The sequence below is a fragment of the Arvicanthis niloticus genome, chromosome 14 (genome assembly GCF_011762505.2).
Source record: "Arvicanthis niloticus isolate mArvNil1 chromosome 14, mArvNil1.pat.X, whole genome shotgun sequence".
Taxonomy (NCBI): Eukaryota; Metazoa; Chordata; class Mammalia; order Rodentia; family Muridae; genus Arvicanthis; species Arvicanthis niloticus.
Genome location: NC_047671.1, coordinates 37,898,512 through 38,042,690, shown reverse-complemented (window position 1 = coordinate 38,042,690; position 144,179 = coordinate 37,898,512). Strand labels below are relative to the sequence as shown.

Sequence of the window (144,179 nt, the reverse complement as noted above, 5' to 3'; positions counted from 1 at the left end):
TGTCATCATATTTCCTGGAACCTGGGGACCCATAGACATCAACTTTTTTGTCACCCCCCACCAAATGACATTTTTGAGAGCATCTGGGTAAGGATAGAGGTGACTGCTTAGGTTGGCCTGCTCCATCGTTCCTAATCAATAGCTGGGCTGCTGCTAGTCTAAAGTCTCCTGTGTACAAATGAGAGTGGAGCAAGGGGAAATCTGACCCAGCTTCTCACAGATGATAAAATTATTTGTTCCAGAACAGAGGAAGTAGGGCATCTTGGGTAGTCAAGATTAGTTCTGATAGAGATAACATGGGTTTGAACCTTTCCCTTTTCTTTATGAGGTCTGTACCCCTTCAGCTATTTCTCATACGTTGATTATCTTGGAATTCAGACTTTTCCATTCCAAGCATGATGCTGTCATAGGAAGTGTTCTCTATGTGCCAACATGGAGGTGTTAGAAGGTCTTTGCCATCCTCTCCCACCATGAGTTATGCAAGCATCTTGCTCTTTTACAGAAGAGGAACTGGAAGATAAGACATCTTTTAGCTCAGTGGTTTTTAGCCTTCCTAATGCTTTGCCCCTTTAATACAGTTCCACATGTTGTGGTGACCCCCAACCATAAAATTATTTTGTTGCTACTTCATAACTGCAATTTTGCTACCACCATTGACACTGTCATCATTGCCACTGCCACTACAGACACTGTCACTGCTGCCACTACCATCACTACTTCTAGCATCACCTACAGTACCACTGCTGTCACCTACAAGAGGTGGGTGGGATGTGAAGGGGACGAGACTTGCTGAGTGTAGACTGAAGCCAGTGTGTGTGTCAGGATTCATCCGTAGTAGACGGTTTTTTTCTTTTAAAAAAAATTCTAGTTTGTAGGGAGCCTCGGCGAGTGGTGACAACATTCATCATTACAAGATGGCACTGGCATCCGGTGCTCCCACAAGTAAACAACTAAACTGCACAGGTGCAAGAGGCGAAAGCGCGGCAAGCCACTGCCCATCCTGGGGCGTAATATGGGGTGATGAGTGAACAGCCAATCAGAAGTGAACACGCCACTCTAGGGTGCATATAAGCAGTGCCTTTTCCGGGCTTGGGGTCTTCCGCTTCAGCTGATACAAGAATAAAGCCTCGTTGTAGTAACTACCCGAACACTGCCTCCCGTGTCTCTCTTGCGGGTGAGGGGATTCAGATGGGGCATGGAACACTAGTTGTTAAATTTCAGATTCACACTACACCTCATCTATCCTCCTGTTTTATGATGAGGGACTCTAACACCAAGAGTATTTAGGAGGCTTGCTTCATTCTTGGAGCATTTTTAGATTATGGGTTGAACAGCCCTCATACAAAAATCTTGGGACCAGAGGTAGTTCAGATTTTGGATGTGGCGTTTTTAGGTTTTGTTTTCTTTTGTTTTTTAATTAAAAATAAAAACAAACAAAACCCCAAACCCCCCAAACTAGAAATATTCCAAAATTCCAACAAAGCTTTAACATGTAGCAATTTGTATGTAAGGAAGACTCAGGTTTACAATAAGATGCTAGCCTTTATCTTAGGAAGTATATGCTACCCATCACTTTACATCATGCTTTTTACTTTTACAGTACAATAACATATTTAACCATAGATGCCAGGGCTGTGCTCACTTCCATCCAACCAAAACCAAATTCTGACTGATACAGTCTGCTGCTCCCCTCCAACAGTGATTCCTCTCAGCCCCCAGTGCCTGGCTGACATCATGTTCTTGGTGTATTCTCACTCCTAAAAGGTGATTGGTCAGTTTTCTCTAAGTCACTCTTGCTCCCGGCCATGGCTTTAACATGGATTCCACTCCTATAAATGGAATCCATATGTGTGTCATCTGAGAAGAACTTGTCTTTTCTACAAGCTCTTTAAGATACACACAAAAGCATTCTTAGTTTGCCCCCCTTAGCTTCCTTTGGTTTCTGTGGTGGCTCTACTGTTTAAAATCCTGGAATTTCCAAGGTCATGACCGACTGGTGTAGGAGAAGTGTTTGATTGACACTTGTTATAGTACTCTGCATTCATAGGTATTGACCCTGCTTAAAACTACTGAGTGAGAAGTGCTTTCAATTAACTGACTAAATCTACTCCTTCCTAGAACATAGACCTCTTGCCCATATTACAACAGAGGTGATGTAGCCCCAATTTTATGGCTTGTCTTGGTTCCTGGCATTGTACTTTATTGTCATTCAATATGCTGGAGATTAATTAAGGATGTATGTGACCAGACGTCATCCATGTTTGAGGGAGTTAATATCCATTGCCGAAACCCATTCCTTGTCAAATTGTAACAATACCCTATTTTTCCTTTAGAAGAATCACCTGTCTCCAGTCCTTTTGCCTCTTTGGGTGTCAGCTAGACCAGAGAGACGGCTCGGCACCCTAAACACACTTGCTTTAAATTCCTGACAACCCTGGAGTCCGTGTAGAAGAAAACAAGAGAACCAGAGCCACCTCCACAAAGTTGCCTTCTGACTGGCATGCCTCTGTGGCAGGCACACCCAGACTCACATTCACATACACACAGATCCACACGTGCTTACTCACACGATAGTAATGAAGTTAAAGTTGATAAAACAAACAAAAACCAGTTGGGCATATGACCTTCTTCTGGCCAGTCAGAACATTCCATTCCTGCCTAATAATGATTGGTTCAGGACTAAATGCATACTGCAGTGATGTAATCAACACTGACTTGGCTGTAGGGATTGTGGGTGCAGGATGGTGGGTCAACACAAACTAGAATGCATAAGTCCCTACATTCGGAATACTTCCCTAGTGCACAGGGTTCCTGGGTTCAATTCCCAAAATAAGCCATAGATCTTTCTAGTAGTTTTTATTTAGTTAGTTTTTACTGGTTTGGGGCATTGAATCCAATGTCTTGAGCATGCTAGGCGAGCACTCTGTGGAAGAGTTGTAGCTTCTCTCTTCTCACTTTTGAGACAGGGTCTCACTAGATTGGCCAGGCTGCCCTTGAACTTCACAAGTAGCCCAGGTAAGCTTTGAACTTTCAGTTCTCCTACCTCAACCTCCTGAGTAGCTGCAATTACAGGCCAGTTACTGAATATAACACCAACAGGCTCAGCTCATTCTAGTATCCCTGCCTGAGATACAGGAAGAAACCAGTGTCTCTATCCACTAAACAAGAGAAAAATGTGGCTAGGAGTCTGGAGCTTCCATGAGGGAAAACCCTGAGGAAAAAACAAATCTGTAATGCACAGCTAACAAAAGAAGAAAAAACCAAACCACTCATGCCCTGACCTTAGGCCTAGCTGACATCAGCCTGCTTGGGAATTCTTCACGTTCAAAGCCAGTACACCTCAACCACCAGTATTACCATGTTCTTCTTAGTCACTGTTCTATTGCCTCTAAAGAGACACTGTCCTGGCTAGTTTTATGTCAATTTGACACAAGCTAGAGTCATCGGAGAGGAGGGAGCCTCAATTGAGATAATACCTCAATAAGATCAGACTGTAAGCAAGCCTGGGGGTCATTTTCTTGATCCGTGGTTGATATGGTTAGGCTCACCCCACGGGCAGGGCGGGGCCACTCCTGGACTGGTAGTTCTGGGTTTCCTGGAGGAACAAGGGAGTAGGCAGCACCCCCTATGGCCTCTGCATCAGCTTCTACTTTCTTCACTTGAGTTTCTGTCCTTCTTTCCTTCGATGATCAACAGAGATACGGAAATGTAAGTCAAATGAAAAACCCTTTTCTCTCCAAGTTGCTTTGGTCATAGTGTTTTGGCACAGCAAATAGTAACCCCAACAGACAGAAACCGTGGCCCAGGCAACTCTTATGAAAAGAAAGGATTTAACTGAGGGCTTGCTTACAGTATTAGAGGTTTAGTCCATTATCATCATGGCAAGGGGCATGGTGGCACATGGACAGTCACTGGAGCAGTAGCTGAGAGCTATATCTTGATCCAGGGAAGGAGATATAAGGGACCTGGCTTGGGCTTTAGAAACCTCAAAGCCCACCCCCAGTAACACACTTCCTCCAACAAAGTCACACATCAAATTCTTCTCATCCTATCACTTGAGAAACTGCCTTTGTCAGACTGATCTGTAGCAAGTCAGTGGGGCAAGGTTTTCACTGATGCTTGATATGGGAGGGCCCAGTCCACTGATGCAGTACCATCCCTGGCAGCTCGTCCTGGGCTGCAGAAGCAAGCAAACCGAGCAAGCCATAAAAGCAAGCTCATAAGCATCACTCCTCCATGGCCTCTACTTCAATCCCTGCCCCTAGGTCTGTGTCCTGATTTGAATACCTGCCTTGCCTTCCTTCGGCGACAGACTTTAAGCAGTAAGATGGAATAAACCCTTTCTTCTCCATGTCACTTTTTGCTCATGGTGTTTATCACAGACAGCAAACTAGAACACTAAGTGTAAAGGAAGAGTTGAATGTTTGTATTCAAACATTCACTCAGTTTAAGGCTGAAATCCATTATCAATGGGAGTCTTCCTGATGGACACACTCGGGCTAAGCTTTTTCGAGTGGGCATTAAAAAAAAAACAAAACAAAATAACCACCACCATCACCACCACCACCACCACCACCACCACCACCACCACCACCACCACCACAAGAAAACCAGTCCAACACTAATCAAAAGGCCTAACCCCAGTTCTGTGGCTGGCAGTACACCGAAACCTTCTAGTTGATCTTGTTTCTTTCATAACTCCACACCATTTTGCAGGTGGGAAAACTTAGGCTCAGAAGAAAGAAAATGTTGAGGGATTCCCAGGCAGAGTTATAACCCAGGTTGTGTGGGTTCAAAGCTCTTCCTTCAAACTCTTTAGCAAACTGCTCATGACCCTCCCGCAGCCTGTGCACATCCAGTCTGGCAGGATTTGCCTCCGGTCTCCAGGTCCTGTGTGTTCTATATCAGATCTGAGCTCAGCAGGAGACTAAGATTCCAGGACTCAGGCAGGATTCCTTGGGTCATCCACAAGCCTCACTGTGGGATTTTCCAGTGGCAGTTATGGACAATGGGGACAGAACTAAACCATTCTGAGGAAGTAGGATGTCTTCCCTGAGAAGAATTGTTATATTCTGCCTGTTTCTTTATACATTTGAAGATGTCTTGTGGGAGAACAATCACCCTTTTCTAATGAATCACTTGCAGTTCTATTTCATTGCATATAGTTTTACTGCAATGAACTGGATGGTAATAAAAGGTAATAACTTTTATTTACCATTTTATTTTATTGATAATGTTCTAATGGGAGGTAGAGATGGCTTGAAACTTTCGATGTTTATTCTATGTGAGTTTCTTATTGATAAGACATTTTTGCTTCACAATGAATTAAAGACAGAACAGGTTCTACAAGGCTATAGCATCTTCACATATCCCATGCCACATTGATGATTATGATATGCATTCTGTGCTGTTTGTCTTGGCTTGGTCTCCTGGAGACTGTTTGTGTATGTAGGTGACTCGGTGACAACAGAGATCAGTGAAAGACATGGGCAGAGACATGGGACAATTGGGTAGGAGTGATTTTCATGCTTGCAATTCACACCACGTGATTGCAGATAGAGTCAAGACTGCCACATTGTACTGCACCAAAGGATTTGTCTGCATTGCATTTAAAATCCTAGACAAGCTGTATTGGGTGACTTCTATGGTTTGGATGAGAGTTTCACAGAGTTCCTTATGTTAATTTATTTTCTGGCGTGGCAACATCGGGGTGCTGTGGACCTGCAGGAGGTAGGACCTAGAATGTTCTTAGAGTTTGGAAACATGCCCAGAATCACTGTGGCCCCCTTACTCCTCCCTGCTTCCTTTCTAGCTTGAGATGGGAACACTTATGCTTGTTGGGCCATATATATCCACCGTGAAATGGGACTCTCATCAAAGGCTTAAACAAATTGGCCTATCTAATCTTGGACTTTAACCTTCAGCTAAATGAGTCTTAGCGTTACAAGTAGTTTATGAAGTATTTCATTACAGTGATGTGAGGCTCACTGATACAGAGGGACAGCCTGGAAAGAGACTGAGGGGACTCCCTTCAATTCTTGCCTGCTCAGCATTTGTTTATTTTATTTGCGTAGCCCCCGACACTCCAGACAATCTGTTCTTGTAGAGATCATTCCAGTGAAACTGATTACTAGTCTTGATATAGTTTAAGAACAAGTCTGACCAAATCCCCACACAACTGACTTGATTCAGAGGTGGAAAATGACAAGAATTAGGACTCTACCCTCTTTGCTGAAGCGTCTAAGATAGATCTTGACTTAGTACCTTCTTAGCGCAAGTACAAGGCTAGCCTGTGTGTCTCTCCCGAGCTTTGGAGCCCCGTTGTAAGCAGCAATGGCTCTAACAGGACTGGAGCTAGGAAACAGAACTGATAAAACGTCAGGGATGTAAGCTTATGATGAACTGGAGTCACGTGTTTCTCCATCAGTGAGTGTTGTGAAAGAGAGGCAGTATTAGCAGCAAAAGGTCTAAGGACTAGGAGTTCGTGACATCGTACCATGAGACGATTCAAATCTGAAATCTTCTAGAGGAGCCGGAGGTTTGGGATGTGGCTGGTATGGGAGCAGTACGTTCCTGAATGATGCAATGCAGTACAAGACCCCAGTGCTGTCTTTCTTCCTTTAGCCTTCTCTGTATTCTCCTTCTCTCTCCTTCTCCCCCTCTCCTCATCTCCCTCTCTCCCCCTCTCCCCTTCTCCTCCTCTTCCTACCCTCCCTCCCTCCCTCCCTCCCTCCCTCCCTCCCTCCCTTCCTTAGGATTTATTTTTTTAATGTATGGGAGTACACTGTTGCTGTCTTCAGGCACACCAGAAGAGGGCATCAGATCCCATTACAGATGGTTGTGAGCCACCATGTGGTTGCTGGAAATTGAACTCAAGACCTTTGGAAGAGCAGAGAGTGCTCGTAACCGCGGAGCCATCTTTCCAGCCCCCTCTGGATAGTTTCATGTGGAAAAGATTCAACTTTTCCCTTTCTGCAGTCCTCCTCCCTCTAAGACCTCTTGAATTCCGTTTGCTTCCGCTCCTGCCCTCTCCTCCACTAGGCTCAAATGACTTTTACCTCTGGCAGTGTTCAAATGAAATTCATATTTCCATTCAGCAAGTGTACTTGAAGACATATTCTAGATGAGATCTAGTGGGGGTGGGAGGGAGGGAATGTGAGCTCAGTGATAGGCCTTTAATTGAAAGCATTAAGGATGCTGAGGCAGGAGGATGGTGTATTTGAAGCCTGCCATGTAAGACGCTGTCTCACAAAATAAAAACAGAAAACAATGTCCTAGGCATTTGGTATTTGTATTAGGCTGCATCAGCCAGGATCTAAGGCATCACAGTGGTCAAAAGGTCACAGTCACCGTTAATGTAGCAGTGTGTTACTCCTCATGCTCTTGACTACCATTTCTGCCTGCAGCATTTGACTAATTCTGCAGAGGAGGATCATCCTGCTTGGTTCTATTAACCGTCCCTTTACCAGACTACACTGTAATGAAACACCAAATACCCAAGCCCCTGTGTGGTGCTGGGGTCGGGGGAGGCAATGTTTCACTGTTTATTGTAGCTGGTTTTAGGACATCCCGAGGGACAAGGGACTCAAGACCCCCAGGGCACTGTAGTTGGAGATGTGTTCTTACATTGCTCAAGAAAGGGTTCCCCAAGCTCTAAACCTGACCATTCTCCTCCTCAGGCTTGCTGTTGGCCTTTGAAGGTTACCGCTGGTCCTTAATGTTGTCATCTAATTGCTCAATGGCAAACTCAAAAAGGTTAAACCAGTGATCTGGGTCTGAGAACAGAGACCAACCCTGAAGGGTGCCTTAGGCCTGGTGACAGGAACCTCCTGCTGCGGAAATTAGAATCGGCTGCATTCCTTTGCAGAGCCTGTCTGGGAACACAGTCACGAAGCCTCTCTCAGGAAGAAGCCTCTCCTTACCTCTTCTTTGCAGCAGGATGTGCAGGTATTAGCTCTACCTTGTGTCAGATTCTGGATTGTTAGGAGAAAGAGGCTAGGGGCACTGGAACTGAAGTTGTCAGTATTCTCCAGCATAATGGAGCCTAGCTTGAACACCACTTGCTGACCTGATGTGGTGGCTCGTGCCTGGAATCCCAGTATTGACAGAAAGGACGATTGTCATGAGTTCAAAGCCACCTTGAGCCACAGAGTGAGATCCTTTTCAAACAAGTCAGTAAATATAAAGATGAGTAAATAAATCAACCCACACAAATCAACCCACACACAAAATGAGCCATTACTGTGGTTCTTTACTCCCTCTAGTGGCAGTGTGTCGCCACTGTCCTCTACAAACCAAACTTGCACATTTGGCTAAATCGCCTTAGTTATTCAACAGCAGAATATAATTGGGATGGTTATTAGCAATCCGATGGGGCAAAAAGAAGGAAGTCTATGCTAAACGTGGATACGCTTTTCAGACAGTTCAGGAAGTCAGCTGTGAGAAGTTGTTCGGAAGCATGTAGTTTACCACGCCCTTCAATAGATCCTTCTACAAACTTCTTCATAGATGAGGCTGCGGCTCCACGGCAGAACACTTGCCTAGCACCCACAAAGCCCTGGGATTCCTATTCCCAGCACTGCAACAAAACAAAACAAATCAACACAAACATTTTCTCTACCAAATGCTTGATCAACATGAGGGATTTAGGAAATCAGCAAAAACAAACAATCAAAAAGAAGCCAAATTTCTCCACTTCTATCCCAGCAGAGCGAAACAGCATAAGAAAATTGAAATGAGACATCTAAATTCATACGCATATTCTAGTGTCCCTGTTGCGCACAGGGAAGAACAGAAATAATGACCCATTTTGAGATGTCTGTCTTAAATCCTGAATGGGATTAACATATCTCAAGAAAATGATGTATCAGAAATAGACTGTTTGCAAAGAAAGATGAAATGGCAGCATGGTTTAAAAGTTCTATGCTCCTTTAGGGACCTTCTCAGTGGGTAGGATTAAGAACATTTGTTAAGATGAGACCACTTTGGGCTGAGGTTCTATAACAGCCTTCTTTAACTGTTCTGATGCTGCCATGAGGTCAAGGTGCCTGTGGCATTTGTCTTATCCTTTATGCTGTGAAAACGTAAGCATCTTCCCCCAAGATCCTTCCCTCAACTCTTTCATGTCCTGTGTCTTTGCAGATGAACTTGATTTACTTTTAGTGCCCAGAATATCACAGTAGTAATGGGCTATCATTTACAAAAGCAGGTTATTACATCACTGTAGTTTGCCAACATCTGGAAGCAAATAAGATATTCTTCCATTCTGTGGCACATTGAGACTGGAGTATTATTCAGCTACCAATAGAGCTATTGAAGCCATGGAAACACACACATACACACATGTTGCGGGAGATATTTTAAAACAGTGGCACCCAATCTGTCTTGTGGCCAGAGACACCAACCCTGCCACCCAAGAAACACCAGTGTGGGAGATGGCTCTGCCAATCTTCCATGCTGTCTCTACAAGGCTGGGCTGTGCCCAGACCATCCTGCCATCCACGAGGGCCCGGTAGGAAATGAGACTGTAATGCTTAAAGATTAATCAAAGGCTTTATATATTTGGTAATGCTCAATAACAATATGCCCATACAATTAGAGGTGTTTCCCAATTAGCTAACCTAAATCTAAGTTGTTACCCGGGACTGCTCTCCATACCTGCGTGGCTCTTCATCCTCCTACATCTCTGCCCTCCTCCTTGCCTCGCTCCTACTCTTCCTTTTCCTCTTCCTCTCCTACTGCTCCCACCTTAGCTCCTCCTCCTCCTCCTACACACACACACACACACAAACACACACAAACACACACACAACTTAAATGCATGCTAAGTCAAAGAGGCCCATCTAACCGGGCTATGAGAGTTGGATTTCAGATGACATGAAAATTGGGAAAAGGTAGACTGTGGAGACTGCAATGAGATCCACAGTTGCAAAGGGGTAGGGAAGACGCATGCGCACGGGGGTGGGGGTGGGGCGGGATAGGTATGTGTGGTAAAATAACTTTGACATGAAGATACATATCATTATCCATTTATCAAAATCTAGAGATTAAACTCTAATGGAAAGGGTGGATTTGGAGTGAGGATGTGTGAATATGGGTTCATCCACTGAAGAGATGATTCACTCTAGTGGAGGGTATTAATTGTGTGTGTGTGTGTGCGCGCGCGTGCACACGCATGTGTATGTAAGAAAAGGGGAGGGGAGGAATGTAAAGAATGCTTCTGCAACTTCATACTCAATTCTGCTGTGAAGCTATTCTTTCAGAGTATTTTTTTAAAAAAATCCTTGTGTGTGTATGATGTATATGATGTATGATGTGTGTTTGTGTGTGTGTGTGTGTGTGTTTGTGTGTGTGTGTGTGCGCGCGCATGCCACAGCATGCATGTGGAGATCAGAGAGCACTCTCACAATCTCAGGTGTTGGCCATAGCCTTTCACCAAGTTTAAGACAATCTCTTACTGTTTATCACTGCTTGCATCAGGCTAGTTGGCCTGCCAGCTTCTGGAGATTGACCTTTGGTCTCACCACAGGGGAACCAGCATTATAGATTATAGGTGTCCCATGGCTCCTTCTGGCTTTTTGTGGATCTTGAGGCTCTGAGTTCAGGTTTCACACTTGTGCTGCAAGCACCTAACCTATGAGCCATCTTCTTAGCTCATGAATGTGTTTTTAAAAAAATGTGTTCAGAAAAAAAAATACCAGTTACTTCTTCTTGAGCGACTTTTCTTGCTCTCTTTCATACTCTATGCTGTGATTAGCCTTATTGGAGAGCAGCATGTAGAAATGAACTGCTGTGTACTGCCAATAACCAGTAAAGACCAGAGGTCTACCCATGGCCAGAGGAATGGGCTTGAGGTGGGTCCTCCCTAAGCTGAACCTTGGTTCATGGGTATCTAAGTCATGTGTAGATAACTATAGATAAAGATAATGATAACTATTTTGAATTTTTATTTTTATCTTAATTAATTAATTAATTTTTGAGACTGGATTTCTTTATGTAGTCCTGGCTGTCCTGAAACTCACTTTGTAGATCCACCTGCCTCTACCTCCCAAGTGCTGGGATTAAAGGTGTGCACCACCATGCCCGGCTCAACTATTTATGACTTTTTAAGCTGCCTGGGTTTGGGACCAATTCATTAAATCAACAGGCAACCAATATATCTGTTAAGCCAAATGTTCTATCTAAATGTTGACCAGACTATTTATGTATTGTGCTGGGCATTGAACCCTGGATGTATACACATTCTAGGCAAGTGCTTCATCACTGAGTTTCTTTCTATCTTATTTAGGGTTTCTATTGCTGTGATGAAACATCATGACCAAGGCAATTAGGGGAGGAAAGGGTTTAGTCTGCTTACAGTTCCAAATAAAAGGTTATCATCAAAGCCAATGAGAGCAGGAACTGACACAGGGCAGGAATTTGGAGGCAGGAGCTGATGCAGAGACCATGAAGGAGTGCTGCTTATTGGCTTGCTCTTCATGGCTTGCTCAGCCTGCTTTCTTACAGAATCCAGGACCATCAGCCCAGGGGTGGCACTACCCAAAATGGGCTGGGTCCTCCACCATCAATCACTAGTTAAGAAAATACTTTACATTCCTGCCTATGGCCATATCTTAATTGAGGTTCCCTCCTCTCAAATGACTTCAGCCAGTCACAAGTTGACATAAAACTAGCCAACACACGTCCTTACAACCACGAATCTTTAAAATTGACAACTGAGTGACAGGTATTAAACCCTAGTACACTATGAATGCTACACACAATAAATATAACTATAGCCAATCACATAGAATGTACAACTGTAATTATTGTGTTGTTTCATAGTAGACTGTTCACCCATCTTCATATAGAAAATTACCTTCTACTAAGAAAGTAACCAGGAACTTCTTTTAGAAGGAGATTAAAGACTTTTCCAAGTCTGTATTGGAAAAAAAAAAAAAAGAGAGAGGAGGTGTGATTCCACCCTAGGCTGGTAAAAATACATTTATTTGTCTTCCAGAATGTCTTCTCGAATTTGAATGATTCTGTATTCTCCTTGTTAGATAATTAGGTCTTCTCCACCATCAAGGTTAGGTGGTCCATGTCCTTATGTCTGAGTTGTTACAGTGATTTCAGTGTTCTCATGTTGCCAAACTATAAAAATCCCCGTTGTATTGTTTATGAAAATAGTGGTCTATTCCTTCTGAAGAATTCACTATGTTTTGGGGCTACCTACTTTAGGTCATGCCCTAAAGAATTAGATCTTGATACCAAATAAGCTCACCAGGAACCCTTTCAAAAGTCATTATTTTCTAGTAAAATAAAGATCAGAAGTAAACTGCCAGATTTTTGAGATCTTGCTAAGCTTCTCATGATTTTCAGAATGGTTCGGGAATCTTCTAAATTCTAATTTTCTGTAGAATAGAGAATCAGAGTAGGGCTGCATAAGGCAAAACAATATATAAAATAAAAATGGAAAGAGCAGGGTATTTAGAAATACACGAAGAGAAGGACTTTTTAGGTATCTCAGAAACTAGAGGACAAGATAACAGTGGGAATAGACGAAGGGAATAATTAGAGCTACAAACCTGATCTAATGGCCATATATAGAATCCAAGCCCAAGCAACTAAGCACATATTCTTGTCAAATACATGTGGAATCCTTATTAATGCTGGCAAAATGATGAGTGAGAAGGCCAACCTGATGTATCGCAAAAGACTGAAACCAACATATGAATGCATTAAATTCCAAATCATCAGTAAGATGATTAGAAAATCCTCCTGTTTGGTACTAAATAAGTCTGTGAATGACTAGCATGGGTGTGGTGGTGAGGGACTACAATCTCAGCGCTTGGGAGGTTCAGGTGGATGATCTTTTGTTAAAAGCTTAACTTTTATCATCGGCCAGCACAGAGCGCCATCACTCTGTCTTGTACTTTGAAACAAGAATTGATGCGATCTCCTCAAACTTCTAAAACAAGATTCACTCAGCTGCAATTCTCTCGTGAATCTTACTTTAACAAAGGTACACAATTCCCACAACACCGCAGCAGCGGCTGGCCTGCTGGCAATATTTAGAAAATACCAGCAGACGTTATTGAAAGTACAAATGACATTGCCAGATTGTAGTACAATCCGGACTTGAGTAGCAGTTGCCAGCAAAGTGATTTAAGACTATCTAGGGATGCAGAGAAGAGAAAAGCTTCCTGTTTGGCTTTGTTGGATTTCCAGTCTACTGTTGTTAGCTGACCAGAGTTGGTGAACCTAAACTCCATTGGGAAATATTTTTTATAAGCATATTAGTTATGCTTCTATGTGCTCCTTCTGATACCCTGCAGGAACCCAAAGCTTTATTCCAGCTGCACTGAAGCTACTGTTACCACTGGGACTGGGTTTCAAGGCCTAGTAAGGGCATAGACCATAAACTTTGTTACTCCAAAGGATGCATAAGTTTCTTTCCTACAAAAAACTTTCTTTCTCATCCTGCTCCTCCTCTTACTCATCTACACAATGCCATTATGCAGCTCAGCTGCTCTCGAAATTCCTGTGTAGCTGAAACGTCTAATCCTCCTGCCTCAGCATCTCCTGTGCTGGGATAATGGGCTTGTGCTACCACACATAGCTTTCTGAAAAAAATTTTCGCCCTGTAGCAGAATAAGTGCATATTATCTTTTTATGAACATGAAATAAGATAAAGGAGCAAAACATTTAATCTCAGCACTTGGGAGGTAGACACAGGAGGATCTGGAAGGAATTCCAGGTTATCCTCAGCTACATAGCAAATTTGAAGCCAGCCTGGGCTACCCTGGCCTACAAAAGACCCTACCTCAAAACAAACAAATAAGTAAACAAATAGACAAACTAAAAAACAAAATAACCCCAAACCAAAACCACGGTGTTGGCTGGGTATAGTGACTCATGCCTTTTATCCCAGCATCCAAGAACAGAGGCAGTGGATCTCTCAGAGTTTGAAGTCAGCTTGGTCTACATAGCAAGTTCTAGGCCAGCAAAGATTACATAGTGAGACTCACCACCACCACCACCACCACCACCACCACCACCACCACCACCACCAACAACAACAACAACAACAACAAAACCCAAAGAACTCAACAAAGCAACACCACTGCAAAAAATCAAACCAACCAACCAACCAACCAACCAACCAACCAACCAACCAAAGCAAAAAACCAAAACCTATGTTATGTTCATTTTACTGGCTGAGTTTGAAAAGAAAGCAGATCTGAACTTTGGCAAGATACAGCTATCTGTTGATTGCTGTGACTCCTAGAGGACTTTCTTGTGACTTTCTAAGAAAAACATTTCCATTTCTATCCATGACTGACCATGATTTATGCAGTGTAATTCTTGGACAGCTTGTATTATCTCCAAATGAATCTTTTGTTTTTTTTTTTTTTTTTAACTTACCTCTGCTACTGAGGTCTAAATGGGTCATGGACTTGTAAACACTGTAGGCAAACTCAGCTGCTACAAACTGATAATGTTGCAACTGGTTGGGAAATACAGTTTTCACCTTGGTTCTTCAAATTTTTATTCTAGAAAGTAGTTCTCAAGTGTTACCACATTTGACACCAATATTTTCAAGGATTCAGCATGGGTCTCTATTTCACACACCAATTTCTTCAACTTAAGATGGAAATATGAAGACCAAAGGAAATAGTCATACAGGTCAGAAAAAAAAAAAAAAAGACTAAGTTCATTTTACTGCGCAGAGCCAAGTACATCCAGGCTGCCCCTTCATGGCTTAAGTGATAATCTGGACCAAGCTGGTAAACTAGAAAAAGGGGATAGCTGAGCCTCTGACCAGCTGAGAAACAGTCTTGGTAGTCAATTGCTCCACATGTTACCAGGAAGGAAGAAGCCTTCTGGAGAGATGTAGGAAGTGAAAGAGAAATGGCAGGTCCTAATTACTGCATTCCCTTCATGGTATTCTTCCTCATTAGTAAACGTGGTTCATTCAGTGAACATCTATGGCTCTCTTCAATCAGATTGATTGTTCCTCTTTGAGGAGAAATACAAAGTATGGTGGTTTATCAGAGGGTTGAGAAATGTCTTCTGTTTACTGTGACTGAAAGGGTTAAAAAATTTCAAAATCTCCTAACAGGCTGGGCAGAACCAAGAGTGCAGGTCAGCTTGGTCATGAGCTCTGTGTTTCAGGAACTTGGCTGACCACAAGATAGATGGCGGATTACGTACAGGCTCTTAGAGAATAGCCTGTACAGAATGTTCCCCATGACTCTTCCTTGTACCCTGTCACAAACTGAATAATGGGCTGAGACTTTCCACAGGTGCTCTCCAATAACCCTCCTTTACTCCCCCTGGGTTGTGACTTCCCCCCTGAGTTGTGGTTTTTGGCTTTAAATTCTCTCTGTCTCCAAAGCCCCGGGGTCAGACCCCACTGCCCCTGCGTGGGTCATGGGTCTTGACCTCAGTATACTGATTAAAATATACCTCTTGCTGATTGCATCAAGTTCAGTGTCTTGTGAGTTAATGAGTGGCCTCAAATTCCTGAGACTTGGGTGAGGTCCTCCCTTCATGGGGGCCTTACATGACCAAAGCTAGAACATGGTTTAAAGTTTAGAAAAGTCCTTCATTCCAAATAATGGTTGACTCTATCTAAGCTTGTGAGAGGGCTTTCCTGTCACCTGCTGCTGCTGCCTTCCCCTTATCCTTACAAGGATGCTCTGCGTTTCCTGCTTGCTCACACACTGTCTCAGGGATTCCCTTTTCCTAGCCAGATCATAAATATGGGGATTCCTTGCTTTCTCTTGCAACTCTTTCTTTCCCCTTCCTCCCCTTGCCCCCTTTCTCTCCTTCCTTCTCCATGCTTAACAATTTCAGTCTTTTACAGTACATTACAGTACTGTAATGTATTACAGTGTCAACTCTTCTTTCATATTATCAGTCTTTCCTACTTTTTAAATGTTCACCCCTCTCCCTGCTTTCCAGCCTTAGTTTTTCAAGTTCTTTCTGGTTTGCCCACAAAAGTCTTATTTTTGTATTAACATCTGCATATCACCCCAAATTTATCAACTCTACCTGTTACCCTTGTTTTTCTACCTACTGATGTTGACAAACCCTCTTCTGCTCCAGGGATCTCTGTTCCACTTGGCATCATATTTCCAAACCTATTAAACTTAGAACAATGTCTGTCCTTCGTGACATCTTCCATGATCTTGTGCCTGGAATTACATGCTTTTTTTCTTGTGTATTATACTACTTGCCTTTCTTTTTTGCCATGGTTTTGATAAGGCTAAAAGGAATGCAACTGACCCTTGCTCTAAAGGGAATCATTATTTCCCTGGATAGTCAATAAATGCCACCTTTGATTCTTGGCAGAAATGTTATCTCTATCTTCTAATTCATTATGTTGGTAATTACACATTCTTTTTAAACATTCTTGACAATAGCCTGGGCCTGGGAGTAGCACACATTTGTGATCTTAAGTGTTTGGGAGGCTGATAAGGAGACTAGGAGGCCAGCCTGGGCTACTCTGGTAGATCCTGGAAGGTAAAAGAAGCTAGTCTGGAATAAAAGGCAGTTAATGCTTCTTGTAATGAAATGAGAAGAAATTTATGATCTTGATTACATTGTTTCTGAACAGGATTCATTCTTTCTAGTTTTACAGTAACATTTTTCTCTGTATGTCTCAAATGTAAACTATCTTGGATCAGACAGAGTGGTTAGTTTTGTTCTGGGAATGAGAAGCCAAAATAGGAATAAAAGTATTTGCCAGACTTGAATTGATATAAAAAGGTTTAATAAATAATTCTCTCTCTCTCTCTCTCTCCTTCTGTCCTTCCCTCCTTCCTCTGTGTGTGTCACATGTTTCATAGCACACATATGAAATCAGAGGAAAACTCAAGATGTTGCCCCTTGCCTTCTACCTTGCTCGAGACAGTCTCTTGTTCATGACCAGAATAGCTGACCAGTGAGCTTTTTGAATTCTCCATTTTCTGCCTCCTGTCTCGCTATAGGAGTGCTGGAAACACAGACATTAATGACCACATTTGACTTTGTGTGCCTTCTAGAGATCTTAACTAGGATCCACATGCTTGGGCAGCAAATGCTTTTGGTCAGTACACTTGTTGAGAGAACATGGTTTTGAATTTTGTACATTGTGTTGGGATTAGGAGTATTTATATGAGAGATACTTTTGAGGTGGGGGTCCTAACAGGTAAGCAAGGTCTAAAGATAATAAAGTGCCCACAAGAGTACAGTTTTCCCTGTAGATGATGGCTTTAGTACAAATGGGAGCCTGGCTGGCTTAAGACCAAGCCCTCAGGTGGTGAGTGAAGAAACATGAAGAAGAAAAAAAATGCTTAAATTTCAGCCATAAAATAAGTGATGATAAGCCCAGGGTAATAGGGTTCCATTGGAAGAGTATATGGAGGGAGATATGTTTTTTTTTTAAATATTTATTTATTATGTATACAGCATTCTGCCTACATGTGTGCCTGCAAGCCAGAAGAGGGAACCAGATCTCATTATAGATGGCTACGAGCCACCATGTGGTTGCTGGGAATTGAACTTAGGACCTCTGGAAGAGCAAATAGTGCTCTTAACTTCTGAGTCATCTCTCCAGCCCCTGGAGGGAGATTATTAATTGGATTGATTTGAATGGAGTGGCTGCATAAGCAACTCAAGTCCAGTGATAAGCATAGGCAAAGGTAGCCGGTCCCTGCAAGGTTTTGGAGGCAAAAGGGGAGGTAGCTGTTGTCGCTTCTCTATCCGACAAGCAGACAGGAATGACACAACTCGGAGTTCTTCTCAACGCAGTTTATTCAGGATCCTTAACCATCCTCTCTCTCTCAAAACCCCTCTCTCCTCTCTCTCTGGAAGCCCTTCTCTCCTCTCTCTCTGGAAGCCCTTCTCTCCTCTCTCTCTGGAAGCCCTTCTCTCCTCTCTCTCTGGAAGCCCTTCTCTCCTCTCTCTCTGGAAGCCCTTCTCTCCTCTCTCTGGAAGCCCTTCTCTCCTCTCTCTCTGGAAGCCCTTCTCTCCTCTCTCTCTGGAAGCCCTTCTATTCTCTCTCTCTGGAAGCTCTTCTCTTCTCTCTCTCTGGAAGCCCTTCTGCCTCAGCCCCTTAATGGCTGTCCTTTTATACTTCTGCGTGTCCCAATCAGCACCTGCCACATGGGCATACCTCATTGGTGCACCTCAAACAGCCTGATTCTGCGTGGCAGTGAGTCTGCGCAGTAGTTCTGTGGTCGTGGCTCTGTTAGGGAAAAGCGGGTGGTGCACAAACCGCCAAGAAGCGGCACTCGAGGGCATCTGCTCCTCACAATCCCCCCTTATTTATTAATTTTGGCAGAGAGAGTGCCTGTCTTAGGTTTCCCCTTTCAAACAACACTCCTTACCCATCATGGGAAGTCAAACAGCTTTGATTTGGTTCCTCTCTTAGGTTGGTAACATGCCCAAGGAGTCTTACCGTCATTGACTACCTCTCTAGCATGCCAAGCCACACTTGAGGAGACTGTCCGTCTCCACTGCTGCAAACGCGTGTCCTGAGATGTTTTCTGTTGGGCTTTCATCTGACACATGCACCAAAAGGCAAGGCAACTGATGAGGACCAGGCACATAGCAACTTCCCCAATTCCCACCCACTCCTTGATGTGGGACATTGCTTGAAGAGTCCAGCTGATCAATCTAGAGGCCAGGAAGGCATCCACTCTGGTCGAGTTAATGTGAACAATGAACTGTCGTAATTCTCTCGATCAATTTCCTGTAAGAAACTAAGAAAGGCTTTTGAAAAGATTACTAGCATGGCTTATAAAAGAAATACTGAGCTTTCAAAGGTGAGACTTCCATAATAAAACTAGCATTGCTCCTCATCACTGGTAGCATCCACATCAGCAGAAGAGTCTTCCTTAGCATCTCCATTCCTGTCTTCTTGCTGTATAACCCTGGTAAGTCTTTCTGGAACCCAAACTGGCTGATGTTGATCCTGAGGAAACACACAAACAGACCTTCTCGCCCACACCAATACTGGGTCAGGGCCACTCCATTTTCCTGTCAGTATGTTCTTCCACATTACCATGCCTTTATGGGTAGCATCGGGATCAGCATGGCAATCAGCTGCAGACCATCCCTGCTTATCCAGGGTCAAAAAATTTAGGGTGAAGAGGGCTATAGCCACTCTCTCTCTAGGCTTGCAGCCAGAGGCTATTCCCCCTCTTTGTTTAAGAAGACATTCCTTTCTGCAGGACAACTGTACAAATATGAATCTTTTGGGGAACTATCCATTCGGCTGATATCCTAGTTCCCAAGTACTCAACAACACTACCTTTTTGTACCTTTTCTGGGGCTATGACTAATTGTTTTGTCTTTAGACTGGATATAATAAAATTGTAGGCATCATCAAGCATTTGTTATGTAAACTATCTATCATTCTGCAGCTTAAAACTAGTGAGACTTCCAAACTACAACAGTCTGACTTAACAATGTATTAATAATGAACACATGACCTGAACTTTCACTCTCTTGCTTGATGCAATGTTTGTCTTAAAAGTTAAGAAATCAAGTATTAGAATCACAAGGGCCTTTTATTTTTAATGCAATTAGAAAAGAAATCCCTTAAATACTGTGTGTTCTTCTTATTCAAGGGCTAGGCTAGTACCAAAGTTTACTGAAAATTAAGAGGGGTACATCAATTCACTACCCTTTCTTAAGCCAATTTAAAAACACCCAAACTTTTGCTGACCTTGTTCCTTTGATAGATACTAATGGGGGGGGGGGAGAAACAAAGATGGTTTCATATTCCTGGAAAAACTTCTGTGGTTGGTATCGAGTGCCTTTTACTCCCGTGACTAGTACCCCTCATTCCTCGGCCATCTTAAGGTCCTTTCCCAAAACCAAAACCTTATCCATGGCCTGTAAGAACTTTTCCTTTTGCTTTTAACTCGTCCCAAAACTGGGAACTTATATTGTCTCCTATCCAAGAACTTAACTTGTGCCACTTGCCTGGGAACTTTACAGTCTCTGAACTGAGAGCTTTCTTTTGTCCCACTTACCTGGGAACTTACCAGCTAGCTGCCCTGACTGCGCTAAATTCTGATCTCCCCGTACGGACCACCACTTGTCGCTTTTCTATCCGACAAGCAGACAGGAACGACGCAACTTGGAGTTCTTCTCAACGCAGTTTATTCAGGATCCTTAACCATCCTCTCTCTCTGGAAGCCCTTCTCTCCTCTCTCTCTGGAAGCCCTTCTCTCCTCTCTCTCTGGAAGCCCTTCTCTCCTCTCTCTCTGGAAGCCCTTCTCTCCTCTCTCTCTGGAAGCCCTTCTCTCCTCTCTCTGGAAGCCCTTCTCTTCTCTCTCTCTGGAAGCCCTTCTCTTCTCTCTCTCTGGAAGCCCTTCTGCCTCAGCCCCTTAACGGCCGTCCTTTTATACCCCTGCATGTCCCAATCAGCACCTGCCACATGGGCATGCCTCATTGGTGCACCTCAAACAGCCTGATTCTGCGTGGCAGCGAGTCTGCACAGTAGTTCTGTGGTCGTGGCTCTGTTCGGGAAAGGCGGGTGGTGCACAAACCGCCAAGAAGCGGTGCTTGAGTGCACCCGCTCCTCACAAGCTATAAGGGATAGATAGCATCAGGAATAGGAGAATAACAAAAATCACAATGGTCAAGAAGGACAATGGTGACTTCGGTGCTACAAAGAAATCCTATTCCTAATGCAGGATCCCAGTGACGTCACAGTAAGCAGGTAAAGTCGGAGTCCTAAGTTAGACATAATGGCCTCAGTTCTTGAAGAATCTAAGACTTTTCTCCCTCAAGAAGCAGGTCTGAGGTAAATCCCCCAAACTGGGTTGAGCCTTGTAGAGGATATGTATGTGTGTATGTGTGTGTGTGTATATACATACATGTGTATACACATACACACACATTGCTTGTGAAGTTCTGTCATAGAACTCAGAAAGGAGACAGAATCTTAATGACTCATTAGAGGTGTTTGAGGTGGGTTTCACCTGTGTCTTACCAGAAGACAAATTAAAGACCTCCAAAAGGCTCACAGGAGTAATCTATTTTGGAGCACAGAAGCTTTAAACTCTGTGAGCAGAGACCCATGGTAACAGGCTTTGGAGAGTGACTTCAGTTGGAAACATGAATAAGACTTGATGAAGTCTGGTCCAAACGGCTTCAAGTGCTTGTAATCCTGCGGGAGAGCTTTAAAACAGGACCTACTAAGAATGTATTTAACATATTTCAGTTTTACTGTGGCATCCTGACTGAGAATGGTCAGCAGAGGAGAAGAACACAATTTATTGTAACAGCTCTTAATACTTGTTCAGCTTTCCTCACCCTGTCAGAACTCAGCAAGAAAGCTTCTGTCACCCATAGAGGAGTGGCATCCAGAGGACTGGAGCAAAGAACACACTTGGGGAGAATTTGAATCAGCAAACAAAATAAATGAATTCTGTTGAGGCCCGAGCTGGCCCACTTTGGGCGGCCAAAAATCCACACTCCACGCTTGGCGGCCACTGTTTCCCTGCCCAAGCTGCTGCTCTGGTCCGCGGGTCGGGGTTCAGCAAGAGAGAGAGTGTGGACGGACTCGAAGAATGGAGACCAGACAGAGTGTGTTTCAATCCTGTTTATTCTTCAGTCTCTCTTCCTAGTCCAAGTCCCAAGTCTTGAGTTCCTAGTTTCTAGTTCCTAGTTGTACTCCTCCTAGTTCCTAGTTGTACTCCTTTTGTTCTCTTCCGAGTGTCTAATGTCTACTCCTACTCCTAGTGTCTGAATCTCTGTTACTCCAAATTGTTCTCTCTAAAGTGTCTGATTCTCTGATCTCTCTTCTGTCTGCCTCTCACCTTTATATGTCTCACTTCTAAGCCATGCCTTTTGGTCACGCCTTTAATCATGCCCTTATGTCTTGTCTCTAAATCTGATCTCTAAGTCACACTCTTAAGTTACACACCTTTAATCTCACACACCTTTAATCTCACACACCCAAGGAAAGTCCTGGGTATCTAAAGCAAGATGTTATCAGAGTATGCTCAGCTGTTGTAGGCTATTGTAATACAAGTCTCATGTCAGGGTATATGGCTCCAGATGGCTGCAAAGCTGATAGCTGCTTTCTGCTAAAAGTTGGCTCCCAACATAATTCCTACTGGAAGGAGGATGGTTAAAGATAAAATGAGTCCATAATAGGTCGTATGGCCTACCTGGGTTCATCAGGGACCCACAGACTCTGTCACTTTTATGATTTAGCATGAAAAGCAGTAGCAATGAAAAGGATAAAAACATCAGGTGGGTTTAGAGCCTGAGAAGACATTTCCTTACTCATGATCCTGACCAAGATTGATGACTGTTACTAGCATGTACCTTACTGAGATATGTGATTAGCAAGCCGAGAGTCTGCCCCTGTTTTGACATCATTATTTACATTATTAATATATTATATACAACTATTAATTATTAATATAATGTACAATACTATTAACATTAACAACATAATTAATTATTAATATCATTAATATATAATATTATTAATTTTATTATTAAATTATTAATATGTAATATATATTGTATATAATTTTTGTTAAAATTCTATTTTAAGGGGTTGGGTATTTAGCTCAGTGGTAGAGTACATCTACCTTGTGCAAGACAACTCTGGGTTTCATCCTTAACACTTCAAAAATAAACTTTATTGTAAGAATTCGACTCACATAGATGTTGCTGAAATAGTACAAAGACTGAGATAAATTATAGCAGGTTTGAAGAATACTTAAGTCTACACACTGCTGTAAATAAGATTTAGAGTCTATCTAGATTCGAGCTGAAGCCAAGGACACGTGGGTTGAGGACCACTGAGGGAATGAACCAGAACTCCTATTTGTCGTGGACTGTATTACCCTAGCTTTAAGGGATAGCTCTGTTCTACCAAGCTTTTCCTTTGTGCTAACGTACAGTTAGAGCAGAAGACAAAGGAGGGGAAAATCCCAAAGTTCATTTATTTACCCTAAATACGCCAAGGGGACTGGCTTTCTTTTCCTTCCCAGACTCTGGTCTGACTATTCAGACCTGTCTGGCCTGAAATTCTCTATGTAGACCAGAGTGGCTCTGAACTCATAAAGATCCACTTGGCTCTGCCTTCGCAGAGCTGCGATTAAAGGCATGTACCACCATGACTCTGTGCTTTTAATTAGCAAGAATGAGCCTCCCTTTTTCTTGGCCAAGTAAGAACAGGACTCCAGGGCAAGATGAGGCGATTATATACACGTATGAATAGATAAATCCATACTTACACAGTGAAGCTCTTTTTCATATTAAATCAGACAACTCATTCTACTTTGATGATTGTAATTTCTAAATATGTAGCCGTTCATATTTCAAACATACTTATCTGTAGACTTACCTTATTTGTCACCTGCATTTACTTATTTTTGTTGGCCATGGTTAGTCAAGAACAAGCTAGAAATGGCCAGATCTGTTTTTTGAGATTGAGACTAAGATTGGCAAATGAATACCAATGGCCCTTTCACCTCCAGCTTCACATTGGCTCATTTCTAACAGGTGTGATCCAGAATGCACTTCTTCCCAAGTTCTGAGTTGACTTTGAGTTTCAATTTCTGAAAGCAGGAATAATGCTGTTAGACTCGTTCTTAAAAACCAGAGTGACAGAGTTATTGGATTACTCAAGAAAGATTACAACATGAGGTCAAAACCAATATACTCCAGTGATGGCTTTGGAACGTAAGGTGTTCAAAACGCCATTACATGTAATCAAATAGTCCTCCTTTGAGCTAGCTTGAGGAAGTTTGGCTCCTCATTGTCACCATAGCTGTGGAGGCCCCCCCACCCCCCAGTATTAAGGGCGCAAAGCCCACAGTGTTAAGGCATGGTCACCGTGCTTTTTACCAGAGTCAGGTTCCAGATTCCCCACAGCTAGGCTCACTTCTACATTTTAATTTAAGCTCTTACTTTAAAATGCTCACACACTGGGCCGTGTGTGGACAATAAGGAAAGCAGAGAACGCGGATAGGAGCGGGCCGATTTGCCTTGGGGTCAGTGGTCTGGAGTAGGCTCCACAGGGGAGGTTGGAAGCCATTGCATTGGAGAAAAGGTGACAAGGCCCTGAGCTGGACAAGGCGTTGGCGTATTGGACTTCCTCCCTGTTTCTCTCAGTAATCCCTTTCTGTGGGTACTGGGCATAAAGCAGAGCCAGGAGTGGAATAGGCAAGTGGTCCTAGCTCCATCTTCAGCGCTGGTCCTCCTAACTTTCTTCATTGGCTCAGCTTTTTCTATTGGAAAATTGTCATTCAAATAGTGTGTTCACAGTCCCAGTGTAGGAAGTTGGCTTTACCAACAGAGGTAAAGAAAAGAAGAGAAGGGCTTTAACAGGAGTTGCACAAAGGCTTGACAGAAGCAGAACAGAAAGCAAAGTGGATTGGTAATTCCATAGTTCTTTTCCTTGTAAGGAAAGTATAGGAGTGAGAACAATGGACAAACGACAATTAGCGTCCTGTTACTTTGTTTTGTGTAGAGCAAGCTGGAGAGAACTCATTATCTTGCCAATTGAAACTGGCCTGTTTGGAAAATTTGGCTGGCATATAGCTAATTTTTAAAGGGCTTTAATCTTTAGGCTTTTTAAAAAACAACTTATTTATTTTTATTTTATGTACATCGGTGTTTTGCTTATGTCTGTGTGAGAGTATCAGATCCCCGAAATTGGAGTTACAGACAGTTGTGAGCTGCCATGTGAGCTCATGGAAATTGAGCCCTGGTCCTCTGGAAGAGCAGCCAGTGCTCTTAATATACTCTTTAGTTTTTAGAGTTGTTTTTTTTTTTTTAAATGTTGAACCCAGGATATGACTCATGCCAGGCAAGCCTTCCACTACTGAGGTGCGTTACTCTATTACACTACTGAGTGAATGCTCACTCACCTTTTACCTTGAGTCCTGTGTGCTCTCTGAACTCGTCTGCTTGGGTTTCAGTGAGCATGGGAATTCAAGGGTCAGCTGTGATAAGCAGATGTGGATGGATGGCTTCCAGAAGGAAATGCTGGCTTAGCTTTGAGCTGTGAGTGAAAGGACATGAACTTTGAAGTGGAAGGTTGGGGTTAGGTGGCTACTCCTCTCGCTCCTCTGGAGTCCTAAAACCACATTTCCAGATCTCAGGACTGAAGTTGTTGGCTAGGTTATTACCCCAGAATCTTCCTTCCCTTACCCTCTACACAAGTGCCTAAAACTGACGCCATATTCTCCTTCAGGTGTAGCTTTTCCAACTCTTTGTTTTGATGAATGACCCACCAGAACATTGATTGTCAGATGCATCTCCCTCACATCCCATGACCCACAGAGACCTACCTATTCACTCCATTCAAATTATACCCCCAAGTTTTCCTCTTCACCATTGCTTCTTCTGTCCTCTTTTAACCTTTCCCAGGTCTTTTATATCTTCTTGGCCATCTCTTCTCAAGCCTCCTTGAAAGGACAACGCGTCCTTTCCATCAGTAAATGTATTCTAACCATCTTCTGGACCAGTCCAGCTCAGAACCATTTTCGGCACTGAAATATGATCTGATGAGCTCCGTTTTGTTTTGTGGCTCCATTCTTTTGCTGCCCCAGCCTAGCTAGTATCTCCCCTCCCTGTATTTCCAACACCCCTCCAACTTAGCCTTTCTCTTTGCCGTCTTCTCTCCGTGGGTGCATAGTGTTCCTTTATTTTGCCACCATCCGTTAGCACACTTGCACACTTTCCCCGCAAGTCCTGTAAGGCTGCAAGGCTATTGAAAGCTAAGCTCCATCCAATTAATAGCTTCAATAGCCCCTTTGTTCATCTGTAAGTTTGTTTCTAAGACATGGCCGCTCAATATTTGTTGAATGAATGACTGACACTGTATGTGTGTTCCCAACACGTAAATATTAAACTCATTTAGCAGTACTTTTTTGTTAGTTTAGTTTCGGTTTTTTGTTTTTGTTTTTTCATTGTGTCTGGGGAAGGCAGTTGTAGGAATGGGGGTCCAGGATTCTGCATTTTGACAGTTTCAGGGTGACTTTCATGTAGTAGATCCAGGGGATACCCTCTGAGAAGTCTTGATCATTGTGAGGGATAACTTTCTTTTTTAGAAGCTATGTCAAAACGCCCCTTTAGAATGGAAGCCAAGTGCTTTTCATCTAGGTCAATGGCTGAACTCAGAACACGTTGAATGAATGATGATGATGAAGTGAACTATATGAAAGTAGAGTGAGTAATAAGTCATTTAGCCACATGGACCGTGGCAGCGTTCTCTTCTGAAAGAATTTCTAAGGCAATTCTCTTGGACAGATTTTTCTCCCCGAAGAGGAATCGTACTGGACTACATTTCCCATGATGCCAAGCCAGACCCACGCAGGCGCACTTGGAACCACCGGCGCCAGTTTCCCGAAACCTGCAGGTCACTTGTTTGTGTCCCGCCCCTTCTCTCCCAGTCCGCAGTTCAGGTCTCCCAGAGCAGTACGCGGGGCACTGCTAGTGTGTGCGTGGTGCAGGATAGACTCATGGCTTCGCCGCTGAGGTTCGACGGGCGTGTGGTCCTGGTCACCGGCGCCGGGGGAGGTGAGCCTCGCGCCGGGCCCGCAATCCGGATAGAGGGACGGTGGCGCGCAGCTGGGGGATGCGGAGCTGGTGCTGGATCGGGAGGGACCGGCGTGGGCCAGGCTTGGAGGGGCACTGGGCGTGTTGGCAGGTGCCCGGGGTGCCAAGCCCAGAGGGGGCTCCTAAGGCCCACGTCTTTCCCAGGGGAGATGTCAGCAGGATTGCAGGGTGCACAGCTGAGCAAAGTTCGTCCTTTCTCTAGTGTGGCTATGGACTGTGACTTTCGCTGCTTTTGGACGCTTAGGCCTCTGTCAAGTCACACATGGGCTTAAAAGAACTTCTTAGGTCTGGCATCCTACCCGAGGAATTGACTTGCCAGTCGTTGAGTGTTTGTTTTCCTCTGCCTCATGATTCAAGTGTTTTTTTGAGAGGGCCACACACCAAAGTTCACCGGAACTGTGGCAAAGGTCACACACTGATGTGTGTGAAAGCGTGAGAGATGATACAGGGATACGGTTGGAAGAGAGGAGAACTTGAGAGCAAAGGACAGAAAATTAAAAAACCTCACATTCAGGTAGATGCTTTGCAGTGAAATGTCTTCATTAGTTCCACACCAGTTAGTAACCTCTAACCTCAGTGTGCAGGGTATTGACTTAACCTTCGATCTTGTTATTGTTGAGACAGGGTCTCATCTAGCCCAAACTGGCCTTCAACTCCTGATGTTCCTCTGTCTGTATATTTATCTGTATGTTTATCAATTTAATTTTAAATATAAGTTTTCTATTAAGCTTCCTCATTTAGCAATGAACTATATCAACTAAAACTGAAAATAAAGAAAGTTAAAAGAAGTTTAAGTCAGAGAAAAATCTTCTAACCCTGGTTGTTAACGTCACAGGTCAGTTTCCCGAAGATCATCACTATTTGCCAGTCTCAGAGATTCAGAGTTAAAATGATTTGTAGTTGACGGTTGCATATCCGAGGCTCAGCGCAGGTTACAGAAATCGCTAGACATTTAGAATAAGAGAGAATTCGGGCTTCAGGTGAGGTATGATTTTTGGAAGTCATACCTTTGAGCTGTCATCGGATCTCTGTCATAGTCCAAGTACCCTAGGTCATTAGTGTCCTGAACTAAGGGGACTGCCATTGACAGATCAGGAGACCAGGTTAAAAAGTTGCCTCTTTGGGATTATTATTTTTTTTTTTTAAAGATTTTATTTATTTATTTTATGTATATGACAAGTACACTGTAGCTGTCTTCAGACACACCTGAAGAGGGCATTGGATCCCATTAAAGATGGTTGTGAGCCACCATATGGTTGCTGGGAATTGAACTCAGGACCTTTGGAAGAGCACTCAGTGCTCTTAACTGCTGAGCCATCTCCGCAGCCTCTTCGGGACTACTTTTAAACATGGAGGGTATCTGAAGAGAAATAGCTGTTTAACCAGCAAGTGCCAGAGCCCGGGTAAGGTGGAGTCTGTCCCACTTCTGCTTCTAACATGTCCTATAATTGCTCCTGGTGGTGGACTCCAGCTCACATGCCGTGTTCTAGCAGCCTGGGAGGATGCTAGGAAATGGGTGGGAAAACATGGGTTTAAGTTGTCTCTAACTTCTGCAGTCAGAAGAGGGTCTGGGTGGAGAGGATGTTGAGAGTACCAACAGAGGGACCATCTTCTACCACTCTAATGAATTGTTGACTTAATATTTTAAGGTGGAGACCAAGCTTCATGGCCTGAAACAATCATGCTAACGTCTTACAACTTTATCTTTCCTTTATTTCTCATTAGGATTGGGCCGAGCTTATGCCCTGGCTTTTGCAGAAAGAGGAGCATTAGTTGTTGGTAAGTTGTTGTGTTTTTCTTTTTAAACTACTAGCTGTTAGCAAAAGTAGAATTTTCACAAGTACCCTTCATCCTTCTAGTGCGATTGAGATTTCATTTCATAATTTTTATTTCTGTCAGTTTTTTTTTTTTTTTTTTTTAGTTTAAGGCTAACTTTTTCCTCTATAAAGGTTGGCGTTTTATTTATTTTTTAAGGCAGAATCTTACTTAGCCCTGGGTTGTTGAGATTACAGGTGTTCACTACCATGCCTGGAATAAGTCACTTTCTGAAGTAACCTACATTTATAGACTTTCTCATTTAAAAGAATTGGTAAAGAGTATAATATTCATTGTATAGAAGAAAATTGTTGACAGTCTTGTGGGCTGTTACTTTTTGAGGTACAAGCTTATGTACTGACATGAGATATTAAATGAGAAGCCCCTGGTAAGTACCTTGGTAAAAGGAAGACATAGTTGATGTCATAACTGTGAGCTACCTTTTTTTTTTTTTTTTTTTAAAACTATTTCAATGGAAAGCTTTTTAAAATTTAAAATGAATGGTGGAGCCAATTATATAAATGTTAATTCAATGGTGGGGGTCAAGACTGATTGAAAGATGTGGTGTCAAAGAATATGGAGGATTCAGTAATCTGAGTAGGTACAGGAACCAGTCTGTCCACAGTTGGGGATGAATGGATGATAGAACAGGGGTGTATGCGGGGCAGACGCTCAGGCCTGATGATACTTTATAGCGTATTCTGAGGATAAAACTGCTGGCTAGCAGTGGCCTCCTAAAGTTTGGGCACTGTAATATTTAGCAAGGCTGCATATTTCTTACTGTCAGGTGTACTTGAGGACGCTTCATGTGCATGTCTGAAGATGCACACTTACTGTTTTCTCTTACTTCATGTGCTATTACGTTCTTAGTATTTTACCCTAAGCCTGTTTGTAATGCAAATTCTACTCTCTTTTTGAGTTTTCACAGAACTTGTTCACGCTTTCTTAACTCTTAAAGGACTCTAGAATATTTCCTTTTGCAAAGAGGGCCTTTTGTTCATTGGGTACATTGCTGACAGTTTTGTTGTTGTTGTTGCTTTTTTTACAAGAGGTTTTTTTCCTTTTCCTTTTTTTTTTTTTTTAGAAAAACCTAAGACATGAAAATAGTATATAAACTTATTTCAAGCCAGAGGTCATGGGGATATTTGTAATCCTAGCACTTAGGATGTGGAGACAGGAGGATGAAAAGTTCAAGGCCAGCCCTGGCTACACACAGTGAGTTCAGAGCAAGCCTAAGCTACAATGATAATATCTTTTAAAAACTAAACCAAATCAACCCAAATAAGCAAACTGTACCCCCACCACCCCCTGGAACCAAACAAAACCACCAGAACAACAAGCCAAGCAAAAAAATTGCATAGACACCTCCCACCCACCTCAAATCTCCTATCTTTTTTTTACTAAATAATTTCAGAGCAGGGAAGCTTGGGCTCTCCAGTCAGGCTCTTCCTCAGAGTGCTAAAGAAAAAGCACTCTAGTGATTTATGAGTCTGTTCTTCAGTTCTTGGCTGGTTTTCCTATAACCTCTGAATATGTTAAATTCAGATGATGAGGGGTTGAGTTCAAAGAAGATCAGATATACGAGGACAGTGTTTTTGTTTATTATCTCATTGCCTGGGGCAGTTACTCTGCTATTGCAACAAGTTCAAGGAGGCAGAATTACTGTGACTGCTCAGCCTGGCAGAAAAGATGGTTTTAGTTAGGTATTAAAGGGCAGGAATCAGTCTTTGTGAAGGTGCAGATGGATGGACACACACACACACACACACACACACACACACACACACACACACACTCACTTTAGATTTTGAGACTGTTTTTTGTAGCCCAGCCTGTCCAGGGGTTTGTTATTAACCCTGGCTAGCATTCACTGTGCAGTCTTTCTGCTTCAACCTCCTGAATGCTCCTGTTACAGGTGTGTGCTCCCACACCAGGCTCCTGTTACAGGTGTGTGCTTCCACACCGGGCTCCTGTTACAGGTGTGTGCTTCCACACCGGGCTCCTGTTACAGGTGTGTGCCTCCACACCGGGCTCCTGTTACAGGTGTGTGCCCCCACACCGGGCTCCTGTTACAGGTGTGTGCCTCCACACCGGGCTCCTGTTACAGGTGTGTGCCTCCACACCAAGCTCCTGTTACAGGTGTGTGCCTCCACACCGGGCTCCTGTTACAGGTGTGTGCCCCCACACTGGGCTCCTGTTACAGGTGTGTGCCCCCACACTGGGCTCCTGTTACAGGTGTGTGCCCCCACACTGGGCTCCTGTTACAGGTGTGCTCCCACACCAGGCTCCTGTTACAGGTGTGCCCCCACACTGGGCGACTTTCCTGGGGACTTTTTCCTGGGGTTGGCTCTAGAAACTCCTGCTAAGAAGTGGTATGCTATTTCCACTCCTATTTCTGTGACCAAGTCCTTCAGCCAACTGTGAAGCTAAGGGTGTCATTAAAGATATGTTCTAATTTCATAATAATACAAAATGCTATGTTTTATATTTCATATAATAAAGTATTTTAGAATATTTAAATTCGGGCATAAGCTTTTCTTTTGTTTTAGCTAAGGTATAGACTTCATTTCAAAGCTTATTTTAAGCCCCATGTGGTAGCCCACACCTGTAATCCTAGTGCATAGGACTTACATTCTAACAGTTCACACTTGGTTTTGTATAAATTACACATTGCAGTAAAGGTTTGAACATGTCTGAGGTAGGTGCTGGGAACTGAACAGGAGCTGAACTGTACCCAGTTCTCTGAGTAATGTCTTAGCTTGAGATCATGAATGTTAGACAGATTGAGGTCTTCTAGCAGGAACTGTAGTTGAAAATTCAGAAAGTTTTGTTCCCTTGAACTAAGGAAATATTGTCTTGAATAAATTAAGTTCCACTCTTATGAACTAAGATGGATATGGCTTCTTTTCTGTGCTATACTTACATAGTAATGGGTAAACAAATCTTCAGCTCCTGTGGGCATCGGCCAGAGTCTTTGAACCCTCTTGTGTCATTGTGACAACTAGAAGGTAAGTTCATGGGGAAAGTTCATCGATTGCCCTAGAAGCAGGTGCAAGTTCAATCCTGCCTTTATTGCCTAATTACGTGATCTCTTTGTAATCTGTTGGGTTACAGTGAGACTAAAGTGTGTGAAAAATTGATGACCTTTGTAGAGAGAAGTAAAGGGGCCAGAGTTACACTGAGTACCGGGTACCCATGTGTGTCAGAACTGGACCACATTCCTGCATTCATTAGTTAACATGAACTCTTTTTTTAAAGAACCTTTTTAAAATTATTTTTTTTTACATCGTGTGTGTGTGTGTGTCTAGGTCAGAGGACAACTTTCAGGAGTTGGTTCCTCCCTTTCACCATGTTGGTGAGTCTTGGGGATTCGAGTGAAGTCGCCAGGCATGACAGCACATGTCTTTACCCACTGAGTTATCTCAGCAGCTTGTTGTATAAGCATTGTCTGCTTGATGGAGCATCCTAGTGGTGTCTGCATGGACTTTGGGCTCCCTGCTTTGTCTTTTGCTGTGTAGCTCAGGTTGGCCTTGAACTTGTGATCTTGCTGCCTTAGCCTCACTCCTTCTGGGAGTGTAGGCATGTGCGGCTATGCCTGATGGCTCCTACTTTTAGGAAGCTTAGGTTGTAGTGAGAAGGCAGTAGAAACACAGTAACAACATAGGTGGAAATAAAAAATGATAGATGCTACAAGGGAAAAAAATTAGGGTGATTGGGATAGAAAATGCTAAGCCAAGACTCTAGAGGAGGAAGCTCCCAGGCGTGAGTATGGAGGCTTGAGTTTCTGCCAGAGATGCCCTCTGGAGCTGAGGCCCTGAGAGGAGGCAAGCTGCTGTGTTTTAAAGTTAGCAGGTGTGTGTGGGGTTGCTGAAGGGAGTTAAAACCAGAGATGAGAGCATAGAGCTAGCAGGAGGCTAGATCACATGGAAAGACCTGGGTCAGATGGTGAAATATTGCAGAGTGTGAGTGGAAGAGCAACATGACCTGGTGTAGGGAATTACTGTTTTATCCTGGTTGCTGACCGACGACTGTAAGGAAAGGGAAGGAAGGCCAGGAAGGCTGGGGACACAGGTTGGTCCCTTTTGAATATAGTTTGTAATTTTTAAAAGTGAAAACAAGTAAGAGTAGAAGGAAGGAGGCCAGCTGGGACCTTTTGTGGTCCTAGGAGTTGGTTGTCCTCTATGACATCATGTGGTAAAATGTAGTGCACACATGCTCGCCCGCAAAGATGGGGAAGCCTAGTCTCTTAGTGGTGTTTGGAGTTCACACCTTTGGAGGAGATTAGGTCTCAGTGGACATCTGTGGCCCCACTCCTTAGTTGGATCCTGGTGGCTTCATGAGGAAAGGGAAGACCTAGGGAGAGAAACACTGAGTCCACCTCTTGTAGCTATGTTGTGTTCTGTTTCTGGCTCTGTCTTTGCCTTTCTTATCTCTATCTTTCTCTGTGTGTACATGTCAGAGGTTAACCTCTGGTACCATTTATCAGGAGCTGTCTCTATTGTTTTTTTGAGGCAGGCTTTTATTGGCCTAGAGCTCACCAGTTTGGCTACACTAGCTGGCTAGCAAGCTCCTGTCTCTGCTTCCCCAGCCCTGGGATCACGAGTATTGCTGTTCTTGGTTCTTTGAGGTGTGTTCTGGGGATCAAGCTCAGGTCTTTCATGCTTTCAAGGCAAGTGATTTATTGTCTGGGCTTCACATTCTTCTCCCCTCTTGGAAATAAGAGCTCCTGTAGCCCAGGCTGGCCTTGACCTCAAAATTTACGAGTTAATCCTGAACTTCTGATCTTCCTCCCTACTTCCTTAAGGGAAAGACAAGTCAGGGATGATTCCTAGTATCTGTGAGTGTTCATTTCCTAAGACAGGAAAGAGTGGAGCCTGGCAAACAGCAGACACTTCTGTTAGATGTGCAGTAGACACTGGGAGCAGCATTCTGAGATGGAGGTCAAAGCTAGGGTGAAAACCTGTCTCCCTTCTCTACATTTCTTTTTGCTCTTTTCTCTGTGTCACTGTGACATGTAGCCCAGGCTGGCCTAGAATTCAGTCTCTAGTCAAGGACAGCCTTCAACCCATGCTCCTCCGTCCTCCACCTCTTGAGTGAATAGTCTCCATTATCTGTTCTCTTGGTTTCTGACAGTTTAGTTCTCAAGTAGAAAGCAGATATGAGATTTATCATTTAAACCAGCCAATGTTGCTCCCGTGTTCCTCTCTGCTGTGTGCTCTGCACAGGTAGATGGTAGCTCTATCAGGTAGAGTACAGATGAACAGGACAAGAGGTTGGAGGATCAATCATAGTCTTTAATTTCTTGTTTCTTCTCCTTTAAGGAAACATTTGCTTCCTTCCTGGTGAGGAAAAGAAAATCAATTAGAGACTGCTAAGGCTTGACTGACAGTATTGAAACTGAATCCCAGATGTGCTGAGGCATGGCTTTTGAAGAGGATTAAGTCATAAGGCTCTGCCCTCCTGAACGGGATTAGGGTTGAAGGGGCTTTCCCTTGCGTTTCCAATTCTTTCCTCAGATAGCCTTCCTCCACTCTGCAGCTACAAGACACTGTTACTGAAATAGAGACCAGTCTTCATCATGTAGTAGTTTCGGGATTTGGACATTGTACTCACTAGAGCAGTAAAGAATACATTCTGTTTAGTAACTACCCTGTCTTAGCAGCACAAGAGGTCAAGTCAGGAACCTGGTGAGGATTTTGCTCTTGAGAGCCTCTTCCTGAGCCCTTCACGTATTTAGATACATTTGTAGCCGTTCTAGAAAAGATTCTTTCTGAACCAAGGTGACTGTTTTAGACTAAACCGAGGGAACAATAGAATAGGCAGCCCAGGGGTTCCTTCCCTTCTCTAGCAGTCAGGTTGCCTAAGAGGAAGCCGGACAAGGTTCTCAGTAACCATTGCCTGTACCTTGTTTATACAAGGCTTGTCTTTCTCTAACATAAATATGTATATGTGTAAATCTCTCTCTCTCTCTCTCTCTCTCTCTCTCTCTCTCTCTCTCTCTCACACACACACACACAGAGAGAGAGAGAGAGAGAGAGAGAGAGAGAGAGAGAGAGAGAGAGAGAGAACAAGAACACACAACACCTGGTTAATTTTTCCTTTCTCTCTCTTTTGAAACAGGTATAATTGTCAGATAACCTAGCCTGCCTTTGAACCCCCAGTCCTCTTGCCTTCACTCGGAAGTGCTAGGATTACAAATATTTTACATTTAAGTTAAAAAAGAAAGAAAGAAAAAAAAAAAAAAACCAAAAGGAAAATACTTTGGAGGCTGTGAGATTGCTCAGCAGGTTAAAGCCCTCTGCTTAGCAGAGGAGCCGATGCCCTGCATTCTTTCCCCTGGAACTTTATATGGTAGAGTTAAAGAACTGACTCCTTCCTTCCAGTTTCCCTTCAGCCTCCACATGAGCCCTGCAACACCTGTGTGGGCCCCAAAGACATACATCTAAACATTGTCTTTGGTAGTACTCAGGACATGAGCATAAACGGGTTAAAAAAATCCATTGGGATCAAGCTATTGTAAAGTTAATTAAATATTTTTTTAGGGTGTGGGAGGTACTAGGGATTAATGAATCCAAGGTTTATGTCAGCTGAAGGAAATGACTTTTTCCCGTTTCTGGGAATTGAACTTAGAATTTTCTGCATGCTGAGAAAGTGGTTTTTCATTGAGCTATATCCCTAGCCCTAAAGTAATTCTTGTAAAAAATATCAGATTACATTTATTAATTAATTATTATTATTGTGTGTGTGTGTAGGGTGGGGGTGTGCATGCTATAATGTACACATAGAGTTCAAAGAACAGCTTGTAAAAGTTAGTCCTTTCCTTTCCCATTGTGGATCCTGGGGATTGAACCTGTGTTGTCAGGCTTGGTAGTAAGTTCCTTTACCTGTTGAGTCACCTCACTGGCTTTCATCTTGATTGTCAGTGGGACTGGATATGACTGGGTGACAGATATTTTGAATGTTAAGAAAATGTGTACTTTCTGCAGTAGTGTTTAAGTTATACCAGCATTACTCTTAGTGGATGGGTGGAGAGTTGGAAGACATTGTTGTATAAGCTATAGTGGAAAAAGCAGCCTGTGATTAACCAAAACACTGAAGTGAGCCTAGATGGTATGGCATCCTCAGATTGGCCAGTGGATAACAGGAAACCACTACGGATTTGAGTAAGGTACTAGACGCTCACAGTTACTTGGGCCTGTGACTAGGGAGGGCAGTGTAGAGGTGTTAGGATCAATGAAAGCAAGTGCCTAGGGCAGCTGCAGCAGTCAAGGCACAAAGTGATACAACAGGAAGAACTAGGAGAAAACTGGTCAGAAAGTCCGGCAGCAGCCTCCCACTGCAAACCATGAACCATGTGGCAGGGACTGGATCCTAACTGGGAGCTCAGTAACAGTTGAAGAATTCTGATGAAATTGAAGTCAAAGGTGAATGATTGATGGCCTATGCTTGTCAGAAATGGGAGGAAGGCAAGAGGTAGACAAATTAAAAGTGAGCTGGTACTGAAGAGATGGCAAAGGTGGTAAAAATGTGTCTGTGCAAGCATGAGGAGCTGACTTAGAGCCTAGAAACCACATTGAAAGAGAATGCAGGGTGTAGCGGCTCAGGTGGCTGTAATGCCAGTGCTTGGGAAGCATAGGCAAGTGGATACCTGCGCCTCTGTGGCCAGTCAGCCCAATCTGGTCAGTGAGCTCCAGGCTAATCAGAGGTCCTGTCTCAAAACCAAGGAGGGTGGATCTTGAGGAACCACATCCGAGGTTGATGTCTGACCTCCACACATCTGTGCAGTGTCCACCTGCACACACGGAAATCATGTGCAAAAACATACACAACACAAAAGTGAGCTCTGTTTTCATTGTTTCAGTTCTGGCTTAGCAGCCAGCCCAGAAAGCAGGAAACCGACACAGATTCTCTCCTCCGTTTCCCTTCCCTTCTCTTCTGTTTGTCCATCTTTTGAGACAAAACCTTACAGTTCAAGGTGGCCTAGTCCTCATCACTGTAGCCCAGGCTGGCCTCTGATCTTAGATCTCCTGTCTCAGCCTCCCAAGTGCTGTGATTACAGACGTGCATTGCCATGTGTGGCTCGTGTTTCTTCGGACTTAAGATTATTAACTACCTCTAAAGAATCATAAAACCTAGGACAAAAGATGAGGAGAAAGAACGAGAAAACCCATGTCTAGGAATCATGGCTTTCACAGCACATAGATTGATTACAGATAAATCCAGATTTCCCTCTCAGGTTTACACAAAACACTAAAAAACAGTGCTATGATCCTCGTGAAGCCATAGATGCACTCAGGTTGGACCTTTCCTTCTTGACATTTTAATGAAAGAATTTATGATTTGCAAGGCATATGAAAAAGAATTAAAACCTTTAAAAAATAAAAGTCATTTGAAAATATAACAGAGATGAGCTAGGCATTGTGGCACGCACCTTTAATCCAACAGAGGCAGGTAGACAGGTGAATCTCTGAGTTTGAGGCCAGCCTGGTCTGTAGAGTTCCACAGCAGCCAGAGAAATCCTGTCAAAAAAAAAAAAAAAAAAAAAATCCCAAACCCAATCCAACCCAACCCAACCCAATCCAAAGCAACCTAACCCAACCCAACCCAACCCAACCACAACCAAACCAAAATAACAAGACAGCAACAACAAAAAACAACTAATCAAAAAATAAAATAAAATAAAATAAAATAAAATCTACCAGAGACATATACCCCAAATAAAATATGGTACACGAGCAGAGAAAGTGGTAACGGATAGAGATGACTAATGAGAGTTAAGTGTTAATTCAGTAGAGCCAAAGACTGTGAGTTTAAACAGTGGGCCAGAGTTTATGCCTGTTCTTCAGATGGATAGACGTGCTGATAGCAATGCTGAGAGAAGTGGGAATTCTCTCCGACACATAGCTCTGTCTTCAGGATGACTATAACTGGATAAACTGGATAACTTGGCACTTTTAATTTATTTACCTGTGTATCTGATTATGGAGTACCGCATGAGTGTGTGTGACAGAGAGAGAGAGAGAGAGAGAGAGAGAGAGAGAGAGAGAGAGAGAGAGAGAGGAGAGAGGGAGAGGGAGAGGGAGAGGGAGAGAGGGAGAGAGGGAGAGAGGGAGAGAGGGAGAGAGGGAGAGAGGATACTGAGTTTTAAGTGCAGCTTAGAATTCTGTGGATCTACAAGTTTCTAATACAGTTGTTATTTAATGAAACCCTGAGAGTAGATTTTTAGGAGAACTGCCACCCAACCCAACAAAGAAAACAAAACCTCTACAGCTCTTAATAGACTCCCCAGCTAGCTCACTGATGGATTTAAAATGACAGGGAAAATAACTTGCTTAAGAAACAAACAAAAACCTTCCAGGGAGTGAGCTGAATTTTTTTTTTTTTTTTTTTTGAGAGAGGATCTGATGTAGCCCAGGCTGGCCTAGAATTCTCTGTGTACCTAAGGATAACTTTGAAACTCTTGGTCTGCTTTTTTATTTCTCCCATGTGTCAGGATTACAGGCTTGTACCAGGACACCTGCCTTTGAAGGGGATTTTTGAATCGTGAATTTGCAAATATATCACATCTTAGAAATTTGTGATGGATCTAGCGGAGAACACTCTCCTTAGCTATCATGACCTTCCCACGAATGTCATTAACAGGAGGAGTGGCTGCTTCATCCTTTTCTCTGGATCTTCCTCAAGCAAATATACTTGATTTATTTTTAGTAGAAATGATCGTTCTGTTTTAAGGCTGAGTAGCTTGGGTGTGACAGGAACAAGTGCTTCTAAACTAAAATTTAACGTAGTCTGAGTTAATGTATAAACTGTGTTTTTATCCAGGGCAGTAGTTGTCATTTCTCACTCTTAAAAAAACTGGACGTTAAGCACATCAGTGTGTAATTGTTAAAAGGTGGGAACATAGCTTAATATAAGCTGTTTGGCTTGTTACTTTTGCATCTGGAACCTTTACCATACATTGGAGTGGCAGCCGTGCTGCATAGTGTGGGTACCGACTGTTCTTTTTATATTTGAACACAGATAAACTTTTAAATTTTGCTTTCTAAGCCATTCAACACTTGAACACGTGTTTCTAGCCTCGTGACTGAAGGGATTTGTTATTTTAGTTCTGTTTAATGATACATCCTTTCTCTCAGCATTAGTGGCCTTCAGTGTTTATGTGTTTTGCTGCACTTTCTAACATCTCCACTTGGGGGCAGTGTTTCGTTACACAGTGGAAAATTTTCCACTTACTGTCAGTTTGGTCTTGGAAGTTCTTGTGCTATTTTACTTTATTATTATTTTATTTTTTTGAAGAAGGAGGAAAGAGTAGAGGGGAGTGATGTAATTATATTTTAACTGAAATGTAAAATAAATTAAAAAAGAATCACCAAAACTTGCTTTGTCTTAAAATTTTGATTTTTTTTTTTTTGTTTGTTTTTCGAGACAGAGTTTCTCTGTATAGCCTTGGCTGTCTTGGAACTAACTCTGTAGACCAGGCTGGCCTCGAACTCAGAAATCCGCCTGCCTCTGCCTCCCAAGTGCTGGGATTAAAGGCGTGCGCCACCACCGCCCGGCCTGATTACTTTTAACTAGGTTTTTTTTTTTTTTTTTGTTATTTAAATAATTGCATGGGAATGAACAGTTAATAGAATTCAGACTTTGAAGAATCATCTTCCTTTCTTTGCCTTGAGGGGTAATGTAAACCTGTTTATTATTTGTGTCTTTACAAAGAATTTTAATTTTAGTAAGACTGGTGATATTACTTGAGTAGGAAAACATTCCTGCATAAATTTAGGAAAACCCATTTTTTTAAAAGAAGAACAACAAAAAAAATGTTACCGGAAACACATTTCTTGTGACTGTTATTACACGTGGCTAGGTGTTGGCTTTTTCTGTCTGTCATCCCTTTATCTCCTTAGTCATATGCTACACATTGAGCCCTCACTCCAACTTAAAGGAATAGAAAAAAAACCCCTCAAAACCAAAACTCATCAATGTCAATTGTAGTATGTAACCTCTCACCATTTGTAATTAGTAATTTCTTAGGATTGTACTCAAAATCCTGTGGTAGGCCTATAAAGCGGTTATCATGATATCAAGTAGAATTGTGAACATTTTAAAACCACAGAAAGAAGGCCATGCCATGTGACATCTGCTCTGAAGCAGCTCAGGGCACCAGAGGTGAGACAAGACATAAATGTATATGGATGTGTGATAATGTGACTTACTGGTTACAGTGTAACAGAACCCTTCACAGTACAGTCTTTGCCCAAATGTTTCCCTGAGTTCTGTTTCTCTTAAGTTACATGGCACTGGTCTGCATGTGTCCTTAGTGTTTGGATGCTATGTCACAAAACTTGCCTTGCACTGCTGTGCCACTTGAGTTTGTCATCTGTCCCTAGAGTTTGGTGACAAGGCTTTGCTTTGTACTTCACGGTAAAGTCTGACATCATTCACTTAACTTTCAGTAAGTTAGAAACTGAGGTGGGTACCTTTCCCATGTGCTACCAGTTCTCTGAAAACAGTTAGTGTAGTCAGTGCTAGCAATTGAGTGTATGGGGATTTTGTGTATTTACTTTTTAAAAAGATGATGAAATCATGGTATAATCTAGTGATCGAAACATACTAGTTTCACTTATAATCTGTAATCTCTTTTAATAGATGTTCTCCTGAGTTCTAGATTATGACATTGTTTTGGGACAATTTACAAGTATTCTTCTCTGCCTCGTGGCTAAAAATCATACACACACACATTAAATAATGTTTTATTTTGACTGGGGAAGTTAACGTCGGTTTTAAGCTTACAGTACACTACAATTATTGGCATATGTTACATAGGAAGTCTATGTTAAGTATTCATTTTGCATAATTGAAACTTTAGGCCTATTAAGACTCCCCAGGTCTACTTTCTCCCAGTTTGTGGCAACCATCTTTCTCTTCTGTAAGTCTTTGAATCCGATTATCTCAAAAACCACATATAAGGGGAACCACTTAGTGTTTGTCCTATTCTGGTAGTTTTACTTCCCTTGGCATAGCGTGTCAGGGTTTACCCTCTCCGTCCATTGCTGGCTGTGGATGTTGGGCTGCCTCTGTACCTCAGCTGCAGTGCTAGCAGCTCTCCAGTATCTAAAGAGAATTTCTATTGTTTTTTCTTTTGAATTTAGTTCTTTTGACTAGATGATTTCACATGGATTGCTGGTAATTTTCTTTGTGCGTTTTTATTTTGTTAACTCATTTTAATTGCACATATTCCTGAGGTTCAGCATGCTGTTTCCTCTGTGCACATGTTTCCTCTGTGCACAAAGCATGCATCCGTCATGTCTGGGCTCTACCTTTCCTGCAAACCTGCTCCCACCGTCCTTCTCTATCCCTAGGTCATCAGGTCATCTTAAAGCCCTCTTCTTTGTTTATTTGTTTTAAAGTTTCCAGAACCCCAGGATTGTTTCCTTGTATATTTATTCTTGTTTCCTTGTATATTTATTCTTGAAGTGACTTTTCTCACACCTTCACCCACTCATGCCTCGCTCCTTTGCAGAGGGTTAAGTCATATCCTTTCCATTCCAAAAGAGAAGCAGAGTAAAAGTAAATAAAGTCGTGACCTGAACCTTAAGTTTTTTTGCTGTTTGTTTCTGTGTTGGAAACTTTATTTTCTTGGTGCTGGAGATAAATCCTGGCTTCTTTGTGTGAGGCAGGCACACTGCAGCAGAGCTGCCTCCCAGCAGAGGGGCCTGTTTTGATAACACGTATTTTACCTTGTGTTTGGTAAGATTGGTGATAACGTGGGTGGGAAGTGGGCAGGCGATTGAAGAACTACATCAATAATTTGAATTTTATATCTAAAACACTTGGGAGGTGGAAAAGATTAATTGCTTGTTTTTTGCCTTTCAGTGAATGACTTAGGAGGAGACTTCAAAGGCGTTGGTAAAGGCTCCTCTGCTGCAGACAAGGTTGTGGAAGAAATCAGAAGGAAAGGCGGGAAGGCAGTGGCCAATTACGGTATTTGATATACATAGACTGCTTACTTTCCTTCTGCTAATAAAAATTGCTTGCTTTGGTAATCCTTGAGAAATAACTCAGCATTACACTGAATCTAATGATGAAATTAGATTTTATCTAAATTTACCAAGCCTTTTGAGAACACGCTTTATATCATATGTGAGAATTGCTAAGCTTTTTATGTAGGTGATTTCACAAACTGTCCTGGTACTTAAACGGTTGAGGTGTGGCTGTGTTCTTAACAGGTGTGTTTAAATTCAAGGTCTCACACACCTCCATAGCATCTACTTTAATTCTTCTTAGTGTTTTAAAAGATTCTCACAGTGTGCTGTACTAAGTGGTGAATGGCCGTTTTCGGTGTTGCCTGCCATGTTCTATTGCAGTCTCTACTGTATGTAGCCTTAGCTTTGCAAAAACATAAGGGTCAAATTAGATGTTAAGTATGTTATGAAAATACCTGCAAATACAGCTTTTACATTCTGGTCTGTTGTTCTAGTAGTGTTGGAAAGAACTTTGTTGAATAGACTTACACTTGGGGCTTCTGGCTGCAGACTTTCCCTGGAGCCAGGCTTACAGGGAAGGAAATAGGATATGGTCCATAGTATGTGAGGGAGCATTAAGATGCTAATACAATGCTCACTCTCTTTCCCCCCATATTGGTGGTTTAGAAAAAGTGTCTCATTTTTTTCTTTAAACTAGAGCCATGTATCTCTACCTGTGGGTCACAACCCCTTTGGGATTCAAATGACCCTTTCACAGGGATAGCATGTCAGATATCCTGATAACAGATATTTACATTATGATTCATAACAGTAGAAACTCACAGTTATGAGAAAGTAGTGATTTTATGGGGGGGGGGGGGTCACCACAACATGAGGTTGCAGCATCAGAAAGGTTGAGAGCCACTGACCTAGAGCCTTAAAAACTTACAAGGACAGAAATCTCAGGCTCCTCCCTTTTGCAGCTCTCATGTGCATAGTCTATCAATCATCAGGGCAGCAGCCCCTCCACCCTTTCCAAGTGCTAAGGCTTTTCAGGGTTAGAATCTCAGCAGCCATTGGAAGTGCCTGGGCAGGTGAGGCTCAGGCAGCTCCCCGTGGCTACTGGAGCTGGTACAGCCCCTTATGCTCATCTGTAGGGAGCTCCCAGCCTTCCTCAGGAAGTCTGCACTTCAGCCATCTAGACACTGAGCACTGAGGGTCAGAGAATCTGAAGTCCAAGTGCTCCGCAGCCTAAAGCTTGTTGAGTGCTAACATGGTGTCAGATCTGTGGAACATTTCACAGTGGCTTCACCTGACAGAGTGCAGTCAGTCCTGAACAGGCACAGTAGGAATTATACATGCAATTACCTTCAGGTGTGAGTGTAAGGCATCCAGGGCATGTGAAGAAATATTTTGCATAGAGTTGGGTTACAGCCACAAAATAGATCATTATATGTAGGCAGATACTCCAAAACTTGAGAAAAAAATGATCAGAAATACTAATGGTTCCACACATTTTGGAAAATGGCTAACATACAGATACAGACACACACACATACACACACACACACACACACACCTCAAGACAAACAAACAAACAAAAAACAAACAAACAAACAAAATTCAATGTCTCCTTCTGTAGTTCAGGTTGGCCTGAGAAATTGAGATACTTCTCCCCTTAACTCTACCAAATATAGCACCTGGCCTCAACCTGTATCTCTTACCAAGGACCATATGGATCCCATAGGTCCTGGGAAAGAGGTTGACATTATTCCTGGGTCTCATAGAAGAGCTGACATTTCCTGGGTCCCGTGGACAGGACTGCTGGTCTTTCCTGGGTTCTCCTTTGTGAATGAAGAGGCTGTAGCGAGGCAGAGCTGACAGATGACAGCAGGCAAAGCCCGCCTTTGAGCTTGCCAATGAATATATGAACCCACATTGTTTTCTTTTTTGTAGTTAATAGTGCAAAACTGGTCAGCTGTATAATAATGCATATACTTATATACATGAAATGTGTACTTCTATCTCTCCCACCTCTTAATTTGCCATTAGGGTGCAATGTTTCTGTAGCTATGTAAAATTAAATATATTAAATTAAACTGAGTACTTGCTATGCTGGCCACACTGTTGCACACTCAGTACCCACATAGCTGGCCACACTGTTGCACACTCAGTACCCACATAGCTGGCCACACTGTTGCACACTCAGTACCCACATAGCTGGCCACACTGTTGCACACTCAGTACCCACATAGCTGGCTACACTGTTGCACACTCAGTACCCACATAGCTGGCTACACTGTTGCACATTCAGTACCCACATAGCTGGCCACACTGTTGCACACTCAGTACCCACATAGCTGGCTACACTGTTGCACACTCAGTACCCACATAGCTGGCCACACTGTTGCACACTCAGTACCCACATTTGATATTCGTTACTGTTTGTACAATGGTGGAAACAGCGCCTTTTCAACTTCGTAGGAAGTGTAAAATTTAATTAATATGTAATTACTTTGTACCCTTCCCTTTCCCATAAGCAGTTTTATTGGCAGCACTCCTCTAGCTAGTCTTTGTCAGAATTTTTTGTTTGTTTTTGTAGTTTTTTTGAGACAAGAGTCTTTCTATGTAGCCCTGGGTGTCCTGAAACCCAATCTGTAGACCAGGCTGGCTTTGAACACACAGAGATCCTTCTGTCTCTGCCTCCCAAGTGCTGGAATTATAGCCTTTTCTCAGCATTTCTTATTCATTCTATTCTACTCTTATTGTGCTGGTTAGTGGATTGTCTGGCACGAAATGTCTTTGGTAATACTACGCCCTGTATTGAATGCTGTACTCGACTCTGCTGATTGCTGTGCCTGTTCTGAGTTAATTCTGTTGGGTGGTAGTGTCACTCATGTGCTCTGAGCCACGGAAAGTGATTGTGAGGAAGGTTATTGACATTTTGTCCTCATTGCTCTTCTCAGATTCAGTTGAAGCAGGCGAGAAGCTTGTGAAGACAGCACTGGACACCTTCGGCAGAATAGGTGATGTTTTCTTGCATTTATGGTGTCTTTAAGTTCCATTTCTGTTTCTGTGGTAAAATATTTCCAGGGAAAAACAAGTTAGGGAGAAGGGGATTTATTTATTTTGACTTGCAAATCTAGGATACAGTCTGTTGTGGGATGTTATTGACAGGATTTCAGATACCAGTTACGTCATGAAATCAGCAGGACAGAAGTGTATGGGACTTGCTTGCTCGTACTCATCACTGAAGGAAGTCAGGGTAGGAACTCAAATAGGGCAGGGCCTTGGAGGCAGGAGCTGATACCAAGGCCATGGAGGGTTGCTGTTTACTGACTTGCTCCTCATGGCTTGCTCAGCCTGCTTTCTTATAGAACCCAGGACCACCAGCCCAGGAAAGATACCACCCACAAAGAGCTGGACCCTCCCCCATCAATCACTGATTAAGAAAATGCCCTACCAGCTTGACTACAACTTGAATTTATGGAAGCCTTTTCTTAGTCGAGGTTCTCTCTTCTCAGATGACTTTAGCTTGTGTCAATTTCACATAAAACTATCCAGCACAGCCAGGCTCTTCACTTTAGAGATGTCCTCTTGGTCCTTCCTCTCTAACTTCTTCTCCTGGTTTACTCCCAGACATTGTTATTACAATTAAGGATTGCAAAAGGGCAACAGGGCCGTGGGTCTCCAGTCTGCACAGCACTACTGTTCATCAGTTGAGTGTATCCCTTCTTGTTTAGTCCAACATACTTGTTCTAGTTTGTAGGTTGAATCATAAGAGCCATGGTCATGTGCCATCTGACAGGGACAGAAGCCACAGAGTCTGATGCAGAGAAAGGGGGTAGCCACAGGATTCTAGAGGCTGAATCTTTAAAAACCTCACTATCTTTGCATAGTGAGATTACAAAGACTTATCAGAATATTAGTTTCTGGCTTCAATGGGTTTGTTAACCTCCCTGCCCTCCCCTCTCAAGTGGATTGCAGGCCTGAAGAGAGAAGATTTAAATTTTTAAGTATGACAGGAAGACCTGATTATTGTGTTTTTGTAAGTTAGTCTTTTTCTTTGTTTGCTATAGGTATTAAAATTTTGTTTTGATAACAGTCTTATTTTATATTGTTTTTCTGGGGAACATTTTAAAAATAAATGCAAGTTATAAGTAAATTAATATGCTTACTTTCATTTATGTAACTTGGATCTTTTCATATTGTAGATGTTGTGGTCAACAATGCGGGGTGAGTCTTTCTGTATTTTCATTTGTAGTAAGTACACACCACTGCATTTACCGCTGTGCGTTTTCTCTTTCACTCTGACCATTCTGTATTATCAATATTTTAGAATCCTGAGGGACCGTTCCTTCTCCAGGATAAGTGATGAAGACTGGGGTAAGATGTTTTTCTTGCTCCTTTGGAGTGTAACTATCTATTTTGTCTTTTAATACTTAGTGAATATGCTATTAAGGAAATACTTTGTATTTGCTACTGTTAATATAAATGAGTTAACTATTGAAAATGATTTATATAGTTAGAAGTATCCTATTTTTAAACATTTGTTAAAAAATAGTCATTTGTGAAAGTTACCGAAAACAGTTTTGTTTCTTAGTATTAACTCTTTCTAGTAGCTTTTACCATGTTTTATCTAACTCTGTCTCTGCGTGTGTGTGTGTGTGTGTGTGTGTGTGTGTGTGTGTGTGTTTTCCCCACGAGAAGAACAGGATATAGAACAGCCCAGGGCACTACAAATTAAAAACAAAGGCCTTAAGAAGAGGGTAGACTAAAACCTGGATGTTAATCTGAAGCTTTCAATAAATAGGAACTATTTTTCATTTTCCTTCCCCGTATTGTAAAGGTTGAGTTTATGTTACTGTGAAAGCCCATTACATTTATTTTTCTTTTGTTTCTGTTTACGGTCATCAAAAGTAAGCAGACCAGTGGCTGAGAGAGTGGCAGCACAGCTGCTGAGGTGGGATAATTACATCATTGCTAAGATGAAGTTCAGTTTCTGTCCCTAGAACTTTTGGTAGAGGTACAATGTCCTGGTACCTGAGAATTAAGCAAAGGAAAGCTTTTAATTCTTCCTTGGGACAGCTGGGATAGGAAGCCGGAGAACAGAGATCTCATCGATGGGACTCCATCCTACCCAGTCCCCCATTCCTTATCAGCCCTTCGTCCTGTCTTAGTTGGCATTTACCCTGACTTTCATCTAGTATTTGTATGGAAACTTTTTTTTTTTTTTTTTTTTTTTTTTGAATTCCAGAATGAAACCAAATGAGTAAGAATGGTAAAAAATGGGACAGCTCTTAATCCAGGGTTGTTTTGTAAAGTGTTCTTCAGGTGGTCCACTCACTGCATTGAAGTCTTTAAAAGCAGACAGTTTAACTTGTTTGAAAATCTTGGCAAAAATAGAGATAAGAGTATTTATCGATACTCCCTGATGATGAGCTGTGCGGTCTATGATTTGTTGCTTTGAGTATAAGTTATATACGTCAAATTCATGAGTATTTATTTAGATATTTGTTTTTAATGCCTGCATTAATTCATGTATGTGTGGGATGGGTATACATATACATTTATATGCCAGAGACAAGGTTAGGTTGTTGTCCTGAGGAATGCCACCTACCTCCTTTGAGATAGAGCCTCTTATTGGTCTGGAGCTCACTAGTTGGGCTAGATTTGTTGGTTAGGAAGTCCCAGGTAGCTGTCTTTGCCTCACCAGCACTGGGATTTCATGTAGCATTTGCTACCATGCTTAAAGTTTTCACATGGCTTCTGGGACTCTAACCCAGGTTCTTATGCTTGTGTGACAAGCACTTTGCCAGGTAAGCTAAATCCCTACAGGTTTGGATTCAAACCTGTATTCAAAGGCGGTTGGTCTCAAGTTGCTTTGGGTGAGTTTTTGTTGCTGGATGCACATGCAAGTGGAGATGTAAAAAGACTGTACTGTCTCCTTCTTGGGTTATATTAGCACATTTTTATTTTGAGTGAGCAATAATTAAATACAATATCATGTTTAGATTAATGTAAGGATTACAATAATTTTATAAGTTATAGGAGAAGCTCATAGGTATGGCTATGAGTTGTTGATCGGTAGCATAATTATAACCAAAGCAAAAGTGGTTATCTGGGTGTGAGAATAGATGGTTAGGAATGCCCCATATAAAATGAACAATGTTTGTGTAAGTTTATTCTAAGACACACCTTACTTTTGACAAACATATAATGAAAACAATTTCTTTTTCAGATATAATTCATAGAGTTCACTTGCGGGGCTCCTTCCAAGTGACCCGGGCAGCGTGGGATCATATGAAGAAGCAGAAATTTGGAAGGTAGAGTTGGCTGCAGCTAGCAGCGAGGATGTTTGCACAGAGTGCTATTCATGGGTGTATGGTGCTGGGGCAAGCACTCTCACACCGGTGCAGGCTTTAGAGTACAGTTTAGCACACACCCACTCATCAGTTTTGTAGTTTTCTTTTACCATATGTTTTTCATTATCAATACATTTCCCATGAGCCTTTATCACGTTTTTTTGTGTGACACTGTTCTTGAGGAGACAAGATGTGAATCGATCTCTATTCGTCCCAGATGGGAAACTAACAAGAGTCAACAGTACAGACACCACCAGAGTTCAGCTTAGCAAAACAAAGTCAAGAGCTTTATTGGCGTTAGTTACAGGAATGTGGATGAGAGCCTACTAAACAGAGCAGCAGTGACTCAAAGACAGCTGCATCACCAAAATTCCCCCCAGCATGGTGACAGTGCACAAAAACTGGACCCTGGGAGCTCACCGTACAGCCTACAGGAAGCTTAACTCATTAGAGAGCATCTTCTTAGGTGTCTTAGTGAAGCTGAGCCTTTTCCAGACAGCTCAGCTTGGCTGAGACTGTCTTTTAGTAGCTGTCCTTACTACCTATATACCCTTTGGGAGGAGGGGTCTAGTGAATCCTGTCAGTTTCAGGGACTTTCTGAAGTCTGAATAATTTACCTACTGAGCTTAAAGGGCTCCCCCACAGCAATCCCCTTAGAACATCCTGTTGTTTGACCCTTGTAATCATCCTGTGGCTTCATGAATTTCATCCCAAGACAGAAGATTTTAATTTTGTAGGAAACTACTATACAACAACTTCAGAAAGCAGTGTAAGCACTGAAGGTTGTTATTTGCTGTGCCCAGCAGCCAGATGGACAGAGAGATGAGTGGCCATTTCTTCTCATGCTAGCACAGGCTAGTCTTTGTAAAGTGTTTGGGATCAGGAGTTCTCTGTCGCTGCAAAAGTGTAACCTGTTTGTATTTACATTTATTCTGTCCTCTGTGTGTCAGGGTCAGCCCTGAAGTTTAGGTTTCACACGGTTGTAGAGGCAAATTGTTAATGATGCTGATTTTTTTTTGAGACTCTTATTTTATCTTGATCTTGACAGTTCTGAAAGAAAACGATGTGATTTATTTTGTTGTTCTAAGTGGAGTGAGATTGTGTCAGCTTATATGATGGTGTTTACTATTATCCAGAAATGGAGCAGCAAAGTGATGACCACTGAAGAATTACAACTGTTTGACCTAATATTTCTTGCTAAACATTAACTTACATGTTGCTAGTTTGTGTTTATAAATATTGTTTTTGGTAGATAGTATATTAATATTGTTATATTTAAATTTACTTGGCTCTAACCAGAGATTTTTTTCTATGTACTAAATCCTGTAGTTGTATTATGAAATACCACTTTTATATCGACATCATTCTAACTGTATGATTCACAGCCGTGAGAAGTGAAGCAGGGTGTAGAGTCACTTTTGACGGCACCACACCACAGCATCAGAATAGTTAGGGTTGCAGTGTCGGCAACACAGGAGAGATGATGTCGATGTTGGTTTTTTCAGAATCCTTATGACTTCCTCAGCTTCTGGAATATATGGCAACTTTGGCCAGGCAAATTATGGTGCTGCAAAGCTGGGCATTCTGGGTCTCTGCAATACTCTTGCAATTGAAGGCAGGAAGAGCAACATTCATTGTAACACCATTGCCCCCAGTGCTGGGTCACGGATGACAGAGACTGTGATGCCAGAAGGTGAGTGTGCTAGTCTGCCACACTGTGTGTGGAAGGTGAGTGTGCTAGTCTGCCACACTGTGTGTGGAAGGTGAGTGTGCTAGTCTACCACAGTGGAAGGTGAGTGTGCTAGTCCGCCACACTGTGTGTGGAAGGTGAGTGTGCTAGAGTCTGCCACACTGTGTGTCAGAAGGTAAGTATGTTAGAGTCTGCCACACTGTGTGTCAGAAGGTGAGTGTGTTAAGAGTCTGTCATACTGTGTATGGAAGGAGCTTCGCAAAAGAATTTAATTTTCTGAATACTTAAGAGAAAATTTCTTTCCAATTTCAAGAGCATTTTTGTAATTTATGGCTGTTGTTGAAAAACTTAAAGAGTACAGTGGAAACTATAGGAAATGGCCATTAATTTTTCTTCTTGGAAGTAAACTTTCATCCCTTTTCTCTACATAGATATACCCACACATGCTTATGTAGACAGGATAATAGCATTTTTTTCTATTTTATAATAAGTACAACACAATTATTTATAATAATAGATTATTTATATAGATCATATAAAGTACAATATGAAATGCATAGCACAAATATAGAATGTAATGTACTTTTTTGGGAGCAGTTTTGCTTTATAGGAAAATTGGTTAGAGTCTAGAGTTCTCATGCATGTTTCTTTCCTGGGTTCTATGAACATCCATGCTGTCTTGTTATAACTGATGAGCTGATACTGATTTATTGTGTTATCCAAGGTTTGTAGTTGCATTAGGACTCACCTTGTCCTATGTAAGACTTCTTACAGATGCATACCCTCGTGTGTCCACTCTTACAGAATCGTACAGAGCTCACCAGTGCCGCACGTACTCCTTCCCCTTTCCTTCTGGATGGGGAAACCTGTGTATTGTTTGGATGTAGTCCACGGTGTGGGGCACCACTGTTCGTTTATTAACTTACCTATAAGGGCATCTTGGTTGCTTCTGTTGTCTTTTTGTCTTGTTTTATTGTTGTAGTAAAGCCACTGTGCTAGAGAGTTTTTATGTTAATTTGGCACAGGCTAGAGTCAGTTTGGGGAGAGAGAAACTCAACTGAGAAAATGCCCCCCACCACATTGGCTTGTAGGGCATTTCTTGGTTAATGATTAGATTGATGCTTTTAGGCACGTCATGTGGTGCCACCCTGGGCAGGTTGTTCTGGATGATATAAGAAAGCAGGGTAAACAAGCCATGAGGAACAAGCCAGGGAGAAGTGCTCCTCCGTGGCCTCTGTATCAGTTCCTGCTACAAGGTTTCTGCCATGAGCTCCTGCCTTGCGTTCCCTAGAGGATGAGATAAACCCTTTCCTCCCCAGATATCTTTTGGTCATTTTTTTTTTTTATCTCAGGAATAGAAACCCTACAAAGATAGCTACCAGTAATTCACATCTAAGTTTCATATGGACATAAATTTCTTTTCTTTTTCTTTTTTTTAAAATTTTATTTATTTATTTTATTTTATTTACATTTCAGATGCCATCCCCTTTCCCCTTTTCCCCTCCCTAGAAAACCCCTATCCCATGCCCCCCCTTTCCTTTTTGCTTTTATACAATTTTTTAAAAAATGTTAATCAAAGGATTTATAAGCTTGGTAATGCTCAATCAGAAGCATAACCCAATACCCAACCTAGATATAAAAACTATCTTTGACTGGTGGAGACCTGTGAACATGTGCCTCCATGCCCCCTCTCTCTTTCTCTCTCTCATCACCTAGCTTCTCCTCTTCTTCATCTTCTCTCCTTACTCCATCTCCTCCTCTCAGTACTCCTTCCCACTTAGCTCCTCCTACGTGTCACTCTTCCTGTTAAAGTAAAACTTTTCTCTCAAAATACAGTTAGAGCATACTTATTCCTAATTGTACCAGTGAGGTACAAGATAGTCCTAATACCCAGTTTATCATTTTGTTGACTAACCAGAACCTCTGTCATCTCTTCTAACTAAAACACTTACTTTTGATCCTGGCTTTTTTTTTTTTTTTTTTTTTTTTTTTTTTTTTTGGCTTTAGAATGAATGTCAGCTGAAAACCATCTACTCAGATCTTTTCTCTCAAAGTAAATAGCCAGGGTTGACTATGAGACTATAGGTCTTCAACCCTGTCAGAAATCCAGAATGACTGAGTTAACTGAAGTTATGGGAAGTACTAAACACACCTGAAAAGCCCCTATACTACTGAACTTTGGAGCATCAAATCTTCAGCCTTCTGGCCCAGAGTCATCTGACAGACCTTAGTGATGCAGGATTATTAAGGGCTGATTACTCTGTCTAGGCAGATATAATCAGTCGACTATTCTGCATGTGTGTCCTTTTCTGGACAGTAATTTGTCTGTAGATGGAAAGAGGCAATTCTTGCCTAGTGGCTGTCACCACACAACTGGAGGAACTCCAAGGATGCTCAATTTCTTCTTAGAATCCAATACAGGAATCTGTCAGGAGCAGACAGGTCTCTAATCAGAATGGACATTAATATATAAATATTTGTAACGTCAATTCTATGGACTTCTGACGTTTTGAAAACCAACTATCCATGTAAGGTAACCTGGACTGTTGTCTGTTAACTCCTCTCAGCTATTTCTAAATAAAATATGGGAAACCTCCTAACAATAAACTCAAAGCCGTGAATTTGCTATAGTCCCTTAATTCATAGGTTAACCTGGACATAAATTTCTAGTTTTTGAGAAAATACTAAGAAATGTGATTGTTGGATTGTTTGTAAGACTGCAATCTGTGTAAGAAACTACTGAATAGTCTTTCACAATGTCTTCATCATTTGTATTTCCACCAGCACTGATTCAGAATTTCTGTGCTATATCATGCTAGCATTTGGCAAATCAAAATAGAATCTTAGTCTTTTTAATAGTTATCTAGTGATACAACGTTACTGTTTTAATTCGAGACCCCTTGATGACACGTGATGCTGGGCATTTTCCTATGTTGTCGCACCAATCCTTCGCTGAAGTATCTATTAGATTACGATTTATTTTGATTCTGGGTGTGCCCATGGTGTTTTCGTATGGGTACATGTTATCCGATGCACATGGAGGTCAGAGTTTAACTGTGACATTGCTTTTTTTATTCCACCCTTGCCTGGTTCTGTGGATTAAACTAAGGTCACCAGATAGGATCTGCTTTGTAGCCTAAACTGGCTTCACACTTGACAGCTTGCCTCCACCTCCTGAATGTCTGCACCTTCATTCTTAGCTTGATTGGTTCCTTTTTTGGGTTTTAAGTATTTGTGTATTTTGGAAACATCTTTTGCCACCATGTGTGGCTTGCCTCCTACTCTTGTTTGCTTGTTTTTTTTTTTTTTTACTTAGATTTTTTTTCTTTTTACCTAATCTTCTCTCATACATTTCTTCCCAACCACAGTTTTCTCTCCCTCCACGCCTCTCGGCCCCTCCCCCAGATCCACTCCTCCTCCATTTGCCTTCAGCGGGCCTCCCAGGGATATCAACCAAACATCATATAACAAGTTACAGTAAGACTAGGCACAAGTCTGGATGAGACAACCCAGGAGGAGAAAAAGGGTCCCAAGAGCAGGTAAAAGAGTCAGACACCCCCCACTTCCACTATTACATGTCCCATAAAAATCCCAAGCTATACAACCATATAAGCAGAGGGCATGGCACAAACCCATGCAGGCTCCGTATTGTCACTTCAGTCTCTGATCTCCCATGAGCCCTGCTTAGTTGATTCTGTGGGCCATGTTCTCCTGGTGTCCTCCATCCCTCTGCCTCCCACAATATGTTCTTCCTCTCTTTCACACAGGTTTCCTTGGGTTCCACCTAATGTTTGGCTATGGGTTTCTGCATCTGATCCCATCAGCTAATGACAATTGGTTTAGGCACGGATCTATGGCTATATCAGAATACCATTAGGAATCATTTCATTGACTTTTTTCTGGCCAGATGTGTTTGGTTCTATTCTAGGTCTCTGAGCCATCCAGCTTCTGGTTCCTGCCATCTGGGCAGGGTCAGGCATGGATTCTGTCTTGTGGAATGAGCCTCAAGTTAGACTAGTCATTGGTTGGCCACTCCCACAAGTTCTGAGACACCATTGCCCCAGTACAGCTTGCAGGCAGGACAGGTTATAGACTGAAGGTTTTGTGGCTGGGTTGGTGTCTCAGTCCTACTACTGGAAGCCTTGCCTGGTTGCAAAGATGGTCCATTCAGGCTCTGTATCCTCCATCACCTTCAAAGATTGTAGGACATTTCAACTGCACTAGGTTCCCTCCCCCAAGTCCAGTCGTCTCTCGTCTCTCCTCATACTGTCTCCCTCCATCCTTTGCCACCCAATCCCCCCTGTTTCCATCAGTCACCACCTGCTCCTAGTCCACCTGCAAAATCTATTCAATTTTCCCTTCCCAGGGAGATCCATCCCCCTCTTCGACCAGGACCCTCATGTTGCTTAGCCTCTCTGGGTCTGCGGATTGTAGTGTGATTATCCTTTTCTTAACAGCTAATACCTGCTTATAAGTGAGTACATACCATGTTTGCCTTTCTGGGTCTGGGTTACCTCACTCAGCATGATTTTTTTCAAGTGTCATCCATTTGCCTGCAAATTTTGTGATTAACTTTTTAAACAACTGTGTAATACTCCATTGTAATGTACCACATTTTCTTTATTCTTGCATTGAGGGACATCTCAGTGCCCATAATAGCCAGTTTCTGGCTATTATGAATAAAGATGGTATGAACATTGTTGAGCAAGTGTCCTTGTGGTATGGTAGAATATTTGTTGGATTTATGTCCTGGAATGTTATAGTTGGGTTTTGAGATAGATCATTTCCCAATTTTCTGAGGAACCTCCATATTGATTTCCATAGTGGCTGTACAAGTATGGGAGTCTCAAAGTCATTCTGAGTTGCTCTCCCCTGATGGCTAAGGATGTTGAACATCTCTTGAAGTGTTTTTCAGCTAATTTGAGATTCCCCTAGTAAGAATTCTAAGATATGGTGTAAGATATGTATACCATTTTTAAATTGAATTACATTTGTTTTTTTTTTTTTTTTATGTTTAGTTTCTTGAGTTCTTTAGATACTTTGGATATTAGCCCTCTGTTGGATGTGGTGTTGGTGAAGATCTTTTCCCATTCTATAGGCTGCCATTTTGTTCTTTTTATGGTGTTTTTTACCTTACTGAAGCTTTTCAGTTTTATGAGGTCCTTTATTAATTGTCAATCTTAGTGCCTGTGCTATGGGCTCAGGAAGTTGTCTCCTCTGTCAATGAGTTCAAGACATTTTCTCTTCTATAAGGTCATTGCACCTGGTTTTATGTTGAGGTCTTTAATCCACTTGGACTTGAGTTTTGTGAAAGGTGGTAAATATGGATCCATTTGCAGATATCCAATTCTAATTCTAAATTTTTTCTATTTGTTTTTTGAGACAGGGTTTCTGTGTGTAGTCCTGGCTGTCTTGCAATTCCCTCTGTAGACCAGACTGGCCTTGAACTCATAGATCTGCCTCTCTAAATTTACTTTTGAAGGTTTATTTTATTGGCATTTAGGTTGGAGGCATTTTTTTTTCAGTACTACATATTTCACTAAGAGGTCCTGTGGGCTCTTTGGTATATTAGAGTTTTCTGGAAGAATAAAATTTATATATATATATATGATAATATAGAATTGATAATATATAGTATATATGATGTATATACTATATATTATCAATTCTATTCAATTATCAATATAATCAATTATATATATGTGTGTGTATGTGTGCATGTGTATGTATATACACACTAATATATAAACACATATATACTAATATATACATACATCTATGCATGCACATATATATATATATACATATATACATATATTCACACATACTCACACATATTCACATACATATATGGATTTATTAGGATGACTTACAGTCTGTAGTCCAGCTAGCCCAACAATGACTGTTTCCTCATGGAAAGCCATGAATCCAGAAGTGTTCAGCCTACAAGGCTGCCTGTCTCAGTTTGTGTCATAATCCTAAAGAAGTGGGTTCTAACACCAGCAAAGGAGTGCCTCAGCAGCAGGATAGATGAACTTGCCAGTGAGAGTAAGGGCAAGTAGGCAAAAGTAAAAGCTTTCTTCTTCTATGCCCTTTTATGTGGGCTGCCACCAGAAGGTGTGGCTCAGATTTGGGGTGGATCTTCCTGCCTCTGGTGAGAGAGAGCATGTGATGCATCATTTCTTCAACTGGCTTATTTTCTTTTGCTTCTACATTTTCCACCTGTGCACTTGGTATCAATCTGTTTTTATATATTGTTCCTTTTTTATTAGAGCCTATAACATATTAATTAGTTGTTTTAATCTCCCAATTTGATAATTCCCAAATCTCCACTGTGTTTGAACCTGGCTCTTTGTTGCCTTTTAGCACGACTTTCAATTTTTGTTGGATTCTGAACATGATATTTTGGCAATAAAAACAAGTAAATTGGGCTTTTTGTGAGCTTTTGTTTTTATACTGTTGGTTGCTGTGTTTATTCTTTGTTTTAGATGTAGATACCAGGTCTTCAGTTTCTTTTCAGTTTTTTTGTGGTTTTTGTTTGTGTATGTGTGCCTGTGGGTGCATGCGTGCATTTTATGTGCATGTGAAGACCCTGTGTTGAGTGATCTCTGTACATCTTATACAGTGAGGCAGTGTCCCTCAGTCAAATCAAGAGCGTCTCAGTATAGCTAGTCTGTCTGGCTGACTTGTTCTGGCATCTTCTGTCACTGTCTCCAGAGGCTAGAACAGGCAGGGTGCCACACCCACCTGGCATTTGTGTGGGTTTTGGGGGATCCAAACCTCACATTCGAGCAACAAGCACTTTAGAGTTGTCTCTCTGTTCCATGTTCTTCATGGGTTGTCTGTTAGTAATATCAGCATATTACTACATAGTTAGACTGGCTTTGCTCTTCTGTCTACCTTTGGATTGAAGTTTACTTGTATGTTATTGTAACATACAACACACAGTGCTGTATGTTTAGCTTTTGCTTGCTTGGTAAGTTGACATTCATTGTTTCTTCAGCATTTTGCAGTGTGTGTCTTTGCCAGTAAAATGTATTTATCTCATAGAGACAACAAATGAAGCACCCTGTTTTAAAACCCAGTCTGCAAATCTGCATATTTTAATCAGAAAGTTGAGCATTTACATTTTGGATTATTACTGAGAGAAGTTTTTTAATTTTGTTATTTCACTGTTCTGTTTGTTGGACTCTTGCTCATGTCTTCTCCACTTCTTGTTGTCCTCCTCCTCTTCCTCCCCCCTCCTCCTACTCCTCCCCCTCCTCTTCCTCTTCTTCCTCCTCTTCCTCCTCCTCCTCTTTCTCCCCTCCTCCTCTTCTTCCTCCTCCTCTTCCTCCTCCTCCTCCTCCTCCTCCTCCTCCTCCTCCTCCTCCTCCTCCTCCATCTCCATGTCATCAGCCAGGGTTTGCTGGTTTACAGCCCTGGCACCATGGGCTCTTTCTTAGTCCTTTGTTCACCTCTTGTTCCTGCCATGCCGTTTCTTTCCTATGTTCTCTGGGTGGAGAATTTCTTCCTTTTCTATGTTTAGGATTCCTTTAACTGTCTTTTGTAATAATTGTATCCTTGGTGCTTGAGCAACAAACAGTTTTTCAGGAGAAAAATAGAGTTGCCTAGGCAAAGATTGATGAGCAAAAGTGCATATAGTATGCAATTAGATTTATATCAAAATTTTCATCAGAGTATAATTGTATTTGGCTATATCAATTAAAATTTGCGTGTAACTATCCGTGAGGTACAATTATAAGATATTATAAACAAATAACATACTGTAGGATATAGTCATGTCTCATTTGCACTTGGAACATCTAAGTACCATAGGTGGAAAGTACTTTAAATTACCAGCTTACTGACGAAGATCCAGGAGGGGGAGTCGAGCCATATGCTCACATTCCTAAGTTTGCTGCACAGCAGAGCCAACGCTGTAGTCCCGGTCTTCGCTTGCCTTGAGTAACAGTTCGTTTCTGCACTAACAGGATGCTCACAGAGTGCAGTGGGAGAGCATTCTTACAGTTTGCAGTCTTCAGTCCAGCAGAACGTTCCAGCCCAGTCATTCTCTGCGCTTACACTTGCCAAGGATGTTTCCTAGTTTCCTGGATGCTTATTAAACAGCCAGCGGGCAGAGTAAAATAATTTTGAGAATGAGTGCTACCTAAGATTGTCAAGTTTTATATTGTTTTGCTCACCAGTTCTTTCCCAGGCAGCTTTGGTAATTTTTTTCAGTGAATATATGCTACCCATCATTAAAAGGCACATGTGACCCTGTGATTGCAGAAACTTGAGAGTATGTTAGGTTTTCTTAGCTGTGATGAAACAGTTTAAGCTTAATTGTATGTAATGTTGTTCACATTTATTTTAAAAGTCTTTGGTTATTTATGTAAAATGTTTCCAGAGGGTGAAATGATTTGTGAAGCCTGTATGTGCGCTCCTGGTTATGGCTGCTCTTGTCTTTGTTTCAGATCTTGTTGAAGCCCTGAAGCCGGAGTATGTGGCCCCTCTGGTGCTGTGGCTTTGCCATGAGAGCTGTGAGGAGAATGGCAGCTTATTTGAGGTATTTTGAAACTTTGTTGCTGTCAATGTTTAAACAATGTTTAAAGCATTGTTTCTCTAATTAAACTTTAAACAGATTGTGCATCAGTCTGTCCCAATGCTGTATTTGGAAAGGTCTGTACTGGTTGCATCACTTGATTTGTAAAATGTTTTTGTATATGTTATTATGGAACAAGTGTTAAACCAGGGAAGGAGGTATACACTGTTATCCCAGCACTCTGCAGGCTGAGGGAGCAGGACGGGAGTTTGGTTCTACTCGGGCTATACAGCAGGACCTTGTTTTAAACAAATGTAGATCTGTGTCTTTGTAGAAAGTGACATCATTACAAACTCTTTTTTTGTTGTGGTCCATTTTTAATACTTTTTTTCTAAATGCAATGTGGCTGATTTGATGTGTTTAGTAAGATATAGAAAGTCTTATTGATTTAAAAAGCTGAATGATAAAGCAGGTGTTTAGATTCAGGTAGGCCAGAATTTGAATGTTTGGCCCATACTTGCTGTCTTGCAGGGTGACTGTAAATTAATGCCCCAGGGCTTATGTTTTCTTGGGGTCTTGGTGACAACTACAGATCATTAAAAACCCTTGGCATGGGAGCCTAATGTTTCCTTCTTGCAACTTTAATTATAAATATAGTAGATATTATGTTTGACTTGTGACAGATCAATAAATACACCTTGTTTATTTTAAATTCAGCAGAAAGTGTTTCTCCCTCTTGTAAAGCTTTCAATGTCCATTGTAAAACAAAAGCTACGTAATACAGTTCCACCATTTGTTGGAATCATGTGTTCTACTGGGGATTGAATTTGAGGCCTTGTGTCACACCTCAGCTAATTTACGTATTTTTGCATATCCATTTCTGTTTGATTTTTTTCTTTTAGCCTAAAGTGTTGTATATTAGACCTCACTCTACCCCATTTTTGAAATTTTGCCAATAATGAACCTTTTGTATATAGACTATAACATTGAAAATATTTCTTAGCAAAAAAATGCTCCTTCAGTTTGAAGTAATATGTTATTAGCTAATTTGATTTGAATTAAAAGCTGATGATAACTAAAGAAAAACAGGTCTCTCTATATATTTGAGCAAAGCTATGTGCTTCCACCTTTCTAATCAGACCATTGAGTGTGAATTATAAAAATTAGATGCAGAAAGAACTTTGCACCCTTAATTTCACAGAATAGAAAAAAATGTAATAATATTGAGTCACTTACAGTTTGAAATTTGGTCTGACCTCGTTTTACCCAATTAGGAACAAAAATATTACTTACTTCTTTATAGTTAAATTATTAACCACACAAGCTAATATGCCATCTTTGTGGAAATCTTAAATACACAGGAATGTGAATAGTAGAACATAAAAACCACACATTACTATTCAGAGAACTACTATTAATATTTTTTTAAATGTCTCCTTTCAGTTTATTATTAGATGTGCATTTTACATAGATTCTTCCTTTAGGTGGACCTTTATATACATTCTCATCTCTACTGCCATACAGCTAAGATCATGCATACATATAAAGTCTTAACGTTGTTATTTTCTTTTATTATCTTGTGGACTTTTTTAAAAAATTTAATGTATTAGTGTTCTACTACATATACATCTGCAGGCCAGAAGAGGGCATCAGATTCCCTTATAGATGGTTGTGAGCCACCATAGAATTGCTGAGAATTGAACTCAGAGCCTCTGGAAGAGCAGCTAGTGCTTTTAACCACTGAGCCCTAAGTCTGCTTTGCAAAGTTCTGTTGGATTTCTGGAGTTGTTAGTGGTAGTTGCAGATTAGTTCAGTGGGTGTAGTTGCTTTGGCCATGAGAAGAGTCTGTAGTGTGTTACTTTGCCCACATGGCTAAAGGTGATGCTGTTAGAAACAGCTGGAGGAACATCTCAGTCAGGTGATGTGGTTCAAGGTTGGAGATGCTGACCCTTGATCACCGTCCAGAGAACTAAAGGGAAACCAGAGGAAAGGTTTGGAAAGATTTTACTGAGATGGAAGTCAGGAAATAACATACAGTCTGTAAGGATAGCAAGTCACGTCAGCTGGGAACAAACAAAGAAGCAGCTTCCAGCTTTGACTTTGGGTCAGTTTAGGTGGTTCCATGTGGCCCCTAATAGAGAATGTATGTTTTAGATAGGAGGAAATAGCTAGCCTTACTTGTTGCTTAGTGTCAAGCTTTGGGTCAGTTAGAAAAGTGGCCTGTGCTGGTTTGTTTTTACATAACCAGTGACAAATAGTTTGAGGATTGCTCATTGAAAGGCCAGTGTTAGGAAATTTTCAGTTGCCTTCTGAGAATTTGCCTCTTTCCCCAGTTTCCCTTTGCCCTTGCCTGTGGTCACAGCCACGGCTGATTAACCCACCATTAATTGGATGTATTAAAAGGGCATGAGCATAGTAAAGGCACATGTGGATGAGAAGTCATACTGTTGGACCTAGACCACTACTGTGTCTGCTGTGGTGAGTTTCTTCTGTTATGCATGTGAAATTCCAATACGGTCTGGCCAGTAGTTTGTAAGAAGGATGAGTTTCTTTAATCAGATACCATCCCCTTTAAGGTTTGCTTGAACGATTTCTATAATATTGCAGAAATAAAACACATTATCATTTCCTGTGAAAATTAGAACGTGATCCTTTGCCTTACCTCAGCCTCATGAAGCCCCATGGCTTTGCCTGCTGCTTTGATGCCATCAGCATCAGCAAGGGGCGGAGCCAGGGGGTTTGTGCAGACCTGTAACACCTCATTTTCATCAACCATCGTCCTGTACTCCTCATAACTAAGACGTTCCCGTAATGATTTACACTAGATGATATGTCTTTTTCCTTCCCTTTGTTAGGTTGGAGCAGGATGGATTGGAAAATGTAAGTCTCTGTTGGGTTTTGGATTGTGATGGACTTTGCTTTTATAGCCTGACTAGCCATTAGAGATGGAGCTTGTCAAATGCATAATCACTAGTGTATACTTACGCAGACTTGAGTACTTGGTCCAGCAAAGGGTACTACAGCATGGGAATTATCATGCAGGCCTCTAGTACTATTAAAGACCTGTGCTGTTCCTATAGTTTGCACTTGGCTTATCCTCCTCTCTTCAGATACTGTGCTCTCTGTTTCGTTGACATTTATCTTCCAGTGGCCCTGGCTTCCCACATGCTCTTTCATCAGAATAGTGAGTGGGAGGGAACTGCCTGAAAGATGGGAGGAGCTTGTTCTAGACGGACTGGCAGCTTCTCCAATTCTCTCGTGTAATTCTCTTCTTTTTAGACTGTAAGATGTGTAAGATGTCAGGAGAGAGAGAAAGAGAGAGAGAGAGAGAGAGAGAGAGAGAGAGAGAGAGCGAGAGAGAGAGCGCACGAGAGAATGAGAACAGGGCTGCAGCTGAGCTGTAGAATTTGTCCCCCACCACAGTGAATTTATTTGGCTTCACTCTTTTGATCTTTCATCTCTTGAACCTTCTGAGCTCCAAATATGGTAGTTGCTATATAACATTAAAAAATGTGAAAAATTCAGGATCTCAGCTCACTTTTAGTTGTCTGTTAGTAATTGAATTTTTTAGAAGACTGATATCACTGAAGTACATTGGTACACACATTGTAACTATATATACGATATATGCATCAGTGACTCGAGTTTAGTTAAACATAAAGCGACTTATATTTCTCAGTTTGAGTATCTTAATGATGCCCATTTAAAATATCAAGATAAGTGTCGCAGTAACAGCTATACATGGACACTTTTACAGCAGGAAAAGTCTAGGAACTGTTATCTTTTTCATTTCTTTAAGATGTCTTATTTTGAATGGTCACTAGTGTTCTGCCATCATATTTAAATGTTATTACTAGTTAGTTATTCCTATGGGATATTAAAAAAAAAAAAGAAAACAGTGTTAAATCTCTAAGAGAACTCAAGAACAGCAGTACTTCTGTGACCTGTGTGGCTCTGGTGGGGCTGTGGGAAAGGAGGGTGAGCTGAGAGTGGTGGCCAGGTAGTACAGGGTTTGTGACAGGTTTGTAATCTCTGCTTGCTGTCACTTCCAGTTCTCAGGTCACAGCAGCAGAGCTTTGTCTGCCAGTCTTCATCTATACCCAAGGAGAGGGAAGTGTCCTCTGCTGAGTGATCTGTGGTTGTAAGCTGAGCCTTTTGGCATGACCACATGTGTCTTGGTTTTTAGATTTAGCAAGAGACTCTGCCGTTAGTAGTTCCTGACAGAGTTAGGGAAGTTCTCTCTTCAGCTTCACATTTATATTTTTAAGCTTATTTTAAATGTGATTTAATTCTGTGTCATTTAACTTGGTGTGGGTTACTTAGCCTAGGGAGTGGTAGGCTTCACTACCGCAGTCTCAACATTTATGTCCTTACACTGTGCTCCTGTTCACTTTCCTCTACCTTCCCCTGCAGATCTTTCTCTACAGACTGACATTTCTGCTAATGGGTGTTTTAGAGAACAATGTCTTCCTTTCTCTGTGATTTTCCTTTATCTTGAAGATGGGCTCTTGAGCATTTTATGTTCTGTCTTTACGGTATGTGTTCAGTCTCACGTTTTCTTTCTATGACTAGTGCGCTGGGAGAGGACTCTAGGAGCCATCGTCAGAAAGCGGAATCAGCCCATGACTCCCGAGGCAGTGAGGGACAACTGGGAGAAGATCTGTGACTTCAGCAATGCCAGCAAGCCGCAGACCATTCAAGGTAGAGTCCCGAGCTATTTGGTCCTGATCAGGGAGCAGAGGTGACAGACTGTCTTCTCTTTTCGCAGTTTCATCTGTTTCTATTATGGTGATGGTGACCCATGGTGTTGGGAACATAGTTTCTGTTGTAGTAAGCATTTATTCTTAGTCAGGGGTTTTCACCCCACCTTTGATTATTTAGTTCCCTGAGAAAAGATGCACAACTTTTATATTTATAGTAAGCCTTTAATGCTCTGGAGCTGGGCAGATATCAACCCTCTAAGACACTATACCTTCTTCTCTGCCAATAACCCCAAGTTATAACATATATTTCATCTGGGCAGCTCTTAACTCCAGTTGGCCAGCTCGCATGGTCATGTTTTCAAGACTCGTCTACCCCTTGGCATCTTCTCCCTCTGCCTTCTCTTCTCTTTCATCGTAGTCCTCCTCAGACCCTAAGTCCTGGAATTGAATCCCCACCTACCTCTCTTCTGCCCAGCTATAGGCTGTCAGCATCTTTATTCAAACAATAGTTTTACGTTAAGAAGCAAGGTTACATAGCATTACTTTTTATAAGAGAGGATTCTCTCGCCCCTGAGGCAACCAGAGCCAGTATCTAGCGTTACAGTTCTTAGCAGCAGAGTGGACCTCGTCAGCTAGGACTCTTCATACTGAAGAGTGTTGCTCCTCAGCCAGTTTGCTCTCGAAGTGTTTCTTAGTCCTGTGTGTTTGGCTGGTGTGTCTGGTGGATGGATGGCTCTGGGCTGTGTACTCATTTGTGCTACATGCATCTTCTCCCCAAATGCTAGTTGGTTTCAGAGTCTTATTTTTTCTAGCCATACACCCTTTTTATTTTTACATTTACTTTTAACTGTGTGTGTTTATGTGTGGGTATGTACATGTGAGGGCAGTTTTCTGTGGAGTTCAGAAGAGGACATCATGTATCGTGGTGCTGGAGTTGTGAACTCCCCAGGGAGGGTGCTGGGGACTGAAGTCAGGCCCTTTGGAAGAGCAGTGTGCACTCTTAACCTCTGAGCTAGCTCTCCGGTCCCTGGTCCCTCCCCACATGCTCTTAATCTGACGCAGTTTTTGCTGTTGCCCTGAAAGTGCCCTCATCTCTGGTTAGTTATAGATGTACATTGGTTCAGCACATTGTTTTTGCTGTTCTCTTTTCTGTCTTCCTCCTCCTTTTTCACCTCCTCATTATTTTAGGACTTCTTTAGAAAAATTCAGACCCCAAATATTCAGCAAGGTATTCCCAGATATTCTGGGCTATGTTGCTTTTGTGTTAGCTGAATTCCTACCACGTAAATGCCTAGTGGTAACGGTTCCTTACTGCTCTTGTTTTCGATGTATGGCTTATTAGTCGAATGTTAAGCTCTTTTGATGCAGAGACTTTTATGTGTATTTATTTTTTGTGATGCTGAGGGTGGAACTCAGGACCACAGACATGCTGGGAAAGCTCTGTTCCACCCAGTACAGTCCAGTTTATGTGGTATCCTTTTAAAAATACAGTATTTCTATTCTTTGAAAGTGTTGTATATGTATATAATGTGTTGTGATAGTATTCACTGCACTCCTTCCTCTGATTGCTCCCAGATCACCTTCTGTTCTCTCTCCCTTCTCCAGCCTCAACTTCAAGTCCTCTTGTTTTTTTAAGTAACCCACGTAGGTTGGTAAGCAGGGCTATGAGGCTGTCCACTGGAGTGGGAGGGTCAGACGTGTGTGGGAGCTCCTCTCTAGCATATTGCAGTTTTCTAACTCAGGCTTTATAGTAAAGCTCTGTCTTTTCTTATCTTTTTAATCATAGAATCAACAGGTGGTATAATTGAAGTTTTACATAAAATAGATTCAGAAGGAATTTCACCAAATCATACCAGTCATGCGGCACCTGCAGCTACGTCAGGATTTGTAAGTAGAAGTGCCTGCAGCTCACCTTTCTCCCTTCCTTTCTCCCTCCTTCCTTCCACCCCTGTAGCCTTTTGGAGGTAGTTACTCTATAGTTTATCATGGAGAAAATCAGTGGTGTGTGTTTGGAATCCGTTATGATTGTCTTTGGAATAGGCTCAGTTGACATGTAAGGAATTCACGATGCTCACGTGAGCATGTAGCTTGAAGTCAACTCTGCAGCTGTCCAGATAACTCTATTCATCTTTTCAACTTTCTTTCTGAGATTTTTCTGGGCTGTACCATGTTTTTTTTTGCTTTGGTGGGGAGCTGTCTTGCAAGGAGAGAAGGGTTTTGAGTATTGTTTTCTAAAGCTCTCCTTAGTGTGGGAGTGTGGGAGCAGAATGTACCAGCTCACCTTCTGCTTTTGGCATTGGTAATAGGTACAGAAGCTGAAAGCTTTCTCTGTTTTCAGGGTTGTAGTTTTACATGTAAGTTTTGATAGTGTTTCTTTGGGGTTAAGATGAATCAAGGTAGTTGCCAGATTGATGTGTTGACTAGCCCACATGCTCCTTGCTATTTGAAAAGTAACCTGGGAGAAACTGGGTGGGAGAGGGAACAGAAAGCTGTTAACTCTGCTACTGCTGACTCGGACCTGAGATGACGCAGTGTCTAGTGTCTATGTGTGCTGTCCATGTCACCTTCTTTATCTCTTCATGGCTCACTTTAAATACTTTTGAAATAGATTTGAACTTTTGGACAGATTTGGGTGGGGGGTGGCACCAATGGCTGGTGGGCAGTCTGTGCTACAGGTTCCTGGTCACGTTCCTCGTTCTCCTGCCAACCAGAGAGCGTGGAGGCCTCTGTGCTGAAATGCCTGAGTTAAGATATTTTGAAATCTAAACAATTCCAAAACATTTTAACAAAATTATTCTTAACTTACTAGTTAAAAGATAAATGGGTGATTTATTGTAAAATATATAGATAGGATGTAGGTAGAATGAACAAACAGAAGCTGACTATTGAAATATAACTTTCTCTTGTTGTTTTTCTTCAGTTTTCCAAGTGTCTTTCTTCTTTGCCACCAGTAACCTTCCTTCAGTAATGATTTTTCTAAGTTTTTGGGAAAGAATGTTTATTTTAATGGTTCTTTTCCTTTTTTTTTTTTTGCCCACCAGATCTTTTGAGGAAAATCATTGATAATATTAAAAAATGCTGATGTGGTTACCAGTGAGATGCTTGTCACTGAGTTAGGAACAGTAACAGGAGAGCTCTAGCTCTGTGACATGTTCAGTGTACTGTTAGCTGCCTGTGTTGTCCGGCCAGGATACATAGATCTATATCTATGTTTACTTCAATAATATATACATACACACCTTTATTTTATACTATCTACGTACGTATGTATATTTCTCTCTATTTAGCTTATAGGTCCTTTGCGTGTATATTATGGTTTCCAGTTTAGTAAGGGATTCTTGAGTATGTGAATGAGTGGGTCTCTGTGTCTATATCTGTTTCTTGGGCCTATTTCTTCTGTTTGTTCTGACTTATTCTGATCTGTTAGTTTATTTTTATCATATTTCACACACACACACACACACACACACACACACACACACACACACACACACACTTACTTACCTTAGAAACCTGTTTGTTTTCTAATGAGAGACAGGAAGGGTGTGGAGCCAAATGGGAGAGGAGGTAGGGAGGAACTGGGAGGAAACTGTAATCACAATGTATTATCTGAGGAAAAAAATCAATTTTCAATAAAAGGGGAAAAAACACAAGTGTAGTAGACAAGTAAAAAATAATTTATTACATACTCCCCTGGTATTTTGTGACCTAGGAGTCTGTCACTGCCAGAAGTCTGATTTTAAGCCTGAGAATACTGTTAGCTAACAATTAGGATTTCAAGTAGGGCCAGCAGCTGCTGCTGCGGAGGGTGATAGGTTTCTTGTTTTCGTTTAGGCGGGGGCTGTCGGCCATAAACTCCCTTCATTTTCTTCTTCGTATACGGAACTGGAGAGTATTATGTATGCCCTTGGAGTAGGAGCTTCAGTCAAAAATCCAAAGGATTTGAAGTTTGTTTATGAAGGCAGTGCTGACTTCTCCTGTTTGCCTACCTTTGGGGTCATTATCGCTCAGAAGTCCATGATGAATGGAGGGCTGGCAGAGATTCCTGGGCTGTCAATCAACTTTGCAAAGGTATACCTACCAAGAATATTGCTTTTTCCTGTTTATTTAAATGTTGTTGATAAATGTCTCATCCTACATTACTGTGCACAGCTATACACATACACACACATATACATACATACATACATACATACATACAATTTTTATATAGTATGAATATACATTGACTATGGTGGTTGGCTTAGGAATAATGATTTAGTATATTTTTTGATTTTTCTTTTCATGAATAAAGGAGGGGAGAGTTAGTTTCAAATTCCAAGAAGAGTGTAGCAATCTCCAGTGTGTAATCACCGTCTCTACTGTAATTGTAAGTAACTAGGTTTAGGCTTCTGCACACAGGAAGACTGAGTCAGAGAGTGAATATACCTGGTTCACACCATTCCTCAGTTTAAAGGGCTACAAACTGCCCGTGCTCATTCAGAGCGTCAGCTGAAGAGAAGCTGGACACACATTCCTCTCCCCTCCCCCAGCCATGGAGCTGTTGGCAATTGTTAGCTGCTGGGAGAAGGAGAGACAGCTTTTTCTGAGTATAGCCTGGTAAATTAACCAGGCTTCAACTGAAGACCACACATCCAAGTATGTGGGCAGCATCAACTGGTCTTGTTGGGCTTAAAGTAAAAAGACATGAGTTGAGTGGGTAGGGAAGGGCTGAGGTGGAGGGATGGACATGATCAAAACTCATGTATGAAATGCTCAAAAACTAAAGAAAGAAAAGAAATCATATGGGGCAAAAAAAAAAAAAAAAAAAAAAAAAAAAAGTATAAGCTGAAGTCCTTGTCACTGCCACAGGCTCCCTTCTCACAGCAGCCATCAGCAGATTGCTGACTCAGCTGTGGGCAGATTTCTGTCTATTGATCAACCCATTGCCAGTGCCTTTGCTATTGCAGTTGATGGGAACTCATTTTCTTAAACTATTTGATAACTTGGAAGAAAGGGTTTTTAACCTGGGCTGGATTTTCCTAATCTCTCTCCCATGTTATATGCTTAATAAGATGTTCGCATTCTGTGACTGGGAGTGTCTTAGGGTTTTATTGCTAGAAAGAGACACCATAACCACTGTGACTCTTACAAGGTAGCTTTATAAACTTTATAAACAAGGTAGCTTCTTATAAACTGGCTGACAGTTTCAGAGGTTTAGTCTGTTATCATCATGGCAGGAAGCATGGTAGTGTGCAGGCAGACATCATGCCGGAGGAGCTGAGAGTTCTACATCTTGATCCTAAGGCAGCAGAGAGAGACTGTGCCACCGTGGGCATAGCTTGAGCATACAAGACCTCAGCCTGTCCCCACAGTGACAACATTTCCTCCAACAACACCACACCTCCTAATAGTGCCATTCCTTCTGGGCCACACATTCAAATACATGAAGTACATGGAGGCCATTCCTATCAAACCACCATCTGGAAATTTGTTTCTCAGTTTTCCTGGCTTAGGGTGTCAAGGCAGCTGCTAGAGTGAGGAAGGCACTCCTTCATTTGTTTCCCACACCCTTGTTCCCCTCTTTCCTTCTGGGTTTGTGGGAAGACTGAAAGCTGCCATACTATAGTAGGGTGGGGGACTTGGACTGGTTATGTTCACGTTTCCCTGCATGTGCTGGTTTGCCACCCTGAACTTAGGTTGCTTCTCCCTTACAGTGTGCTTGGTTTCTACGCTTTGAGACATGCACAAAGGGAATGTTGACATTCATGTTTATGGATTATGTTAATGGATTATGACATTAATGGGTATGTAACAAGCATATCCGTGCCTTGGGGTATGCTTGTAAGGGTTATCTTTGTGTTTTAGTTGAGTCATCTCTACTTGGTTTGTGTGTTTTGAAGTTACCAGCCCAGGCCCATTGGTTCATTGGTATTGAGCAGACACTTACTGAATGTCCAGTGTGTTCTGGGCATTATTATAAGCACTTGGAACAGAGCCCAGCTGAGCGATCCAATATAAGGATTCCTGGATCTTCTCTCCTCCAAAAGATCTGCTTGTTTTTATGCTAGTATGCTAGTTATTTCTATATTGCATGGTTAAGCAAAAACTATACTGAGAAAGATCACACAGCAAGTATGGGTAGTGAAATGTCACCTGTGCTTAGCAGTACACACAGGTAGAAACTAGTACAAGGAGCTTTGCTAATAAAATTACATTTGTTATAACATAGGTTCTTCATGGGGAGCAGTACTTAGAGTTGTATAAGCCACTTCCTCGATCAGGTGAGTTTATATGAATTGCCTAATACTGTGCTTTACTTTTCTGGTTAACCTTTTAAACCATCTCATTGTGTTAAATTGACATAGACCAACCAAACAGAACACTAGAAACTTCCATGTGTAAACTTTGAGTAGATGATGTTAACTAGTAACTATCTCCTAATTGTCTTCTATCAACAGTGAAATTTTTGGTTTAATACTATCAGTTTATCTGTATTAACATATGTGCCATTATGATTATGTATCAGATGTGGTTCCTGTGGTTGTTTATCTTGATTTGCATAAAGCAAACAGTTAGTAGTTGCTTATAGTTCTTTGTCTAGGGGTGGGACTCTGTAAAATTCCCTCCTACTGTGTTAAAATGTCCATTGATAGTGCTGTTGCTCTGGTCTAATGCACGAAGTCATATGGAGGAGAGACTGGTTCATAGATGATTTCCTGAAATTCTGGCTCTTTCAATCTTTCTTTTTCCTCTTTCATGATGTTCCCTGAGCCACAGATGGGGGAGCTGTGCTGTAGATGTTTCCATGGGGCTGGGTTTTCCTGATCTTTTGATCTTGTGATGTAGATGTATTTGTTGGGGCTGGGATCCCCACCATTCATTGATCTGTGTATTGCTCCAGTTGTGGTTTTCTGTAATGATCTTCCTTTGTTGTAAAGAGAGGCTTCTGTGATGAAAACTACACTTGCCTATGGGTATAAGGATAAGATTGAGAACATAGTAAGACATTATGCTGGTCTAGCAAATGGCAGTAATTTTCTAATGTCCATGACCTCACTGGCTCCTGGAAGCTCGTTAGGTTTCCAGTACCAGGAGTGATTTCCCTCATGCTATGTGATCCTTACCTGTGAGTGCCCTCATTACACCTTTAAGCATGCCTTGTCATGCTGCCTGTTGCCATGGTGTATAGGTGTTGCATCTGGGTAGAACTGTATAATTGCTTCCCTAGTTTGCATAGTCACAGAAGCTAGGATACAGGAAACAGGCTTTCAGGTAAGAGCCATGTAAAATCATCTGAATCCTGGGTCCTAAGTGTGTGGTGTCTTTCACAACAGGGGTCCACCTTTAAACCCCAAAGGGCAACCAAGGGCTACACCTGTAATCTATATTGTTTTGGGAGTCCCTTAGACTACTGGGACCAACCATTCAAAAGGAGGTTTCTCATGCCTACTACTAGGGTTTTTGTTAGTTTATGATTCTTATGGGTGGCACTGTCAGCCTAAGTAACTTAACTTCCTTAAAAAAAGTATGTGTGTTTTGTGTGTGTGTGTGTGTGTGTACATACACTTATATGTATGTATATAATTTTAGGTAAATAGAAAATACTATGATCCCTTGAGGTTTTATCAGATGCCCTTGGTGCTGTTTGCCCTCATCCCCTCCTCCTGCTCCGCTGGAATCCCTTCTTCATTCCACGTCCCATGTCATACCATTTGTCTTTTTCTATCTTTTCCATCCCCACACCCCTCAGTTATTCCTTTACACTTCCTAGCTTTGATCACTCCATGTTGTATACTTGAATCTGAGGACTTGGAGCCAAGAACCACAGATGAGAGAACATGGACCCAGCCCCAGATTGTTATTCTTTCACAATAATTTTATGTGTTTCTTTTGATGTCAGAATGTTTCTCTCTCTGTCTCTCTCTCATGTGTGTGTGTGTGTGTGTGTGTGTGTGTGTTTAGCCAACTAAGATGGTTACAAACAAAGAAGGATTTGGTATCTTGTCACATCATGTAATGTAGAGGTCAGCAAGTAGCTAGGCTTGCACCTTAGTTTTTTCTTAAACCTTGATATTTTACTGAAACTTTGAGCTTTGTAACTGCTTTGAAAATGTAATAGATTTGTTTCAATATATTGCAGAATAAAATTCTAGTCTGTTTAGTTAGTCTGAGACAGTACCTACCCAGTTAGTGTTGACTGTGGGATATTTACCATTTCCAAGGCATATATCAGGCAGTAGATGCTTTTTGTTCTTTGACCTGGCTGTATGTCGGGATTATCTGAGCTATTATATATACTACCTGCTATTTTAATGAAATATAAATTCTGCACCCAGGCTCTAGATCGTGTGTGTGTGTGTGTGTGTGTGTGTGTGTGTGTATGGTGTCATTTCATGGAGGTCCTTCTTGCATGTTTCATATGTACCCACCCTAGTGTGTTCATTTGGGGAACCATTGTTAAAGTAAGTAGATGTGTATTAAATATTGTCCTTAAGAATTCTATAATATGAAGAGGGAGTAGGTATATACTCCAAATAATTATAATTTTACACTAATATGAATAGGAAGTTAGAGATAACTTCTTAATTTCATTTGTATCTTTAGCCTCAAGTTGTATTTTTTTGTCAGCTTTTTTGTCTTCAGTCATGTCTTTGTGTGTTTGTCAGACAGTTTTAAAATTACTCTTAGGAAATATGTGTACTGAAAATTTAAGATGCAACCCAGGCATGGTGGTTTAGTCCTCACACTCTGGAGGTGGAGGCTTTCAGAGAAACTGAAAACAGTTCTTGCATCCCTAAGGACCAGTTGGGGAGGGTAGTGAGATTTGAGAAGACAGAGTGACAAGATGGGTTGTCATAGGTCCTTGAAATTCAGGTAAAGAAGTCTAGACTCTGTTCTGAAGGCACCGGGGCTTTACAGAGGACTCAAGGATTGGTTTTGGAAAGTATCCCTGTCAGCCTCTGTACTGCTTTTATCATTTCCCACCTCCCACCCATAGACACTTAAGAAGTTATTTGATTCTCTGTGAATCTGGAGTCTTCTCTTTCTGTTCATCGAATTCCCACTCTTGCTGGCTTTGTTTCTCCCTCACCTAGGTGTCCTCCACCTCCATTCCTGTTTCACTAGGGGCTTTCTCCTCTCTGCAGCCATGGTACTGAATCTGAGATGCAAATGCCTTTGCTGTTGTCCTGTTAAATCCCTAAATAGCTATCCTCAGAACTTTGAACTTTGGGATTAACCTAAAACGTACTGTCTCTGTAGTTCAAGTATCAACAGGGACATGCTGTCTGTGAATCAGGGATGACACTCATGTTGTGTGGCTTGGGGGCAGGGTGTTAATCCCTATTGTGTAGAAAAAAAAAAGAGAAAACAGGTTTTAAAAAAATTAATGCTTTTCTTGGACAGTTTCAAACTTGTATATAGCACTTTCTGGTCATCTTCCCTCCCTCTGCTTTCATCTGCTTTCCTTCCTACCCTTCCCAACTGCCTCTGTCCCACAAGGTTCCACAACTGCTGTTTGCCATTGTGTTGGCTTTTGTTATTCTCCCCCAAAGCTTACCCAGTTAAATGAGGAGTAAAGAGTTTACTTGGAGAGTGTTTCACAGAAGCCCTAGAGATTTGAGAAGGAATGGGGTAAAGGAGACTGGTGCTTACCCAGTACTTAGATGACAATTAAGCCTTCCAGTTTGAGTCACTGTATTAGTTTCTCAAATTTTTGTATCAGAAATATTCATGTTTCAAATTTAGCAATTTAAGTATTCTGTATACGCAATTTCTTTTTTTAGTAGGTAGGGGAAAATGTTTAAAACTATAATTTTTTTAATTGTGCTGACTCAGGTGCTAACCCTGGTAAATTCTGTAATGTCTTAACATAATTATTTATCTTATTTTAATTTTAGGAGAATTAAAATGTGAAGCTGTTGTTGCTGACATCCTGGATAAAGGCTCTGGCGTAGTGATTGTTATGGATGGTAACAGTTTTAATTCTTATAATAACGTCATTAGATTGATAGACTTTTCATGTAACATACAGAGATAATTCAGAAGTTTGTATTCATTTTATAGTTTGTAAGAAAGCAAAGTAAGCAGTTTAAAATTTCATGGGTTCTTTAAGAAAAAGAAGGGAGGAGGGGCAGTAGATTGAGGCTCAGGGGCTAGGGCAGGTGGGACTCGTCAGTGGGTGAAACAGGTAACCTAGGCACAAATGTGAGCCTCCTGACCTTGGGCAGGTCACAGAAGATTATGCCCACTGTGGTAGAGTTGGTGCAGCTGGTGGAGTTACTGACGCTCTTCTCTTTGTTAGCTATTTGGAACTTGATTATTTTGCATTGCAGTTGGGTTTCTAGACTGTTGCCACATTTTATCTGCAATACGAAAGGGCTTATAGTAGTTTATAACAGTAGGAGAAAGCTTATAGTTTTTAATAAGTGTTGAGTTAATAGAGCACTAGTTACTAAACATAAACTAAAGCATAGTACAAACACTTAAGCTTAAGAAGAAAAGAAGTGGAGGTGCGAAGTTTGCGACTGAGAACAGTGGACATGCCTGCTCTGCCTGATGCTGGTTCTGTGGTGAATCCTGGAGGCCATGCCGGTACTCCTGGACTTTCATGGGGCTGTATCCCAGTAAACACAGTGCAAGTTGAAATATCATTGATACAGAATGCATTAGAAGCCGTGGATTGGTTGCACGTGATAATGATCTCGGCACTTGGAGGAACCTTTTTGTATTGGGAACTCTTCTTTCCAGGGATAGAGTAGTGGACAAAGCTGGCAGGATGGCATTCTCTGGGCGTCTCCCTCGCCCCAGGCGGCTCTTCTGTCCCCATCCCCGGTCACTGGCTCTTTAGGTCCATGCTGTTCCTTGGTGCTTTGATAGTACCTCAGAGTTTGAGTGTAATAGCTTGAATTTTCGAGAGAAGTTGTTTGAAACATTTGTGGCAGATAATTCAATATAGATGGTAGTTGGGGGATTTCGGAGGTAAATAAAGAAACCCCACTGTTCACAGTGAAGGGATAGGGAGCTCTTCTTGCCTTCAGAGACTGGAGATGAACACACTGCAGTATAGCTATGCAAACCCTACCCTCACTGAGTATCATCTTAGCTCTGTATTTTATTTTGAAACCATTAAAGGAATTGGTTACCCTGTCTTCATTATCTGGGCAGATCTCGTATAATAATTATTTTTCCCCTTTGCTTCTTTTATAGTCTATTCTTATTCTGGGAAGGAACTTATATGTTATAATCAGTTCTCTATCTTTGTTGTTGGCTCTGGGGGCTTTGGTGGAAAACGGACATCAGAAAAACTCAAAGTAAGACTTTTTAAAGGTATTATATTTGTACATCTTTATGGGGCATATTATAGCAGTTCAGTATATGTATTTAATCTATAAGGCAGAAAAAGCATTTGCATATCTTCAAACATCAACTGTTTGTATGTATTGGGAATTTCATACTTTTGATATAGATTATTTGACTTGCACCTGCTCTACTGACTTGGCCACTCTGGCTGGTTCTTGACCATGGAAGAGGATGACTTCCATCATCTCTTTCCTGTCTGATGACCACTGTTTACTTTCAGTTTTTTTTTTTTTAATTTTAATTATGTGTATGTACAGGTGTCTGAGGGACATAGAAGCATCAGACTCCTCTTGGTCGTGGTGGGTCCTGGAAACTGAATGTTAGTCCCCTGCAAGAGCAGTACATATGCTATCTGCTGAGCTGTCTCTCCAGCCCAGTCCTCTTTTGATATTTTTAAGACTTAAGTGTAATTCTATAGAGAAAGCTGACTTCAGACTTGTAGCAGTCCTCCTGCCTCAGCTTCCCAGGAATGAGCCACCACACCCAGTATTCTTCATTCTTCTACAAGACTGACTCACTAGTCTATGAATGGGTTTTCTGTGGTGGCTCTCCTCCCCCTTCCCTACCGATCCCTTCTATCCTCCCACTGGATAAATTTGATAATATCTTAGCTTGGCATTTCATAATGAAAAATTATCAACACTGTAATTAGAAAAGCTGACTTTATTGTATAAAATTTATGTAACAGTGACAATATTTTATTTCTATATACTAAAACATTGATATAGCTGTTTGAATACAATACAGTGTAACTAATTATAGGGGTATCTGATATCTCTGGACTTCATGTGTGCCTGCATTCCTGTGTGCCTCCTCTCCAATAATTAATAATACAAATTGAACTTTAAAGACTTGACAAACTGTATTACTTTGTTAACATGGAAAATTAAAATATGTAAGTTGTTTAATTCTTAGAGTTGTCATCATCTTTTTGTATAGGAGAAACTATCTTTTGCCCTCTGTGACCTGGGGAATGGTTCTGATAATGTTTCTTATAATGAAAAGAATAATTTCAGGGAAATTATGATTTATAAAAGGCTAAAAGTTATGAAATTTTAAATATCATTTTTCTCAGAACATAAAATGTTAAAAAACCCTCTTTATTCAGTTTTCATAGTTTATTGATACATGGTTGTTTATTGGATGTCAGTTTTTGCAAGAGAATCACATGTATTTAAGTTGATGCACAGTGTCCTTTGATTCCAGGCAGCTGTAGTTGTACCAAACCGACCTCCAGATGCTGTACTGAGAGATACCACCTCACTGAATCAGGTGAGAGGAGCTAGTCCACCTAGCTGATGGAATGATGTTAAAGTCTGGACATCCTGTACTTTTGTGTGTCTTTAGTGGAGTAACTCAGGCGTCTTCTTCCAAGCAGCAAAAAATTAAATACCAGGCTTTGGTTTGTAGAATAAGTTCTCAGAGGAGGGTCATCTTTTGGAGTGAAATGCAGAAGGGCTTGAAAGCAATGACTGGCTTTGCAGAAGGGTGGTCTATGGATGCTCCCTCCTCTGGGGTGAAGGGCTTCAGTCTGTCAGGGAAGAGGTTGAGAGGTGATGATAGCAAGAGTGTAGGCGAGATGTGTGGTGCGTGACAGGTGAAGCCAGCTTTACGCTGCCGAGTAATGGAAGGCAGTGTGCATGAGCAGGGCTGTACCAAAGCTGGCAGACTTGTGCTGTTAGAGCAGGAACTTTGTGCTGGGGTTTATACATATCAGTAAGTTTTTAGTCAGTAAGCAAATGGCAACTACACATGGCACTTCTCAGACATGCTGTTAAATGTCCATAGGAGAGTTTTCTCACTGGCAGATACTTGACTGTACAAGTAAAACAGATGTTTCATGGAAAGTAAAGATTTCTATGCAGTGAGACATGGAAAAGACCCAACAAAAAACAGCTCTCAATACCAGGCATTGTGTTTGAGAATGAGAAACAAACTAGTTTCACCAGATACATGTCTAATACTAATTATACTGTTAGGATTTCAGTTATTAAGTAGCTTGTACTTTTTGTTCAAATGTAATTGTTTATATTTTACAAAATGTTTCCATGCTAAATTGAAAACAGATATGACCTCAAAACCAGGTCTCCTTTTGGGGGACGCTTTCAGGTTTAGGCCATCTCTTTGTGGGGCTAAAAAATTGAAAATATCACAGATGCTTGGTAGGACTATCTGGGTCACTTGCATAGCTATCAGAGAATGCTAATTTTTAATAAGTAGCCCTGAGATGGATCCTGGTCAAATCTTTAGACTTTAAAGATGAAGAAAATAATCTTGAGGGCCTTAAAGACAATGGTGAGGTAACTTTCCATAGAAGATGGTTAGATAGGCATCAGATTCCTCCAGAGCAGGGAAGAAATGGGGCATTATTCTCAAGAAGCAGATGTTTGTTCTTCTAAAAGAACATTCCACATGGAGGAGCTTCATCTAACTAAGAGGACTAACAGACACTGATAAGATGATGGAAGCAGCCAAGTACAGACTGGTGTTAGGCTAGAGACTGGAAGGGCAGACGGACACGCAATGTTAGATGCTCTGAGAAGGCATAAGTAGTGCATCCCTGTAGGATCCATGAGAGGGATGCAGATGGGAGGTGAAAGACAGCAATGAAAATGAAACAGGAGTTAGGAATAGGTTGAGAGACCGAGGAAGAAAATGCCGGGTGCTGGAGAGGCGGCTTGGGTTAAGAGCACCGGCTGCTTTTCCAGAGAACCCAGGTTTAATTACTAGCATCTCTGTGGTGCTCACAACCTTTTTCTTTTTTTAAACTCCAGTACCAGGGGATCCAATACACCTTCTTCTGGCCTTTGTGGGCACAAGGTATGCATGTGGTGCATGACATACATGCAGCCAAAGTACTCATAGATATAGAGTAAAAATAAATCAATCTAAGAAAAAAAGAAAATGAAAACAAGGGCCAGAGCTGAAAAGATAGGGGGAGAGTATTGGGAGAAAGACAGAAAACGATCCAGCACACTGGCTGGAGAGCTCTGTCGTCAGCAGCGAGCACAATGCTGAGGGTCTGTTTACCGCTGTGCATGCTGTTCATACAGATGGCTTGACTCCAGGATTGCTACTTCAGAGCTGGTACATTCTTTCTGCACAGCTAAGTTCCATTTGTTCCCTCCTAACGGAGGATGTTTCAGGAGTACTGTAGGCAAGTGCTCTACTTTGAAAAGGAGTTTTAGCTTTCTGTATCTTGCAGGACCTCAAGTTCCCCCTTGGTGCTTTTTGTTTCCCAGGCAGCAATTTTTGTTTGATCCTGTTCTCTAAAAGAGTGGACTTTCTTGGGCTTCCATCTACAGTCATGTGCCTTTCCAGTCCTGTGTGTGGAGCAGGACTGGAAACCTAATCGAGTACTAATCAAAGACTTTGTTGGGTTATGTTGTTGCTAAATCTTGTAAAATGCTTCAGAAATTGCTGATGTTCACTGAGGCAACACCCATGGGTTTTATCTCATTTAATTTCTCCAGTTGTTCTTTTAAAGTGAGCCCACTCGGCCTCCTGTTTTATTTTTCTCAGTGAGAAACTCAAGGTTCTCCCTGGTGAAGAGTCTTGCACATCACTGATACCCAGGCCCCATCACAGCCCATTATGTAGCTTATGTCTGACAACTTCCCTCTGTGGCCTGGAGATGTGTCTTTTTTTCATTGTATACATAATAGTGCATATTTTTCTAGTGTTTACTGTTTGTATACTGCTTTTGGAAAAAAAAAACATTTAATTTTCTAATACACATAATCTTGTATTTAGAACAGTCCACAGGAAGGAATACTGAGCCACTGAGAAAACTTTCTCAGAATGAGACTCGTTAAGGAGAAGATCTTGAAGCAGGTCCGACACTGACTGTGTAACAAGCTTTTTATAAAGACTATTGTATATCCAGCTGCCTGCTGAAGTTCTTCCCCTAGCCCTGGAGAGCACGCTAGATTGAAAACTGCACAGTTTCAATACCAGAAAGGATGAAGGCTTTCCCTGCTATTACCTGCATTTTCCTGCTAATCCTGCCTGACCTGTGTAAATTAGTAGTGTGAGAATCTGAGCTTTGCATACACTGAGTCACACTGGCGGGCTGTTCTGTTCGGTTTGTTTTCTTGCAGGGCATATTCAGGATTTAGTGTGGCAGAGAGATGAAAGTTTGTGAGACGTCTTTGTTGTTTATCTGCCAGGATTATGTTATAGACTTCAAATTAAAAAAAAAAAAAAAAGAAAATTGGCATAAAGAGACTTTAAACCTTTACCTATCCACATCGCGTTTCCCTTTCCCTTAGGCAGTGGTGTGTAATTCTTGCCTTGTTTTCCTATTACCTTATCCCTCCCTCTACTGATTGCAGCAAAAGACCTTATTAAAGCTTAGTTACAGATAATCTTGGTTATGTAAAAATGAGTTGTCTTTTAGATCACAGCCTGGGTTTAGGTACATTATGCATTTTAATCAGTAGCTGGTCATGCTTCCTGTCCTACACTTACTGCTTCCTCAGCAAACACTGAGTACAGTGTACTTTCTTTGCAGGCTGCTCTGTACCGCCTCAGTGGAGACTGGAATCCTTTACACATTGACCCGAGCTTTGCAAGCATTGCCGGTGAGTTGTAAATGATGGGAGTCACTGAAAAACATTAGCTCAGTTTACTAACTATCTGTTTAAAGAGAACGCTACTCACAACTGGCAACTTGAATAGCTTCTAAAAGATAGCGCTCATATTTATTCAAAGGCTATAGAAAAGTAGGAAGTATTCAGAAAATTCTGTGTGGTTCACTTGAAATTCAGATGGTGGAGCGAGGCTTCTGCTGCTGGAGTCAAGGTTGAGGCGTTGGGGAACAGTGTGAGCTATGTATGCAGCCACCCACTTGGTTTGTTTCAAACAAAATGAAGTGAAATAGTTCTTTGTGTTCCTAGCCTTTGTATATTTATTTCATGTTTTTCAAAAATATTTTTTGCTGTTTTTACTTTAAATTTTCCCTAGGAAATACTATTTATAAAACTTTTTCTTGAAATAGAGTTTCAATATGTAGCCCTGGCTAGCCTAGAACTTGCTAGGAGGCCAGGCTGGCCTTGAACTTAGAGAGCTCCACCTACTTCTGTGTCCCCAGTGCTGTGATAAAAGGTGGTGGCATTTCTCCTGGCATGTTCTGTTATTTTTTAAATACATAGTATAGTTTATAATTCATGCTATTGCAGTTTAAAAGACATAAAAATACTGAATATATATATATATATATATATATATATATATATATTTAGATATACCATTTTTCATCTATAAAAATTATCTAAATTTTCTTAGGTTTTGAGAAGCCCATATTACACGGATTATGTACCTTTGGATTTTCTGCCAGGCATGTTTTACAGAAGTTTGCAGATAATGATGTATCAAGATTCAAGGCAATTAAGGTACATATGTGTCTTGCATATTTTTGAGGGATGGGGTTTCTCTATGTAGCACTGGCTGCCCTGGAATTTGCTCTGTAGACCAGGTTGGCCTCAAACTCAGAGATCCTCCTGGCTCTGTCTCCTGAGATTAAAGGTGCATGTCACTGCTTCCTGGCCTCTGCACGTGTACTTTTGAAGCTCAACACTTGCCTAACAAAAGATGTTAGGAGGCTGGGTCTGAACTCTCATGACAGCACTGACTGGACTTAGTGTTTGCAGTTTTGTGCTTCTGAGTCGATTTCAAGATTTTACTGTTTGCTCACTTTGTTAGTAACAAAGGAAAATGTCTCCACCTAACAATAGTTTTGTCTAGGCCAAAAGATGTATACATGAAAGGCATGTATGGCCATGTCAAATAGCTTAAAACTCTTTATTAGTTTATTCAGTGCAAGAGTGAAGATTTATTCCTGATGCCTGGCCCTTAATAACACTCATTATTTTCATGGTCTTCGTTTGAAACAGTTATTTTCTTTAATTCAGTAATCCATGTATAGATTCACACAGTGACATAAACGATCCTGCTCTAAAACTTGGCTGTGCGCTCTCACCGGCGCCTTCAGCCCTGAGTAATTAGTACTACTGTGAGTCTGTAAAGTTGTTCTGGTGGCTGCCTGAGTCACTACCTTATAGGATTATGGTTTTGGGTTTTGATTTGTCTTGAGCAAATGCTGCTTACTGATGCTGCTTTTTCCTTTTCTTTTTTCCAATGTTGAAAATTGAATTTAGGGCTTCACATATGCTAGGCAGGCTCTCTGCCAGGAAGCTGTGTTCACAGCCCTGAGTCTCTTGTTTTGAGAGAAAAGTCATGTGTATGTGCACATGACTCTCAGTGACTGTTCCTTATGAATTTTCTGTATTTTTGGTATCTTCTATAAAGCTTAATATATTTAAATCTCTAATATTTTCCTTTTAGGCTGACCTCAGAAATTTCTCTGACAAGTAAAAGAATTTCATTTAAAAATATCTTTAACACAAAACTCTTAATATTTTAATAGGTTCGTTTTGCCAAACCAGTGTATCCAGGACAAACTCTACAAACTGAGATGTGGAAGGAGGGAAACAGAATTCATTTTCAAACCAAGGTATGAATCAGAGTCAGACGTATGTACTTTGTGACCTCCTCACCACACACTGTCATAGTGTTGGACTGTATGCTTTATGACCTCACCACACACCGTTATAGAGTCGGACTGTGTACTTTGTGACCTCCTCTCCACACAGTGTCAGTTTGTTCTCTGCTTGCATTTTTGTGGTTAGTATTAGGAATCTTTGAGAGAGAAGCTTGGGAGTACTTTTAAAGTTAATGCTGACTTTTAGTTGAAACAGATTCCACATATACCTTTTAAATTTTATTTCTCTCTCTAATGAAAGATTTTGCAGCTTCGCTCAAGAGAATCAGAACAGCAGTTTATCTCGTCTAACAGGAAAGGCCTTCTAACCAAATTTTTGCTGAGTTCTAGGAGCAGCTATTTGTGTGCTAGAAAACAGTGGACAGAAACCATGTGCTTTTGATGACACAGAAATCTGTAACTAACATCTTGTATCCTAGAGCCTGGGCATAATGAATGGCTGTCAAGCCAATAAGCTCATGTGTTGGTTTAAGTAACTTTGAGGGAGACTTAGTGATGCTCCAGAAAAGCACTAACGGGACTAAAACATTGTTCCATTACCAGCAGTGTAAAGAACAATTTTGTTGCCACAGCCAAGCAGCTAATAGCCTTCTGTTGGTTCCTCTGTACTGTGTACAGGAGCAGGCTTGGGAACTCCAGCAGTGACACTAAGCTTTTGTTTATGGAGATTCTGTAAACACTGTTGTCTTCAGTAGCAACTTTCAACAATAACTCTACTGTTGAAATACAAGAAAACCTAGGTTCCTTAGGAAAGCTTGTTGTTGGCGATGACTTGCTGACGGCCACACAGAGCTCTTTAGCAGGCATACACGTGCAGCTCCGTGCAGCTCCATACATCCATCTCAGGGCTTCTTCTCATGCATTGTTTGGTCCTTTAGGAACTGGTAAGTTGGCAGAATTCTGCTTTAGTATTAATGCCTTCCTGCTGCTGGCAACATTTTCATGCATTAGGGATATCATTTGTTTTATTTTGCAGATTTCTTCTGTATTAAAGGCTTCAGTGTAAGTGCTGCCTTATCCTCAGGGGCAATCTCTCCGATATTTTTTTTCTTTTTGTAATTTAAACAGACTCTTAGTCTGTAGCCCAGGCTGCCCTGTTAGAACTTGTGATCCTCCTGCCTCTGCCTTCAATGTGGTAGCATTGCACATATGCACCACCAAGCGCAGCTCATGTAGTCCCTCAGACTCTATCCTTGTTTCCACTTATGCACACCCTGGCTTCCTCTGAAAACTTATTTCACTTGAAATCATTGCTTCCTGTTCAACGCCCTCAAATGTTTGTGGTGGAGCCAGGATACTAGGGATGGGTGTTAGGATTGAACCCAGGGTGTTGCCCAGTTAGCTAACAACTGTATACCCCAAGCCATAGAGTTCAGAATATTATTTGATAATTAGCATGCACAAACAGGCTGGGAATGTAGCTTAGTGACTGTTGTTCACTAGGCCCTGGGCTCAGTCCCTAGCACCATGAAGGGAGGAAAGAACATGAACTCCAAAAGGCTTGGACCATGATTCTGCATGCTATGTTGAAGGTTTTATTTTCATACAGTGCTAGCATGAACAGAACATGTGCAGTTTATGCCAACTTAAAGAGCTGAGAAATAACGCCTAAATGTAATGCATTTTCCATTTTAGACTCTAAAATGCTTTCTCTCCTCAGAGTATTTGTTCCTTCCCCAGTAATAATAGGGATATAGAAGACTCCTACCTTGACTCCCTCCTTTCCACTGTATTTTAGGAAACATTTTAAGCAAATATTTTAGAACTCTATACTTATGTGCCTACAAAAAAGCAATTTGCTAAAGTGTATTTTGTTTTTTCATTAATTGTGCCTGTGCTTTTTACTGTATTTTTTTTTTTAAAGAAAAATTGTTGGGAAGGTATTTCCCCCCTCCTTTCAAGCATGAAGGGAAGTAGTCAAGGGAGATTAGTTAAAATCAAAGTTGCTACCTTAACTTTTAGAAACTTATTGTCTATATTGTAATTCCATTTTTCTTTTGAGACAGTGTCTTGTCATAGCACAGTATGTACAGAAATGTGCTGCCTTAGTCCATGACACGTCATGCTGTGAACTTGCAGTTCTTTTGCTTTGGCCTTTCAGGCACTAGGATTACAAGCCTTGGCTTCCAGTGTTCTTTTTATGTGGGAATAGTCATAGGAATGGTATGACATGTAGGACTCAGGCTGAGAGCTTCTTTAATGGCAGATGTAAAAGGCTATTTAGATATTTACTTCATCTTCTGTATACCTCCAACTTGAAATAGGATCCAGAATTATGACTTTCACACACTATCATTTCTTAGCCAGTTTTAGTCTAGATTAATAAAACAGATTTGCTCTACATAGGGATATCACAGCACATCTTCTTTCACAGTGGAACAGTAAAATCATCAGCGTGAATAGTTTCTTCCCTCCTCTACTTCTCAGGTCCAAGAGACTGGAGACATTGTCATTTCAAATGCGTACGTGGATCTTGTGCCTGCCTCTGGAGATTCAGCTCAGACACCTCAGGTAGGCTGCTGAGACTGGCACCTAGTAACTTCTGTGTGAGTCATAGTTAATGTCGCTTCAGGATTGTTCGGGCTACTTCTTTTAGCTATGAAAAGGCTCTTGAAGAAATGACACTAATTTAAAACTTGTTGGAATGAAAAATATTTTCACAACTTGGAGTTTTTAAAATTTTTTCAGAATATTGGGATACTTTAAAGAGGAAATAGTTGCCTGTTTCAGTAAGAGTGAGTCACTCAGTTTTAATGAGAAATCTTCAAAAGTATTTGGAGAAAAAAAGGGTGAAAAGTTAAATAACCTATTTTTTTTGAGTTTGTATACAGATATGAAGATAACAGCATGTCTTATTTATTAAAATATTTATACTTTAGTACGGTTAAGGCTTTTGATAAAAATATTTGTATTCTATGTCCAAAATATTAACTTAATAATGTTAAGAGTTTCTTTTTTTCATAAACCATGTTATTTCATAACTAACAAGAAATTAACATCTTGTAAGAATAATCTAAGGTCAAAGCATATGATGTCTTACAGCCAGAAAAAAATTAAAGGCTTTATGGAATTTACTCGTATTTTATAAACAAAGAATGAAGACCATAACTTGATTACTTGCTCAGTGTTTCTGAGAGATGAATTAGACACAGATACACAGTTTACTCAAGTTTTAAAAAAATTAATCTGTTTGTGTGGGGTGGTTGGGTGTACTCACCCGAGTAGGCTCTCACGTAGATATGTCTTCCTCAGTTGCTCCTCCCTTATCTTTTAGACAAGGTCCCTCACTGAACCTGGGACTTACCATTGCCGCTAGACTGGCTTCCCAGAGAGCCCCTGACCAGCTTGCTGGGCTGGGAAGCCAGTCTGATCCCCAGTGCTGGGTTATGTCATGTATCACCACACCAGCTTTTAACACAGGTGTTTGGGATTCAAATCAGGACCTAATGGTTCCACAAGAGGCCCTTTGCCCCCACACCAAAACATTGTTTTAAAAACACGTTAAACAATAACATTTTCTGGTAGGGTAAACCAATTCTGGGCAGAATAATAGGAGGAAAGTGTGAAAGAAGCCTGTGTGAGAAAGACAGCTCAGCTGTGGTGGTATTTATGAGCAGGCTAAAAGTCACTTTTAGTGCATGTATCCGTAATAAGTTCTTTGTAAAGTTTTCAAATAAGATTTTCTCTCTTTGTCAGGGTGGAGAGCTCCAGAGCGCTCTTATATTCGGGGAAATAGGCCGCCGCCTAAAGAACGTTGGCCGTGAGGTGGTAAAGAAAGTAAATGCTGTGTTTGAATGGCACATCACGAAAGGTGGGAGTGTGGCAGCCAAGTGGAGTAAGTGATGTTCATGACTTTATCTTATTCTAAGGTGACTTTTAGTGCAGAAAAGTATGTTTTGTAACCAATAACAGTTCTTTGAAAGCAGGTGAATCCGACCTACATAGAGTTTAGTTGTTGTTAGGAAATTCAAAGGCATGCATTTCTTTTCTTAAATTATGTATGTATGTCATTTGTCAATTTCACACACACACACACACACACACACACACACACACACACACACACACACACACACAGCATTCTAATTACTCATTTCCACCCCAACCTGTTAGCTTCTCCTCCTCCTTGCCTACATACAATGTAGGTAATGTGCTGGCACAGATTTCTTAATGAAAATGTGTCTGTTTGGGTTTTTATTTGATGGCTGTTGAGAGAGTATTTAGAGATGAAGATGTACTATATGGTAGTGTTGGCATAATTTGTTTTATTATTTTATTGCATTCTTATATCTTTACCCTCATTCCACTTTCCCTCTGAAATCCCCAGTACTAGGTTTGAGAGAAAGAAGGTTAGAGGGGAAGGGGGTGTAGACCTTTATAGGCTGCTTCCTACTGATTAGGTAGGTTCATCGGGTTCCTTGGGGCAAGTGCAGTCTTCATTGTCGGAATACCCAGCAAACCAGCAGTCCATCAATAGCAAATGCAGCAGCGATGCAAGGGGGCAGTGTAAGGGGAGCAGCCGCTGCCACAGGCCCTCTTGGGCCTCTCCCCTTTGTACCCTCTCAGAGCTGGCAAAAATTACACACCCCTAGAACGTGAGACAATTATAGTTAACAGCTATGAAGAAACTGAAGCAGCCCATATCCCACACCTGGGATTTAAACAAGTAACAACTGGGTTTTAAAAGAAACCAAAACTCTTACTACATGCTAGAGTGCTTTATTCCAGGTAGAAGGCCTTGGCTTTGATCTATATCACTGGACAAAAGGTGGTATCTACATGGGTACCTTGAAAAATCATCTAGGTTTATTATTTATTACAACTAAACAATTGCCACAGATAGATAGAGAGTCAACACCTAAAGCCTGTCTAAATCATTTAGAACTTTTGGAAACAATTTTCTATTTCTTCTTCTTTAAAGCATATTTCAGTTTGTTTTAATATAACATTTGCTGTTTCTTTTAGGCACCATATTTTAATTATATAAAACATGGTTTGTATTAGTGTAGAGAGGAAAGCAACAATGTATCTGTTAAAATATAACCACAGGGAATCTGCTGGCTTTTTCCCTTGTGGGAAACATTTGTGCTTGCAACAAGTTAGTTGAGAAGGGAGAAGGCTGAACTGTGAGATGTAAGCATTCCCCAGATTCCAGCGAGCCTCGAGCTTTCTGAGCTAGCGCAGAGGTTAACAGAGAGCATAGCATGTTTTTTGGTTTTTCCCTTTCATTTTTCTCTGGAGGAAATGAGCTTTCCCTTCTTGGAGAAAGTGCATTAGCAGCTGAGTTATAGAGCATAGGCTTATAGAAGGTAGTGCAGAAAGAGGGGTGAGTGCTACAGGAATGACGGAGGGGCTGAAGAGCACAAGTCACAGTCAGAAGCTGGCAGTGTAAACTGTAGGGGTTCATGTTGAGGACAAGCAGTTGGCCCAGGCAAGCAGGCCAGTGTGCCATGGTGTGATAGAAGTGCTTAATAACCAACTAAGACTTTATCTTGAAGACAGTGTGCTTATATTTGAAAGTTACCTGTTGTTAGCACAAAAAAGTTATCTCCATTATATTTTGGAATTTTGTTAATTGCTGCCATCAGTTCTTTGTTCTTACACAGCAAAGTGACAGTGCTCTGAACCCCCTGGGTCACAAAAGGCTCACCTTTGCCTGTACTTGGATTGGCTGTATCTGTCACCTTCATTTGACTCTCAGCTGGGAAATTGTTTCCAATTCTGGTTCTTGTTCTCCCTCTAGTCTCTATGTCACTGAGCTGCGTCACAGAATTTGGCTGTAGTGAAAGCTCTTTTGGCCTCTGCTGTGGTAGAAGGTGTCCCTATTGCATTGTGGTGCTTATTGCTATAGAACAGATACTTAGAGACTACCTTTGGGAATGTCTTGCCTCTACTTTTCCCCTCTACAAGCAGTTTTTATGATGTTCTTGCCACACGCTGAAGTACCAAGATTGTGACTTATATTGCTGTAAGTAGCCCAGCTGTGCTCCTGTCATGGTACAGCAGAACAGGATATGGGGAATGGAGATGGGCGCACACCTGAGTGTGGTGTTGCTGTCCTTGAGCACATTCCAACGTAAGATTCCAGGCCTTGCCTGTCTTTTCCTTTCCCTCTCCTATATATCAAGATCATACAAGTACTATGTGTTTTGTTTGAATACACTTTATGAAGTGAATTAGTTGAGTTTTAATGATATACACTGTAATTGAGTGTCCAGAGCTAACTACATTATCTGGACTAAATCCAGGCCTCTCTTGTACACTGTGTGACAGTGATGGGTCGAGGATGCTCTTTGAAGATTAGTGTGCATACATTTTGGAAAATTGTCACCATGTGGAATAAAGGGTAGAGATTTTAGAACTGACTCTCCTTGCAGATAAGAATCTGCCCTTCTTGAGGAAGCCATTTGACCATCAGAATCTACAAGCTCTGTTTGGAATTCATCTTCTGAAGTCAAATCTGATTATCCTTTAAGATTTTTCAGCCTAAATATAAATTGTATTATCTTTTCAGCAAGATCTTGCTTTGTAGCCCAGGCTGGCCTCACACTAGAAGCTCTCTTCTTGCCTTAGCATCACAAGTAGTAGCATAGGTGTGTGCCAGCACCCCAGGCCTATACACAGACATTCAATATACCAATTCCAGATTTGGGGTTGACATTCAGAAGTGTCTCATGGATTTTAGGAAAACATCTCATCCTTGGAAAGAATCTGCTATCCAGTTGTAAGTCAAGGAATTCCCCAACAGTGATAGCCACTGGTGTCCAGTGCAGTTCCTGACTGTGTGCCCGGAGAATAGCACCATTCCAAAGGCCATCAGTCTCCTCTATATACAGTGTGTCCTACCATCATTTGCAAATTCTTTTAACAATAAATTCTGACCTAGAGATAAAACTACAAAGATTGTAAAGAGAACAGTTATCTTTCATCTAGCACTTCAAATTGTTAAAATTTTATCCCATTTTGTAGAAGTGTATGTACTAAAGAGTAACTTGGAAACTTGGTGTTGTAAGGATGAAGGCTACTCTGTTATTCCAAGAACAAAGACATTCTCTGAGAAGAAGTAGTTCTCAATGTCAGGAAGTTAACACTGATACAGTGTTATTACCTGTGCTAACACTTCATTAATGCTCCACCATTTGTCCCAATAATGTTGGTTAAAGCAAAGGAATAACAACAGTAGTAGTAGTAGCAACAGTAGAAATGGTGAGAGGTGGGAGGAGTACTCTGGGTCTGGCCTGGTCACACTGCACTTATTTAAGTCCCTGGCTGTTGGAACCTGGATACATCTGTCTCATTTCTTACCTTGATGTATTGGAAAGTTTATTTTGAAGAATATTCATTAGTTTGTATTTATTTGATATTATTCATGATTAGTTTTTTGAACTTTTGGCCAAAATAGTAGCAAAGTATTGTGTCCTTGCAGTATCTTTTTATCTTGTAAAAAAAAAAAAAAACTTTCATATTTTAGTGGGAGTGGTGGCTCCCTTCTGTAACCCTAGCATTTAGGAAGAAGAGGTAGGAGGATAACCCACAAGTTTGAGGACAGCCTAGGCTTCTGGGTGAATCAGTTTTTCATTTGTTGCTTGTTTGGCACATAAAGCACCTTCCTTCTCATTCCTTTCACTCAACAGTTACTAATAGTTCTCTTCAATGAAGTCTATGTATTAGGGGCAGGCTGGATTCATGCCCACAAAGACCCTGCCATCCTGGGCATAGAAGGCAAAAGCAGCACGGCTTTCCTTCTGTAGCTCCCCTTGTGATTTTTACCTTGCTCTTTCTTGTAAGGGCAGTAAATTAAAGCCGAAAAATTTCTGAACTCTTTTAGAGACTTAGTGATCATAAATCTGAACTGTAATCACTCATAAACCCAGTGAACTCTGCCAGGGACTGGAAGTGCACTTTGTATATTTCTGTAGTGAGATTACGTGTGACCTTGCAGATCTCTGAGCCTAGATGATTACAGTGGATAGTCCACATAAACCAAACCCACTGTGGATGTGAACATTTTACTACTTTACCCCAAATTTTTATCTTCTTGCTAAGAGTGATTTTTACTGATTTACCCCAAATTTTTATCTTCTTGCTAAGAGTGATTTTTTCTTTTTCTTTTTTTTTGGGAGGGGGGCAGTTAAATTTTCTTTATTGGATATTTTCTTTATTTAAATTTTAAATGTTATTCCTGGTTCTCCCCCCCCCCCCCCCACCAAAAAAAAAACCCTCCATGCTTCCCCCTGCTTCTCCTTTGGGCATCTTGCTTGCCTGGGGGAGAGAGCCGATTTTTTTTTCTTGTATTAGAATTAGCTATTAGCTTTTCAGTTTCAAGTCTTGTGCCTGTTAATGGTGAGTAGATAAGTCTGAGTGAGGGAAAGTGTGAACAACCACAGATTGCTGTTGACCAGGAGATAGAGCTACTTCTTTACTGTAGGGTTAATGTGTGTGAAGTACAGTTTTATTACTGAGTGGAATTTTTATGTGACCCCCCCGCCCCCAGTGGGTCTTGGGCAGAATTGTGTAGAATTAAAATTGCAGATGCTAAGTCTAATGACTGGCAGAGGTTTGCTTTCTTTTAACCTTTTCATACCCCCTCCTTTGTGTCCCCTCCTATTATCTTTCTGACTATAGAGATAACACATACTGTGGAAGTGTACTTATTCATGGGAGTCCCTGTAAGATCAGGGCCTTTATTCTTCCTGTCAGATTCCTGCTGCCTCTGACACCTGGTCTAAGTCACACTGGAATCTTAAGGAGACCAGTGAGGCAGCCTAAGTAGAAACTCCTCCCTGCTCTCTGCCTTCCTTGTTTTTTTTCTTAATTTTGTTGTTGTTGTTTTTGCTTTGCTTTGTTTACTTGGAAAATTTCTCTTCTGTGGAGACCTAGGGTGATTCAGTTCTGTTTTCAGCAATTGCTAAGCAGAAAGGTAGTGAAGTGCTCTGGGTGGTCTTATGGACCTTCAGTTTTCCTTATGAGAGGTGAGAGTTGTTTGCATCCTCTAGGAGCTGTACCAGCCCCCCACCCAGAGAGAGAGAAAGCACGCTCACAGGCTGACACTGAACTTGCTGACTGGGTTTTCCTGTATGCATATCAGTCATAGGGAGACAGCTCAGACATCCTGCATGTAGCTTCAGCAAAGCTCTGTCAGTGTTACACAGAAAGCAATGGAGTTACACTCTTAAATTTTTTTTCTTTTTCAGTTACTAAGCTTGTTTTTGGGACAGTTAACTTTTTATATAAAAAAGTTTAATGGAGGAGAAGCTAGTTAAACAAACAAACAAACAAACATGGCTTCTTCTTGCAGTAGATGGTAATTCACACAGAACTCACAAGTGGACACTTTTTCTCAGTGTACTGAGACTGAGTGACTCTGGAGTACTCAGGGATCTGTGCAGAGGAAGAGGTGAAAATGTATGGCTCTAAGCAAACAGTACACATGTGACACATGTGAGAGCTCCAGACACAACAGGACTGACACACATGAACTCACAGAAACGGAGGCAGCACGCATAAGGCCTGCACAGGTGCCAGCACTAAGGAGGGGAAGTGGATATGAGTACACTGTCATTGTCTTCAGACACACCAGAAGAGAGCTTTGGATCCCATTACAGATGGCTGGGAGCCACCACCATGTGGTTGCTGGGAATTGAATTCAGGACCTCTGGAAGAGCAGTCAGTGCTCTTAACCACTGAGCCATCCCTCCAGCCCCCACCCTTATCCTTTATTGTTTTATTTATTTGTTTGGAGATATGGTCTTTCTACATAGCTCTGGCTGTCCTGAAACTCACTATGTAGGCTGGCCTCGAACTCACAGAAATCTACTTGCCTCTGTCTCAGGAATGCTGGGATTAAAGGTGTGTGTGAATATGCACAACCCAAGAATCTGCAGTTGCAGTGGATTCATGCTGAGAAAGTTTTTCTCAATAGACTGACTGGGTACATTAACTGCACTCCAGGGCAGGTCCTGTGCCCAGGACTAGTTGATCAGAACAAAATGAATTCTCTACATGTCTGAGTTCATGTGCTTTTTGGTTTGTTTTGTCTTTTTTTGTATTACTTTTCGTTTGATTTTTTTTTTTTTTTTGAGAAAGACCATGGTATGGGTAAGGATGTGGTAAAGGAAAAACATGGTATTGTATGAAAAAATACTTAGAAAAAAGATTATGATGCATTATGGTTTATTTATGAATAACTGGAGTGTTATTCAAATTTAGTTTTAAAGTCTTGCTAGTCAGGTGTCAGAACCTTTGATGAATCTAGGTGTTAGAAAAGTTGGAGGACATTATGAGCTCCCAGCGGCCTCCTGGACTAAGATTCTTTGTTCACTGTACTTTAAAGGCCTTAAATTGCACACATTGCAGCAACTTCACTTCCGTTTAGTAACTTGTTCTACTTAACTCATGTTTATATGACTAATCCTGTCACATGAAATTCTTCATTAAGAAAAAAATTATTGACTTGACCATTTTGAAGAACATTATAAAAAGTAACACCTAAAAAGGGCTACAAGCTCCACGTGACTGAGCTCACCGCAGGAAGATTGCTGTGAGTTCAAGCTCGGTCTGGCTTACAGCGTGAGATTCTGCCTAAGCCAACAAGGAAAACAGATCTTTTCCAACTGACAGAAGTATGTGTTCTAGAAGTACAGGTATCCAGTACATGGATGGATATTGCTGAGCTTGGGAATTAGAGCAGTTTCCATTTTGTTTAGCTTTTTTTGTGTTGTCATGTTTTTGAGGAAAAAGTGGCAGGCGTTGTTTTCTTGTTTCCCAGCCATTGACCTGAAGAGCGGCTCTGGGGAGGTGTACCAAGGCCCTGCAAAGGGCTCTGCTGATACGACCATCATAATTTCTGATGATGATTTCATGGAAGTGGTCATGGGCAAGCTTGACCCACAGAAGGTAATGTTATTAACATTTTTATCTACAAAGTTTATACTTAATATTGATTAGGAAGTCATATTTTTAAAATTACTATTTCAGTTAATATTTTTCAAAAGATTTTTTTAGGGTGTCTAATCCCTGTTTACCATTTGCTAAAACAACATAAAACCCATGCTAGGCATTTTGAATATATAGTTTGAGGTATAAAATTGTATGTGATTGGTATAAGTTGAGTATTTCTTAATTGGAGTGTTTCAGCTTTCAGTTAGTAAAATTTTGGGTTATTTGCACAGATTTACTGGTTTAGGGCCGCTAATCTAAAATTAGAAATCCGAAATGCTCCAAAATTAAAAACAAAACAAAACAAAACATGATTTACATTTCTCAGGAAGTTTTAGTTTTTGAAATGTCTTGGAAGTCAGGGTTTTGTATTAGTGACATTCAGCCAGTATAAAGCATTACTAACTCATTGAAAATCTAGAACTAGAATATTTAAGTAATATTCACTGTGTCACTGAAGTTGACGCATTCCTAGGAATGTCAGTTGAAAGCATCAGTAAGTCAGGAGTGCCTTCTGTGACTGTTGTTAATATCATCAGTAAGTCAGGAGTGCCTTCTGTGACTGATGTTAATATTATTCTGAAACGGTTACCTGTTTTCAAACAAAATTGAAGTAGCTAATATAGTAATTTACATGGAGGAAAAAATCTTGTTATTTTCAGTTTGTGATTATATTGCTTGAAGTTCCAATCCTATTATCTGGTCCTTACAGTGAATGGGCTCAGACAAGTGTTTGAATGCACAAGTATTAAGAAATGACTTCCATATAGTAGCAAACTCATGAGATGAAAGAACTGAAGACCTGAGTAAAAGCTATTCACTTATGTGCTATACAGAAATACCTGTTTATAAAATATCTCAAAAGTTAGAAACACATTTGTCACTCAGTCCCTGTGAGACCTACCACAGAGAGAATTGGGAACAACAACAAAACCAACCAAGGCTCCTGTGTCTTTCCCAGGGTGCACAGCTAGGGGGTTTTGGGTGTATGTACTCACAGCAGGAGAGGGAAAATGTAACTTGTTTTGGCCACACCTTGTGGGGCTCCTGCTTCAGCTGCTCTATTATAATATGCTGACAAAGTGCAAGTGAATATGACCGAGTGTCTCTCCTTATGAAACACTTAAACTTGTACCAGTGTCAATCAGGTGGCAAGTGCTTCAGGCCCCTCAGGACTATTACAGCAGCCAGTCCTGGAGAATCTTTCAAGTAACAAAGCCAGGGTTAACAGATGCCTGTCCCTGATAGAGTCATGGCCCGATTATTACCATACAGTGTGGTGTCCAGACCACACCTATCTGAATTGCTTAAGTCCGCCTACTCTTGAACAGTAGGTCTTTGGCTTTAAGATGTTATACCGCCCAAACACTAGTAGTGATTGATGGTTAAAAGAATCTATAGGAACCTGTGGTGCCAAACTCAGAATTTCATAACGAACCAACATCCCAAGAGACATTTTCAGGAGAAATTTGGTTTCTAAGAAGGCCATCCTCTGAAAGTAGTGGTGATATCTACTCTGCCACACAGCATAAATCTCCACATAAGACATATGAGGAATACATCCTGACTATGGTAACTCTTTAGTAACAGAGTTAGAGAGATGAGTAGTTAAGAACAGTCCACTCTTAGAGAGGATCCAGATTCAGTTTTGAGCATTCATATCAGGTGGCTCATGGCTCTAGTGCCAAGGGAACTGATGCCCTCTGGCCTCTTTGAGCACCTGTACACATAAACTCATGCAGGTATATACACATATACACAATAAATCAACCAATTAATCTTTTAAATAAAAGAGCTCAAAAGATCATGGTTGAATGAAATTAGGAAGATGTGCAGGAAATGAGATATTCTGTAAGTAGGAAGAAATCTTGGAGAACAAAGAGCCCAGTAAGATAAAAACTTTGGTCAAAAGACCCAACTATATCAAATAGAAAAAAGAAATTTAGCTTGAAGATAGGTCTTTCAAAATGTCACAATCAGACATAGAGGAAAAATAATCTAGAAACCCAGTATGTGTAAGACACCATGAAAATAGCAGACAGCTGAATGAGTGTACTTAGAGAGGAGTTAAGGTTATGGACATGAAAATTATTCAGTGCATTTGTGGCTAAAAACTTCCCTGATGTTGGGCAAGACATGAACATCCAGATCCAGGACTCAGAGTTCCCAAATGAAATGTGATCAGGAGAAACACTCACTGCAACACAGTGAGACTGTCAGAGTACAGGACAGAGGAGGATTCTTTAAACCTGAGGATGTGAGAAATCATAGGTAAGTCCTCACCAGCCCCATTTTACTGACAGAAGAGTTGTGGGTAGAAATACTCCAGAGCAGAGAGCATGGAAGGATGTATTTCAAGGCCAGAAAAGAAATAACTGCCAAGTGACGGTTATGATATCAAGTAAGCTCTCCTTCAGATGTAAGCAGCAGGGAAAGAGGCTGAAGACTATCACAACAGCACCTAAGAGTAGAAAGGAGCTAACTTCAGGAGTTAGGAAGGTGTAAATTCTATTAGAGCAGACGTATAGAAGAGTAACAACAGTGTCGGTACAGTCAGCCTTTCTATAAAACCATAGAAAGAAAAAATGAGCAGAGAATTCCAAACTAGAAAAAAAATCAACATATCACCAACACAAATTTATAGCTTTCTGTAATAACCAAATGTAAATGGTTATACTTCACCAACTAAAGGATATGGACTTGTTGAATAAATTAAAAAACAAGGTTCAACAATGTTCTGCTTGCAAGAAACTCATTTTACTAAGTAAAATCTCACATGAATTGAAAGAAGAATGGAAAGATGACATTGCAGAGAAGATAGATAGGAATAGTGAGTGGGAATGTGTGTGGCTATATTTGTATCCGAAAAAGGAGACAGAGACAAAGATAGATGTAGCTTGCTGTACAGTGACCGAAGGCCAGTTCATCAAAGAAGTGGGACAGTTATAAAGGAATGCATATCTAATATTGGAGCACTGAGTTTTAAAAAACAAACACTGTTAGACTAAAAGAAATGTTAGGCTTCAATACAGTAAATAATGGGAAAGTTCTCTGTCCCATTCAACAGCGAATAGACAGGTCATTCATTCAAAACGAGAGTTAAACTCTACTATAGATCAACTATTTCACAGCTCAGATGACTTAACGTTACAGATGATCCAGTAGATACAGAATACACATTCTGTCTGTCAGCATGTGTAACTTTCTCTAGAATAGACCAGATATTGAACTACAAAACAAATGTTAATCATCAGTAACATTCCTTAAATGAAAACCCCAGCCCCTGATGGCTGTGCTCCTGAGTGTTACCCAGCTTTTAAATAAGCGCTAACACCAGTGCTTACCAGAGCAGGAGTCTCTCACACTCGTTCAGTGAGAACAGCACTGCTCTGTTACTCAGACATGACAAAGACACACATGCATCATAGATAAACATAGACTAGTTCTCTACAAAAACACTAGCAAGGCAAACTCAACAGCCTGTGTATGTATCTGAGTGAGCACACAGACAGAGACCCAAACAGACAGACTCACAGATAAGTACACACACAACAGAGCCAAAGGAATCACATTTATTTTACTCCAGGCATGCAAGGATGATTCAACATATGCTAATATGTCATATCAAGAGAATGAAGGGAAGATCATATGACCATCTCTATAAATGCATTAGAAAGTATTTGGTAAAATTTAACATATATTTTATGATATGAGTCCCAACAAATTAGATATAGAAAGAACAGACTTGGGCACAATTGAGGATGCATATGACAGACCCACAAGTGATCTGGCATGGAATGGGGAAGGCTGAAAGCATTTAAGACAGCAGTACAAGAAAGAAGGTTACTCTCCCTACTCCTAAGTGTTAGCAGAACACTGGGGCACCAGAAAGAACTAAACACATGCTCCTAAACAAAATGTGAAGGACATACCAACAGACACTAACATGGAAGGGAAAATCTCACGGGCCTCAGCCCTACACAGAGAACTACAGGCAACCAAGGGTGCTGAGAGACAGAGAAATAACCTTACCCTGGGAAAAGCCCCAAATTGATTATCCAACACCAAGTGGTCAGGCCTGAAAACATACATACAAATGACATAATATGGACTGAGCAGGTTGTATTCATATATTTAAGAATAGATTGTGTGTAGCTAGGCAGTGGTGGCGCACGCCTTTAATCCCAGCACTTGGGAGGCAGACGCAGGTGGATTTCTGAGTTCAAGGCCAGCCTGGTCTACAGAGTAAGTTCCAGGACAGCCAGGACTACACAGAGAAACCCTGTCTTGAACCCCCCCCAAGCCCCCCCCCAAAAAAAAGAATAGTGTGTGTGTGTATGTGTATATAACAACAGTTAAAGAGTTTGTGTGTGTGTGTGTGAAAGAGAGAGACCATGCGTGAGCGCAAAAGGTGTGCATGAGAAGGGTAGAGGGAGGGAAGGGAAGATGTAATTATATTTTAATTTCAAACCCTTTTAAAAAAGACATACGTAGAAGACAGGAGAAAGCTAAACTATTCATTTTTGCAGATAATGTTTTTAAATGTAGAAAAACCTAGATTCTACCAAGAAAGAGACTTAGAAATGTTAAAATGTGGAAGGTTTAAGAATTCATTTAAGACGCCAGCCTTCTGCTTGGCTTTATCCACTCCTATCCTATACCTTGCACATTATTTAACTCACATGACAAGGGTGTGTTACTTTAGTGCTGCTCTCCTGAGTTTTCAGAGATGTAAGGACTAGAGTTTCAGGAGGTTTAGTAGTTTGCCCAGGTTCACATTGCTAGTAAGTGACAGGCCCTGGGCCAGTCTTCCCATGCTATTACCTACCACCACTGTGGTACTGTTGTATTTGACATTATCTACGGCTGCTGTGTGTGCAGGTGTAATTAGCATCTTCAGTTTGCTTATCAAGTTCTGAGTAGAATAGTTGTATTAAGAAAGAATGCAATACAGTCTTTTACTTATGTAGTCTCAAATCCACATGTAATAACAGAGTAAAGCCAGAAGAAATACAGATTTAGACAGAATCACCAGGCCTGTCAAGTCAGATCACTCTGTGATTTTTTTTTAAATGTGTGGGGTCTTTTTTCTTAGATAGCTAAAATTATGTGTGCAATCTATAACTGTAAAACTCATAGGTAGACTGAAGCTGCCTTCCTCGTCCAGTTACTAACTCACCTGCTGTCAGCCCAAACAACTGTCTTTTTGGAAGAGGTGAAGTGTAAGGTTAACTGTTGGTGTTCTTTCCCCTCCTGCTTTGCAGGCCTTCTTCAGTGGCAGACTGAAGGCCAGAGGGAACATCCTGCTGAGCCAGAAACTGCAGATGATTCTTAAAGACTATGCCAAGCTCTGAAGGACCCACTGTGTGCTGTTAAAGAAATCAGAATAAGTAAATACTGTCTACCCAGTTCTGCTTCACCGTTCTGGGACGTGATCCACAGGAATGTGCAGTGGAAATCTCTTAACATTTTCAGATTCAGATAACTTTCAGATTTTCATTTTCTACTAATTTTTCACATATTATTTTTACAAGGAACTATAATTTAGATAGCAAATAATTGTTCTGTTCATAGATCTGTATCTTAATAAAAAAAATCAACCAAGTCTGGTTTCTTTAAACTTTGTAATAGCGTTAATTTGTTGAAAGGAAAACTGAATGAATAAAAGCCACTTTCCCGCTTGTCTCCTTACTGTTCTCTCTGCATTGATCCCCTGTATTTCATGAATTTCCCAGGATGTCCTCATTTTCTACTGTTAGGATAGTGCTGTGCCTCAGAACAAAGTCTTCATGCTCTCGAGTAATTCTTTGATCCCCTCTGCTTGAAGTTTCATATTTTTACCGTATTTTTAAATCCACCAGAGATAGGACATGTTAGCTTCAGCAGAAGCCTGGAATCAGACTCCAGCAGGCACGCTCACACAGCTCAGCCCTACATCTGCCTTGATGCTGGGTGCCTAGAAATGGGCTTGGGTGGCGTCTGCAAAGGGAGAGGGGTGTGGGTGATCAGGCTGGGGTGGAGGGAGCTGCAGTTTCCTTGCACTCAGAATTTCCTTTGCTGACTCTTTGCAAATCAGGCTTTGCAATGCAGAGTCCCTGGGCACAGAACTGTGGAGTACTTCGATGCACTGCACCTGTCAGGGCAAGCAGGCTTGGCGCAAGGAAGTTACACAGCCTCAGCTCTGAAGGCAGCGCTGCTGAAGCTGGGGTATCCTTTAAGAGGTATCCTGAGGCAGCTAACACTCTCTTCCTTGAAGAGGTCGTGACCTTGGGCTACGCAGCGTGGGAATTCCTGGAGTAGGCTTATGTCTTCCCTGCAGCTGAGGAAATGGGTCCCTCAGAACTAACTTTAGTGCCGAGTGCTCTACTGTCTGACAATTTAATTTTAATAAAACAAAGGCAGTCTTACTGTGTTGATCTTTATTATACTAAATTCCTGCTCAGGATGAGCTTGGGGACGCTTGATGCTCAGTAATGTCCCAGTAGAAGTAACTTATCTAGTCAAATGCCACTGCTCATTAATGCAAGTGTTGATTATGTACCCTAGATGCTCAGTCCTTGTCTTGAGGAAGTTGTGCTTTGGTTATCTTATCTATCTCTCCGTCAGTCTTAAAGGTCAGACAAATACTAATATCCAGATGAGGAAGCATATTATTAGTTTTGTGTTCCTTAACATTTTGGAATTATTTAATATTGTTGAGTGAGCCATCAATTCTTATATTCTCCAATAAGCAATATATAAACGTTATAATGAATCCACATGGCTTTTATTTGTCTCTTTTATTATTCTTGTGTAGATCAAAGTTCATTAGAGATTTTGACTTCTGTGTTTTTACTGGGAAATGTTCATCCATTCCTTCCTCAGCGCATCTAAATTAAAGAGTGACCAGGTATGTAGCATAAGCTTTATTGCAGTGTGTGTACTGGGGAGCAGTCAGGGAGAGAATGGGGGGAACGTTTTCCTTAAAAGCTGGACAGCAGGTGGGATGGGGGGGGTGCAAGCATGCTCCTGTAGAGACTGCCGTCTCAAGGGCTGCTGTGTTCACGCTACTGCAATGTTAGGACTGGCCCTGCCCAAGCAAGACAGCCTAAACAAGTCATCATTGCCGGCTCCAGAGGCTGCATAGAAGTGCTTGGTGAACACTAGTTCAGAGCCTTCATGATCAAATTAGTTCAGAAACAACTTGACAGATACATGTGAGAGTGTCCTTTAGTAATTTCTCTCAGTTCTATTACATTGACAATTAAGGTTAACTGGCAAAATAGCCAAAGTGAACCTGAGAAAAGAAATGAAGCCAGAGGCGTGAGATGCCCCTAACATTGCTTACCTATATAGTTTGAGTATCAGAGCATCGTGACACACAAGCAAGTGGAACTTAAGAGAGAGCTCAGTAATTAATCCACATATATATATGGCCAACTAACCTGTAACGTGATCTCTGTGATCCTGTTACAACTGAAAGTGGGGAGGCTTTTTTTCTGGCGGGGGAGGCATGGATTTATGTGTATAGAAATACATAATACATAAAATCATAATACATAATACATAAAATACATAATACATAAAATACATAATACACAAAATCAACTCAAAATGGAACAAAGTTCTAAAGGTTCAAAACTAAAAAATGAGGAAAACTTCAGACATCCATGTATGCAAAAATCTTTCTAGAGAGGTCTTAAGAGGCATGTTCACCAAACAAAGACCAGACAAATGGGATTATACAAGATTCAGAAACATGTGCACAGCAAATCAACAGTAAAAAGACAACCTATAGAGTGAAAGGAAAATCGTTTTACACTTGTCATCTGATGAGATTTATCCAGAAATAAAAGGAACTGAAAAACTGAGCAACAGAATAAAAAAAATGAGTTAAAATATGATGGTGAACTGAACAGATAAAAAAATGACATGCAAATGGCTAACAGATAATGAGAAAATATTCACATTCACCAACCATCAGGGAATTGCAAATCAAAACCACAGTAAGGTAGCATCTTACCTCAGCAAGAATGGCTACCACCAAGTAAACTCCGGCAAATGCTGGTGAGGATGTTGAGGAGAACAAAGACACTTGGAATAGTCATGCGTGCAGTCACTATGGACAACTGGAGAGTCAGTTAAAAGCTAAATGTACAACGGCCATGAGATTCACCATTTTTACTACTGGGTATCCAACAAAAATCATCAAAATGAGAGCTGTTCTCCCAGTTTATTACACCATTGCCCACGGTGGCTAACATGAAATCAACTAGATGGCATCAGGATGAATGACAAAAATGTGATTTTATATGTGTGAATATATATATGTATACATATACATTCATATACATATTTGCATCTGTATACATATATTTGAATTCGTATACATTCATATATATGTATATATATATTCATATTCTGCTATAAAGGGTGATTGATAGTCTGTCATTTGCAGCAGCAAAATGGTCCAGCATTGTCATGTTAAGTGGAGTAAGACAGGCATAGATAGATGAATGACACACATCATGTCTTTTCTCTTGTTCATAGAAACTAATAAGCTGATCATACAGAAGAATAGAGTAGAATACTGGCCATTAGAGAGAGTCAGAAGGGCAGAGGGAGAAGGACAGAAAGTTCAGAATTAAGGGGTATCAAAAAGGAGAAGAGGAATGACTTCTACCAGAGTAGGGTACTACTCTCTATACATTATTTCAAAAGTACTGTGTGAGTCCCAAGTTTGTAAACACACACATACATATACACACACTGTTGCATAAATATGTACATAAGAATTCTGATCCTCAGAACCTACTATGTAATAAACACTGGGTGAGTATGGCAGTTGTCTGTAATTCCATCCTGGGGGTGGAAACAGATCCCCAGAACAAGCTGACTGGTGAGACTAGCCATATGGGGAAACTCTGGGTCTGACTGGGAGACCTTTGCCTCATTCACTAAGGTGCCAGAACAAACAGGAATGATTCTTGACAACTTGGGGCCACCACATGCACAACACACACACACACACACACACACACACACACACACACACACGAACATGGACAAATTATTGCTGTTTTAGAGATAGTATACAGTGTATAGTGCATGTAAGTACAAAGTTATTATAATGTACCCCATAAAACTCATATAAATATATCCCAACAAAACCAAAACAGAAATACCACAATATGATACCTTGTTATCACAGAGTGGATGTTGTTTACTGAAAATGTGATCTAAGTGAGGACACCTGGACAGTAAAGTGGTCCTCAGAGTAAGAGGGGAGATTAGAGGGATGTCTGATATGTACTGTTCCTTTCTGGTGCACACTATACACCTGTCTCCGTTTCTGTCTCTCTGTGGCTCTTGCTGCCTGTCTATCTGCCCCTCCCACCTCTTCTGTTAAAGAGTACACTGGCCTATCTATTTGGGTGGGTTAAGCCAGGCAGGAACAAAGCACATTCCCTTAAGTTTCATGTCTCAGTTTCATTTGGGGCAATTTGCTCTTTTTCTTTTTAGGTTGTGTGTGTGTGTGTGTGCGCGCGCGTGCGCGTGTGCGTGTGTAAGGAGATTAAAGAAGCATGTGGGAACCCTGTGCAGATGGTTGTGGGTCTTCCACAAGAGCATCAAAACTTCTTAACCACTGAGCCACCTCTCTGTCCTCCCATATTGCTTCCTAAATAGCAATTTTTAAGATCATGAATAGTTTTAATTGACTGAATATTTAATCGAACTAATGTATCGCATACCAGAGATTCAGACATGAATAAGAAAAGCATCATACTTTAAATAGCTGATAACATTCAATGAATAAGTCCAATTTTATTATACTTCTTAAATTTTTTTTTTTACTTCTTTTTATTGCTGCTTCTTCAAGGTCGTTACAACTAGTAGAAAGTTAGTATCTTATAAGTAAATTAGAAATTATTACTGTAAATCCTGAGTAGCTTCCCAGGCACTAATTGGAATTTTAGAGTGAGTGAATAGTTCCCATGAATTAAATATATATTTCCTCAGACATGAACTGTCTGTTCTTAGATTTTTTGTCCTTAGAACTGACAATTTTTTTTAAAAGAAAAATCACCTTTGCAAATGGTGTTTTAATTCTGAGAAGGGCAATGTTGTGGGTGGGCTGGGTTAAGGTCTGAGAGACAGAGCAAGGACAAGGTCACCCATGCATCCATTGTATTTGTTCTAAGCATTTCAAGCAGTATTTCCAAACATGGCATCCCGTCTTGATATTGCTATGAGTGGGTAGGAGGGGGGGAGGGAGGCACACCATTGGAAAGCATAGACATTTATTTATATTACTATTCATAATAGTTGCAAAATTACAATTATGAAGTAACGATAAAGATTTCATGGCTGGGGGCGAGCACTATATTAAGGGGTCCCAGCGTTAGGAAGGTCAAGAAGCCCTGGTCTAAGAAAGGTGAAATGGGAAACCACCAGTGTTATGCAACCACTCCGGCCAGAGAAGCTTCTTCATGTTTGACACTCTTAATTCCTGGCTTACCTTATAAAGTAAAAAAGCACAATCCACACAGACAGTGCTTCCTCTATGTATTAAGGATTCATTAAGCCCACCTTTGTGACACATCAGAGGTGTTCTTCTCCTAGATACTTCACCCTTCTCATTGCATACCAGTAGGTTTGGTATTTTAGTGATAAAAGTCCTGTAGCTGACAAAGAAAAAAAAATCTCTCCTGGTTTTAATTAGGTTATCACTGCTATAAATTAACATGGAAAGACCCAAGGGATAGTCTGTTAGCCTCAAGTTCTACGTGAAAGCTCATTTTTATCTTCGTTACCTATTTTACAATGGGATTATAATGTTACAAATACTGAACTGCTGTGGCTTTATCATTTAGACATGAAAACGTTTCGGGTTCTGAAGATGAAGCAATGCTCTGAGGTCACCAGCACTGTCTGTTCCGCTGTAAAGCAGTGGTGTACAGCTGTGTTCTGTGCTGCATGGCTATGGGAAAGTGCTGATACTCACCAAGAGAAGGAATAAAACCATGGAAAGCTCAGATATCTGGAAAACCACAAAGTAAGAGACACTTAATACCCTGGAACCCGCCATCCCAAGGGCCAACATCTGCAAAAATGAGTGTCCCTTTGCAAGGGCAAGGGTAAAAAAGAGTTTTCAAGCAAACAGCATCAGTATGGGTATTAGCAACCATAGCTACTGGAAACTATATGCAGTGGGTTGGCCTAATGTTGTTTATGTTCTAATGCTAGTTTGGGGTCCCCCAAACTGATTGCTCCAGAGACGAGAGAGTCTATACATAGACGCCAGCTAAGTGGCCCTGTCCCCCCACCCCCCCAGTAATTGTGATTGGTAATTAAAGATACCAACATCCAATAGCTGGGCAGAAGAGACATAGATGGGGTTTAGGTTTCCAGGGCTTGGGACCATGAGGAAGAAGAACAGGTAGCAGGGAGAAGGAGAAGACACCACGGGTTAGCTGTGCCATGAATTCATGGCCATGTAGTCTGGCTAATTGGAGTTAAGTGCTGCCCATATGGAACATAGTAAATAGTAAGTAATAACTCAAGGTTATCAATAGGAAAGTAAATTCTAACAGCATGGAGGGCAGGCAGCTGCCCAGCTATTGTGCTGTTTAGGACTTATTATAAATATAAAGACTGTGCGAGTGTGTGTTTATCTGGGAACTCAATAACCAATGGCAGGTAGAAACCCTGGATCAGGATTTTAAATATTCATTACTATAAATATAGGTTTTTGAGACTCATATTCTACTTAATAATCACTAGAAAGGGGAATTTGGCATCATTCACGATGAGTCCCCCGTGGTAAGGAACCACCGTGAGAAGAAAAGCTCAATTAGGATTATGCTAGAGCATGCTGACCCTGAACAGTCTCATCTCCAGGAGCCCAGATGCTGTACAAAGACTCGTGAGTAGCTTCTTCCATGAACCCAATTTGGTCTGGCAGAGAGACTGCAGCCTAATGGTATGCTATCTGCAACATGGCAGTGAATGTAGGGTACCATCTTAAAGAACCAGATCAGTGTGTCTGTTGACTCCCTGAGACCAAATGTCAGGAGAGCTTTGTGCAGACTCACGCTAGTGCCCCAAAAGAAAATAAAATGCCTACATCATTTGCCAAAAGTCTCACCAGAAAGGCACACTCAGGCCTGCTTTTGAAGGTCAAGAAAGGAAAATCTGGGCTGGTGAGATGGCTCAGCGGTTAAGAGCACTGATTGCTCTTCTGGCGGTCATGAGTTCAAATCCCAGCAACTACATGGTGGCTCACAACCATCTGTAATGGAATCCAATGCCCTTTTATGGGGTGTCTGAAGACAGCTACAGTGTACTTACATATAATTAAAAAAAGAAAAAAGAAAAAAGAGAAAAGGTCAGAGTGAGTGGGACTGGAACAAGAGGGAGAAGGGAAGGGGAAAAATAAAAACAAAAACAAAAACAAAATTAAAAAGAAAAGAAGATCCATGATTTGGTAATCGCGGTCCTCCCTGATCCTCCCAAAGGAGTGTGTGGAAGAGATGGTAAGCATCCCCGAGGCTCTGGCTATCGTCCTATCCCCAGATATACACGTCTAAGTGAGGGAAGACTGCAACTCTGTCCAACTCTAGCCAAGGTCCTTCTTTTAGTTGTCCATTAAAGCTGAAGAAGTCTGTACATGACTTTCCTGGCTACTGATCCATCTCTAGGTGTCCATGACCAAAGGCCTCTCAGGGAAGAACTTTGCCTAAATCCAGATAACATCCCGTTCCTGTGCATGCTTGAACTACTGCAGCAACAGAGAGAAATACTGTCTTTCCTGCCGTGGTTGTACCTCCACATGTGCACCTGCTGCTGCGTCCTCATGCTGACTCAGTAGGAACCAGCGTCAGGACTGGGTGTGAACACTGTTGAGGGGAAACACCACCTCTCCCTCTTTCCATATCGCAGCTGAGCTCATGCAGCTGACTGGTCGTCAGGGCATGAGTCATATCCATTTCCACTTCTGGTGTGGAGGCAAGAGGCTCTTGCTAGTAGTAGAACTTGTGGAAAGAGTTCTGAAGGAAACCTCCATTACCTCATAGGGACTACAATGCATATGTTATAAATAGCTACACACTGAGCACAAACATGTACTGAAAAGCAATCAAGTGAGCAAACAAGCAAGAAGGGAACATTCAAACTATTTGGGACATAAGGGATGAAAAAAAAATATTTGAGTATTCCGAGCTTTTGGGCTAATATCCACTCATCAGTAAGTGCATACCAAGTGTGTTCTTTTGTGACTGGGTTACCTCACTCAGGATAATATTTTCTAGTTCCATCCACTTGCCTGCAAATTTCATGAAGTCATTGTTTTTAATAGCTGAGTAGGACTCCATTGTGTAAATGTTCTGCATCTATTCCTCTGTTGAGAGACATCTGGGTTCTTTTCAGCTTCTGGTTATTATAAATAAGGCTGCTATAAACATAGTGAAGCATATGTCCTTGTTATATATTGGAGCAAATTTTGGGTATATGCCCATGAGTGATATAGCTTGGTCCTCAGGTAACACTATGTCCAATTTTCTGAGGAACTACCAGACTGATTTCCAGAGTGGTTGTACCAGCTTGCAATCCCACCAACAATGGAGGAGTGTTCCTCTTTCCCCACATCCTCAATAGCATCTGCTATCACCTGAGTTTGTGATCTTAGCCATTCTGACTTGTGTGATGTGGAATCTCAGGGTTGTTTTGATTTGCATTTCTCTGATGGCTAAGGATATTGAGCATTTCTTAAGGTTCTTCTCAGGCATTCAAATTTCCTCAGTTGAGAATTCTTTGTTTAGCTCTGTTCCCCATTTTAAAAATAGGATTATTTGGTTTTCTGGAGTCTAACTTCTTGAGTTCTTTTTATATGTTGGATATTAGCCCTCTATTTGATGTAGAATTGGTAAATATCTTTTCCCAATCTGTTGGTTGCCATTTTGTCCTATTGACAGTATCCTTTGCCTTACAGAAGTTTTGCAATTTTATGAGGTCCCATTTGTCAATTTTTGATCTTAGAGCATAAGCCATTGGTATTCTGTTCAGGAAAAATTTTCCTGAATCCATGTGCTTGAGGCTCTTCCCTACTTTTTCTTTTATTAGTTTCAGTGTATCTGGTTTTATGTTCAGGTCCTTTATCCACTTGGACTTGAGCTTTGTACAAGGAGATAATAATAGATAAATTTGCATTCTTCTAGATTCTGACCTCCAGTTGAACCAGCACCATTTGTTGAAAATGCTGTCCTTTATCCACTAAATGGTTTTAGCTTCTTTGTCAAAGATCAAGTGACCATAGGTGTGTGGGTTCATTTCTGGATCTTCAGTTCTGTTCCATTGATCTTCCTGCCTGTCTCTGTACCAATATCATTCAGTTTTTTTTATCACTGTTGCTCTGTAATACAGCTTGAGGTCAGGTATAGTGATTCTCCCAGATCTTTTGTTATTGAGAATAGTTTTTGCTATCCTGGGTTTTTTGTTTTTCCAAGTGAATTTTCAAATTGCTCTATCTCTATGAAGAATTGATTTGGAATTTTGATGGAGATTGCACTGAATCTGTAGATTGCTTTAGGCAAGATGGCCATTTTTAATATATTAATCCTGCCAATCCATGAGCATGGGAGATCTTTCCATCTTCATATATCTTCAATTTCTTTCTTCAGAGACTTGAAGTTCTTGTCATACAGATCTTTCACTTGCTTGGTTAGATTCACACCAAGGTATTTTATATTATTTGTGATTATTGTGAAGGTATTTCTCTAATTTCTTTCTCAGTCTGTTTATATTTTTAGTATAGGAAGGCTACTGATTTGAGTTGATTTTATATCCAGCCACTTTGCTGAAGTTGTTTATCAGGTTTAGGAGGTGGAAGTTTTGGGGTCACTTAAGTATACTCTCATATCATCTGCAAATAGTAATATTTTGACTTCTTCCTTTCCAATTTGTATCCTTTTGATCTCCTTTTGTTGCCTAATTACTCTGGCTAAGACTTTGAGTACTATATTGAATAGGTAAGGAGAGAGTAGGCACCAGACACTATTTTGGATGCTCAGAAGTGCTTGCTGACAGGAGCCTGATACAGTTATCTCCCAAGAGGCTCTGTCAGAACCTGATAAATATAGAGGTGGATGCTCCCAGTCAACAATTGGACTGATCATGGGGTCCTCAATGGAGGAGTTAGTGAAAGGATTAAAGGAGCTGAAGGAATTTGCAGCCCCATAGGAGGAACAACAATATCAACCAACCAGACCCCACTCCCTCAGGTCCCAGGGACTAAATCACCAACAAAAGAATACACATGGAGCAACCCATGGCTCCAGCCACATATGTAGCAGATGATGGCATTGTCAGACATCAATGGGAAGAGAGGCCCTTGGTCCTGTGAAGGCTCAATTTCCTAGTGTAGGAGAACACCAGGACAGGGAAGTGGGAGTGGGTAGATGGGTGGGGGAACACCCTCATAGAAGTAGGGGGAGGTGGGATGGGCTAGAGGGTTTCTGAATGGGAAACCAAGAAAGGGGATAACATTTGAAATGTAAATAAAGAAAATATCTAATAAAAAGTAAAATAAAAAATAAAAATAAAACAATAAATATTTGAGATAGCTAAAGGTCAAGGTGGGCAGGAAAATTAAGTCAAGAACAGGGAATACAGGGTCAGGAGAGATGGCTCAGTGGTTAAGAGCACTGGCTGCTCTTCTAGAGAACCTGGGTTTAATTCCCAGCACCCACATTGGCAGCTCACAACTGTCTGTAACTCCTGTTTCAGGGGATCTGACACCCTCACATAGATATAGAAGATGACAACCTACACTCTAGAGTTTACATATGCATACACAAGTGTTTCTATCCCCACTAACATGCACAGGCATAACATAGTAACAAGAAAGATGCTCAAAGGAGTTCTATATCTAGTGAAAAACCACAATTACTAGCATAAACTATAAAGCCAACTTGAAGAGAATACAGAAAAAAGAAAAGAATAGAATTAGTCATCATCCATACAGCAAACCATCAGATCACAAAAGTGAATAAGGAAGAAAAAGACACTTGAAATTATTGGAAATAAACTAAGACAAAGATGGAAAGAAGCCTTGACTATTAATAAGAACCAGAGATGTAAATGGAATAGGTTATATAGTTAAAAGATACAAACTAGAAGAATGAAATAAAATAAATAAGAACCAACAGCACACTATCTCAAAGAAATTCACTTCAGCAGAATAGAGTCATGACTGACAGAAGAATGGAAAACAGTATTAAAAAATGTGAACATAAAGTGTATAAGTATACCTATACTTATATCACACAAGGCAAGAGTTTATGATGAAGCTAGTAGAAAAGACAAAAGCATCATTATATATATGATTAAGGAATTAATTCAACAAAAATCATAATAATTGTAGGCTATTATCAAATTAATGTTGGAGTATCCAATCCTAGAAAACAAATAAATACACATAAACTTATTAATTAAAATTTAAATATTTTATGTATTGTTATGATTACAATACTTTAAAATAAAGAGATTGTAGAGGAATTTTAATCTTGTAACTTGGCTGCTCTGGCAAGAATCATATCCAAACTTACGATCAAGCCAGAATATAGACACATTCTTCATACACACCTTACCAGCGAAGGCAAGGTTAGTTGGTAGAAGAAAGCAGCCATATTGAAAGTGACAGCTAACTGAGGGGCAGACAAAGTGATGAATTAGAGAAAGATTTGACAGAATGAGTCAGAGATAGGATATGCACAACTCACATGAAGATAGCAGAGGAAGAGAGGTTATAGAGAGAGAGAAAGAAATGGGTGGTGTGGAGTGTATGGCAGTTTTACAGAGACAAGTTACATAAAGAACAAACTGGACACAAGTGAACAGAATGAGCCAGAGAATGAGAAGGGGACAGAAGATTAGGAGATATTGCTAAAGTTACTATAAGGCCAAGCAGAGCAATTCAGTCAGAAGCTGAGAAAAGCCAGATTGAATCAGTCAGTTTGGAAAATTAGACTGTATGGAGGCTAGAAGCTTCATCTGAGGAAATAAAAGTGACATTTTCAAATATAAAAACAAAAGAAATTTCAGAATGTATAAAAATATCTGGTGCCTGGCAGTACATTTTTGAATGTGCAGTAGGTAATCAGGAAATCAGAACACAAATGAAAAAAATTTTTTGAAATATAAAATGAAAATTAATATAAAAATGTAAGATATAAAAAGAAACTTTATAGCAAGAGTGTATATATATAAAATTGAAGAACTCAAATAACATAATTATCATGAATAAATGAAGCATGAAATTAGTTTAAAATTCATGATTAGTTGAAAATAGGAAAATCAGAAAAGAAATAAATGAAAGAGACTAAAAGGACCGAAAGACAAATACAATAAATTGTTTCTATGAAAAAGATAAATAAAATTGGCAAATATTTAGCTAGACTAACTGACAAACAAGAAAAGCATGTCCCCAAAAATAATATTAAGATGAAAAATGAGATATAATCAATATAGAAAAAAGTTTATTATGGAAAATTATGTGATTATACTTTGTACAATCTTGAAGGAATTGAAGAGTTTTCTAAATATTGATTATCTGTTAAACTTGAATCTTGATGATATAAAGAATCTAAGTATACCAATAACTAGTAATGAAATTGAGTTAGTAGTTAAAAGTCTCCCAACAAAGAAAAGTTCAGAATCACATGGGTTCCTGAGTCACTTTTACCATACTTGAAGAAAAGAACAAATATCAATGGAATAGAATTGAAGACTCAGAAATGAACCCACACACCTATGGTCACTTGATCTTTGACAAAGGAGCTAAAACTGTCCAGTGGAAAAAGGACAGCATTTTCAACAAATGGTGCTCATTCAACTGGAGGTCAGAATGTAGAAGAATGCAAATTGATCTATTCTTATCTCCTTGTACCAAGCTCAAGTTTAAGTGGATAAAGGACCTTTACATAAAACCAGATACACTGAATCTAATAGAAGAGAAAGTGGGGAAGAACCTCGAATACTTGGGCACAGGGGAAAAGTTCCTGAACAGAACACCAATGGCTTATGCTCTAAGATCAAGAATTGACAAATGGGACCTCATCAAATTGCAAAGTTTTTGTAAGGCAAAGGACACTGTCAACAGGACAGAACGGCAATCCATAGACTGGGAAAAGATATTTACCAATCCTACATCTGATAGATGTTTTGTGAGATATTTAGAAAATGCCATAGTTTGTGGCTGCCATGTTCTGCACTAGAAGCAGCCAGAAGCCATGTGCTCCACAGCTAGAAGTGGCCAGAGGCCAAGTGTGCCACAACTAGCTCCATGAGATGCCAGTGTGGAGGATGGCTCTGCCAATCCACCGTGCTGTATCCATAAAGCTTGGCTGAACCCAGACAATATCTGCCATCCTTGCAGTACATAGTACAAATGAGACTCTTAAAGCTTAATGATTATCTAAAAGATTTATATATTGAGAAATGCTCAACTAACAAGATGCCCACACAATTAGAGTTGTTACCCAATATCTAACCTTTTGATAGAAGTTGCTACCCAGGACAGCTTTTGACCCATTTGTGGTTCTCCATGGCTGCTCCCTTTCTTCTCCCCTTCCCTTCCTCTCTTTCTCCTCCCAGCTCCACCAGTGCCTAATCACCAAGATCCACTGTGAAATACAATGTAGCAGAATAAATATCCTGCTACAGATAGAGGGCTAACATCCAAAATACACAAAGAACTCCTGAAGTTAGACTCCAGAGAACCAAATAACCCTATTACAAATGAAATATAGAGCTAAACAGAGAATTCTCAACTGAGGAATCTCAAATGGCTGAGAAGCACTTAAAGAAATGTTCATTATCCTTAGTCATCAGAGAAATGCAAATCAAAACAATCCTGAGATTCCACCTCACACCAGTCAGAATGGTGAAGATCAAAATCTCAGATGACAGCAGATACTGGTGAGGATGTGGAGAAAGAGGAACACTCCTCCTCCATTGTTGGTGGGATTGCAAGCTGGTACAACTACTCTGGAAATCAGTCTGGTGGTTCCTCAAAAATTGGACATAGTTCTACCTGAGGACCCAGCTATACCACTCCTGGGTATATACCCAGAAGATGCTCCAACATGTAATAAGGACACATGCTCTACTATGTTTATAGCAGCCTTTATAATAGTCAGACACTGGAAACAACCCAGATGTCCCTCAACAGAGGAATGGATACAGAAAATGTGGTACATTTACACAATGGAGTATTACTCAGCTATTTAAAACAATGTCTTCATGAAATTCCTAGGCAAATAGATGGAACTGGAACATATCATCCCGAGTGAGGTAACCCAGTCACAAAAGAACACACATGGTATGCACTCACTGAAAAGTGGATAGTAGCTCAAAAGAAGCTCAGAATACCCATGATACAACTCACAGACCACATGAAACCCAAGAAGAAAGAAGATCACACCAGAGTATGGATGTTACAGTCCTACTCAGAAGGGGGAAGAAAATAATGTCTCGAAGTAGGAGAGAGGGTTCTGGGAGGGAGAGAAGAGGGCCTGGGAAAAAGGAGGACTGGTTCAGATATGGCAGAAAATGGGGGAGAAGCACAGAAAATCAGGAATTTGAAAGGAGGAGAGTAGCAGTGGGAGAGGGGTAACTGGGGGTAGCCACTAGAAAGTCTCAGATGCCAAGGACCCAAAAGGTTCTCAGGATCCAACAGGTAGGACATTAGCCAAAATACCCAACATAGGGGAGACAGAACCTCTAGAGACCATATCCAGTGGATAGGCATGGCCTCCATTTGAGGGATGGGGCCACTCACCCACCTCAAAAGTAATAATCCCAAATTCCCCCGTCATAAGGAAATTCAGGGACAGAGTGGAGCAGAGATTGAAAGAAAGGTCATCCAGAGATTGCTCCACCTGGGAATCCATCCTATCTGCAGACCCCAAACCCAGACACTATTGCTGATGTCAAGAAGTGCTTGCTGACTGGAGCCTGGTATAGCTGTCTTCTGAGAGGCTCTGCCAGATCCTGATCAATACAGATGTGGATGCATATAGCCAAATATCAGACTGAGCATGGGGACCCTAATGGAAAAGTTAGGGGAAGGACTGAAGGAGCTAAAGGGGTTTGCAACCCCAGAGGAAGAACAACAATATCAACCAAGCAGACACCCCTGCTCCAAAGCTTCCAGGGACTAAACCAGCAACCAAAGAGTACACATGAGGGGACCAATGGCTCCAGCTAGATATGTAGCAGAGGATGGTCTTATCTGGCATCACTGGGAGGGGAGCCCTTTGGTCCTATGGAGGCTTGATGACCCAGAGTAGGGGAATGCTAGGGCACTGAGGCAGGAATGGGTGGGTGGGTGGGTGGTGGAGCATCCTCATAGAGGCAGGGGGAAGGGTGAGAATAGGAGGTTTGTGGAGGGAAACTGGGAAGGGGGATAACATTTGAAATGTCAACAAATAAAATAACTAATAGAAGAATTTAAAAAAAAAAGAAAGAAAAGAATCAATACTGATTTTTCTCAAAGTATTCAATAGCATTTAAAGTGGGGGAACCCTTCTAAATTTATGGTATAAAGCAAGCATTCTGTTACCCAGACTGGAGTAGAACATAAGAAAAGGGAACCTGTATGCCAACAACTATGAGATTAATAGATGTAAAATTTCTTAACAAAAACATTAGCATACTGTATTCGACAGCACACCAGATCGGTCATATCCAATGGCCAAATTACTTTCATCTCAGGGATCCAAGGATGGTTTAATATCTGAAAACCAATGTAAGTATGGTACTTTTTTCAATAAGATGAAGTATAAAACAGTCTATCATCATCTAAATGGATACAGAAAATTATTTGTTAAATTTAAACATTCCTTCCTGGTTAAATCTTAAACAGATTTCATAGAGAAGGTTCCTTGTTCTCAAAAGAACAAGACTATATATGAAGACGTCAGCCAAAGCACTATGCTGATGGAGGAAAAGCTGACAGATTTTGTGTAAGAGCCAGAACAGTAGAGGGGTGTTTACTCTCACTGTTCTTATAGGAGTATAGGTTAGAGTCCGAGCAATTTCTCAAGAGAAAGAAATGAAAGACATGCAAATAAGGCAGAAAGAACTCAAATTACCATTTGTACTCACTAAAAACTTCAACCAAAACAAATGACAGGAATGAATGCATTTAGTCAAGTTACATGAAACAAAGCCAGCACACAAATTATTAGCTTTTCTTTACAGTCAGGAATTCGCTGAAAAAGAGATCATAAAAGCATTCCCATTTAAATAGCTACTGAAGGATCCCAAGAAATAGCTTTAAGTTACTAAATAAAAGATACATACCATGCAAATTATAACATACGGAAGAACAAAAGTGAAGACAATATAAAGATGGCATGGTCTTCTAAGTGAATGGACTGGAAGATGATTAATGTCCATATACTCACAGCAATGTAAAGACTCAGTATTTTCCCATTCCAGTAAAAACAACATCTTCACAGAGCTAGAAAAAGTGATCCCTAAATTCACAAGGAAACAAAACGGACCATGAATAGACAAAGTAATATTTACCCAAAAAGAACAAAATCAGAGGCATCACTGAAGTTATATAGCCGTCGCACGCACAGTGTTATGATGATGGCATAAAAAACAGATAAGCAGACCAACAGAATATGGATCCCAGAAATAGAGACATGCATTTACAGCCATCAAATTCTCATCAAAGGTGCTAGTGAGATGCCAAATCTTTTAAGTTCAGACTCCATTTTAGAGAACCTGACCTAAGTTTGAACTCAGGTAAACTAACAGGCTGGTACCTAACATTAGTTTCCAAGTTGTTCCCCAACAAAACCTGAGCCTAGCTCCAGTCTCTGGACTAATCCCCAATAAGACCAGAGTTTCCAGGTTACACCCTCAAAAAGACCAGTGTCTCCAGCTTACTTCCCCAACAAACCTGCACCCCTAGGTTACAAGCCCACCTCCTGCCTAACGGCCACCAATGCACAGGGGAGCAAAAGTTAAGTTTATGATATGACTCCCAGCACCAGCCAATTATGTTAAAGGCCACAACAGCTTTCCAGTTAGATGCTTGCATACACACTCCCTGCTTACTGCTTACTATAAAGCCTTGCCCCGATAGACATTTGGGGCTCTCCCCCCCCAACAAAACCATCCTGTGTGATGGTGGTGCCTTGGGGGCAGGCAAGCTAGCTTGAATAGAATAAAGACCCTGCTGTGAGTTGCATCAGATCGGTCCCTGTATATATTTTTGGGGATCACTAACATTTCCCTGGCACAACACTAGAAACATGCATTGGAGATAGGGCAGCCTCTTCAATAAATGGAGCTGTGAGAAATGGGTGTCCATAAAAACACTGAAATCTGACCCCCCTCTCTAGCTCTACACAATAAGTCAACTCAAAGTGGGCAAAACAGGAAGCATGAAACTAGGAGCGGAAAACTTAGGGGAAACACTTGAAGATGGCGGGATAGGCAGTGATTGTCTGAATAAAATCCCCCAAAATGTATATGGAAAATAAACACAAAAATTGACAAATGGCTTTATAAAAAGCTTCTCAGGCTGGAGTGATGGCTCAGTGGTTAAGAGCACTGACTGTTCTTCCAGAGGTTCTGAGTTCAATTTCGAGCAAACACATGGTGGCTCACAACCATCTATAATGGGAGTCCGATGCCCTCTTCTGGTGTGTCTGAAGACAGTGACACTGTACTCATGTACACTAAATAAATAAATCTTTTAAAAAAAAAAAACCCACAAACTTCTCCACAGCAAACAATCAAAATGGCGAAGAGATGACCAGTCCTATGTAACTGTTCATCTGTTGTGTGTCTAGTTTCCAGAATATGGAATATGAGCATAAGAACCTAATAAAACACAAGGAATTCAACATAAAACAGGCAGATGAAGTGACAAGAGAAAACACAAATGGCTAATAGATGTATAAACAAATGCTTAATATCACTAGCTGTCATGGAAATGCAGTTTAAAATTACAGATACCATTACCTCCTGTTAGAATGACTATTAGAAAGAATATATGCTTTGGGGATGTTGTATTTTCAGTATTTAATGAGATGATCATGTGATTTTTTTCTTTGAGTTTGTTTATAGAGTGGACTACATTAATGGCTTTTTGTACATTGAACCAGCTTTGCATCCCTGGGATAAAGCCTCCTTGATTGTGCTGAATGGTGGTTTTGATGTGTTCTTGGATTTGGTTTGTGAGAATTTTATTGAGTATTTTTGCATCGATGTTTTCATAAGCAAAATTGATCTGAAGTCTTCTTTTTTTTTTGTTGGGTGCTTGTGTGGTTTAGATGTCAGAGTAATTGTTGCTTCATAGAATGAATTAGGTAGTTTTCTTTCTGTTTCTATTTTATGGAATAGTTTGAGGAGTGTTGGTGTTAGCTCTTCTTTGAAGGTCTGGTAGGTTTTTGCCTGGTCTGGCCTCAGTAAGAGAAGATGTCCTCGAGAAACTTGAGATCTTAGGGAGTGGGGAGGTATGGTGGAGTGGGGATACCCTGTAGGAGATGGGGAGGAGGTATGCGATGAGGAACAGCTAGAGGGCAGACCAGGAGGAGGGTAATGACTGGACTGTAAATAAATAAATAAATAAATAAATTAGAAATTAGGCAAAGGTTAAAAAAAAAACAAAAGAATATATGCTTACAAGAGTTTGGAACATGTTCTCCAAAAAAACCCCAATAAATTTCACAAGTAGAATTTTTAATGAGTCTATAATAAATGTAAGATTTTATACTAAGAAATACAGAACTGATGTGTAAAGGTCAGTTGTTTTTAAAAGTTCAGTTAGACAGAAAAAGTATAAAAAAAAGGTTAAAGACAATTCATTTCTAAAGATATTTTTGGGCAAAAAATATACCTGGGATTAGTATTGTTCTAGTTTCGGGATTCTAAAGGCGTGAATCAGTAGAATCAAATGCATGTGGTTCGTTCAGTGAATTATTCATCTTTTGACAACATACCTGACAATATGGTTATGCAGTCTTTGCTTGCTTGCCTCCAGTACTGGAGAACTTTGTTGGTCCCAAGGCTGTGGAGACTACTGCCCTAGTAAAGTGTGGTATTCTATTAGGAAGCTCAGTACTGTGCTGACACAGAACCTGGCATAATCTGTTGACTTTGGTTTAGTTAATAAAACAGAGGAGAATAAAGCTATCATGTCTTAAAGAGTTAGCTTAAATCCATTCCACAGAGGAGTATGGTCTATTAAGAATGACTAAGACTTGACTCTCTGGACCACTTATGAGATACCTGGATTCCTTCTCTAGCTTGTTCTTTGGTTCCATCTTATGGCATTGAGTCAGATGAGAATGAATGTGGAAATCTGGTGACACTGCCTTACTATCCTGTGCTGCATGCTTCCTAAAGATGACGTTGGACAGTGATCTGAATGTAGGTGGGTACAGGTAGACTTCCGTGATTCAGATACTCTGTCCATCAGATATGAATTGTCAAGACACGGACACAAGTTTGTCTCTGTGTGATGAAATTGTGTTCTGTAAAAGATCTAATGCCAGGGCAGAAAACATAGGTTACAGTGTAGATGGTTCTGGTTCTTCTAGGTAGGAGAGATTTTCCCACCTCAAGGCTTTCTACCCTAGAGAATTCCTTAACCTAGGGCCCCTTCTGCAACCTTTTCCCTGCTTTGCCTAAGGAGTCTGGTCCTGACCTGACTGCAATAGGCAGATCATGTCAATGGGATGCTTCTTAGCTCTGTCCATCATTCCCAGGGAGAGACTTTAGCCTTATCCCAGTGGTGCAGGTCCTTCCCTTGTGGGGAAGATTTCTGGGATTCAACCATTATTCACTTTATTTCTTATCATTGGTAGCTTATTTTTTTTTTGATGTCTGTTTTGGTTGCATTTGTCCAATATCCAACAACTTTCTAAAGGACACATTTCCCTAAACTTCTGAGACTCTGTATTTTAGAGTGGTGGTTCTAAAATAGAGTTCCTGAGCCAGCCGGACTAACATCTCCTGGGAACTTGTTAGAAAGGAAAGGTTTTGGGCTTCACTCCAGACCTACTGAATCAGAAACTCTGGGGGTGAGGTCCAGAAATATACTTTAACAAGCCCTCCAGGGGACTGCAAGGCACAGTAATGTTTGAGAATTCTGTCTTTGACTTTTGCACTGTCCTTTGAGGACACAGGTTAGGCCACTTTTTTTCTTCCTCCTGTCCTCGTGAGTGTTCCTCTGCACTGTATCTCCACAGCCTCCTGAAATTTAGCAGGTGGTACACCACTGTATTTACCTACTGATGAATAGCAGCTCACAGCTCCCAGGAGACCACTGTGAAGCCACATATCTCAATTCTGTGATTTAGACATCACCTTTTTCTTTTGTATTTATTTTTCTCTCATATATTACATCTCAACCAGTTTCCCTTCTTCCTCCCTTCTTCCAAATTTTGCTACTCCTTGTTTTCCTCAGAATCTACCCTGCTCCACTTCCCCTCAGACAAAGAGATGGCCTCCCAGGGACATCAACCAAACATAACAAAGCTACAATAAGACTGAGCACGTATTCTCACATCAAGGCTGGACCAGGCAACTCATTAGGAGAATAATGTTCCAAAGGCTGGCAGAAGTGTCAGAGACTGCACCTTCCCCCTCTCACCCTGCTCCCACTGCTAGCAATCCCACAAGAACACCAAGCTCCACAACTGTAGCATCTATGTGGAGGACCTAGGTCATACTCCCAGAGGCTCCCCGATCTCTGTGAGACTGTTTGAATCTTGGTCAGTTGATTCTGTGGGCTGTGTTCTTATGGTGTTCTTGACCCCTCTGCTCCGCCCCCATTCTTTCTCCCCTCCTCCGCAGGACTCCCTGAGCTCCATCTAATCTTTAGCTGTGGGACTTTACATTTGTGCCTACCAGTTTCTAGATGATGCCTCTCTGGTGATGATTATGCCAGGCTCTGGTCCCAGAACACTCTGCAGGCAGGGCAAACTGTAGGCTGGAGGTTTTGTGGCTGGGTTGGTACCCTAGTGCCTCCACTTGAGACCTTATAAAAGGGATGGCTGGTTCAGGCTCTGTAGACATCACTTCTTGTTGACATTAGATGGACCCGTAAACTTCATGGTAAACAATATATAATTCCTTCAGAAAAGGTGGGAGTGGTGGGATGAAGACACCAGGGATGGGAAAGAAGGCAGGATGGTACCCCTGTTTCTCACTCAGGATAACATCTCCTTATTTTCTTCCCTCTCCTCTTTTCCGGTCTAGTTATGGCTTGCTTTCTTCCTACAGGCGCAGGTGAGTAGTTTGACAATGTTATTAGCTAATGAATAGGAGAGAGCACTGTCTTATTTATAGACCTGGGTGTTAAATGTGAGAACTAAGGCGACCCTTCATGGTTGCTACTTAATTTCCTCAGAAATAACTATGGGGGAACTATAATACATCTTTGTTTAGAAGCCATGGTTTTCATTAAATTTAATTAAGTCTCCCACAAGCTTTAAATTTAAGATGACTTCAGAATGCAGGTGGCTTCTGTTAAGTATAATTACGTTCCCTTTATAGCCATGGTTTGAGAAAGCTGGGGTGTCAGGCATTGCCTCTCTAAGGAGTGCCTGAGCTCTTGTAGAGTGTCCATTTCCTAGCATGTCTCTCTCCTTTCCTCAGCCTCTCTTTCTACTCTTCTTCCCTTTGTCTTTTCCTGCCCCCCCCTCCCACCCTTTGCAGAGGTGCAAGGCTATGTGAACTTAACCAGAGCTGCCAAGCTATGTTAATTAGCTGCTGACATTTCAAAGGTTCTCAGAAGGAGTCCAGCTTTGGTTGATCACTGGGCCGACATAAGCATTTGATTTCAGATTGGTTTTCTTTTGTACAAGAAAGCCACAAGACCTGGGAACAAGCAAGAACAAAAACTGGAGCAAAAGCAAGTCCAGAGAGTACAAGGAACCTTAAGTACATGAAGCTACCCCCTGCCTTATGTTTAGTCTTTTTGGTTCCAATTTAGAAAGGAATTGGCACATCTTGTGTTCAGGGCAGGAGTACTGCAGAAAGCTTTCTTATGTAACCAGCAGTGTTTCCTAAATGACAATCTGAGTCACGGAAGTAATTTGCTTAAGGTCATGCAGAAGAGAATGTTAGCATTCTCAAACCTAACCTAGGTGCAGTCTTCTATAATTGAGGGCGTTTAGGGAGTAGGAAGAGAAGGGTGTGCAGTTATTAAACAGCGAGGCTGTGCAAAATAGGTCCTTAGGGATCCAACGTTTTCATATGAAAAGAATTCACTCTGAGATCCCAGAACTGTATTTTCTGCAATCACTCGAGTTTTCTATCAGCATTTTTCCTTACCTAAGAGCATAATCACCCATTGCAGAAGCAGTGAAGGAAGGCTGTCAGTTTGATGTGCTCTTAGACCCAGTCGCACCTCCCTCAGCCCGCATGCTCATTATCCAGGTCAATTTAGTTTCTTTGGAAGCAGACATTTTCCCTTTAAAGCTGCAGGCAGCATTTCTCATACCCACTTTACTTGATTCCAGCCCTAATCTGGCACACACTGAATGATGTAGAAAACTGCCATCGTGATGTCTGGCTGATAGGGACAAGTGTCAGGAAGTTGAGAAAGATTAAGTTTTAGTGTTTTTTTATTATTTTTTTTTAAACACAGTTAAACCAAGTGTGGGTTTTGATTTTTCTTGCCACTTCTTTTGTATCTATAGTATCTTTGTTACTATAATCAATTTTTGAATCAAATCTCCTGATATTTATGCAAAATAAAACATTTGTATTTAGGACTGAGTACAGACTAGGTCTTAGTTGAATAAAATGGTTTTATTAAATGTACTAATGCTTCTGTAGGTGTTAAAAGGTCTATGTTATAGACTGCACGCTGACGTGTGTCATATGATAGTTGATTATATTCTTCTGCTTTCTTTGCTTGAACATGTCGTGAAAACAAGTTAGTCCTCTGGTAAGGACTAACTTTGCTTTAAAACAAAGTGAGTGGGGCTGAGCTGCACAGAGACTCGGATCCAAACCCAGCTTGCATTAAAAATGGCCGTCTTCTCTGGCACACACAAATGCTTTTGGGGAATGTTTTGCCCAGAGCCCTTGATATTCTTTTTTTTTTTTAATGTGAAAATCTTTATTGGATATTTTATTTACATTTCAGATGGCATCCCCTTTTCCCATTTCCCCTCCCTTGAAAACCCCTGTCCCATCCCCACTTTTGCTTTTATACTATTTTTTTTAAATGTTAATCAAAGGCTTTATAAGTTTGGTAATGCTCAATATCAATCAGAAGTATAACCCAATACCCAACCTAGATATATCAACTATCTTTGACTGGTGGAGACACGCAAACATCCACCTCCATGCCCCCTCGCCCCTGTCACCTAGCTCCTCCTCTCCTCCTCTCCTTACTCCTCCTCTTCCTCTCCTTCCTCCTCCCACCTTAGCTCCTCCTACATATCACCCTTCCTGTTAAAATAAAACTTTTCTCTTAGAATACAATTAGAGCATAACTATACCAATTTGTATCAGTAAGGTACAAGATAGACCTAATACCCAGTCCATCATTTTGTTGACTAACCAGAACCTCTGTCATCCTTCCTAACTAAAAGACTTAATTCTGAACCTGGCTTTTTTTCTTGGCTTTAGAATGAATGTCAGCTGAAACCCATCCACTCAGATCTTTTCTCTCAAAGTAAATGGCCGGGATTGGCTATGAGACTATAAGTCTTCAACCCCGTCAGAAATCCAGAATGACTGAGTTAACTGAAATTATGGGAAGCACAAAGCATAGCTTCTAAAACTTAGCCAATTTATAGAGACCGCTGAGCACCTGGACAGTCCCTATGCTACAAAACGTTGGAGCATCCGATCTTCAGCCTTCTGGCCCAGGATCGCCCTTGATATTCTTAATGTAAAATCCCATTCCCTCTAACAGATCCTGGGCTTATAGGACATAGCTGCAAAATCTTAGGTAAAAAAACTTTAATGTATAAGTTGTAGCAGATCTTAAACTGCAGCTTCAGTTTTTTATCTGAAGTTCACCATCTCAGGATGTCAGTGCCTGCCACCCTCTGTGTAGCTGTAAAGGATGAAAAAGGACACCTGTGGAAATACTAACCCCAAGTCGTTTTGACAACTGGATAACCCACCTGCTACCATTGTCTAAATTGGTTCAGAACCTTGGCAATCTGTATCATTGAATCCAAAGTGGGTGGGTGAGAAAATGGGAGGCTTGCTGTCTTCATTCAGGTTGAAACCCTCAGAAGTCTGGGATCCTCATGCTATAAAAGGCTGTGTCTATGTATGTCTATGTATGTTCATGCATATCCATGCATGTCTATGTATGTCTATGTATGTTCATGCATATCCATGCATGTCTATGTTATGTCTATGTATGTTCATGCATATCCATGCATGTCTATGTTATGTCTATGTATGCCACTTCACTTTGCCTTATGGCTTTATTATATTTATAAAATGTCTTAACTGCTTTCCATATTTTCTCCCATCTACTTATTAACTGACAGCAGGCTTGTAAAGAAATGTCTTACCTGCAATGAAATACCCAATGGCAAACAACGTATTTACATGAAGCTTTGGGATTTAGGTGCCCTAAAGGACAGGCAAGTTGTACACAATGGTATCAGAGGTGTACCCAGACCACGGTGTGTGGATTCAGGAGAGCAGCTGCAGATGCTCCTGACTCAGGGTATGGACCAACAGAGGTTTTCTCTTTTACACTCCTGCATGCCGAGGAAACCGGACATGTGCTTTTGAAGCCTGAAGCCTTTTGTATGTGGCTTAAGAAAACCCATCTTACCGTTTTCCAGTATGAGCTTTTTGTTTTCCAAATGTAATGCAGAAAGAGGCCTGGGAGCCACAGAAAAGCTGCAGTCCAGAACTCAGGAGAAAGGTGAGGAAAGCTGATGTGTTCTCTCTGCCTTTTAGTGCTAAGATGGTCCCTTCCATTTATGTTCATTTGTTTATTTATTTTAACTAATGAGTTTTCTTTCTCTGAGTCTGTTGCATAGACCGAGACTGAGGCTGTACATCTTGAAACAGCAGGGTTACAATCCCTAACACAGTTGTTCAGTTGTGTGTTGTTGTTGTTTTACTTGTGCCCTTAAGTCTCTCCTATCAATTACTTGTAGTTAACACACATTGGGATTATGTGCAGTATAGTTAGGAAGCTGGGAGAGTACTCAGAAATATTTAAAAGATGATTTCAGGAAAACTTACCAATGACTGGTCCCCGAGCTATCACACATAGTAGTAGGTACTTGGGAATCAAATCTATACATTGTTTTGGTTGATGATGAAAAGAAGAGGGGCTGGGTCTGGAACTCATCCGTGCTAGAGACCCTAGCACAGGGGAAGAGGAATATTAAGTCCACTTGAAAATGGTTTGTAACAAGACGGTTAATGATAAGGATAACAGGCATCTAAGTTCCAACCCAGTGTCTCCTCTGCTGCCCTGTCAGTCTCCATTGAAGCCACTCAGCTCACTGAGGACAATGGAAATCCCACCGACTTCTCATTGCTGATCACGTGATTTATAGTATTCACAGTGTTAGAAGCCAGTGTGAGTATTTCATCTCTCAGTGCATTTGGAGATATTTAACAATGTGTATGTGGGCTGACTGAATGTGGCAGTAGGTAAGCGAGCTTGTTATACAAGCATGACAAACTTAGTTTAACCCTCTCAACCCACATTAAAAAAAAATGGGTATGGTGGGACACATCTGTAGTCTCAGCACTTCTGCCTTGAAGTGGTGGGCAGAGATAGAAGAAATCTCCCAGGAACACATAGTCTAGCCTACAGTAGATTGTATGACAGAAATAAGAGAGATTCTGTGTCAGAAACCAAGATGTGACCAAAGAGTACACATGGGGGGACCCATGGCTCCAGCTGGATATGTAGCTGGATAGCTTAGCAGGCATCACTGGAAGGGAAAGGCTCCTTGGTCCTGTGGAGGTTCGATGACCTAGAGGAGGGGAATGCTAGGGTGCTGAGGCAGAAGTGGGTGGGAGGGTGGAGGAGCACCTCATAGAGGCAGGGGAGCGGGGAGAGAGTGCGGAGTTGTGGAGAAGAAACTGGGAAGGAAGATAACATTTGAAATATAAATAAATAAAATAGCCAAAATAAAAAAAAAATAGATGCGAAGAAAGAACTAACTTTTGAAAGTTGTCCTAAGACCTCCACACACATATGTGCACATAGGCACCCACATGTTCATATTTGTACACACACAGAGGGGGGCAACGGAGGGAGACAGAGGGGTGGAAGGACAAAGGAGGAAGGAGAGAAGAAGGGGGAGAGAGAGAATAAAGATGCTTTTACTTTGTGATCTTGGGGGTTTACTTTCCCTTCTCTCTTGCATGTGTTATGTATGAGCTGAGCTAAGGACCCTCTGCCCAGTATTATTTTGGCTAAATTGTATCTCTGTCATGAATGGTTTGAAATGGTGAATACTCAAAATGTTTAGAAAGAAAAGTTAAAATCCTAGCACTCAGGAGGCAGAGGCAGGAGAATCTCTGTAAATTTGAGGTTAGCATGGTCTATGTAGCAAGTTCCCGGCTAGGCAGGACTGTTGCAAATAGGAAAACCCTGTTGCAAAAAATACAAAACAAAAAACTCAAAACAAAATAAATCAAAACAAAAAAACCAACCAACCACCACCAAAAACAAACAAACAAACAAAGCAAAGTTGGACAAGGACTAGAAAAAAGCTTGTCAGCTCTTCATATATCTACCCTGTGACTTACTCCTCCCATTGCATATTTCAGAAATAACAAATCTGACTGCCATATGCTGTTTTATAAGCTATAGTATTTTAAATAAAATATGTGTTTTCTGCTCTTAGATGTCTAGAAAAAATGAAGTAATATATCTTCTTTTGAGTTCTCGTCAGGATTCCTTTTATGTTAATGCACTTTTTAACAAATGAATCTTCAGGACTTCAGCATGAAAGTACATTTAGCAATATCTTTGGGAAATAAATGTGAGGCAACAAACTATAATCAGAAATGTATTAAAAAACATGACTAACTCTTAACAAACATGGGTGTGTCTTAAAAACTTTTAACCCTATGGGATGTAAACCCACATCTAAAACATCAAATTATAATAGTGTTTTAAATATTTAGTTATGTAATACATACATGGTTAGTCATCATATATGGTTAACTATACATAGGCAGAAATAAACAGATAACTATAACAACAAACAAAGAAAACTATCAGTATATCTACAGTTGTATGGTTAGGTAAAGCTAATTCTTCATATTGTAGGCTAGTCAAACAATTTATCCTTCAGATTGAAGGAATATACTGTACTTATTATAACTAAGGTGTTAGATGGTATGATGTAGGGGTTATTGTCTAGAATATTAGGTATTTAAACAGCTTACCACAACACACACACACACACACACACACACACACACCCCACTCTAATTTGAAGATGGTAGTTGACATACACATTGCTCAAGATGATATAATATAACCAACAAGCACATAAAAAATACTTCCCATCACTAGTTAGGAGTAAAAAATAAGTAAAAAATACAGTAAGGTATCACTTACTGTTGGGAGCCGACTCCTAGCAGAAAGCGGCTATCATCTTTGCAACCATCTAGAGTCATATACCCTGAAAAGAGACTTGTTTTCATACAACAGCTGAGCACACTCTGATAAACATCTTGTTTTGTTGTTTAGTGCCCCCAGCTGCAAGGTGCATGTGGTAGAGTCTTCAGCTGTGTTCCCCTCCTTGTGCTTATACTCAGGATTGCCTTTCAATAAGCAAGACTAGAGACTTGATACTTGGCCACACACTCTGTCTTGTCTCCTCCATTCTTTGTGTCTCTTGCCCCTCCATCCCCACTCTGTATCTTGCTAGACCCTGTTGTCTGATACCCTAGGACCAGAGCACTTAGCCCCAAAATGTGGGGCAGTGTGGTGCTCAACACAGTGGTCCCCAAGCCGGGCAGTGTGGGCCTTGACACCTTACCCAGTTAGAATACCTAGTATCTCAAGGAGGAACAGAACAAATTCTGGTGGGGAGCCACAGAAAGGGGAACAGTTATTGTTGGTACAAATGTAAATTATTATAGTTACTATGAAAAGCACCAGGCAAGTTCCTTAAGAACAAAGCAATCTTGTGGTCCAGCACTCCTATAACCACAAATATATATTCAAAGGAAATGAAATCAGTGTCTTGGAGAAATATGGCCACTAGCACATTCACTGCTCTAGTTTGTTTTCGGTTGCTGCGATAAAACACTCTAATGGAAAGCACCTTGGGCAGGAAAGAGTTTATTTCGTCTTTTATTTATTTTCAGGTCACAGTCCATTATTGAAGGTATGAAATCAAGCAGGAACTGAAGCAGACACCATGGAGGAAATTCTGCTTCCAGCTTACTCTCTGCTGCCTTTCTTATGTAGTCCAGGCCTACCTGGTTAGGGATGGTGCTACCCTAGGGAGCTGGGCTCTTCCACATCAATCAGCAGTCAGAACAATTCCTCAGAGACATCCTAACAAGGCAATGGGATCGAAGCAAGTCTTCAGCCGAGGCCGTAGTCTAGGTGGCTTTTGATTACGCACAGTTAACAATCAAATCCAAGGAGCATGCTTATTACAGCATTAGTGACAATAGCCAAGCTATGGAAGCCACTGATACACACACACACACACACACACACACACACACACACACACCCCAAAATGAATAAAAGACCCCAAATAACTAAAACTATAAAACACTTAGAAATATTAACATAAGGAAACTAATGCATGAATGTGTCTCAGCCTGTGTTGCATTTTCCCCCTTAGGCTCTTTTATCTTTTTTGTTTATTTTGTCCTATTATGCTTGGTTTGCTTTATTATTATTATTACTATTACTACCTGAGATACCTGCCTGTATTCTAATGAGAGGAAGAACGGATGTGGATTTGGGTGGGAGGGAAGTTGGGGGAGCTTCTGGGAGGAGCTGGGGGAGGGAAAGCAGTCCTCAGGATATACTGCCTGAAAACAATCTATTTTCAACAAACAAACTAAAAAAGAACTCAGGCATGGTTTCTTAGATTTGACACATAAACCACAAGTAGTAAAAAAGTAGATAATTAGACTTTTTTTTACTTTCAAAAGTTTTTGTTTCCCTTTTAACGTTGTTTTATTTATCGTGCCTGGTGTTCTTTAGTGCTGAGTCATGAGCCAATGCTCCAGTTCCAGGTAATTGGATTTTATAAACAGAAAAGGAAGGTGCTTCAAAAGACACTATCACAAAAATAAAATAGATCATACTGGAAACTATTTGCAAATAATACATGTGATAAAAGTAAAATATTTATAATATATGAACAACTACAAGTTAATTTTATTAAAATAAGTAAAGTGCTAACTATCGCTAGAAATTTGGACAGGAATAGACAGAACGAAGGTACAAAAAACCACCACTTCACACTCTCTAGGAAGTGGGAATTTCATTTAATCATTGCATTTTGCTGATGGAAATACAAAATAGAACAGTCTCTGTGGAAAAGTTGGACAATTTCTCAAAAAGTAAAATTTGGATTCACCCCGTGACTCAACCTTTGGACCCTTAAAAATATATTCAAGAGAATGGAGGTCACCAACAGTACCACTCATAAGAGCTTTTATAAGAACACCCATTGAAATTATCCATTATCAGATGGAAAAGTAGGCCAACTGTGGGATAGCCATGCCCTGGGATAGGTCTGTACAAAAGGAAAGCAGCACCACTATATTCTGCAATAGGTGCGAAGCCCGAGGTGCTATCTTAAGTGAAAGGTGCCCGACTTTAAAGACCACATACTGTATAATCTCATCTCTATGAACTACCTAGGATACTGTAAGTATCCATTCAGACAGAAGGAAGGTTAGTGTTTGATAGAGGCTGTGAGAAAGGAGGAAGTGGCAAGTGAGGGCTGATGGGAAGAGTCTTTTGGGGATAAATATGTCTGAAATTAAATGCTAAGAGTTACACAATATAACTGTGCCATAAAAAAGTTGAAAGCTGCTAGATAAGATCGACCAACTTGTAACAAAAGAGAGGGGGAAAGTTAGTAAATTAAATGCCATGCAGAAAGAGAATGGCCAAACAGATGCCAGTGCATTAAGAATAGTTTAAGAACCACAGGATCGATGACGTGAATTTAATGCCTTGGGATTGATGCTCTTTTCTTGTCCTGTGATCTTTCTAGGAGATAACAGCAGGTCGCTGCCTCATTAGAGGTCTTAAAGGTAGAAGGTATTTCTCTGGTCTAAACCTGCAGCATTAGACAACTGAGTGGGTGCTCACCACACTGAATTCTCAGAACTGGATGATCTGAGACCCAGCAATATCCAAACAAGAATAGACAGTTACCACTAGGTGGCAGCACACCACAGCTCTAGAGACTAAATCTGTGCATAGCAACTGAAACTTCTGGACATTTCATCAATTTCACAATCAAACATTCTCCCACTTATAGGCTCAATATTTTACTAGCAACAAATAAACACACATTGACCAGAACCACAAATGTTGAATAAATTGAAATGCTGTTTAACAACTTCCCCTCCTTGGATGGTTTCTACTGAACTTTTAAGAAACTGTTGATTTCTGACTCAGATAAGCCTGGAAACAGAAAAGAATGAGAACCACTCATGTATTTCAGGTGATGAACATGATCCTCAGAGCACATGTAGGCAAAGTCCTCTACCATGACACAAGGCTTCTGTAGTACTGGCTGCTTTTTTGATGCCTTGACAATTCTCACTGCCTAAAAGTGTGTCACAGGATGCCAAGCTCCTTCCCTCACCTCAAGTGGTTGAGATGTGCAGCTGTGTGCCCCTGCCTGAAGACACATCTCAGGCTGAGGGCACTGACTGATGAGATCACTGTAACACTTCCTGACTTCGGGGAAACTGGGGCATGGGTCTTGTTAAATCATCTATGCTGGTCTTGAACTCGAACCCAGTTGATCCTTCAGCCTCAGTCTCCAAGCATCAAGAATTACAAGTGTGTTCCACTGCGCCCATCAAGCCGACTATTTCAAATGATAAACACATGAGATCTACTCTCCTAGCGAGATGTGAACGTAGGAAAGTGCTCTTAACTACAGTGCTGTGTCAAGTCTCTCTTTGCCTTTTTATTTGTCTCTCTTGGAAGAGACAAATAGGCTATCTCGTCCTGGCAAATGTTAAGACATCTTACTCAATTGTATCGAAAAACATGGTGTTCCACTGATACAAAGAAGACAGACTGATCAGCAATGCAGAGCAGAGCCAGCAAAAACCTCATATACAGACTGGAAGAAAATAGTCAAGCAGTGGTGGCACACGCCTTTAATCCCAGTACGTGGGATGCAGAGGCAGACAGATCTCTGAGTTTGAGGCCAGCTTGGTCTACAAAGTAAGTTCCAGGACAGTCAGGGCTACATAGAGAAACCCTGTCTTGAAAAACCAATAGAACCAACTAACCAACCAAACCCCACTACCCCCAACAGTCCCCCCCCCAAAAAAAAAAAAACCAACCAAGCAAAGAAACAAAACAGACTGGAAGAAAATAGAGGTGAAATCCTCACCCACAAGGAAAGTAAGGGCACAAGTAGAAGATGCAGTTAGACAAACAGGATCATTACAGGCAGAAGGTCGAGCTTGTCATGTCTTGTATAAAGGTAGATTCCAGGGGCATTAAAGTTAGAAGTATGAATGTCAAAAGCAGGAGCCAATTGGAAATAAAGTGAAATATTAGCTTTCTGACCTTAAGGTAGGAAGGATTTATTAAATAAAAATTCAAATGTGACATCTATAAGAAAAAGTTGATTTCTATTACATCTAGGCAACATTGTTAGAAAGATTAGCATGTTAATAGCCTATAAATCTAGTTTCTAAGGACAACAAGGGACTTGTATCCAGGACACCCAGAGAACTAAATTAGTAAGAAAAGGAAACCAATCTCAGTGGAAAGGACAAACTCCAGGAAACCAAAATGTATAAAATATCCACAAAATTTTATAAGAACGCACACAAATGATAGAACTTATATACTTATCTTTGAAGAGAGAGGAAAATGATAGTATGGAGTTGGGATTTAAAACATATATGGGGGCCAGTGAGATGGCTCAGCAGACAAAGGTGCTTGTTGCTAAGCTTGATGACCTGAGTTTGATTCCCAGGTCTCACAGACAGAATCCAGTCCTTGTAAATTGTCCTCTGAGCTCCACTTATGTATGATGGTACACAGGGACCCACGTGCATGTGCCCCCCCCACACACAAAGTAAATAAATATGTTAATACTTATGCCTCAGGGGAAAGCAAAAATATTAATGAATAAGAGATGGTGCCAGTGTAGACTGATAACCCGAGTACCTTACCGTTGCCACAGATACCCAAAGAGAAGATTAAAGTAAAATCGATATTATCCTTTTTTAAGCTCCAAGGTGACTTCTTTCCTAGCTTTATCCCTTGGAGCCATATGAACATCTTCCCTTTTAATAAGGGAACCCACGGGGCCTTGTTGACTGACTAAATTGGTGTACACAGGGCACCTGGCACAGACGTTCACCCAACTGCTAGTTTCTCTTATTTCAATGATTCTCATGACATCTGCTTCATCCCTAGTTTATTTTTTAACTTGACAAATAGAGTTTTTTAAAGTACTGTGGTTTTTTTTTTTTTTTTTTTTGAGATGCTCTTTCCCTGTAGCCCAGGCAGGCCTTAAATTTGAGATCTTTCTGCCCTCCTCATTCCCGAGGGTGGAGATTACAGGTTCTATCATTATTCTGTTTCTCACACAGTTCTCCGAAACTTAAAAAGAAATCTTTACCTGTTGGGCTTGTCTTCCTCTGGTCTTCTCTTGTCTGTGTTGAGGTGCGATTGTCTCAGTGGCCTACTCCGGGTATCTCCCCTTTGTCCCCCTTCCTGGAGATAGCAGGTGCAGTCTTAGGAAGCACAGGCAATTCCTGTAGCCGCATCACCAGATGACCCAGTTGTGACTGAGCACCATTTGCCATAATTCAGCCAGAACTCTATCTTGGTGCTCCTGTGGTGACAGCCTCCGCTTTCCGAGCCTTTCCTAAGTAAAGGGTCTAACGGACTTAGAGTAGACAGGAGGCAAAGGCGATGTAACACGTTCTGACAGTCCTCCTTTGCTGAGTTACTCAAGGCGGAAAGACTCGGTGGAATATGTGTGCCCACTAGCAGTATTTAAGGAAAAGGGGCGGGGTCAATCTAAGTTCACAGCAAATGCTTCAGCGGGCCTTTTAAAGGAAACAGCTGACTGGCTGTGGTGGTGCAAGCCTCTAATCCCCAGCACTTGGAAGGCCCAGTCAGAAGGACTATTGCTATTAATTTAATTTTTAACTTGAGCTACAAAATGAGTTCAAGATCAGTCGAGGATAAACAGCAAAACACCGTCTCAAATCCACCTTACCCAAAGGAAACTTCTGGGCAGCCCATTGTGGGAGGTGGGAGTGGTGGCTCTAAGTTTAGTCCGGACACTAGCTTAAGCCATTTGTGTAGGTATAGGACTGGAATTGTGCTAAGAATGAGGGCTCCAGCTTCTGCTACAACGTACTCGAACGAAAAGACTTCAAGATAAAGTAAAGCTTTAAAACAATCAGAATGTTCTGAAAATGGATTTCCATGAAGATGCCTGTCACTGGGGATTACACACGTGGCCTCTGATCAAACCCAGCTGCTGGCTGGCTGCCTCCTGCCCCGTTGAGATCACCTGACAAAGGTCTTTAAACCGCTAACAGCTTGCCCATTACCTCAGATATTTTTACTTAATTGATCCGGCATGTAAACATATATCATGTTTCTCTTTTAAAAGCTTCCAGGGTGACTCCAATGTGGTCCATAGAGCTAAGAACAGCTAATTGTAGGAAAAACTTTAAGTCTGGGTCAGGAAAGCTGGATCTGATAATTCCACTTTTTCCCTTTGATTTCTGAAATTATGTTATTTTAGCTTCAGGCTCTCAGTAAAGATGAGTAGCTAGGTGCTTTTGGATGCTGTACTGTTTTTCTCCCCATGTTTTCTGCTATGGAGGCGGTCCTTCTTGTGTTCGTGTTGGAACTGAGTGTGCAAAACCGTCTCAGCAGTTGCTATTGTTTCTACAAACTTCTGGGCATCAAGTTATTTTTCTCCTTCTGAGATCAATTGCCTTAAAGATCCCCGCTACCCCTCAAATTGGAAATCACAGCACTTTCTCCAAAGACGTAATCTTTAAAGAATTGGCCATTTAAATGGGAGCACACAATTGAAGACAGTACATTTAAATACTGAAAGATTATCAACAGTGTCTGAGTTGTCTGGTCCTTTGGCTGAGTTGGTTTAGAAAACCCCAGAATCTTGTTAACTTGTCAGTCGGAGGAAACACTGAGGAGCTCTCAAGCCTTGGCCAATGTAAGCTGGTTAATTATCTGTGTCCTCTAGAGAAGGGGATGAGAATGGGAGGTGGGAAACGGCTGGGAAAAAGCCACCGCACCACTTCAGCCTGTGGCGAGACGTCACCACCAGAAGCCATTCAGAATCTGCGTTTATTTTCCTGCGGAATGAACTTTTCATCAAATCGGAGTCCTGAGATGCCTTGTGTCCTTTTCAGCCTTGTCTGTACCCATCTCCCCCGAGGGCTGGCTTTCCTGAGACACAGTGTTATTTTATCAAGTTAATTCTTACGTTTCCTCACCTCCTTTCAAGAAAAAGAGCAGGGCTTGACATTATAACAGACCCCCTTAAATACTCATGGGAGTAGAAAGATCACAAAAACATAATCAGTTGCTTCTAGGTGAGTAACAATGATTCTTGCTCCCAAACCTTAACCTCTCAGCTATTAAAATGTTAAGTGTAAACAAGTTAGACCCATAGGTTGCCTTATATAAATCTTTTCTTTTGAATAAAAAAGTCCTTTCTCAGATAAAAGTTTCCAGCTAGTTTCATGACTTCTGTCATTCCAATGGTTGTCCATGTTCATTCCTCCCTAAATTCTCACACTGGGGGCATTGGGGGGCATGGGAGAATTTTTTTAAGTTATAAAGAAATTCTGTTTGCTGGCTGCCTTACTGTTGAGTGCTTATGGTTTCCTAGAGCTGCAATTACCATGCCATTTCCTGATTGAAGAAGATCTCTCTCTCACACACACACACACACACACACACACACACACACACACACACACACAGGAGAACCAGTTTACTTACCTTCCACCATGATAAAAATTTTCTTTATAAACTTCCTCTGCATCTCCTCTTTCCAAAATCCTAAAATCATTAAAAACCGAAACTCCTTGAGAATTAAAATGAACAAAAATCTTTGTCTCTTCCATTACCCCTACAATAATAGGATTACCAGTCATTATTGTTATCACTCTTCCCTTGATTTTATTTACTTCATCAAAATGTTTTTTCTTTCTTTCCTTCCTAAGTACTTTTCTTTTTTAAAAAATTTTTATTAAATATTTTATTTACATTTCAGATGTAATCCTCTTTCCCCATTCCCTCCCCCTCCAGGAACCTCCTATCCTATCCCCCCTCCTCCTGCTTCTATGAGGATATGCCCCCACCCACCCTCCCACTTTCACCTCCCCACCCACGATTTCCCCCACAATGGGGCATCCAGCCTTCACTGGACCAAGGACTTCCTCACTCACCTATGCCCAACAAGGCCATCCTCCCCTACATAAACAGCTGGGGCCATGGGTCCTCCCTATGTGCTCCCAGGCTGGTGGTTTAGACCCTGGGAGCTCTGGTTGGTTGGTATTGTTGCTCTTCCCATGGGGCTGCAAACCCTTTCAGCTCCTTCAGTCTTCTTCTCACTCCTCCATTGGGAACCTCATGATCAGATCAATTTGTCAAAACGTTTAATTAACAACTGTCTATACTCATTTAAACAATGACTAATTAAACTTATTATAAAACAAATAATACTAATGTCTATACCAAAGGAGGAACAAGATCCCTAATAATGGAGTCTCTTATTATGTTTATTGGATCAACAAACCTTCTAGGCCTTCTGCACATATTTATACCTACGACTCAACTTCCTGTAAATCTAGGCATAGCAATTCTACTGTGAACAGGAGCTGTAATTCTAGGGGTCTGCCACAAACTGAAAAGTTCTTTAGCTCATTTTCTCCTCAAAGAACCCCTATCTTGCTAATACCAATACTAATGATTATTGAAATGGCCTGTTTCTTCAGCCTATAGCTCTCTCAGTGACCTGGTGTGCAGCACCCACATAGCTCCATAGGGCTGGGATTGGGAAGGGGTTTTCCTTTGGCCTTGCTCTTATTCACGGGCAGGTACTTTAATTTAGAAACCCAGTTCCTCCTGGAGCTGCAGTTTAGACACTGGAGCTGTAACTGGAGAGGGACACATCCTTTTACTCCAGGGAGTTAATTTGGTCAGTTCCAAGAACTTTTGGGAATCATTTAAATGACAAAGGGGTGTTGACCTAAAGAATTTCTGTGTTACACAGTGTCCAGGTACTGTCAAAAATACCCAAGACAATCAGCTTCCATGTGTATATGGGCTTTCTGTTGTTTTTGTTGTTATTGAAGCCTTAGTCCATGGTGATCTGATAGGATGCATGGATTATTTTAGTATTCTTGTATCTGTTGAGGCCTGTTTTGTGACTGATTATATGGTCAATTTTGGAGAAGGTATCATGAGGCGCTGAGAAGAAGGTATATTCTTTTGTTATAGGATGAAATGTTCTATAGATGTCTGTTAAATATGTTTGGCCCATAACTTTCTGTTAGTTTCACTGTGTCTCTATTTAGTTTCTGTTTACATGATCTGTCCATTGATGAGAGTGGAGTGTTGAAGTCTCCCACTATTATTGTGTGAGGTACAATGTGTGCTTTGAGCTTTAGTAAAGTTTCTTTTATGAATGTGGGTGCCCTTGCATTTGGAGCATAAATGTTCGGTATTGAGAGTTCTTCTTGGTAGGGTTTTGTTTTTTGTTTTTTGTTTTTTTTTTTTTTTTTGTGTATTAAGTGTCCTTTCTTATCTTTTTTTGATAATTTTTGGTTGAAAGTCAATTTTAGCCGGGCAGTGGTGGCGCACGCCTTTAATCCCAGCACTTGGGAGGCAGAGGCAGGTGGATTTCTGAGTTCAAGGCCAGCCTGGTCTACAGAGTGAGTTCTAGGACAGCCAGATCTACACTGAGAAACTCTGTCTCGAAAAAAGAAAAAAAAAAAAAAAAGAAAAAAAAAAGAAAGTCAATTTTACTCGATATTAGAATGGCTACTCCAGCTTGTTTCTTGGGATCATTTGCTTGGAAAAAAAATTTTCCAGTCCTTTACTCTGAGGTAGTGTCTCTCTTTGTCACTAATGTGCATTTCCTATTTCAGCAAATTGCTGGGTACTGTTTATGTATCCAGTCTGTTAGTCTATGTCTTTTTATTGGGGAATTGAGTCCATTGATGTTAAGAGATATTAAAGAATAGCAATTGTTGCTTACTGTTATTTTCTTGTTAGAGGTGGAATTATGTTTGTGGGGCTATCTTCTTTTGGGTCTGTTTTAAGACTATGTTCTTGCTTTTTCTAGGGTGTTGTTTCTCTCCTTGTGTTGGAATGATCCATTTATTATCTTTTGCAGGGGTGGATTTGTGGAAAGATATTGTGTAAATTTGTTTTTGTCATGTAATATCTTGGTTTCTCTATCTATGGTAATTGAGGGTTTTGCTGGGTATAGTAGTGTGGGCTGGCATTTGTGTTCTCTTAGGGTCTATATGACACCTGCTTAGGATCTTCTAGCTTTCATAGTCTCTGGTGAGAAGTCTGATGTAATTCTGATAGGTCTGCCTTTGTATGTTACTTAACCTTTTCCCCTTACTGCTTTTAATATTCTTTGTTTTGTGCATTTCGTGTTTGACTATTATGTGACAGGAGAAATTTCTTCTTTGGGCCAGTCTATTTGGAGTTCTGTAGGTTTCACTTTTTTTGTTTTTGTTTTTATTGGATATTTTATTTATTTATATTTCAGATGTCATGCCCTTTCCCCATTTCCCCTCCCTAGAACCCCCCTATTCCATCCCCACTTTTCTGTTTTGCTTTTATACCATTTTAATTACATGCCATTATTAAGGTCAGTTCTAGGTTGAATAACTAGAAATACAATAGATGCAGATAGTTAAGGAACAAGCAAGACAATAAACACAAATAGTCAAAGAACAAGCACGGCAATAAAAAAACACTCCCATGATCCATCACTGTTTCTAAGGGCTTATCAGGATGAACAAAATATCTGAGCTAACTTTCCTGTCCTTGCCCAAAGTAATTTTCATGTCTGAAGCCAACTTCCCTGATTTAGCCTAAGAATTTAGATTCCTGCCTGAAATTACTTCTTTGTTCTAGCCTAATGTCAGATTCCTGCCTGAAGCCCACTTCCTTGTCCTTGGCCTGTGTCAGATTCTTGCCAATTAGCCCTAAAAGCTCTCTACCTCTTCCCCCTTTTTATTTCATAAACAAGACTGAGTCTGTCTTAGGTTGTTCTGCCAAGAATGCTTTCCTTACCTGTTATAGAATATGTATTACTAAAAGCAATGCATTTCTGTCTTAGGTTGGTAAGGATCTGTGCAGAATCTTACCTATTCTTGGCTTGCCAGTCTGTTAATTTAATAACTCTGTCTGGGGATCCATCTGTAGGCTTCTTGTATGTTTATGGGCATCTCTTTCTTTAGGTTAGGGAAGTTTTCTTCTATAATTTTGTTGAAGATATTTACTGGCCCTTTAAGTTGAGAATCTTTGCTCTTTTCTATTTCTATTACTCTTAGGTTTGGTCTTCTCATTGTGTCCTGGATTTTTTGGATGTTTTGGTTTAGGAGCTTTTTGCATTTTGCATTTTCTTTGACAGTTGTGTCAATGTTTTATATGGTATCTTCTGCATCTGAGATTCTCTCTTCTATCTCTTATATTCTGTTGGTGATGCTTGCGTCTATGACTCCTGATCTTTTTTTTTAGGTTTTCTATCTCCAGGGTTGTCTCCCTTTCTGATTTCTTTATTGTTTCTACTTACATTTTCAGATACTAAATAGTTTTGTTCAGTTCCTTCACCTGTTTGGTTGTGTTTTCCTGTAATTCTTAAAGGGCTTTTTGTGTTTCCTTTTTAAGGGCTTCTACCTGTTTACTTGTGTTCTCTTGTACTTCTTTAAGGGAGTTATTTATGTCCTTCTTAGAGTCCTCTATCATCATCATGGGATGTGATTTTAAATCAGAGTTTTGCTCTTCCAGTGTATTGGGGGGGGGGGTATCCAGTGCTTGCTGTGGTGGGGAACTGAGTTTTTATAATGCCAAGTAATCTTGGTTTCTGTTGCTTATGTACTTGCCCTTTCCTCTCATCATCTAGTTATCTCTGGTGTTAGCTGGTCTTGCTGCCTCAGACTGTGGCTTGTCCCTCCTGCAAGCCTGTGTGTCAGCACTCCTTGGAGACCAGTTCTCTTCAGAAAGGATTTGGGTATGTCGAGCTGTGGCACAGGGTCAGCTCTGGGGTGCAGACAGAAACCAGAAGGATCCAGGGTGCTCTTCCATTCCTCTGTCCTGAGGGCTCCAGGTGGGTCCTTTGGAGCAGAAGTGGTGGTCTTACTTGTGCTCACAGGTGTGTAAGTAGTCTTGGGAGACGAGCTCTCTCCTGGCAATATTTGGGTATGGACAACTGTGGCACAGGGTCAACTCAGGGCATCAGTGGAAATTGGAAGCGCAAGTAGTTTCCTTATGTGTTTTTACTTCCATTCAACCTGATACTAAAACCAAATGTAGATGCCCTGATCTAGGTCATAGTAGGAAATTCCTGGCTACTGATCCCTTTTTTTGTCTTTAGGTTGTGGTATTTTTTTCATGGTAGAACTGATCTATGAAAGTTGTTATGTACACACTTCTGTGGGAGGTTCCCTCTGTATGTTGGTTGGCGTTGTCAATTTAACACAAAACTACATGTATCTGAGAAGAGGGAATGTCAACTGAGAAAATGCTTTCATAAAATTAGCCTACAGGAAGCAAGTCTGTGGGAAATTTTCTGGATTAATGATTGATGTGAGAGGGTCCAGCTTACTGTGGACTGTGCAACCCCTGGGCACATGGTTTTGGGTTAGGAAAGCAGTCCCTGAGTATAAGCCAGTAAGCAGCACTGTTCCATGGCCTTGGCTTTAGTTTCTGCCTCCAGATTCCTGTCTTGAGTTTCTACCCCGAATTTCCTCAGTGATGCAGTGTAACCTAAGACTTTGGAAATGAAATAACCTAGTGAGATGCATTTAATTAGTGAAAGACAGTGATGATTGGGTGGTGGTATGAGAAAGAGAGAAAGAGATATATATAGAGAAGGATGGGGGAGACCAGAGTATTCTTCCTTTGTGCCTTGAGTGATTCTCTTACAGTAGCTGGATGTATTCTGTGTCCAGCTATCATAGGGTCAGAGCATCATTGGCTCAGCCTTGTAGAATTATTGACTTGCCTATGCTCCACAGTTCCAGTTCTTCCATCTAATGTGGTATTGGCTTCCTGTTATTGCTAATATCTGAGTTACTACATCACATCAACCTGGCTGTCAACCTCTCTATGACCTGTGTAAATCATTCTGCGCACTAGGTTCCACTGTTACAAATATTTGCACTGGCACACACTTAACCTGTTCATTCCATATGGCAGGAATCTGAGTCCATATGCTTCTTAAAGTTATCTAGAAGAAAAACTTCTTAGATTTCAATCACTGACAATGCAGTTAAGAGTTCACAATAAAACTATATTGTTAATATGAGTAGCCATAGAAAGTCTTTGTACCAATACTGTTGAACCAGCCCTTTTGAATGAGCCCTAGTCCAGTTTGCTATTTCTGTTTTGTCAGGCAATTAGTCAAGTTGCTGTCATCATTAAGTTCTCCAAATAAGTCAGTGTTTGTATTTGACTGGTGACCACATTGCTCCTGTGATGTTACTTCATAAACAGGACCCTTTCGGCCCAGCACAATGAATGCATCTCTCCAGACACCCAGTTTCCTAGGGACTAGGAACTTACCAAGTGGAAGGAATCTGGGTCAGCAATTCACAGATGTACAGTGAAGAAACCCCAGTCTAGAGGACTCCATAGATTAAATGTTTAATTTTCTCATGCAATGAAAATCTAGAGAAGGTGTGTTTGTGGGAGGATTTGGGAAATTGCTGGCAGTAATTCTAGCTCTAAGATATCAGAACTGAAAACTTCACTGGGAGAGGAGCCATGGTCATGGAGTTGTGTGGCTCCAGTCCCCTTTCAATGGATAATTTGTCATTCTGAGAATCACAAAATTCATTGTCTTTTGGATATGCCTCAACTTTGGAACAAACACTACATTTTTTTTTTCTGGAGTATTCCAGGTAGTAGTAGTATATGGCAGGAGACACTTGGGCAGCTTATATCTCCTCGATATAGGCTAACTGGCAGTTTTTACTTAGGAAGTTCCCTGTGGTGAAATATGGTGTTAGCCATATTTTAGCGTAATGCACCTCCCACAAAATGTTGTTTCTTGTATTTTTTCTTTAATAGGTATTGTGATGGCTTGAAAGATAATAGGCTCATATGTTTGAATACTTAGACTCCAGCTGATGGAAGTGTTGAATGTTGATGTTAAAACTATACTAGTGAAAAAGAATGTCAGCCATGGTAGCTTGTCTTCTCTTATAGATAATTTGTATCAGTCTTGCTGCCCTGAAGCCCTCACTCTCTTCTAGTTTTACTATTGGGTTGAAGTGTTGTCAATCCTTACTCTTTATCATGGAGTCCGTTTCTTCTATGACATCTGGTTTGATATCCAGTTGTCAGGGATTTCTTTGTTTCTAAATTTTTGATCTAGGGAAGGTGTATATCTGTCCAGTTGTCAGGGATTTCTTTGTTTCTAAATTTTTGATCTTGGGAAGGTGTATATCTGTCTTATGACAACACTTTTCTGCCTGGTCTATAATATTTGTATTCTTGTCAAGACTATTTTGTAAACCCACACCTGTGTTGGGCTTAGCCAGCATGCAGGCAGTATATAATATTATGCTATGACATTAACTAATAGAAAAAAAATCCCAATCCATCTACTTCTTTTAAGTATCCTCATATAAACTGCAATTACTAAAGACAAAAGAATCCATTCGCTCATTTTTTGCTTGGCTTTAACATTGATGTTCTCATCAACTATCCTGTACCAAAGGAAGACATTAAACTATGGCCATTATTCCATCATTGTGCCTCTGAAAGGAAACACTAAATTAGCTAATGAAGTATTATTAGTATATTTATTGTACAGTCTGTGTTTGAGTGTGGTTATTTTAGGGTGTTAAAATTGTGGCATCTGTCTGGCTTAAGCAAATAAACAAAAGCTAAGGATGCTATGAAATAAGACCATTTACAAGGTCCATTACCTTTTGACTTTGAGTAATTGCCTAATTACCTCATGTTCCAAGCTAATTCATGGAATTACATCTAATAATGCCTTACATTTGTCTAGTGCTCGGAGGTTTACAAGGTGCTTTCATTTGCAGGACTTGTTCAATCAATCAATCAATCAATCAACCAGTCAATTAAAAAATCAGTCCTTTAATAGAAATTGCTTTGAAACCATAGCAGGCCGAACATCAGTACGTTTGATTTGGGTCTTCTTATGGCAAACACCACAGATACTTTCTCTTCAAAGGTTTAAGTCTAGTAAAAGAAGAAGGAAATATTAAGAAATAAGTGGGCTAAAATGTTGGCTGAACATATTTTGTGTGGGCCCAAAGTGGAAATCAGGGGCTGTTCTCACTTGGGGCAGGGGATGGGCAAAGGGGTAGAAAAGCATTAATTGAGGGGAGGTAACTGAGTGAAGTCTTACTTGATTCTTGCTAGGTTTTTGGTCATCTAAGCTGATGGTATAGAGGAACCTGATTCACAAGGCTTACACATCTTCCTAGGGTTTCAAAGGTACTCTCTTTCTCCACGGCATTTCCTCCCCACCCCATACAGTTCCCTCACCAATTGCTGAACTCCCCAGTCTCAGGACTTGAAATCCCACCAATCCGCACTCTGGAAATCTGTGCATTGAAAAGTACTATCCCTTTTTCGAGTCTTGGCTCCAAGAGGACCAAAAAAGAAGAAACAACGGTCGTGCCAAAAAGGGCCGCGGCCACGTGCAGCCAATTCGCTGCACGAACTGCGCCCGGTGCGTGCCCAAGGATAAGGCCATTAAGAAGTTTGTCATTCGGAACATTGTAGAAGCCGCTGCTGTCTGGGACATATCTGAAGCAAGCGTCTTCAACGCGTATGTGCTTCCTAAGCTCTATGTCAAGCTGCATTACTGCAGGAGCTGTGCCATTCACAGCAAAGTCGTGAATCGATCTCGTGAGACCCGGAAGGACCGAACTCTCCCACCACGATACAGACTTGCTGGCGCTGCACCACGACCTCCACCAAAGCCCATGTAAAGAAGTGGTTTCTTTCATAAAGGCAAAAGGAAAGATGCTTTGGGAAAAATAAAATGGAAGTTGTACTTAAAAAAAAAAAAAAAAGAAAGAATAAAAAGAAAAGTACTATCCCCTAGGAAATCCTACATAAGCCCTGCCCTTGGTTTAATTCTTTGCTGTCCGCTCCCCCTAGCCTAAACTTCTCCAGCCCAGCAACCGGGATGCCCTTCCCGATATAATCCAGACATTTTGACTAGTCTTGTTATTTACCCTTTACTCTCCTAGTTGTCCTTTCTCTCTTCTCCACTGTCCTTACATGGCCCAGCTCAGAATCATGTCCCCTCCGGCCTCTCCTAGATGTCTCTGTCTCTGGTTATGCTCTTCTACAATTTTACAATAAACCTTCTCTTTGAGCATACCTAGGAGTCGTCATGTCCTTTCTTTTTTACTTCTTTTTTTTTTTTTTCCCCATCCAGGTGACAGTGTTTCTAATACTTTCTCAAGAGATTTCTTTACTCAGATCATATGTGCTTAGTGTTTGAAAGGGTCATAGCAATGGTAATAACACATACTTTTAGCTTTTGTTTTCTCTGGCTTATGTACCTTAGTAACCCTTCCGGGGGTTGTCTAAAATGTGCGTTCTAGTTCTACAACACACCCTCTAGTTCATGATGTATTCTCCTGAATCAAGCCCCATGTTGTCAGGCTGGCTGCCCTTGAAGGATAGAGCCTTTGCTTTCAGCTGGTAGGCAGTAGTTGGTGCCTCACTGACTACCATGTCTGTCTCTGACTCAGATATTCTTCTTTGGCTTCTTGATGTGAGGCAGGCTAATGCAGGTTTTCAGCATATTTTTTTCTTTACTTTTAGATTACACAGGTATTTCTCTTTTTAGTACCAAGATCTGAGCCTGTGAGAGTAGATAAGGCATGAACAAAGCTGGGAAAAGTAGTAAATGCTGTGTACCCCCTGTCTTCCCTTTGGTCTCATGCAAATTGACTTTAGTCGCATTTCTCTTAATGGGTTGCTAGAGGGGCCCATCGGAAACAAGAACATACCAATACTTTTTGCTCAACTTAGGACTGATATCGCTTCCTCGTATGTTCTCTTATTCTGTTTTTGCGTTCTTGACTTCTGTATCTTTTGTTAATTGAGTTTCTTTTGTTCTTAGCTCAGAAAGTAAAAATTGCTCTGTAAAACAAAACTCTTTAGGTCAGATCTGTCCCTGTGAGAAGAAGGAAGAAAATGACAGAAACAGACTGGAACAGCTACGTCTTACCAATCAGAAGAGGGATGATCTATTTCCCTTTGGTAGTAACTGACATCAAATCAACTAGAAAGGGCTACTCATTTCCTGGGGCTAAGAAATCAAGAATCTGGAACTCAGTTACCTTGTATGTGCACAACAAAATAAACCTAAAGGGAGAAAAAAAATACTTGAAATTAGCCAAGGGGACTCTCTGTTATCCAGACCTAACCCTAGAGCTGCAACAGAACACCAGCAGCAGCTTCCCCTCCTCCCTGTCCACATTTCCTGTAGATCCCACAGACCATTGCTCTCCAAGCCTTCCCTTCCTACCCCATCACTGTGTCATAGCCCTTAACTTGGGCAGACACGCCCTACTCAGCCATAGGGCATAGTTACCAGATGACCAGCTAGGCTGCTCAAAGACCTTCTCCATTCACTTCTGTTCCTCAAGATTCAGTTATCAGGGTCACATATAGTGGTGCAACAACAAATCATCTTCCCCTGGCCTCCCTTTTCCCCAGACTCTAATACCAGCAAGCATTCCCTATGAATACACTAACTAAGCAGGCCAGTAAAAGAGGCAACACACAGCCAGCATACTCTCTATAAATTCTGAGAGGAAATGGAACAAAACACCTATCCAGTAAAGACAAATCCAGAAATCAGCAACTATAATCACCCCAAACCCCATGCCTAGATGCCAGCATAAGAAGACAACCAAGAACAGCCAGGGTAATATGTCTTCCTCAGAGGTCAGCTATCCTAGCACACCAGGCCCTGAATATTCCTATATAGCTGAAGCACACACACACACACACACACACACACACACACACAGATCATACGACTAACTATATCAAGATGGTAGAGGTCCTTAAAGTGGAAATGAATAAATTCCCCAAAGGAAGTCAGGAAAATAAAAACAATAGGAGTAAATGAATAAATCCTTTAAGGAAAGACAAGAAAAAACAAACAAACAAACAAACAAAGGAACAATTGAAGGAAACAAATAAAACTGTTCAAGACCAGAAAATGAAAATAGAAATAATAAAGAAAACAAAACAGAGGGAATTCTGGAAATGAAGAATTTAGTAATGTGAACAGAAACTACAGGGCAAGCTTTACCAACAAAATATGAGAGATGGAAGAAAGAATCTCAGGCACTGAAGATATGAAGATATGGATACATCAATCAACAAAAATGTTAAATCTAAAAAAATTTCTGATACAAAACATCCCCAAAATCTGAGACACTATGAAAGGACCAAACTTACAAATAAATAGGGGAGGAAGAAGAAGAGGAGCAAAAGAAAGAGGAGGAGGAAGAGGAGGAGGAGGGGGAGGAGGAAGAGATGATGAAGGAGGAGAAGAAGAAGAAGAAGAAGAAGAAGAAGAAGAAGAAGAAGAAGAAGAAGAAGAAGAAGAAGAAGAAAAGGAAGAAGAATCCTAGCTCAAAGGCCCAGAAAATATTTTCAAGAACACATTATAGAAGAAAAACTTCCTAACCTAAAGAAAGTGATGCCTATAAAGGCACAAGAAGCTTATAGAACACCAGATATATTGGATCAGAAAAGAATGTCCTGCTGGGCGGTGGTGGCACACGCCTTTAATCCCAGCACTTGGGAGGCAGAGGCAGGCAGATTTCTGAGTTCGAGGCCAGCCTGGTCTACAGAGTGAGTTCCAGGACAGCCAGGGCTATACAGAGAAACCCTGTATCAAAAAAACCAAAAAAAAAAAAAAAAAAAAAGAAAGAAAGAAAGAAAGAAAAGATCGAAGAAAATATTAAAAGCTGCAAGGGGAAAAGGGCAGATAACATATAAAGCCAGACCTAATACAGCAGACTTTTTAATGAAAACTTTAAAACCCAGAAGGGCATTTAGACTCTAAGACACCACCTTTGCTAGCTCAAAATACTGTATGCAGCAAAACTTTCAATCACAATAGATGGAGAAAATAGGATATTCTATGATAAAGTCAAATTTAAACAAAAAAGTCAAATTTAAACAAAATCTATCTACAGATCCAGCTCTACAACAGGTACTAGAAGGAAAATTCCAACACAAGGAGGTTAACTAACTACACCCATGAAAACACAGGAAATAAATGGTCTCATACCAGCAAAAGCAAAAGAAGGGAGGCATATGCACAATAATATATGCTGATCAATGGACTCAAACAGAAGTTCCAGGCATAAATTCATCTCTTTTGTTCAGAGACAACTTTCTGAACAGAACACTGATAGCACAGTGATCTTAGCACATTATGGTCAACAATTAACAAATGGAACCTTATGAAACTGGAGAGCTTCTGTAAGCCAAAAGACACCATCAATTAGACAGAGAGCTAACAGAATGGGAAATAATTTTACCAACTCCATATCTGATGTCGTAAATATATATAAAGATGTCAAGTAACCAGATACCAAACAACCAAATAATTCAATTTTAAAAATGAGGTACAGATCTAAACAGAGAATTTTTAACAAAGGAATCACAAATGGTCGAGGAACACTTAAAAGAAATGTTCGTCATCCCTAGGCACCATGGAAGTACAAACCAAAACTACTTTGAAATGCCATCTTACACCTGTCAGAATGGTTAAGATCAATCACACAAGTGGTAACTCATGCTGGCAAGGCTGTGGAGCGAAGGCAACATCCCTCCATTGCTGGTGGGAGTGCAAAGTCATACAACTATGGAAATCAATATGAGTGTTCCTCAGAAAAATGGGAGTTGATCTACCTCCAGACCAGCTTCACCACTCTTGGGCATATACTCAAAGAATGTTCCATCCTACTACAAGGACATTTGCCAGATTAGGTTCTTTGTGGCTTTATTCATAGTAAACAGAAATTGGAAACAGCCTAGATGTATCTCAACAGAAGAATGGATAAAGAAAATGTGGTATATTTACACAACAGAGTATTACTTACTTGTCAAAAATATAAAATTATGAAAATTGGCATCAAATGGATACAACTATAAAAAAACCAAGTGTGGTTACCCAGAACAAGAAAGACAAATATGGTATGTGTTCCCTTACAAGTGGATA

The 144,179-nt window shown here is 40.9% G+C and overlaps 1 protein-coding gene and 1 pseudogene across 1 annotated transcript; both read left to right on the top strand.

Moving 5' to 3' along the window:
- The first annotated feature begins 26,330 nt into the window (after positions 1 to 26,330).
- Hsd17b4 (hydroxysteroid 17-beta dehydrogenase 4) lies at positions 26,331 to 97,155 on the top strand. The gene is made up of 24 exons (XM_034518411.2): positions 26,331 to 26,532; positions 28,297 to 28,350; positions 41,257 to 41,364; positions 44,312 to 44,371; positions 45,560 to 45,581; positions 45,685 to 45,731; positions 47,587 to 47,671; positions 49,216 to 49,403; positions 57,857 to 57,948; positions 60,780 to 60,804; positions 62,497 to 62,625; positions 64,414 to 64,514; positions 66,462 to 66,698; positions 68,839 to 68,890; positions 72,509 to 72,580; positions 73,818 to 73,921; positions 75,177 to 75,242; positions 78,484 to 78,553; positions 79,257 to 79,363; positions 80,398 to 80,484; positions 82,960 to 83,043; positions 84,229 to 84,367; positions 91,301 to 91,428; positions 96,735 to 97,155. The coding sequence occupies exons 1-24, from the start codon at positions 26,475 to 26,477 to the stop codon at positions 96,822 to 96,824; spliced, it is 2,205 nt and encodes a 734-aa protein (XP_034374302.1). The 5' UTR covers positions 26,331 to 26,474; the 3' UTR covers positions 96,825 to 97,155.
- An 18,723-nt stretch (positions 97,156 to 115,878) lies between these two features.
- Positions 115,879 to 139,976, top strand: LOC117719610 (small ribosomal subunit protein eS26 pseudogene; annotated as a pseudogene).
- The last annotated feature ends 4,203 nt before the right edge of the window (positions 139,977 to 144,179 follow it).

What these genes read in the sequence shown, in the direction of transcription:
- Hsd17b4 (XM_034518411.2), top strand. Translation starts at nt 26,475, where the DNA reads ATGGCTTCGCCGCTGAGGTTCGACGGGCGTGTGGTCCTGGTCACCGGC. An exon ending in AAGAAGCAGAAATTTGGAAG is followed by an intron (nt 47,672 to 49,215) that starts GTAGAGTTGGCT and finishes TGGTTTTTTCAG; the next exon opens with AATCCTTATGACTTCCTCAG. An exon ending in ATTCAGCTCAGACACCTCAG is followed by an intron (nt 83,044 to 84,228) that starts GTAGGCTGCTGA and finishes TCTCTTTGTCAG; the next exon opens with GGTGGAGAGCTCCAGAGCGC.